At 43.4% G+C, this 121,896-nt stretch overlaps 4 protein-coding genes and 1 long non-coding RNA gene across 12 annotated transcripts; 2 read left to right on the top strand and 3 right to left on the bottom strand.

Moving 5' to 3' along the window:
* Positions 1-211: 211 nt before the first annotated feature.
* Positions 212-12,279, bottom strand: LOC116230332 (galanin receptor 2b-like). 2 transcript variants are annotated; one of them, XM_090151171.1, is made up of 3 exons: positions 7,912-12,279; positions 3,596-3,995; positions 212-1,169 (listed from the first exon to the last, which is right to left on the bottom strand). In XM_090151171.1, exons 2-3 carry the CDS (start codon positions 3,967-3,969, stop codon positions 431-433), a joined length of 1,113 nt encoding a protein of 370 aa, XP_090007297.1. In that variant the 5' UTR covers positions 3,970-3,995; positions 7,912-12,279; the 3' UTR covers positions 212-430. The 2 variants fall into 2 exon arrangements, with proteins under 2 accessions (XP_090007297.1, XP_031451301.2); XM_031595441.2 differs by lacking the exon at positions 7,912-12,279 and having other exon boundaries at positions 3,596-7,903.
* Positions 12,280-12,316: 37 nt separating this feature from the next.
* On the top strand, positions 12,317-36,114 carry LOC116230335 (uncharacterized). Of its 7 annotated transcripts, XR_016471495.1 has the most exons (4): positions 12,317-13,192; positions 15,688-16,062; positions 17,696-17,866; positions 20,728-21,260. It is a non-coding gene; the product is annotated as an uncharacterized LOC116230335 (long non-coding RNA). The 7 variants fall into 7 exon arrangements; XR_016471499.1 differs by lacking the exons at positions 17,696-17,866; positions 20,728-21,260 and adding an exon at positions 36,026-36,114 and having other exon boundaries at positions 12,328-13,192; XR_016471500.1 differs by lacking the exons at positions 17,696-17,866; positions 20,728-21,260 and adding an exon at positions 27,389-27,753 and having other exon boundaries at positions 12,328-13,192.
* Positions 19,471-33,417, bottom strand: LOC116230337 (acyl-coenzyme A synthetase ACSM4, mitochondrial-like). Its single transcript, XM_031595450.2, has 14 exons — positions 32,876-33,417; positions 29,416-29,641; positions 28,355-28,565; positions 27,757-27,964; positions 27,266-27,409; positions 26,319-26,475; positions 25,087-25,166; positions 24,232-24,355; positions 23,615-23,695; positions 23,417-23,518; positions 22,314-22,441; positions 21,829-21,928; positions 21,283-21,402; positions 19,471-20,761 (listed from the first exon to the last, which is right to left on the bottom strand). Exons 2-14 carry the CDS (start codon positions 29,611-29,613, stop codon positions 20,675-20,677), a joined length of 1,740 nt encoding a protein of 579 aa, XP_031451310.2. The 5' UTR covers positions 29,614-29,641; positions 32,876-33,417; the 3' UTR covers positions 19,471-20,674.
* LOC116230333 (acyl-coenzyme A synthetase ACSM3, mitochondrial-like) lies at positions 33,592-50,091 on the bottom strand. Its single transcript, XM_031595442.2, has 14 exons — positions 49,792-50,091; positions 43,779-44,044; positions 43,322-43,532; positions 42,104-42,311; positions 41,096-41,239; positions 39,896-40,052; positions 38,785-38,864; positions 37,767-37,890; positions 37,038-37,118; positions 36,614-36,715; positions 35,600-35,727; positions 35,372-35,471; positions 34,547-34,666; positions 33,592-33,948 (listed from the first exon to the last, which is right to left on the bottom strand). The coding sequence occupies exons 2-14, from the start codon at positions 43,977-43,979 to the stop codon at positions 33,862-33,864; spliced, it is 1,743 nt and encodes a 580-aa protein (XP_031451302.2). The 5' UTR covers positions 43,980-44,044; positions 49,792-50,091; the 3' UTR covers positions 33,592-33,861.
* On the top strand, positions 46,824-71,240 carry LOC116230334 (protein disulfide-isomerase-like protein of the testis). The gene is made up of 9 exons (XM_090151787.1): positions 46,824-46,839; positions 54,712-54,900; positions 60,494-60,645; positions 61,939-62,064; positions 63,029-63,226; positions 64,572-64,692; positions 65,895-66,076; positions 69,659-69,748; positions 71,156-71,240. Exons 1-9 carry the CDS (start codon positions 46,824-46,826, stop codon positions 71,225-71,227), a joined length of 1,146 nt encoding a protein of 381 aa, XP_090007913.1. The 3' UTR covers positions 71,228-71,240.
* Positions 71,241-121,896: the final 50,656 nt, after the last annotated feature.

Below are 121,896 nucleotides of genomic sequence, written 5' to 3'. Positions count from 1 at the left end.
CTTTGTTCACCTGGCCCTGCTTACGCTGCCTGTCTCCCTTGCCACTCCATAAGAAACACTTTGTCCAGATCAGACAACAGGAGGCAAGAAGGGACCATCTGAAAGCAAACAAATGTGTCCAATGTAGTGGGGCTGCTAAGTAGAGGACTTAGAAGGATGAGAGTCAACAGAAGAGCTGGAGCATTAGTCCTTGAACTCCAGGTGGGCTGTGAATCAGGAGCAAGTGTGGGTCCATTCCTTTCCTTGTACATAAGATGTGGGGAGGCAGCTTAGGAGGACAGTTGATACCCAGAAAGAAAAGGAACAGCAAGGCCAGAAGCAGGATATAGCAAGGTTTCTGTCTTGCCTTTCCTAGCATCCTGTCTCATTCAATGGGAGAGAGTGGCATGAGGCAGATGGCACAGCTGGGCTGGCAGATGGTGTGGAGCTACTAAGAAAGGTGAAGGTGCTTGGAAGAACCAGAGGGGACTGCCAGGGAGTCTGGGTTCAGCTCACACCTGTTATTTTCCTCATGCACCTGGGACACTTCAGTGGAGCCTGCCTCAAAGCCAGGCACAATGTGAGCAGCATGTAACACATGCACCTTGTTGCGGTGCTTCTTCCTCAGGAGACAGCTGAAGACTTTTTTGAAGCCCTTACGGAAATGTTTGGATACCAGGGCATAGACGATGGGGTTGAGGCAGGAGTTGGCATAGGCCATGCAGTGGGAAAGCAGACGGAAGGCGTAGGTGGCCTGGTTGAAAGGGAAATCTCCATAGAGGTATCGGAGGATGACTACGTGGTAGGGCAGCCAGCACAGGCAAAAAAGGATAGTTACGATGATGATCATTTTAGTTACCTTCCGCTTGGCCTTCTTGGACTCTGACATGTCCTCCAAGGGTTCCACTGCTGTCCACAGGTACTTGATGGTCCTGGTGTAGGAGAGGCTGATGACCAGAACTGGGATGACATAGCCAAAGGCAAATGTACTGGTGTCCATGACCTTGCGTCTCCACTCCTCCCAGCCAGGCATGCAGATATAGCTGGACTCCCACTCAATCAGGTTGTAGTAGCTCAGGTAGGGCCCAGCAAAGACCACAGAGAGACCCCAGATCACAGCCATGGCAGCCATTGCATTGTAGGGGGTTCGCAGCTCCCGGGAGCGCAGCGGATAGCGGATGGCCAGGTACCTGGAGGAGAGAGCAAAGCAACCGGAGCTGAGATTTCAGTCAAGCTGTGGCCACATAAACACGAGGAACAAGAGGGCTTCCTTCATTCTCCTGAAGATCTCTGAGTAGTGTCCCTGCATGATATCTCATGGCCTCTTAGAGATATGGTCCTAGGTAAAACAGCTGTTCTCTTTGTAGTAAGGATGCATCTTCTCCCATAGGTGTGGGCTGGCTGGCTCATCTGCATATGATGTGGTGGGTTATATGCTGATCTAGAAAGAAACAGGGCTGTGGAGACCACACAGATATTCACTGCTTGGTGGAATTTATCTAGCAGTTTCAGTATCAGAGGAAGCTTCACTTGGTGATGGATGCAGTGCTGGCTCCTGCCCAGTCAGGGTTCATTTTCAGCCCTCTCTGGCTTTCACAGATCAGACTGGCAAGGGAGAGATTTTCTCCCTGTTGCCAAGGTTGTGTCTGCCTCCACCTGGGTGCCAGCAGGGCCAGGCAGACTTTTGCCTTTGGGAACCTGTCTCTTCCATCAGCAGTGGCCAATGTGATGGCCAGCTTTGCTTACCCACCTCCAAGCAACACTATAGGACAAAGCTGGCAGAACTGCCTCTGTGGTGCTCTATGCTGTTGCACACATTAGGCTGGAAAGGGAACAAGCAGCAAATGGGAATCCCTTTTCCCATGTTTGCTTTGCACTCCTGCAGGAGCTGCAAGTAGATGTTAGAAAGGAGAAGGTGGCTTGGTGCTGATGGGTAAGGGACAGAGAAGTGCTATCAGCACAACCACCGCAGTCTCCACCTGCCAGCACCCAGGGAAGGACATCCATGTGATGCACTGTCAGGCCAGCAGAGCAGGGAGATAAAACAGGCAGCTGGTCTAAAGGGTCATAAGTGTGGCAAAACTCTTGTTGCTTGCTGGTCCTTTCATCCTGAAAGCTCCAAGCAGCTGTGTATGAGTCATGCAACGTTATGCTGAAATGCAGATGCTGCACAACATCACAAAAGTGCCACCAGAAAGGGAAAGAATACAGGCACAAATGCCCTGCCAACATGTCTTTTGGGAGGGTGTTTTTGAGATTGTACTCCCAGTTCTGAGCAGGCTGGAGCAGCAAACTGCAGACAGGGGATGTAGGTACAGAAAAGCAGGAGGCTGAGATGTTGCCATAAGAGTTATCCATCTGTCATGGTTGTCAACACTGGCCTGGGCTGCTGGCTGGTGTTGGTCAGGAGGCTGACAGGCCTTGGCTGAGGGATGCCCAGCACAGAGAACATGCACACAAGGTGGAGCGTGAGAAATCTCAGATCTTTGTTGTGACAACAGCTAGAGCACATAAGCACTAGAAACCCAGAGGAGTGTGATGTTTTTGTTGGGAATCCTACACCATCACCCCATCTGGGATGCTAGCCTGTTGGAATGGAACAACTGCCTGATATCAGAGCCCTACAAGCATCACCTGGGAGCAGGATGAAGTGGAAGGAGACTGGAAGAATAGACCAACCACACCGCTTACTGGGACTTAATCTATCCCAGAGGTTCCCTGTTACTGGGACCTGGGAGCACAGGTACTGAAGTGTCCTTCTGCCTGCAGCCTTGTGATCCTCCTTACTGCAGAGGGCTGTTTGACCTTGTCTTGTCTTAGTACCCTTGGAAGCAAGCACAAAGAGCAAGATGGGCCAGGGCACGTTCTGTGTATGGCAGGTGTGGCTGAGTCTTACTCCAGCATGGAACTCCTTCTCATCCTGCACCACCAGCACAGAAGTGGGGCAGCTGACTCAGTCACCATGAGGGAAAACTAGGTAGAGTCCTTGGAAACAATTTAGATGCCATCAATAAGGCCAGAGCAGCCTAGGCAGTTTCCCAGGAAGAAACATGCCTTGTGGCATGGCTGCCCTCCTGCATAGGGTGCTGTGGGGCCCAGAAGAGCTGGGGAGAAGTGAGGCAGCAGGAACTGTTAGGTGACAGGTTTTGTGCTGGGCTGGCAGCTGCAGGAGAATGAGTGATCCCTCTTGTGCATTTATGTGGCATCCCCCACAGTGCCCTCAGTTCACCTTGCTGACCCCACATGAAACTTTTCTGCAGTGGTGGGTTGGGGATAGCCATTACCTCACAGTGCTGCCTCTGATCTAGGGCTAGGTGATGAGCAGTGGGTGTTTTTGGCACAGTGTGGAGATAAGTTTCTCAAGCACCCTAACCTGTCTGGGAAGCACGGACAGGAACAGCACTGGCTCTGCACTCAGGAGAGCTGGAAGTGCTGCTTGGGGTTGTTAGAGGAAGGGAAAACCAGTCCCCAAACTGCCTTTGACGCAGACCATTGCCACTGTGGTTTGATTGATTTGTCTAAAGATGATAGGCCATGACCTTCCCATGCTCTCACTCTACCCAGATTCTCCTGACTGTCCTCCTTCCCCAGCCCCAGGGCATCGTTAGGCCGTTACCTGTCCACAGAGACAGCAGCCAGTGTGAAGCTGCTGGCGTACATGGTGAGGTAGATGAAAAAGTGGACAGCCTTGCAGATGAAGGAACCGAAGACCCAGCCCTCAAGGGAGTAGATGGTGGCCTGGAAAGGCACGCAGAAGACAATGAAGAAGAAGTCAGCCAGGCTGAGGTTGAGGATGAAGAGGTTGGTAGTGTTGTGGCCCATTTGCCTATTGCGCAGCAGCACTGCCAGCACCAGGCTGTTCCCAACTGTGCCCAGGAGGAAGATGAGGGAGAAGACCACAGGAACAATGACACTAGCAGGGCTGAACTGGTAACTGTCAGAGGAATTCCAGTACCCAGCCAAGCTGGTGACGTCCTCATGCTCCATCATTCTGTGCCGTGGTGAGTTGCTGGAGCCTGTGGCAACACAGGGAGAGAGGTGAGAGACTGGAGAAATGCTGCTTGGCCTGTTAGGTTGATGATCTGTTGGATCTGTTGGCTGGCAGGACACAGACAGCTCTGCTCTCAGCTCTGTGACACACATGCATTTCAGCAGGTTCTTCTGGTCACTGCTGGCCTGCAGGATAGGTGAGGGTAAGGTGGGAGTAAAGGGTTCCATGCTCCCCCATTCTGGCCCTGGAAGGAATCCATACCCCAGCCTCAGATTTCACCTTGGACCGATGATGCTGGAAATGAGACCTGGGGGAGTGGAGAGGATAGCATCTGTCCCCATAGGTGGCGCAGCCTCCAACTGTGTGGGAGAAGGGAAACAGAATTTTCACCTCCCAGCTGGTCCAGCTGATGGAAGGAGGGCTGTGAGGTTTGTTCCCAACAGTGGGGCTCCAACCTCGAACCAACCAGCTGGATGATCTGAGGTGTTTGCTCCGCCAATACTGACATACAGTTTTATAGCTTCTGTTTCAGTCCTTTCAGTACCTGCTCCTAGAACAAGCATCACACACTAGATACAGGCTGGAAATGTTTTTTGCAGTGACAGCTACTACCCAGTTCCATGTTGTGCCCAAGTAATGAGTTTCTGGGGAGGGCAACTCTGATGGGACACCCTATGCTTTGCTTCCAGTGATCCAGAAACAAATTTCTTCTCTCTGCCCCACAGGGCAGCTCTCCCCTAGAACTGGGCTTTCTGCATCAGTCCCCTGCCATCAAAACAAGCATTTGGATTGCAAGCTGAAGATGAGGTTGCATGGAGAAACTCTAGTTCTCCATCACAGGCACAGAAATCTGCGTGTTTTTTTAGTTCTGGAGCTGGAAGAATATATTTTATATCTATCTATCTTTGTTCACAGGCATAGTTTCCCTTGAATAAACATGACTGGAGTCCTTTTCCCTCTGCAGTGTTTGTATGGGTGTGCTGTGGTTACTACTGTGTGGTCCAAGACTGGCTTACCACAAGCATGGAGATCGTGGAATCTCTGCAATTAATAAAGCTCTAGCTTGTGCATTCTGATTCAGGTTTGGGAATTGGCCTGGGAGCACAGGCAGTGTGTGAAGTGCAGTGCCTGAAGCAGAAGCACTGCAAGAGGCATGTGAGCGTGGGTCTGCAGGTGCTCCAGGTATCGGTGCAGATTTGGGGATGTCAGCTGCTTGGAGTCACTGCAAGCTCTATTCAACACAACCACTGCTGCAATGAAGACAGTGTTAAAAGGCACGTAAAGGCTACAAAGCAGGATGCAGTCCTTGGCCTCCCGTGGACTTCCCAGCAGCTGCTAGGAGTCAAATGCTCCTCCTGGAGTTACAGCCTCTCCTTCATCAGGGAAGGAAGCACATGCTACCCCTACTCTCTGGAACCCAGGTCACTGCCCTTCATTTGTAGACATGCAGATTTCTCCCTTGGATACTTACCAGTCCTGAAGCAGAAGGGTCCTCAAGGCTGTCTGAAAGTAAATTTACCTTGTGGCGAGTGCAGCACAGAAACTTGATCTTTGGCTGAGCCTCTTCTCCTTCATAGAAACCTTGAGGTTCGTAGATGTGGAATGGCCTATTTATGCTGCCTGTATGGCAGAGGAATGAACTGACTCCTCCGGAAAAGGGGGCTGACCGGCACTGAGGTGCAGGCTATTTATCTTTGGTAGATGATAGATGTGATCTCAGCTCTGCATTGGTGTGTGAACAGCACCAATTAAAATGGCAGTGTCAGTTCTCAGTATAGCCAAAAGTCCGCCCTACAGCCACACCGGAACTAAACACCCCACACTGTATGAATGTATGAGAAGCAGGGGAGCTCACCCACACCCGCCAGGGAGTCTGGTCCCAGTATCTGGCTGAAGGACCAGTGATGTTGTTACCTAACACCCTCAGGACCAGAGAGCTTCCCTGCGTGCAGCAGTGTGCTCAGGCTGTTATGGGTGTTGTACTCCTATTGCTACTTGATTGCACTGGCTTAGGCTCAGTGCTATACCCTGTGCATACCCTGAGGTCCTTCCGTAGGTCTGAGAAAATCGTTAGCAAAGCCTTTCTAACATCTGACAGCTCAGCCAGAAACCAGCTTCGTATTAACATCCACACAGACTGTGCCTGTGCTGCCTGGTAGGATGACTGCTGTCCCCTCCCCACCATCCTGCTCATCAACAGATGCTCTTCCTTTGCTCTCTCTCTCTTGCAAGGCAGATAAGTCACAGTCAGCCCTCTTCAAAGGCTGATCTAAAGAGAACAAAAAGACAGGGAATACCTCCATGCCTCTCAGCAAATCAAAGAAGGCAACTTTGCAAACATCCCCTCACTGGTGTGATTTGCTGTGGGATCACTTCAGAGTGCTGGCATGTCACAGAGTCTGGTTACAGTCTGCATCTGACTTCCCTTGATGTGCATGCGAGCAGTTCATGCTTCACTTGGCAAAAATTGGTTCTGACAGTCAGGGAGCTACTTCTGTTACAATTTATCACTCAGCTACAAGCATAATTCTTGATCCTGTTGGAAAAGGAATTCAGGGAGCTTGGAATGCTCTTATCAGGGACAGTGGGTGACCAGGAGCATGGTGACTTAGCAGGAGGTGGTAGCAGGCTGCTAAGTGCCTGGCTGCATGTCTTTCCCACAACTTCAGGGCTCTACCTGGCTGCCCACAACTCATGACCTGTCTGTATAAAGCCCAGCAGTGCTTTGTTTCCCTTTTCATAGGGGAGCTGGGAACATAAAGTGGTGGCTTAGTAGCTATCAGAGCACTCATTGATGGAGCAGAGAAATGAATATATATGTCTACTCCACTAGTTCTGAAGCCCTCCTCTGTGTGCAGCCCTGCCTGCAGAGGCAGGACAGTGGTAGCAACAGCACAGAGTGACAGCAGCACTACCCCTTCCAAGGTATGTATGTGTAAGCAATACACACACAGTATCAAGGAGTGACTCAGAGCACCTTTGGTGCAGTGAGATACTCCCAGTCCCAGCATCTTCCCAGGCAGCTGCAGGAACCCGAGGGACTGCTCTCACGTCCCTTGGAAGCATTTTGCAACCGTTTGACACCCTACCATTTTGTGAATGGGTTTATGGCAATGCTCTTGAGTTTCATTTGGTTCCAAACAGTCTTTGCTATCAGAGAATGAGAGAGGGACAGCTACCGTGAACAGAAAGAATAAGGAGACTATGGGCAATGGGGTTCCTCTTCCACATCTGCTGCTCAGGGCTGGCACGGGCAAAGGTGCTGGGACAGGGAGAGGTAAAGTTGCCAGGGATGGATGAGACCTGAATCGGTGGCAAAGCTGGAACGGCAAACCAGGAGACGCAGGGCGGGCAGGGCTCAGGGCTGCGGGCAGCAGCAGGACCGGCACTGACCGTCGGTGGGGCGGCAGCGCGTTCCGGCGGGGACTCTGGGAACGGCACGGCCAGATCCTGCATCGAGGGAACCACAAGGAGGGCGGGAGAGACGGGGGAGGAATGGCAGCAGTGATGGGATGGGGGCTGCGGACCCTTCGTGTTCTGGACAGACAGGAGCAAAGGGAGAAGGAGCAGGCGGTTCGAGCTCTCTTTTTTCAATGGGCTGCTCATTCTGCTGCTGTCACTGCTGTTCCCAGCAAAGAGTGCCTCCGTTTCCCCATTTGTGCAGGTACCTCGTTTGCTCTGCTGGGGGACAAACTCGGTGCTCAGCTTTGGAACAGCAGCCACCCCAAAGCATCCGGCAGGCAACGAGCCGGGGCGGGCAGCCGGGGTCTCCCCGGTGCTCCCGCAGAGGGCACGGTCGGGTCTGGGGCTGCGCGTCCGCACCGGGAGCCGCTCCCTCCCCTCGCCGCCCACCCCGCTCCCGGTCGTTTGGCCCGGACGGGCTGCTCGCACCGGCGGGACCCGGGAATTCGGGAGCCCCGTTCCCAGCGGCAGGATCCTACCTGCCACGCTCCGCTGCCGCCTCCGCTCCGCTCCGCTGCCCCGCTGCTCGCTCCGCCCCGGCCCCGCCGCACACCTTTATGGATGCACGCACTCCGTGCAGCGCTGACAGTTGTGGGCACCTCGCACCGAGCACGCAGCGCCCGCCCCGCAGCGCACACAACGTGAAGATGTGGCACTTGGGGACACGGCTTAACGGCACCGTGGGGATGGTTAGATTTGGTGATCTTTGGGGGTCTTTTCCAACTGTAACGATTCTATAACTCGATGTGATTCTACTAAATCCAACAGCGAGCTAACGCCTCTTGGCACTGACAGTGGGCACAGCTGCATGCACCTCAAACACACACAGCACGAAGCCCTGTAGGTGTGCAACAGCCAACACTACACCACCTATGAATTGTTTCCGGTGTCCTCCAGCCACAGACACGCCATAAACACAGAGCCCACCCCAGGACTCCCCAGCCCAGGCAGGCACCCGGGGGCACCCAGTGACCCTGAGCCGCAGCTGGAGCCCCCAGCAGCTCCCCTCAGCCCTAAGCCTGGCCCAGCAGGCAGTGGCTGCCTGGCTTTCAGGGAGGCACAAGCTCCTCATGGCCCTTGGAGAAAAGCAGCAGCAGGGTGACATCAGGGCTGCCCAGCTGCCCCCCAGCCCCTCTCTTTGGGCAGAGGCACTTCGAGTATCTTGGATGTGTTTCCATTCCCCACTGTGTGGCTGCCCTGTGCCTCTCCCCAGCTCCTTCTGTGGGTCCTGGGTCAGGGCAACCCTCACTATCAGTACAAACTGGAAGGATGAAAGGATTGAGCACAGCCCTGCTGAAAGGAACCTGGGGTACTGATGGGTGGCCAGCTGGACATGGCAAGCAGCAATGTGTCCACAGAAACAAGAAAGCCAACCATATCCTGAGCTGCAACCAAAGCAGCATGGCCAGCAGGGTGAAGGGATGATACTGCCCCTCTGCTTTGCATTGTGAGGCCTCACCTGGAGGACTGCATCCAGATGTGAAGTCCTCAGTACAGGAAAGACATGGACCTGTTGGAGTGTGTCCAGAGGAGGGCTACAGAAATGATCCAAGGGATGGAACACCTCCCTGTGAGGACAGGCTGAGAGAGTTGGGGCTGTTCAACCTGGAGAAGAGAAGACTCTGGGGAGACATGAGAATGTCCTTTCTGTATCTAAAAGCGGGCTTTAAGAAAGAAGGAGACAGACTCTTTAGCAGGGTGTGCTGTGATGAAACAAGGGAAATGGTTTCAAACTAAAAGGGGAGATTTAGACTGGATAGAAGGAAGAATTTTTTTACATGTTGCCCAGAGATGGGGTGGGTGCCGCATCCCTGGAAACACTCAAGATCAGACTGGATGGGGATCTGAGAAATCTGATTGAACTGTAGGTGCCCCTGTTCAGTGCAAGGATGACCTGTAAGTGCCCCTTCCAACTCAAATGATTCTATTACTCTCACTCAGAGCTGCCCCTGCCCTGGATGTACCTCAGGACACAGTGAGCAGAGCTGTGCAATGCTTCCACCAACCCAGACTCACACCATGGAGTGCTGTGTGCAGCTGCAGGGCAGGGAAGGATGGGGCCCTCAGGCCCCTGCTGCACAGGGTGGGAGGGAAGGACCCAGGCCCACATGCCCACTGCAGCCCTTCTCCAGGCCCACTGTGCTGTACACACTCACCCCACTGCTCCTCACCCCTTCCTCCTCCCACAGCCGTTGCACCATGGAGTAGCACAATGCAGAGATGAATTAGAAGACGTGAAGATGGAAAATGCCTGCTGAGAGGGGCCTGGGGCTCAATCCTCACACAGACACCCATGGGCTGCTGCAGTGAAATGGTGCCATCACTATCAGGGAAGGCTGAGCAGGCACCTGTGCAGCACACAGTGAGAGCAGCCCCCCATCCCTGGCTCTGGGATGTGGTACAGGTCGGTGCCCATCCTGCTGAGCTTTGTCAGCTGCAGATGGAGTCAGAAGCAAGGTGCTGGGGCCTCAGGAGCATGGCTGCTGGTGCCGGAGAGCTCATGCTGGAGAGCTCAGGCCCTGCCGTGGCTGCAGGCTCTCGTGGCAGCAGGTCCATGAGGTATCTGGTTGAGGTGAGGCTATGTGTGCAAGGAGTCCTGTGTAGGAGCCCTATTTTGGAGTCATCTCCTGTGCTCCACTGCAGGACCTCCTCTGCTCTGCATGCCATGCTCTCAGCCCTGCTGTAAAGGGGCTGCACATTTGTTGTTAGGGCTCTGGAGTGTGCTGGGAGGCTCTGAGGAGTACTGTGGGGCTCTGTAATGGTCACAGAGACACACTGGGGGGACACTGCACCTCTGAGGCAGGTACTGGGGGCTCATGGGCGTTCTGGGGGACCTGTAAGGCTCCACACTCCTCTGTTCTGCCTCAATGACTTCTTTTCACTATCCCTAATACTTCTCTCTCCATCACTGTGCTGCTCCCTGTCCCTGTTCTCTTGGTGTCCTGTTCCTTGTCCTCCTCTGCTCATCTCCATCCTCCTTGCCTTTCTTTGTGTATTTCTTTCTCTCTCTGCTCCTAATCCTTCTTTCTCTGTCTTGGCTGTTTAACTTCGCTCTTTTTTTTCTGTCTGTCTCCACATCTTGCTTCTGTTTTCTATTTTTTCAGTCTTCTCTGTCCTACTGCCCTTTCCCTCACTTCTGGCTACATCCAGCTGGCTGTCTCTTTTTCTCCCCAGTGCCTCTATCCTGTTTCTTTTTGTTCTTCCTCAGTCTGTGACTTGCAGCCCATCTCCATTTTATCCCTTTCCCTCTTTGTTTTCTCCTGATCTGCATCCCTCCCCTGTATCTCACACCTCCCCAATGCCAGTGCCCTGCTCTGTCCCTTCCTTCCACCACCCACACATTCTCTACCCCTGCTCCCTCTCTTCTCTCCCTTACTTTCTGCTTCTTTCTCTATCCCTCTGCTCTGTCCCCATTCCCTTTTTAACTTCCTCTCTTTTTTTTTCCCCCTCAGTCAGACTGTCCTGCTCCTTTGCTCCTGGGTTTCTGTGTCACTCTGCCCTTCTTCCCATGTTTCTCTCAGTTTATCTATCCTGCTACCTATCTCTCCTTTTACTCTTTCTGCACCCCATTGCCCTTCTTCCTGTTCACCTCATCTGCTCTCTGTCCAGCTGCCCATCTGTGTGTTTTCCTACAGCAAGGCCCTGCTCCCTGTTCCTCTCACCCTCCATCCCTGCTCTCCACCCCAGGATATTTTATATTCTCCCTCATCCTGCTCCCTGTCCTTCTTTCTGCTTCCTGCTGTCCCTCAGCCCTTTCCTCACTCCTGCTCCATCCCCCATGACAGACAGATGGCTCACCCTGTCTGTCCCTCAGTGCCTCTCGTCTCTTTTTGCTGTTTCTCACTTCCAGTCCTGCCCCTCTCTCTGCCTTCTCTCTGCTCTGTGCCCTCCTTTTCTGTCCCTGTGTTACTCTGTTATTCTCCTGCTGTCCTGCTCCTCTCAGCACCTTTTGCTTCTCTATCCCTCAGTTCTGCTGCCTGTCACTAATTTCTTTCCCAAGCTTTCTTCCCCCCATACCTCACTTTCTCTTCCTAGCATTCTTTCTTACTTCTTCTCCCTGTGTTTTTCTGTACTCCTGCATCCCACGCCGTTTTTCTCTTCATTGTATTTTCTTGCTCTTCACCTTTCCTTTCAGTCTCTCTGTTGTATTCAGTGCCCCCTACCAGGGAATCTTTCTGTGTCCCTGCCATTCATTTTCTTTTTGCCTTGCTGTCCATTATATTTCGTCCTTCTCCCCCACTCTGCGCTGCTTCCTGTCTCCACGTCTTTCTTGCCTCTAAGTCCAACACTTTTCTTTCAGATCTGTCCTGCTTCCTGCCTTGTCTCTTCCCATGTTATCCCTCTGCTTTCCTCTCTGCCCCTTTGAGTCCCCCCACCCCTCCATCCCACGTCCTCTCCCTCCTCTCTCCATCTTCGCAGCCTTCCTCTCTCTGGTTCTGTCTCACTCAGTCCTGCTTTGTGTTTCTATGGGTGCAGCTGCCCCTTACCCTTATCTCTCCTCCAGATGTTTCCCATCTCGATCTCTGCCTTGCTGCCACCACATTTTTTTTCCTACACTGCTGCCCTCCTCATCCCTTCCCTTCTCTCTCTGTCCTGTTCCCTTCCTCGCCTGCCCTCTGCCCCCATCCACGTCCACTCTCTGCGTCACTCCTTTTTTCTTTCTTCCCCCGTCTCCGCCCGCAGCCCGCAGCCCGCAGCGCGCTCCCCCTCGCAGTCAATGGAGCCGCCGCTTCCCTTGGGACGGAGGCGGCCTGCAGCCTCACAGAGCGTGGCGCCGCCCGGCCCTCTGCTGCCACCCACTGGCCAATGTCAGTACTGCGGCAGATGGCAGCGCGCAAGCGCAGTGGTGCTGACCCGCCGACTTCGACAGTGATACCTTTGTGAGCATGCGCATTAGCGCCACGGCTGTGGACAGCATCGCTCCCCCGGCGAACATGCGCAATAGCGGCCCTGGGGAGCATGCGCAGTAGCTCACTGGCGGTGTGCGCAGCGGCGCGCTTTTCGACAGCGAGCTCGGACGCGGCTACGCCGACGGACATGCGCAGTGTGGGCAGATTTGAATGGTTTAGACAGCGTGGGAACATTTAAAATGTCCCAGGATAGAATTAGGGATAGGGGAGCTGGCTAGAGTTATCATTAAGGTTTGGATTTGTAGGTTTAACTTAACGGGAGATAGGTTTAGTGGTTAGGGTGAATGCTGTTAGGGCTAATGTTAGTGTTAGGGTCATTGAGTTGTCACAGAAACCTCAGAGACCTACAGCTGGCATAAGGTTGTTAGAGAGCCTGACAGTCATCACAGAGTCATCCTAGAGTCCTCATATTGTGGACATAATGTCCTCACGGAGGCATCCTGGAGTTGTCACAGTCATCACAGATATATCATAAAGTCATCATGTAGACCTCAGAGAGTAATACAGTCATCACAGAGTCCGTGTGTCATCATAGAGGTGTCACTGATTTGTCATTAGGGTTGTCATGGATTCATGCAGTTGTCATGGAGTCACAGTCATCATAGAGTCATAGTTGTCACAGAGTCACAGAGTGGTCATAGAGTCATCATAGAGGATATAAAGATGCCATCCATAGCTGCAGAGATGAGATCAGGAAAGCACACATGGAACTGGACTAGGTAAAGAATGTGAAAAACAACAAGAAGAGATTCTGCAGGTAAACTGGTCAGAAGTGACAAACCAGGGAGTGTACTCCCCTCTGACAGATGAAAATGAAGACCTGACTCCAATAGATATAGAGAAGACTAAGGTACTCAGTGAGTTCTTTGCCTCAATCTTCATTGGCAGTCATGCCTCTCACATCCCTGAACCTTTAGGTGGGGCTCAGGAGAGCAAAATCCTTCCAACAATAAGAGCAGAGCAGGTCCAAGACAACCTCATGAAGCTGAATGTGTACAAGTTTATGGGGCTGGGTGGTATGCATCCCAGGATCCCAAAGGAATTGGCTTTGTGGTTGCCAAGCCTGTCATTTTTGGAAAGTCATGGCTGTTAGGCAAAGTCCCCAGTGACTGGAAAAAGGGAACTATCACTCCTGCTTTTAAGAAAGGGAGAAAGAAAGACCTAAGGAACTGCAGGCTGGTGAGCATCTTGTCTGTGCCTGGGAAGGCCATGGAGCAGATCTTCCCAGAAGAGATGTTAAGGCACATGTAAGATGAGGAAGTGATCTGAAATAGGCTTCACCAAGGGCAGATGGTACCTGACCCATCTGATGCCTTCTACAATGGAGTGACAGCATTGGTGGGCAAAATGGCAACTGGTGTAATCTACCCAGCCTTGTGCAAGGCCTTTGACATGGTCCTGCACCACATCCTTATCTCTGAATTGTAGAGATGTGGATCTGAAGGCTGGACTGCTAGAGTCATTATAGAGTTGTAAAAAAATCAAGGTGTTATCACCGAGTAATCAAAGAGACATCACAGAGTTAAAGATTTGTCATAGAGTCATTGTAGAATCACAGGGACATCAGTGACTTGTCAAATTCCTCATAGTGTCATCATAGTGTCACTGAGTAGTCATAGAGTAGTCTTAGTGTCATCATAAAGACATCACAGAAATGTCACAGAGTCATAGAATCATCATAGTGTCATAATAGAATTGTCATAGATTTGAAGAGTCATAGTAGAGACATTATAGAATCTATTAATATCACAGACTCAAAGAATCATCAGAATCAGAGAGTTGTCATACAGCCTTAGGGAAATTTTACACAATGTACTGATGTTGACAACTTGTCCAGAAACTAAAAGAAGCCAAATGACAGTGAAGTCCAATGAACTGGACTTTGTTACTCAGCCAGATGGGGTTTATTCTGCTGCTCTGGACAAACTGGTCGTGTTTAACTCTGAGCAGGAATGCTTTGAAATTCTTTTCAACCATTCTAAATACACTGCTTTGGATTTTGAATCCTCATAAAGCCTTCCTGTTATTATAACATCTAAGCATTATTGTTTTTCAGTTAGTTAATGAAAATGTCTAGAAATAAATTTAATATTTCGTAGATCTATTTAATTTGTAAAATCTGTTTCTTTTGTTTAAACTAATTAGGTTAAATTTATGCTCATAGAAACAATATGATTAGATGAAAGAGCATTTCATTTCCCTGTACATAATCACAGTGAATCTGATATAGGGTCATTTGTAGTCTCACTGTAAGAAAATACTGTCAGATTGTATTGCCATGGGTCTGTGATGGTCAAATAATTGGTAGTTACTTACATAGCTAGAATGGGGTCAGTTTTTTCAAAGTTACATTCAAAAAATGGATTAAAAGACAAAGAGGTACCAGGAGAAAAAAACAACAAAAAACCAATTAAGTTATTCCAAAATGTAAATTGATTCTATTTCTAATCTGACTATCCTACTTCTTAGAGGAGTCTTAACTTCAGGGTGCACTGTCAAGAACTACTTTTCTAATCAGAACTCAGTGGATACTGATATTTGGATACTGGTATTTGTTAGACAAAGTAAAGTTTCCACATGCTCTTGAAGATGAGGAATTATTTTTCCAAGATCATGAAATGTAAATTAATGAGTCAGAACTGTAGAAGTTTTTACACCTAAAAGAGAGAGATGGTGTTAGGCAACACTCAGTAATCACGAACTGGATGAATCATGTTGAAAAGAAAGACTACAATAACATACTTTTCTACAATCTAATTGCTTTCAAAGCACTGGAAATCCACATTTCTAGGCCAGGTGCTGGATAATTTTCTGCACCTAGATAGAAAATAAGAATTTGGCATTGAGAAACGGAGAAACGTTGAGAAACGGAGCTGACCAAATACTCCTCAAGTCTTTGGTTCAGTGGTAAACCAAGCCAGATCAAAGCAGCTATTCATGAATGTCAACAGCTTTCTTTTATTTCTTTCCAGTAAAATGAAAAGGTAAATGACTTCAGCTGATTTCAAACTGAAATATTCAACTCAGAATAGAAAACAGCAGAATTCTTTGGGTCAAATAATATATTTAGAGTTGATAAGATTACTTTTTTACACCTATACAAACGCTCAAAAAACTACTTTTATTTTTAAAATGAAAAAAATCAAATGTTTTGATTTCAACAATATCATAATTAGTTCTTCATTAAAAGAATGCTGAAAATGCAAAATTGCAATCATTTGGAGTGATTTCTTTTTTTCCCTTCAGATCCAATTAAGATCCAAATTAAGAGTTCAATCTCAATTTTAGTGAAATTCCTTTAGAAGATAATTACAGGTGACTGTATCTCCCGTTCCTATTTTACAGACAACTCAAAATTCTAACAGAATAAAATGAACTTGCTGGAAAAAAAAAAAAAAAGTCAAAAACTAAAAGCTTACCCAGATGATGATATCACTGTCTATCTCATCAAACCAGAAATATCCATCTTCATCTCCATAAGTCTTGTTTCCAGATGTATAAAGAACACCATGCAGTTCTGGCAACTTTTCCTATGGAGTCCCAACAGCAGCAAGAAATATCCCAGAAATCACAGTGAGGAATCCTTCATATTTCATGGATGTCAGTGGAAGGATGTGACAAAATCTGCTGAGGCAAAGACCTGGCCTTGAATGGAATTAAACCAACCAGCTGCTGGACGCTGTTGCTCTGCCACATCCAGTGGAAACTCAGACACCAGTGGTGAGTTTTAGTCTGTGTCTTAAATCTAATATTTGAATGGGAAGGCTGAATTCCATCTCTAACTGATCTTTTCAACAATGAATTCTTCTTACACAAATTTGCTTACAGCCATTTCATTTATAAATTGTGCTAGATTTATATGTACAGGGTGATTATGAAGACTCATATAACATATTAATATAATAACTGGTTTTACTCCAACAATCTGGAGAGCCTTACAAATAACTAAAACCAAACTCAATTACTGCTCTGTTTTTCATTATGGCTCTATTCCAGTGTTTGTACTGGAAAGGAGATGAAGTTGTAGATCACTTATTAAATGCTTCTGCTCAGTGGAATAGCTAACATAGCAGACTAAAAGTTACAAAATCACCATCCAGCAAATCTGCAATACAAAGTTCAGAACATATTCTGGAAATGCGTTAGGGACTTCTTAGATAGCAAACTACACATTAACTTACTTCATAATGCAAGCAGAGCTATACAGACACACTATATGTGTGTGTGTGGGGGGGGGTTCAGATTGGATATTTAGAAAAATTTATGTAAAAAAATAGGTAGAAAATAGGAAAAAATGGGAGTGCTTATCTTCTGAAAGAGTGCTCAGATGCTGGAATGGGCTGCCCAGGGAGGTGGTGGAGTCACCATCCCTGGGGGTGTTCAAGAAATGCATTGATGTGGTACAAAGGGACATGGTTTGGTGGGCAATATTGGTGGTAGGTGGATGGTTGGATGAGATGATCTTGGAGGTCTTCTCTAACCTTGGTGATTCTGTGAGTCTATGATTCTATTCTATTCTCTCTATATATACACATAGATGCACACAGTACATTTATATGTCTGTAATATTAAGCATAGTTTCTACAACTATCAGTTTATCATTGCTTATGACAGCATCATCCATGAAAGGATTATTTCTCTGTACTACAATTAATCTCAGTTCTCACTGTATTTGCCTCAGGGAGGTTCTTGAAACAAAAGATGAGGTCTTATGCTCATACCTAACTCACAAGTTTATTTCAAAATTATCTGTAGTATAAAGACATACTACTTGCACTATTTTGCATTCTTATACTATGTATTAGAACATGATTCCCTGTTTAAAAGCGTCCCCAAAATTCCCTTTTGAACTCTCCATTGGAAATTCCATCCCTGGGTTGTGCTGTGCAGACAGAGACACACCACCAAAAGAAGGGCAGCCTACACATGGTTCTCACCCTACTACCATAGAGGTGGATTTTGAATCCTGCAGAAATACAACTGGTAGTCTCCCACATGTAGCAGTGCATTTTCAGTGCTTGTGCTGCCACTGTCCCAAACCACAAGAAAATGGATACAACCAGTGAAGAGGAAAAATAAAGAGAAAACATTTTTGCTGTTCCAGGTTGAAATTGAAGCTTTCTCTTTTTTTTAACTAAAAGTTCAAAGGAGAGAAACAAATAGTTTAAAATAACTGGCTGCTTGTTTGACTTGTCTGCAGTCCTTAGAACAACTGCATTGCCTATTCTAAACACAATTAAAACAGAACAAAGGGCTACTTACCTGCTGAAGCAGAAGCTTCGGACGACCCAGTCTCAAGAACACAACAGCTTCTCCCTTATGGTCCATTTCTGTTTCCTTGACGTCTTTGCAGAAGTTCAGCAATATGCACAGATGCACTGACAGCATTAACACCAGGGGGAGTGTGATTTACAGCCTCAGCAAAGCAATGCACATCTGTAATCCTAACAGAGACCATACAGCCCGAAGTCACCGTGTCTCTGCCATAGGCTTTGGATGAGAGGCTAAGTTCTCATGAAAGAAGGTAACAGGAAAAATGTATTTGATGCAGAATACCTTTTCAGATAAAGCTATTACTTTTTTCCAGTGTCTCTGAAAATAATGGCAAATTGAAGCTGGGCTACAGTGGGGCTAGAGAAGAGACCTGAGAGGGAAGGCTAGTCTATAAAAAGTTGTGTTTTTCAGTTAGAATGATATAAACCATTCAAGATTCAAACTCTGTGGCTCCAAAAGAGAGCCACAAGCTGGAGGTACGTATTTTGCTTTCACCTGCTTGTAGTTGCAAACCCACATCTCTAAAATCATTCTGCATAGAAATTTCTTGGTAATTCTCTGATCCTGGGCAGAGAAGGAGAATTAAGCAAACCATCTACCCTGAACATGAGACAGAAAACTATAACGAATATCAACAGTAAGAGGTGCATAGAATCATAGAATGGCCTGGGTTGAAAAGGACCACAATGCTCATCTACTTCAACCCCCTGCTATGTGCAGAGTCACCAACCACCAGGCCAGGCTGCCCAGAGCCACATCCAGCCTGGTTGCTGCAGTGTGAACCAGGGCAGCTCATTGGCTGCAGCAGAATGAATGACCTGGCAATATGTTTGACTACGATCCTGTCCTATTCGTGCAAAAAACTGAGTACTGGTTCACAGCAAAGCACCAGCTCCTAGAATCAGCTGAGTAAGGAATCACAGTAGATGATAGTTCTAGCACTAAAGCCTGTGGCAAACTATTCTAATCAGCCAACAGCTAATTGCAGAGCCAGGGATTGTTTCTAGGGTCTCTGAATTCCAGTTTATACACTTGCTTATTTTTACATACATGTGCTTGTAATTATGCTTTTTGCCTCTGGCTGAGTGTGCAATAGTAAAACGTTTGAAACAAAGCAGAAAGATTTAGAAGAGGCAGAGAACCTGGAAAGTCCAGAAATGTATGATTTTTAAGGGAAACAGAACTGTATACAGATAAGAACTGGTGGCAGTGATATGTGACATGCTGAAGTGCATCTAAGAAGGCAAGGACTAGTAGTACAATTATGTAACCTATGCTTCTAAAATACAGAAATACTGAAAAGTGCTCTGAAATCTCTGTGAAATACTAAGGAGCATTAAACAATGAAGTGGCTGTCAACAAAGAAAAGTATTTATTGACAATTGCTTTCATTTCAGCTGTTGCTGGTACAGAAATTGTTTCATTGACATAACCAAAATGTTTAATCTCAAGAAATAAAAATGCTTTATCTTCTCAAAATTAGCATTCTCCAGATCTCACTCTAGAATGGAACTCCAAGCAGGGAGGCAGCTGGAAAAGACCTTATCTCATGCCCAAAGATACTGTTGTTTTCCAGCAGTTTGCTCTTAATTAATGAATGGAAGTGGCCTGCTGAAGGCTGGAGATGTTTTGTCAATTAATGAAAATTTGTGGAAGGGAAGGGAAGGAAAAGGGAAGAGGGAAGGGAAGAGGGAAGGGAAGAGGGAGAGGGAATGGAAGGGAAGGGAAGGGAAGGGAAGGGAAGGGAAGGGAAGGGAAGGGAAGGGAAGGGAAGGGAAGGGAAGGGAAGGGAAGGGAAGGGAAGGGAAGGGAAGGGAAGGGAAGGGAAGGGAAGGGAAGGGAAGGGAAGGGAAGGGAAGGGAAGGGAAGGGAAGGGAAGGGAAGGGAAGAGGAGTACATAAAATTTAAAAAAGCCTGAGGCTGGACAGCTAACAACTAATACAGCCTTAAAGCTTGGCACACTGTTGTCTGTGCAGTGTAAGGAGGAAGGGTGTGCACATTATAGTACGTACTTCTTTAGAAAGCAGAGAGCTTAAAGTTAAGCAGATGTGATGATCTAAACCAGACTGTGGGAGTTTTCTCACTGGTTTCACCTCTACCTAAGTTGTTGCTGATGTAGCCTCTTCATGCAGCACTTGGCTACTGTGGCAAAGAACTGTGGTTTAGTCTACAAATTGGGTCACTTGCCAAACAGCAAACTTTATTTTAAAGAGCATCAGAAGTGGCATAGGAGTTTTGCCTCTTGTATGTGTAGATCAGAATAGAGGATGAGCAACAAAGCCACTCTCTGTATTAAACAACATTTGTGGAAAAAGCATGGTAGAGCCTGGCAGTACTGGTCATCAACACATAACACATGAACATAGGTTTAGGAAGGTCTTTTGGTATCAGCAGAGGAGTCTTTCCATCTTCAGTAAATGTTAGAAGGATTGCATTCAGTTTAAAGCATGCTGCATTTAAGGACAGTGCATGTAAGCAACTCAAATCCACACCTGTCTCTTTCTACAGCTTGGAGCTAAACCATCTGTATAATAGAATCATAGAATCCTAGAATGGCCTGGGTTGAAAAGGACCACAATGATTATCTAGTTTCAATCCCTGCTATGTTCAGGGCTGCCAATCATCAGACCAGGCTGCCCAGAGCCACATCCAGCCTGGCCTTGAATGACTCCAGGGATGGGGCATCCACAGCTTCCTTGGGCAACCTGTTCCAGTGCCTCACCACCCTCTAGGTGAAAAACTTCCTCTTATCAGCACCATCCTGGATGTTATATATAAGAGATGGGTCACCAGCTAAGTTCTGGTGAACTTTTGGATAGTAAGGACTAGAATGGAATTGTATATTTGGTTTGTTCTCCCAGCAGGGAATCAGGACTGAACCTGTGTTCAGTGAACACTGCCGACATTAGAAGTTTTTGCAAACAGATGCAAACATCACACTTGGCGTTATGTACAAGTTTTGATGCTCAGGCATTTAACAAAAGCAGATCAGGCCGATTTTAACAGAGAAACATAGCATTAATGGGACAACAGGAGTTCTGTTAAATTCCACACAGTGCTACTTCTGTCCCCACTCTTTGGCTCTTAATTCATTCCTCTTTATCTTCCCAGTGATTGTCTTTGGTAGCTCCTGGACAAATTCCACCTACATAAAAAAGACAGAAAACGATGTAGCATGATCTCTGCAGAGCAGCTTTTACAAGTCTCTCAACATTCATGGAAAACAAGGAGATCTCCCATCAGTAAACACATCTTGCCTATAGGATCAAGTCCAAGCCAAATAAAGGCAGCAAAGTGTGTATCTTCTGAAGATTTCTTTGGCTTCCTAGATGGTCAAACACCAGGGGAGGCTGCCTTCCAGCTAACCAAGCTGGGCATTGTAACTAAAGGATGAAGACTAATGCTACCTGAGAACAAGATGAATAATGACAAAATGAAGAGAAGAGGGATGATGTAGGCATAAAGTAATGGTCCTTAGTTTCTACAAGTTCTACATACGTAAACTAAAGCATTGCTGGTAGCATTTTTCCTATAATGTTGATATTTCTGAGAAACATCAAGCATATCATCACTGTTTCTTTCAGATGAACAGTGAAGATCCAAATAATAATTTTCCTGGGATTTATGAAAGGATGTTCTGGTTTAGTTTCTCCAGAAACCATTTACCTTCCTGGGATATTTATATGGAGCAGTAGTTTTCTTGACATGCTCCTGCAAGTCGCGGGTTAAGCTCTCACGATTACTGGATAAAAAGGCGTCAGACAGGACCACAAATGCTTTCACAACCTAGAAGACAAGGTCAGTGAGAGTGATCTGACACTGTTAGTTTTTAAGAACTGATACATTGGCTACCAGTGAGCAGTTATGACATGATATGAGCTTGGAGTCATGACGTGCAGGAAGGAATAAGAGAGAAACCAGAGCAGTGTATGAAATGGTTGTGCCCAGCTTCTGCACACTGCTAAGCTGAAGGGAAAGTTGAAAGCATAGTTTTCCTGCCCATTATAGGAAAAGAGCATTTGCTCTATACCCTCATAGGGGGTCAAGAAGAAGGGGTAACAAGAATTGTCTTTGCAGAGCCTGCTGAACATTTTATCTCTCTCTGAAGTTTGCTTTACAGCAATACATTACTCAGTAAAAAAGGAACTTATTTATATACTTATACATTTAAACAAACGTATGGCTTCTGCCACCACTGTGCAGCATCGTTACCTCTCCTCTGAGGGGATCTGGACTGCTGACAACAGCTGTTTCTGCTACTGCTGGGTGTTCTATCAGGGCACTCTCTACCTCAAATGGCCCAATGCGATACCTGGATAAGGGGAGAACAACAAAGGATTTGATTTTGTGAGCTGCAAAACTGGTACCAAACCAGTACTGAAATAAAATGTTTCCTTGGCTATGATAGAGGTATCCTTCAATTTCAGTTTAAACTGAAACTAGATTAAAATCCCTCCTGTGCCAGTGGAAAATAGGTAGGTTGTGTTGTGCTCGTGCTGAAAGAGATGAGTTGCAGGGGAAACTGATACAGATACATGAGTAAGATGATAATACTTGCAGGTCTAAGAAAAACTACTAATAAAAGTGAGTATTCATAAGGTGAGAGGTAATGCATTTCACCTTAAGGACCACTGTGTCAGAAGCACAGCAGTAACATTGCATAACAGCAGGTTTAGAAGAGAAGCACACAAACTGACCCCGAAGAAATGATGATGTCGTCGTCTCTTCCAATAAACCAAAAATATCCATCTTCATCCATAGTCCCTCTGTCCCCTGTGATGTAAAAATCTCCACGCTCGCTTTCTGTAGTTTTCTTAGGGTTATCCTTGAAGTGGATTACAAATAGTAACTTAAATTTTAAGAATGCATCAGCTATACATTATATTATAACACACATGATGTTAAATTAATTGGAATTTATTTTTTTTGGTTAATAATCTTCAAGAAGTATACTGATATTGATATAAAATACAATAAAATAGGCTTAAAAAAACCATTCTGATTCTTGAAAAGAAACTAACTTAATCTTTCTTCTCTTCACCTGTCTAACATTCACCAATCCAAGCAAGTGAATTGTTCATGTTTTCTCTACATTTCTTTATCTTCTAGTCAATCCTTAACATAAATATTTGATGAGCTTTTCAGATAGCATATGGTGCACATATGGTACTTCCCAGTGAGGTCGCTGTCTGTGATAAGGATGGTAGGGAAATGTTTTAGGCTGCTTTTTCAGATCCACGTTTTAACGTTCTTGAACAAAAATCTGAATCAAATAATGTGGGATGAAATGAAGTCTGGATCACATTTTTCCACTTGGAGATTCATGATCCTTGAGGACTCTTCCAACCCTGGCCACTCTATTATTAAGTGCATCTGAGAATCATAGAATCATTTATGTTGGAAAACACCTCCAAGATAACCAGCCTCAACCCATCCCACCATGCCCTCTAGCCATGTCCCCAAGTGCCACATCTCTGCATTTATTGTACATCTCCAGGGACAGTGACTCCACCTCCCTGTGCCAATGCATCACCACTCCTTCTGAAAAGGAATTTCAGATATCCAGAATATCCAACCTTAAGGGGAAGAATAGCTTCCCATTAGGTCCCAGTCTGCACAGGGCATCTGAGGAGTTCATTCTCAGATTATCTCTACCAAATATATTGCTTCTACAGTTCAGGACTCAAAAAAAATGGGCCAGCAAGACTGAAAACTGGTGACAAACACAGGGCCTTTTTAATCCCTAAGGAATTTGAGATATTCTGGGGAGATTGCTGTTGGTGAGGAATAAAATACTTACTACATATTCCGTGAATAAACCAAGTGGTCTTACGGGTTTGCTTCTGACAGCAATTTCCCCCTGTTGTCCAGGAGGCAGAATATTAGCATTTTTGTCTACAACCTAGAATGAAAAACAACATGTACTTCAGTAAAAGCAAAATAAAATAAGAACACCCACCCCCTACCTATGGAAAAGTCTGAAAAGCAGTCAATAAACCTGAACATCAAATGGGGGAGCAGCCTTTCCCATTGATCCAGGTTTGATCTTCATTCCTTTAGAAACAGAGCAGATTATTCCCTGTAAAAATAAAAATCAAAATAAAGTTTTGCCATACAAAACCACTACATTCACATTCAATTCATTGCATGTATTTTCTAGAATAAAGCCAAAGGAATTAAGATTTGGAAGATCCTGGTTGTTGGTTCTGTAAAGTAGAAATGAGCAAGATGAAGAAATACCTGGAAAGAATACTATTCCATTAACTACAAAGAATTCATGTCCTCTCTAGCCCATCTTTCTTTAGCCTAAAGAAAGATGGCCTAGAGAGGACATGAATTCTTGCCTTTATTAGCTCTCTCCTGCCACAGTCACTTGGCATTTGCTTAAGGACATTTAAGAAAATATTAGAGCACATCCCCTCCCAACAATCCCCATTTCCAAGAGGTTCTGTGAGGAGAGCCATGCACAGGTGCTCTTTCAGAGGTGATCAGTGGAGGTCACTGAAACATTCACTGACACGTGGAAGAAGAAATAGGCTGTGTTAGTGAAAATAAGCACTAATGTTTCACTAAGCAAAAGGGAATTACAAAGATTTAACAGAATATTGACACTACCGCTTCAGTCTGGCCATATATTTCATAGATGTCCAGCCCTGTCTTGCTTTTCCATTGCTCAATGACTTCTGGGTTTAGCGGCTCCCCTCCGCTCATGCAGTGCTTCAGGTTCATGAATTTGTAACTTCACAGGGGGTCAAAAAGCAAAGAGAAACACTTAAATCTATTGCATAAAACAAGGATTAGCAAAATGCTGAAAATAATCCTGGAGTTCTGTTTACTCAGGAAGTTATTCCCATGAAACAGGAAAACCAGAGGATTCCTGATTCTTTGGTTCCCAATAGAGCAAGGATATCAGTCTTTGCTCAGTGTTACACAGAAGTAGACTTAAACATGCATGAAAAACAAAGTAAAAGTTTTGCTGAAATCAGCTGGGATTTAAGCAGCAGCTTGTAACTAACCAGGGACCAATTTGCTGAGCCAGGGGAATGGCTGCTGACCTCTGCAGCAGCCCAAGGGAGAAAGTACAGGAGAGGAGCAACCAGGAGCAACAGTTTGTTCATCAGTGAGAAACTGGAGCAAAAGGTCTGTCAGTTCCAGCAGTTATGCTAATGCTATCCAAGGGTGACAGTGCTTCCCAGAGCATGGACAGTTGACATGCTGATTGGAATTAGAATTTCCCAGGTGTTCAGTTTTATACCCTCTGGGATTTGCGTAGAAGTTCAGTAATGAAAAGTCTCAAATGACTGGTGGAAAATATCAAACTTCTCTACAATCAGCAAAACTCACAAATCTTGTATGACTGTCTCTTCAAAAAGGATATCTTATACTGAATTATGACCCTACGTTGGGTCAAAAGCTGGACCTGGGAAATCACTGATGTGTAGTTAGGGCAAATAATATCTTTTGACGTACCTGGAGAGATCAGTTTGCACCAGCATGCGGTACAGCGTGGGAGCACTAATAATGGAGTCAATGGGGAATCTGCAGAGAGTCTAGTGAGTGAAGCAACAAGACAACAGGTGAAACTCAGACCACAAAAGCTGTCTTCTGGATGTACAGTGCACAAAGGTGTAGGGGCCAAAGGTAGCTCTCCCGTTATGTAAAAGCAGAACGTATGTATATACATTCTGCTGGGCAAGAAACCCTCCTACCCTTGGCATAACAGGTGGAGAATCACAGTGTTTGGAAAAAATCCCATTCGTTCTTGTCTACATGAAACCCAGACTGCCTAGACAGCTCAGAGCATGGACAGTGCTCTGCAATGCTCTGCATTGTCTGCATTGAATAAGCCTGTCTGCATTATGGGGAATGGTTTGGGTTGGAAGGGACCTTTAAGACCATCTCATTCCAACTCCCTGCTGTAGGCAGGGACACCTCCCATAGCCCAGGTTGCTCACAGCCCCATCCAGCCTGGCCTCGAGTGCTTCCAGGGAGGGGGCATCCACAACCATGCTGGGCAACCTGTGCCAGTCTCTCACTGTCCTCACAGTAAAGAATTTCTTCCTGATATCTATTCTAAATCTACCCTCTTTCAGTTTAAAGGCATTTCCCCTCATCCCATTGCTACCTGCCCTTATAAAAATTCCTTCTCCAGCTTTCCTGTAGGCCCCTTCAGGTCCTGGAAGGGCTATAACATCCCCCTGGCGCTTTCTCTTTAGGCTGAAAAACCCCAGCTCTCTCAGCCTGTCCTCATAGAGGAGGTGCTCCATCCTCTGATCATCTTTGTGCCCTCCTCTGGACCTGCTCCAACAGCTCCATGTCCTTCTTGTACTGGGGGCCCCAGAACTGGACACAGTACTCCAGGTGGGGTTCACTTCCATCTTGGCTGCCACAGGTAGAAAATAATTTTCAGTTTGCATTAATATCAGCTAATATTATCCCCCATGGCTTCTGGAACAAAGGCATGTGATTAGTCCTGCTTCTGGGATGATTTTCCCACGTGCTTACAAGCTAAGAGCAATATGCATCAAAGTATCTTGGGACGGACCCCTTCTGTGTACATTAAAAAAGTGAATAGGACTTTATGGAAGGATACATCTTGAATGCAAAAGTGGACATAACAGTCATTAAATCTTTCTATGCAGTTAGAAATTATATTCTGCTCCTTTTCTGCAGGTTTACACACATCCATAAGTTTTTCTTACATTTAGGATAACTGATGATTCAATCTGTGGGAGCTGGTGGACAAAGACACATGATCCCAAAGCCCAGGCATCAAATACAGATGCTATTGAAGTTACTATCCAGCCTGTGTCTGTAATGCCCCACACTGTGTCTGACGGGGATGCATCCAACCAGTACCTAGCAGCAGGAAAAAGAGTTAAAAAAATAAAAAGGAAACGATAACTTTTGTTTAATTAAAAGAAAAAAAAAAGCAAAAGGAAAGCAAATGAAACCAAAGGGTCACTGTTCCCCACTCCTTCCATAAAAAAAAACCAAATAGCCAGCAACCAGCAACGCCAGTAGAAAACAAAAATCAAATCCAAGACTGCTAATGAGATATGTAGGCTCCGGGCACTCTCAGTAAGTTCATTTGTTGAACTAGCTCAGGGATAAAAGGACCTCTAAGGTTTAAGTATATGTGCAGATAAACACATACATGGTAAAGATACGAGGTCATTCATAACATAGGATACAATAAAGGAAAGAATTGCAATGAAGTGACTTTTCTTGGGGAGGAAGGTAGGGCTGAAGCAGAAGCATGCATTGATTCTGTGTTGGATACCAGGTATTTCACTTCCATGTCTGCTGAGGGATCAGGCTGATCTGTGCAACCAGCATCAGCTCTGACTCTGTTCATCTACGCACATGACATAATTTTTGCAGCACAAGCAGCGTGATATCCTTGGTTCTGCACTCTAAAATATTCCCAGCTTGGGTCTGTCCTTTGAACCACTCTAAAGAAGGACTGGAAGAAGTCATTGGAAAATAGAAATACTGGAGCTGATCCTACTCATATGGAAATCTGTCATAGTTTCTAACCTGATTTCTGGGGGAGGAGGACTGTAGCCTTACATCTGAGTAACTCAGGAACTTTTCATCAGTTGTACTGTGCAGCTCCAGTTATCAACCAGGCTCGAACCTTTCATACCTTTCACATAACAGGGGTCTAAAACCAAGGCTGCCCTGGGAATGTTCGGTCATCTTTGGAGAACCCGTGGTCCCACTGGTAAAGAAGATAATCATTGAATCTTGAATCCTTGTTTTGACACAGGAATGGTCAGCAGGCTGGTTTCTGTAAAACACAGAATGCAATTGGTGACTTCAGTGGTTACGTGGGCTTCAGGATGTAAGCTTCACAGAAGCCTTTCACCAAATTAGACTGAAACTATGCTTTCCTCCATGACGAGATTCCACTTAAGAAGGACAGGATAGAAACTTCCTGGAATAAAACTGAAGACTGTTGGTAAACAACTGCTATCAGCAAACAACTCTGATGTGGAAACAGCAATCGGGCAGTCATGAATTCACCTCACTAAAGCTTAGTGTTGGTGTTTGATGAATATTCACAGTTGATGAGCATTTGTGGAGAACAGGTCTGCTTTCTGCATTGTGACTGCAGTGCTGCTCATGCATACTCACTTGTACAGTTCATTGAAGTTCAGCCATCCCTCCCTACTGCCTTTGGACACCACCAGCTTGTTTTCAAGAAACTGGCACTCAGATGCCACTGAGTCTACTGCAGGAGCCAGGGTGTCATTGGTGATGATGCACTTGGCCTTCGAAGCCTGGAGTCGATATAATATGTCTTTGGCTGATAATTGAGATGTTCCTGGAATTAAGACAATTCCTAGAAGAGCAATATGGTTAATTTAGGATAACATTTTTTACATCTGATCCTTTTCTAAGAGTCTAAACTAGCGACTGTTCCCAAACTGACCTCTGGGATGGCTTTGCCCTGACATTCCCAAGTCAGTTAATGTTGGAGTAATGCAGCTGCTGTGCCCTCCTGTAAGGAATCAGAGGTGACCTCTCTGGTGCCTCCTCAGCTCTCCATGCCCCCAGGCCACCTGCTCTATGGCACCTACTGCAAATCCTTCAGGGCTGCCTGCATAATTGGTAGCCAGGCAACTCACTTGGTTATTAATTTACATTACTTCTCCTTTATAAACGATCCTGTATCCTCTCAAAAGATTTGCATTATATACCAGTTTTACTGATCTCAGATATGCTCACTGACCTGCTCGAATGCAAGCCACGTTCACCAGCCACCACTCCGGGATTCGTGGCAGAACCACAATGACTCTGTCCCCTTTTTGCAGTCCACATACTTTGGTCAACACGTTGGCCACTTTCCGAGAAAGGAATCCCAGCTCCTCAAAGCTCCACTTTACTTCCTCTCCATTACCACTTATCCACCAAAAAGCAGAGTTTGTTGGTCTTTTTCCAGCCTAAAAACCACAAGGATTCCAAAGAAACCCAATTTCTTTTGAAAGACTTCATAATTATAAAAGCACAAGTATCTGCGAGTTGTGGAGGATTCAGGTGTTTCCAAACTTGCATATGAGCCATTATTTTCCTTTGTCCCTAGGGTGTGCAAGACTCACTATGAATCATAGTCAGATATTCCTAACAAACTGCCCTTTTCTAACATGAGGTGTTCACCATTCTGTGCATCTCCAGACTCAAGTTGTCTGAATTCTATTCCTGTTTAAGCTTTGAGCATTATTTCTCTTAAGAAGGTAAAGGTCAACATGAAATACTTCACCTAATACTTGTGATATTCTGAATTGAGTTGTGGAATACTAAAAAACAGAAGCTACCCAGGCAGAGGAGAAAATAAATCAGGAGAATGCAGTATCCCAGGACAAGCCTCAGAGCTCAGGGAGAGGGGAGTGAATGAAGCAAGAGGTCGTTAGCGACACAACATCTGGACAAATACAGCCTTTACTTTGGAGCAAGGCAACTGCACACTTGTGGAAGAAAATTCCTTGGCATGCAGTATTATTGCTATGCTACTCTTGTTTTTATGATGTGGCAGCTAATATTATGGCATGCAGAAGAAATAAGCACAACCATTCCAAGGATAAATCAGGGTCATGAGGGTCTTATCATTGCTTTTCCCACCTACACAGGGAGCACCAAGGATCAGAGACACTTGTAACAAATGAAGCAAAAAGAAATGAGATCCCACATCATTTCCTGATGCAAATTGTTTTTAGCAACTGATTATTTTTTTAATAAACAGAAGTTATTATTTTATATTAATTAAAGGCTCTCATCTGCCCAACAAAAGCTTACCTTTTCAATCTCAGACCATTTGTCCAGTACATCACTTGCAAAGTTGAAGTACTTTGGTATTTCCTGTTCACCACGCCTGACAGACTCGTAGTGAGAGTGCACATCAGAGACAAGCAGCCTGGGATGGCTATGGAAAGTCCTACAAGGAGGTTTCAGAGTCCACAATGATTTTAGAGTCCGTAATTTACAAATCTTCATGGCAGGATATAAATGGAGATGCTGTAGACTGCATAAGAAAGTTAATGGAATCATTGCTACTGTTTTTTTGTAACAAAAATAATGAAAAAGAGAAACACTGTCTTGAAATTAACCGAAGAAAGATAATTCTATTATGAATTGATTAATTATTAGTTGAATTCACTTAGGCTATTCGCAGCAAAATTGGTGTTTAAATGTGAAGTTCCCCAGCATGCTTTCATGTATTTTGCACCAACGGCTTCTTAAGGACTTAAACTACTGACATGATCATACTGTCTGTAGCTTGGCTGATCCATACAGATTATAGATTAGTTCTTCAAGGCTGCTTACATCACCTGCATGATGGAAGGATATCTGTTCTTACATCAGAGCACCTGGTATTTGATTTTCTGAGATTCTTTTTGTTTCATGTGGAACTGAAGGATGTTACCAGTTTCCATTTGGTCACTGTAAATGTCCTCCCTCTTCTATCTGTTCTCAGCACTAGAATCATAAATGATCTGCAGTCTAATGAATTGCTTCCATTTTATTGCTATTCTTTTTTCTTTTCTTTTCTTTTTTTCTTTTTTATTTTTTATCATTACTCTCAGTAACCTGGAAGATTGCTTCAGAATCTTGCCAAAAAGATGGAATGCTGTTTAGAGTTGCCTGTTGAGCGAACACTATCCAACATGGAACAAAACATGATTTGCCTCTGGAAGAGTCTGCAGAAATAGCAGGGGACAACACAGTCTATGATGACTCTGAATTCTATTCCTTTCTATTGATTTTCCTTTTTCAGCTGCTAAATACAAATTACTAGTCGTGTTACAAACTTAGGTGACTGACTGCTGATATTCAGATCATTTTCTTTCCTATTCCTACAAAGAATGAAGCCATCAACCAGCTTGGAAAAAATAACAAGAAAGCATTTGATTAATTTCTTGTCCACATGAAATGTGTGCAACCTGAGCAAAGCTGCAAAAGCAGTGAGTTTGTCCCATGTTTTTAAGTTAGCTTTGTATTCAGCTTATATTGTCCCATATTCACAACCATAACCTCTGAAGTACTGAGCATGATTTTATAAAAAAACTTTATTCCTCATGACAAAATAAATATTTTAACACCGGAATTCTTTCTTTTTTTTTTATTAGCAGGAGCTGGTAACAATCACATTTGATTTTCCTATAAGGAGAATGAACTCAGATACCTACAGCTTGCATAACTTAATCTTTTCAGTGATGTACGACAGCTCAAAAAACTGTGTGGTCTGGATGCAGAATGCTTCAACATCTTGTTATGATTGTGATCTTTGGTGAAGCAAAGAATCTCACGAAGGTATTCAAAATAAACACAAATGTGTTACTGGGTATAAGCAGTACAGGAAACTGTCATGCATTTACACAATGGCTGATGGCGTGTTATGCACTGTTGCCACAGAAAAACATTCAGTGACCAGTAATATCATTCATTATCATTGCTGGGAAATAGTAATACCAGAGGTCTTCAAAAGAATTACCAGTTGTTCACTTCTAACTTGCTGAGTGAAGAAAAAATGCATGAAAATTTTTAACCTGGTGCATTTAACCCATTGCCTTTAACCCAGAGGAGTAAGCAAAGAGGCAAGAGTGGTCAAAGAGAAACGTGGTCTTGGCATCAGCGACTGGGAGGAAGGGCTGAGATGGGGCTGCAGGCACTTCCCCTGACTGGGCCATGTTCAGCTGCAGGTCTGCGTCACCCCACTGCAATCAGCTCATGGCTATCAGTAAAGGCATAAACAGAGCTATCTGTACCACCAGAACCACCAAAAACATAGAATCATAAGGTGGGAAAAGACGTGCAAGATCATCTAGTCCAACTGCTCACCTGCCACCAATACTGCCCACTAAACCATGTCCAACGTGGAGCACCAGACCGGATTAAAACAGATCCACTTGAATCAAACTGAACATTTCAGTGATCAGAAATAAAGTATTTTGCTCATGTTATGTTATTTGAATACATTTGAAAGACTGTTTTAGTAGAATAAATAGTACTGGCTAAAAAAATGTCATCATTCTGGCATGAATGGGTAATTTGACAAAACCAAAGTAATTCACAAAAATAAACTGTGTTAGAGAAATACTCAGCAGCTTTAAATAATCCAACAGGGAATGGATGTCCAATCTTTGGGCTTGCCAGGGCTGCACTGAGTGAGGAAGAATTGTCTTGGACCGCATATGTGTCCAAAAGTAATGCCTCCAATTTATTTTCATGGAAACTACAGCAGATACAATGGGCACAGTAATTCTGCTTGATAGAGCTGTATATTCTTCTCTGTAAACAGGACTGTGTTTTGGCAGTGTATCAGAATGCATACATTTATTTGCCATAACTTGAGAATCACAAGTCTGTGTCCTTGCATGCTCTTTTCCAGCATCAGTTGGTAAAACAGTGCTCAACTCAACAAATAAATCCATTAAAAATGAATAAAATTAGGTTCACAGCAGTAAGAGGATGTTTCCCCTTGACAGAGAGAATCAGGTTCCCAAGTGGGTGCTTGAACAGGGAATGGAAAGCAAATCTGATTAAAATCCAGTGCATGCATTCCGATAACTACATTTGTACCCCAGAGGGATCATGACAAGCAACAGAAGAACCATGCTATCCTCTTCAGAATTAGGATTATAGAGGAGAAACTTAGAATCTAGGTGGTAATTGCATTTAAAGTCAAAATCCTATTCAGAGGGATGTGATTTATTCTAAAAATCTAAAAAGGTTTTACTTGTGAAATATGGCCTTTTAAATATTTCCTAAATTCTACAGAAAAAAGGATATTAAAGATTTTTTAACATAATATTCTAAGAAATATGTTTTTGTTTTTCTTACTTAAGAAAACCACTTTCAGTGAAAACTAGCAAGCTCTGCATTAAATGTAACTTTTCTTTAAGATGTGACTACTATCATTAATGCTGAAAACCCATGGATCTACTTTCAGCCCTGTAGCACAAAGGCCTAATCCTTTTGATTATTCTTTTTAATATCATCATAAGCTCTATTATCATAATGTGCTCTAATTCTATGATTTAGCTAAAATCTGTAGATTTAAGAGCATTGTAAGAGCAAAATATACACAACAGTGGGTAGAGAGGAGACTACAGACATTCAGGAGCACTGTTCAAGTTTGGACAGAGTATTTAAAGCTGACAAAGTGAAAGAGATTTTAATTGGAGGATTCCCTGGTGGTCTGCCAAAATTTACATTAAGTTTTGAAAACGAAAAAAGAAAACTGACAAAAGGATACAGTAATGAGAAAGTCTTCTGAATTGCTGCTAGAATCAGAAATCATGTTTCCTGGTTAGTAGCCATTGCTTCTTCTTGATGATCGCGCCATTGAGAACTCAAACAACACATTTTACCAACCTGTTTGCTCTGGGCAGTGTGGATGGATTGAGCTGCCTGCAGTAGATCCTCTTCAGTGGCTCATTCAGCCTTCAAGACATGCTTCCCAAAAGGCACTTTGGGAAGACTGTCTGGAGATGTGCAGCTCAGATGTGCTAATTAAGAAGTACTTGGAGTGATGCCCCTTTACCAGTTGCTTTTTTCAAAGTAATGAGAGCAGAACGTAGTACAAAACTGACCAGGCAGTGTAATAATTTCTAGAGTAACCTTTCTCCTTGTAATCATTTACACCGTTGTCAATCATGTATAATTTGCACCTTAGCCTGAAGAACTTTGTATATCCTTTCCTTCCATTTTAACCATTTGAGAAGATCACAGGTTGATCAGAATGAGAGGTAGTCATACAATATGTCCTTCTCCTTCCAAATAGAAGGAGTTTGGGAATGTTATAGGGAGAATATTTAAAGAGAGAATATCATTCCATCACTGCTTGTACTCATTACAGGACAGAGATTATTTTTATTAATTTCTTATTTATTTGTAATTGTCAAAATTGCTGTGGACCTTTATTTTTTTTTTAAAGGAATCTGATGTTTATATTAATTGCAGTAAAAAAATTAAACTTCCATGCAGTCTTGGATCACTCTCTTCTCTCTCATACTACATTTTTAATTATTTGTGCCTTTTCCCATCCGAATAATTGTGGATTGCTGGTAGAAGTGGTTCTCATATCACACATCCTCAATTTATATGAGTGGTACCTCCATTTTTGCCCCCCGCAGCTTGTTCTTCCAAACGTTCTCTGGTGTGTGACAACATGCTGAGTCCAAACTGCGCTTTGGCTGGTGTGGATGATGGAAATTTTCTCTCCTCCATTTTCAGATAATGTTATGCTTTTCCCCACTCCTTGTTTCTTAGAACCTTTCTCTGGATTTTCCCTGTAGCTGTCTTTGGCAGAGACTGAACGAACTCCACCTGAGTGACAAAAAATGCTCGCTTTTAGCCAAACACATTCTGCTTAATCTCAGAGATGCAAGAAAATATACTCTAACACTGTGGCGAGGGTAACAGGATGCAAAGCTGCACAGCTTGGAGCTGGGATGGTGAAATTCCTTGTTGCACATCTTAGTTGCTCTGCACTGGCCATACTTGCTTGCAAGGGCAAGTACAATGATCCTGGAGAGGAGTCAGCTTCAACTATTAGGAAAGAGAATCGTGGGTGCTCTCCAGACATGATGCCAGCAGAGATTTCTGCTTTGTTATGACTGCATCTGAACACAGCTGAGGGAAGGAACTGATAAGAACAGAATGCCTTGCCCATTTGAGTTTCTGTGAAAACCCTGGTATTTCAGGAACTGGACTCTGATATTACCATTTCCTCTTTCTTTCCTCCCCCCCTCCCCCTTTCCCACAGAAGAACAGCAAATCCAAGGCTACAGCTGCAACACATTCTCTAATTTATTTTTATATTGGAAGATTTTGTCAAAAAGCAGTGGAACAGAAACAGGGGCAGGACAAAACCAGTTCAGTTTCTGATGTAATTAGAAGACCTGGCTCTTTATGGGGTACTTACCTTTCTGGGGTACTTGTAAGGAGCAGTCACCTTTTTGACATGTTGCTGAAGATCACGAGTCAGTTTTTCTGGGTCGTGTGATGCAAAAGCAGGAGCCAAAACAACGAAGGCTTTGACTACCTGTGCCACAAAAGTGAAAGGACTCTGTTAACTTCTAGATGTGGTAATTAAGGGATTGCTAAAACTGAACTCCAAAATACAAAAATTGAATTTTTTCCTTAATCTCCCCTGTTCTTGGCTGTTTATTACAAAAATAGTTGCAATGAATGACATATACTGAAGCATGGGAATGTTTGCTTTTTTTTCCTTCGATGTTTTTCTTAACATTAAACACTACTATACTTTCCAAAAGTTTTAGAGCAGAAAGCAGCTGGATATTTCATCTCAGATCTCAAAGACACACTGCTGAGCTGAAACAACAGAACCAAAAAAACCCCCCTCTGTTTATCAGTGCCACCATGTGCTTGGTGACAGAACACAAGGAATTAAATCTCAAATACTATTTCTTAGACAAAGAGATGCCACAATAAATCTGTTTACCAAATGAAACCTTGCTACCAGGGAAATGCTGAAATTCTGTGATCTGTTAAGGCACAGGTTTTAATTTTTTAACCCATTTTAATTTCAATATCTTCCCAAAGGAAGTCACAGAATCACAGAATTGCCAGGGTTGGAAGGGACCTCAAGGATCATGAATCTCAACCCCCCTGCCACACGCAGGGCCACCAACCTTCCCACCTAATGCTAGACCAGACTGCCCAGCAGTCCAGTGTATGCAGAGAACTCGATGCTTAGAATCAAATACATTTCTTTCCATATCTTTACCTCCCCTCGAATTGGATCAGGACTGCTGACAACAGCTGACTCTGAGACTGCTGGGTGTTGTATTAATGCACTTTCGACTTCAAATGGACCAATACGATACCTAGGAGAAAAATCCAGATATGACAACCACAGCAAAATTGCCATTTCACTACTTTTTTCAGATTGATTTTTTTAATAAAAACAGATCATTAACAGGTAAACAATGGAATCTAAAAGCAGCCGACTTACCCAGCAGAATTAATTATATCATCAGATCTTCCAACAAACCAGACATATCCTTCTTCATCCATAATCCCTCTGTCCCCAGTGACATAGAAGTTTCCAGTCATACAGGCAACAGTTTTCTCTGGATTATCCTGACAACAATCAATAGTAAAAGAAAGAATGTGATTGGGACTATTTCTTAAGCAATTCTCATAGCAGTATGTTTAATACTATTTTGTGAGTTAGGTTTAAAAAAAAAAGAGTCACATTAATTAGCAGTCTTTCATTGGAAGTATGTGAGAAGTGGAAAAGAATATTTGTGTGTCCATGGATTCATGTTCTAGGGTACAAGGGTGTGCTCCATCAAAATGCTTATTTATCACAGTATTTTGCTCAAATGTATAATTCACTCTCTTCAGATAAATGTTGTCTTGTTTTTTTTTCTTGCAGAGGGTCTCCACAATGACCTGTCAATAGAAACTTTTTACCTCTATCTTTCAAGACAAAAGCAAAATGAGGTGACCTACAGGAAAAATATCATTACCTACACTGATCTATTGAATGAACATTATACAAGAAGAAAAAAAAAAACACCAAACAGTTTGACAACTGAAAACTTGAGTGAAATTGAAGCAATAATACCAAACTACAATAAGATTTTTAATCCCATAATTAATTTCTGGGAGTTGTTATTAGGGTATGCTACAAATACCCAAATATTGTATAAGTTCAGAAGAGGATGAAACATATAGCTAGGTTCCCCAAGGCTTATTCAATGTGATGGTCCAAATGCAGCAGAGAAAATCTACCATGGTCAGGTACAGGTGTGGAACAAGCTACTTCTGCTTCATGCTGCAGCTTGCAGTTATACTCTGCCAGGCTGTTCTTGATCAGATGTACTGATCAGGCTCAAAGCTCTTAAGCCACATAGAGAAGCCCTGTGAAGATTCTGATGAAATTCTGTTCCTCGGTAACTTTGCCCTGGGTCTCTCTTGAGCTTCTCAGCAGGCACAGGCAGGCAGAACAACTCGAACTTACCAAGTACTCAGAGAACATGCAGAAAGGTCGTGAAGGTTGAACTTGGATAGCAATGTTGCCTTCTTCTCCTTTAGGCAGAACAGCCCCATGGTCATCTATGATCTACAGGAAGAATAATAGAATCACAAAATACCCTGAGTTGTAGGAGACCTCCAAGGATCATCAAGTCCAACTCTTGGCTCACAAAGCTTGAGAGTGTTGTCCAAATGCTTCTTGAACTCAGGCATCCTGGGGCCATGACCACTGCCCTGGGGGATCCATTCCACTGCCCAACTACCAGTGCCCAAAGGGATGTGTCATTACAGCTCTGATTAACTTATTGAAATATCTGTGATGCAACAAGTGAACGACACACAGGGGCAGTCAGCATTCTAATGGTGTGCCCACAACCACAGCTGAGCTCAGACGCAGTGTATCAACATACCTGCACGTCGTAAGGTGGAACAGCTTTTCCCAAAGAGCCGGGTTTAATTTTCATTCCTTTCATATTGGCACATATTGTTACCTGCATAACAGATAAATAAACATACATATACATGTATATGTATTTATATTTCTGCAGCATTTTGTAGATTTTATTATGGCCTTGCGTTAGGCGTGACACCTCTTCATGACTTTGTCATGACCAGGACTGAATCAGGTCCAAAGCACCATGGTTCTCCATCACATCAGGGAAGGGTCAGCTGTGTGGAATGAGATTATTTTTGCTCAGACCGAGCCAGCAGATTCTTTTGTAAACACTTGAATTTGCAATCCAGCAGAGACAAAACAGCAGAGACATCGCATATCTTATTTCAATAATGGGACAATTAATTTGGGACCATCTCAAGGGTAAGTAGAGAGAATGCCTGAAATCTGATTCTTAATAGCTCTGTTATGTTCGCTTACAGAGTCATCAGGGATGTGAACTGATTTAATACTTTCCATCAGAAGCTCAGATGGGCCAAACTCATATTCAGAGCAAATTAATTGTTATTTTCCCTTTTGAAGCAAAGATGATGAACGGATTTACTACGAGTTATTTTGCAGGGAGTTTCTTTTTAAGAAGTTCATTTAAGCGATTCTCATCTTTCCACTGATTAATCAAAGCACACTGTGCCTTGAGTGTTGTTACCTTTGGGATGGCATACTGCAGAAATTAATACAAACATACTGTTTCAGTCTGGCCATAGCCTTCATAGATATCCAGTCCCGTTTGGATTTTCCACTTCTCCATCACTTCGGGATTGAGCGGTTCTCCTCCAGATAGACAATGTTTCAGAGTCAGGAATTTGTAGCTTAAGAATAGCAAATAAAAGAGTTCTTAATTTTTGAAAATAGCTGTTGAATGATCTTACCTGGGGAATGGGCCTCAACTTTCAAAGGAAGTATGCCTAAAACTTCACAAGCTAGTTTGGAAAAGACTACAATACTTCTGTCACACTATCCTTGATTGGACTCCTAGATTGCTCATGTTACCACCGAGGGGATTCATCTCTGTGTCAGTAGGAGCTGGGTAAGGACAAAAAAAAGTGTTTGCAAATTTTCTTGGAAGAAGAGTAAATAAAGGCATTTCCTTGGGAGAAGAACAAAAAAGGAATTATCTGAACAAGCACGTCAGGTGTTCTTGGAAAGCTGAATGAGGTGACTGTGTCCTGGCAAAATAAGACAAGGAGTACATGAGTAATGGTATGAAATCTCCTTACAAACCACATTGACTACTCATAAGCTTAAATATTTTACAGTGTAACAGGCCAGTGGGAACAGCTGCCAAATAACTATCAGCATGTCAAAGTCTTCTAAATGTTTACGTCCTTCTCAAGGATACAGCAATGACTTCATTGTACTCCCGTAGCTCCTTGATCCAGTGCTGTCTGAAATCCTCCTTAACTTAAATTTAACTGTGAGCCATAAGTTTGGAGGAAGTGACACCTTAAAAAAATATACCTAATTTATATCTAATAATTTTAATCTAATTTCCTATGTGCTCTTTTTTCAGAGATTCCATTCCTGAAGCCCAAATGGATCAAGGTGTGAATACTTATTCTCCTTTTTTGGCTGAGAGCAAGGCCTTCCTTTAGTTAGCTTTCCTTTAACTGATAGAAAAAACACCCTAGCATAAGTAACTAAACAGCCAATGCTGTCACAGCATTATATCCCTGCTACCCCTGCAACACACAGATGTGCAGTACCTGCTCACATCATGTTGGACAAGCATGCAGTAGGCAGTGGGGGCAGTGCAGAAAACAGTGATAGGGTATCTTGAGAGAGTCTAGAAAAAAAAAAAAGGAGGTGATTTTATTGAACAGAAAAGGTAATGGTGGCTCTGACCTAGTAGATATCATGAGATTAACGTGACTAGAGAGAATGGCCTCAAGTTGGATATTAAGAAAAATTTCATCTCCAAAAGAGTGGTCAGGTGCTGGAATGGGCTGCCCAAGGAGGTGTTGGAGTCACTGTCCCTGGAGATGGAGATGTGGTACTCAGGGACATGCTTTAGTGGGAAATATCGGTGGTAGGTGGATGGTTGGAGATGATCTTGAAGGTTTTTTCCAACCTTGATGATTCCATGATTCTATGACTTCTGTGCTAAAATGTTTGCAAAATGAAACCCATAAACATGTGATATGTTTAACATGGAACAAATTATGAATGAATGAAATATTCTGAGCATAGAGTGGTCGTATCAGTCAGTGCCAGTGTTGGAGAAAAAATACAATGCTTTCTGTCCAACAAAAATCATTCGTAAATGAATGACCCCCGAGAGCATCTAGTAGTTCCATGTAAGAACATTTTCTGTTTCCCAGGGTGACTGTCCTAGCCCCAGAGTTAAGTGACAGTAGCGAACTGAGATACAGCTCTTCCAAGTTTATTCTTGGGGCAGTCTGGATCTCCTCTCCTACAAGAGGCTGATGTTGGGGAGAAAGTTCTGAATAGCACAAACCCAGTTCAGACCCATACTCTACTCTGATTACTGACCAATGCCCACCCTCCTCCCAAAGTGCCCAAAAGTCCACATTCAAACTTCACTTTAGGCCAAACATGGGACAGAACAGCAGTGATCTTGAGTTAATTCTGTCCTGCATCTTTCACCACATTTCTTCCACCCTAAAGCCTAATCAGGAGGGAAAACACTTGCTCCTCTTTTTTACTGTGCACCATAAGGAGGGATAACTTCTGGGATGGGGGAAGTACCATGCCTGCTGCCGAAGAACACTGTGTAGGTATGCTCTGGAATCCAGTTTGTTTGTTTCATTTATGCCAGCTGGAAATAAAGCTCACAGCATGAAATGTTATGCTTACTTCTGCAATGATTGTTGGTTTAAACTGTGGCATATTGTGAACAAAAACACAAGATCCACTGATCCATGGTGCAAAAATGCTGCTCCAAGCTGCCTTTACCCAGCCAGTATCAGAGGTATTCCACATTATATCTGAGGGAGTCAAGTTCATCCAGTACCTGATAAAGCAGAGGGGAAAAATAAATGGTTCACACAGCATGAAAGATTTGACTTAGGCCCAAGTCACAGCACAATTAAAGGAAAGGACAGGAGGCTTCCATTAGAAAATACAGTTTCAGCAATTAGGGCTCTTTAGAAAGTTTGTAGGAATTTAAGATTTGATACATTCTCTTGTTTCCATTCATTTCCTCCTGCTTAACATTTCCAGTGTCTGTTTTACTCCTGAACAGCCCAAAACAGCCTTGGAAAGAGTTGTGCAATTGGATTCAAACCAAAAACTGGTCATTTGGAGTAGCCTTTTCTCACCCTGTGGATTAGAGACATCAGCCAAAACACAGGTTACTTCTCTAGGAAAATAACCACGTTAGTTCTGTTGACTCCACACTACCACCTTTCAACAGAGAATGCCTAAGGATATTTATCTTTTATTTTTCACAGAACTTCTCCCTTCATGGTAAGTACAAATGAGAATGATGTTCAGTGGAGGTAAATAAGCATCAAACTAGATTCCGAATGAACCGCGACTTTTCAGATGCTATGATAAAAGGGTTTTGGTTCTCAAGGGAGGCTTACATAATACTGAAGAACTCAACTTTATTTGGTTTATTACAAGGATATCCTGACTGCTACTCTGCAATCCTGTGAGTGATTAAATACCGTGGCTGATATTTTCAACTGAGTCTACAAAAAACTTTTAATAACCACTGTTTCACCCTGTGAGAAGAAAGAGGAGGAAGAAGCAAGATCCTACACGGATGTAACACCTACATTTATTGCAGTTTTTAGTGTTACATTTTAAAAAATAATAATTCTTTATTATGAGGGTGACAGAGCCCTGGAACCAGCTGCCTGAAGAGGTGATGGAGTCTCCTTCTCTGGAGATATTCAAAACCCAACTGGGTGCTTTCCTGTGCAACCTGCTGTAGGGAACTGCTTTAGCAGAAAGTGTTGAAGTGGGTGATCTCCAGAAGTCCCTTCCAACCCCTGTCATTCTGTGACTATGTCACTTAATCAAGACACTGGGAGCATCCAGGAACAATACCTGCTACTGGTTGCAAATCCGATGCCATAACTGCTGTGGGACTGCACTACCATTTTTGGAGAGCCTGTACTCCCACTGGTAAAATAGATGAGCATTGGGTCTTCATTTCTTGTCTTAACGCATTTGTGGTCAGCAGACGTCACCCTTCAGAAGAAACAGTGTATGATGGTTACTACACCTACATTTTCCACAAAGGAAACTTTATTTTTTAAGATTTAGCAGTTAAATAGGAAAGCAGTTGGCACTAAAACATATGATCTCACAATATAAACAGTTGCATCAGACTGTACACATAAGAGTTAGAGAGCAGATTTTGATAATCACATTTGTGTTCCATACATGATAATTTTCACAATGTGAAAACCTAGAGCCTATTCCAGTGACTGCCTGCAGCTTTATTTCAGTGTCTCTGAAAGTGCTTTTAGTGGAACATCAGGTTTTGTGGAACATGAGCTTCTGCCTCAACACATACCATCTCCCACTTCGAAGTCAGTGGAAGTCATATTCATTCTATGATGCCAGATAAGGTGCTCTTAGACACACATTATAGTACTGAAGTTCAAGGTGCTGATGAACTATCCAGGCTGTCTGAGCTATCAAGATATTCAAGGGAAGAAATAACTGATGCCATGTCAGCTGGGCAACAAGAATTGGCAACAGTTGTATTATCGCAGAATTCGAGAGCCATTAGGCTGGGATCTAGGAGACAAGCACAGCATGGCATCAAGATTAGTACTCTGTGCTCTTATGTTGTGATCACAGTTGTCAGCTTCTAAAAAGGTCTCTGCTTCCAAGGTGCTAAGTAAGGAGCAGCTCCAAGATCTGATTCCAGCTCCCAAGAGGTATCTGGAGGGATATGTACTTAATGTAGTGATAACAGTGAGTTGGCAGAGGGTTGGAAAAACATAACTCATCTGTATTTTGGAATCTCAAAACTCAGCAATATCACCTGACTGACACAGTTTCCTTTATTTCACAGAGATGATGCTGAGACAACTGGATACTCACGCAAAGAGTTCTTTGAGGTTGAGCCACCCATCTCTGTTCCCTTTGGCTACAATTAGTTTGGCTTTCAGAAACTGGCATTCAGGCAAGATAGATTCCACTGCAGGTGCCAGGGTATCACTGGTAATGATGCACTTGGCCTTTGAAGCCTGGAGTCGGTATAAAATATCTTTGGCTGTTAACTGGGATGTTCCTGGAATAAAGACAATTCCTGGAAAAAAACAACAAAGAATTTGGAAAATGGTCCAGTTGTCTTTATGATGTTTGTACAACATGATAGTGTGGAATATAGACATTGTTCATTTTAATAAGGAATTAATACCTCCAATGTGATACAGAACTCAATAGATTGAATACAGGTGGCTCACGCACATCGCTCAGTCAACATCTCTGTCTAGCTTGGATTAATTTTGTAGCATAAACAAATGTGATTTTGGATAATGGGCAGAATGTGATTGGTATCACAGTTTCAGAGGGAAAAAAAAAAGAATTTCCTGGATTTCTATACATCCTTTTCCCAAGAATTTCAAGAGTCTGAACATACATGATTGATTTCAGTTTTGTTGCACCTTCAAAGGTGTCTACCAAATTTTTCAGTTGGGAAACTGAAGAACTGAGCTACATAATACATAATACAGAAAAAAAAACTTGGATACAAAAGAACTGGGTTCCCTGAGCCTCAGTATCATGTGCAGTCTGCAACAGAGCAAACAATACAAAAATGCTTGTATGTGTCCCTGTTGATGCTGAATTATTCTATCACAGATGTTTTGCAGACTGAAAAGGTGATGGGTCAAATTCTTCTGAAGAATCTGTGGAAATAACAGCAGAGCAGAAAAGTACTGTACTGAATTATTAACTATTATTGTCCTGTTACTGCATTAGAACTGTCCATACTGATAATATGTCTGGTCAAATCTGGCCTCAGATTGCAACTATTCGGCCTCCACTGGCTTCAACTAAGGATGGCATTTAATTGAACAAAGTCTGTCAGCATCTAGGTTCTTGTGTGGGTACTGCCATCTCTCCTTCTATATAAAAGGAGAATTGTACCGAAAAGAACAGCTAATTCCTGCTTACTTTTCTCCTTTCCCCTCGCCTCCCCTTTTTCTTTCTTTCTTTCTTTCTTTCTTTTTTTTTTTTTTTCAGATTGACAGAGGAATGTTTCACATCTATTTATTTTCTGTATTCTTTCTATGTCTAAAAGATAAGACAACTCACCTGCCCGGATGCAGGCTATACTCAGTAGCCACCATTCAGGGACGCGAGGCAGAACTGCCAGAACTCTGTCTCCTCTCTGCAAACCACATGCCTCAGAAAGTATGTTAGCTGTTTTCCTGGACAGAAATCCCAGCTCTTCAAAGCTCCACTTCACCTCCTCCCCTTCATCATTTACCCACCAAAAAGCTGGATTTGCTGGTCGCCTTCCATCCTAGAACATAGCAATAGAGCATATTAAATAAGATGACAAACCTTAAAAGGTTAGTTTCAATCAAAACTAACTCCAGACTACACAAATGGGTAATTGGTCCCTTGGAGTGATGCCCACATTTCTGACAAAGAGAAGAAAATACTGTGTTGTAATTTCCAGCTGCTATTATCCAGCATCCATCATGAAAATTGTTTTTTATTGTCTGATATTTGTTTCATTGTCTATAAAGTAGAAGAAAATCACCACCTTTTCCAGTTGCAACCATTCATCCAAGACATCACTTGCAAAGTTGAAGTATTTGGGCAGTTCCTTTTCACACCGGTTTACGGAGTCATAATATGAAATAATCTGGGATGTACGAAGCCTGTTACATCCATGGAAAAGTCTGGAAGGCGACCTCAGAATCTGCAGGCACTGAGGAATCCAGGAGATCATAAATGTCCTCATGATAAACAAAGATTTATCAGGCAGTGCGAAAAAAATCCAGATGAACACTTACAGGGATCAGACATCTGCAATGAGAGAAACTGTCTTTAGAAGCAGCCAGGTATTTGATTTTTTTTCCATCTTTGTTCTCTAATTTTTCAGCTCATGAATGAATCCCATATCTCTTGACTCTTCTGAGTTTTATACTTTGGCCACAGAATGAAATGGTCTACTGCTAGAAGTTAGGAAATGTGTTGAGCTCAGGACACTTTGTATACTAGATTGATATCATCTATGATACCTATGATACGATTCTATGGTTCAGGACTCTATGTAATTATGTTATGTCTTACATGCACACTAGGTGGCGATTCTCCACACCAAATAATTCACCTATAAAACTGAATCTCCTTCCTCGCGAGTTCTGATTTTGCTGGGGGCATGGAATAAACTCAAAATAAACAGTGTGCAGGCAAATATGGAATTCCAAAATCTTCCATTTGTTTTTCCCTTTATCTGAAGGTGCGTCACGTTTTACACGCTGTAAAACATATGAAGAAAATTCCATCACTTCTGTCCTACACAACATACAGGCACATGCAGTCATTTACAGCCCAGCTTGGGAAGTAAAAAAAATTGGATCTTTACTCATAGATGCAGAACCATCGGATTACAGTTATGAGTTTAATCAAGTCTCTAGGGATCTAGTGACCTCGTTAAATCTAAGGGAACCTTTCCCTGTGTCCTGGAAGGACTGAGTTTCATATCATTCTCCTCTTAATCCAGTTTTCCTCCTGGAGATTAGAAGCCCTTTTCAAATTTGTGCTTATTCCCTTGTAGAAGATTTTCAGAAGGGGTTTGATCTGATTGCTGTTTGTTTCAGTGGCACAGAGGGAAAAAACAGTTCTATGATCAGATGTCTTTGTCATCCCACCTGTGCTCTGGGAGACTCAGGCTCGGGTAGCTTACAACAGGATATGTTCAGATCAAATAGGTCTTGTTCCTTTTCCCCTGTTATTCTGAAAGATGGTTTTTACCCTCCTAGGATATTACTTGGAAGACAGCTTTGGAAAAGAGATGAATAACAGATGTTTTCTCTGTTACTGAAGAGAAAACAACCACAAAGTCAAACAGGAGACTCTTATCTTCCTGCTTTTTTTCTTCCTTCCCTTTAGAACCTGATTGCTGTGTCTGTATTTACGTGTGATCTTATCTTGAAAGCAGCCTGAGCATACAGCTCTCTGATTTCATTAGTCACCCTGAACAAGTGCTAATCAGACACGTCTCAAGGTGCATTACCACCCAAAACCTTTGAGATTTACAAGGAAGAGTTCACTTGAAACCAAGCCTTCCTCACACCAGGTATGAAAACAACCCAAACTGAAGCAATCTGTCAACCCCAAAAAGTGGAGACTAGCACATCAACCACAATGAAGATCACCAACCACTTTTGAGAAGTACCCTCCTAATAGTACATTTTTCATCCTTTAGCTTAAGAGCATGAAAGAGTGAAGCTACACAATTATCTCTTCAAGAGAAACATTTCTTGAACTGTTAGTTTCTTCAGAACTGGACAGATCCATCCTCAGGTCATCTCTGTCCTTGCTTTCTGATCAGACCTCTAGAGACACTGCACCTTTGGGTGTACACTTTAGGCTACAACTTTCAACGTGGTTTAAGGATCATAAGTGTTCCTACTACCATGAGAGACTGGCAAATATTTTGGTTTCAGAGTTCACATTTGAAAGCTATCCGAAGGTTAAAAGGAAACATTTGGAGCCTTCAGTTGCTGTACAGACACTGGCTAGCAAATTTGGGTCACAAGCTGTTCACATCACATGAAATCATTCTGTAGCTGAGAATCAACAGCAAAATGCTCTGGTTAGGTTAAGTACAAAGTAGGTATCTTTCTTGAGCTACAACATGGTACTTCATCAGAGAGCTTACCCTGAATCAATCTCCAGGATGTAGCTTTGCAAGCACAACAGACAAACAGGTATTAACCAGAGGAACAGCTATCATCTACTTTTCCTAGGTGCTTGCCCAGAGGGGCTGTGGATGCTCCATTCCTGGAGTTGTTCAAGGTCAGGTTGGATGGGGCTCTGAGCAATCTGATTTAGCACTTGATCAATAGCTTGGCAACCCTGCCCACGGCAGGGAATTGATGATCTCTGAGGTCCCTTCCAAGCAAAGCCATTCTAAAGTTCTATGATTCTATGATCCTATGATTCTAGTTACCTCACTTACTGTGCTCTCTGTAGCCCTGTGCTGGGTTAGGGACACAGAGCATGCTGTCAAACTGACCTATGCTTCTGTGGGCATGTTTCCCCTCCTGTGCTCTCCCACCTTCTCTCCAGTGTTCTTACTACTTACAGCAACTGTATACCTATTATCTCCACAGAAATTGTTTTTCCAAACACTGCTCGAGATGGGGAGGTAATTAGGTTAACCTTCCAGTGGAAAGGTGCATTTGGCTCCACTGGTGGTAAATTTAACAGCCTTATCAGCCTCTAAGTTTGGCTGATAAAACAGCAGCCATCTGAGCAGCAAATAGCACTGCTTAGTGCTGCTTTTCTCCTTTCTTTTTGGTCACCCAATAAAGGCAGGGCAAGATGAAGACACATCAGTTCTTCTTTCTGCCACTGTTATTTCTCTCAGGTTTCCTGGCTGTACAGAGCATAAGCCCAAATGAAAGAAAGCTAAAGAAAGCCAAACTCCCTAAAATAAGAAAGGAGAACAGCGTACTCTTGCTGAAAAAGAGCAACTTTGACAGAGCACTGATGGAAACGAAGTACCTGCTGGTGGAGTTCTGTGAGTATCTGCTTTGTCTGTGTCTTACCCTGGCAGCTCTGCAGAGCACGGCTGATGCTGGAGCACGAAGGTATGCCTGTTCTACTGTTGCTTTGTCCTCTGACAGCCCTTCTTTCATGCCCACCATGTCTCTATTTCTGACAACAACTACAATCACTGATTCCTTTTTGGAGTTTTTGAGCACTGGCCTGCTCCATAAAACTGATACTAAGATAGGTTTACATGTGTGCAGCTCTGACTTTGCATTCTCTGCTTCCACAGCCTAATCTTGCAAGTGTGTTTCATAGCAATGATGGGTGAAGCTATGTTCAGAAATCAGAGAGGGCTTTCCTCTCTCTTACATTTTCATGTACGAGATTTATGCCAGATGTAAGCGTTTGGGCTACAGGGAATGGCTCAGTACATTATTTAATGTCTGTAACTGCATGATACAGGTTGCAAGACTACCTGAAATCAGCACTTGATTAGGTGGAGGCAGGCTTGTGCTTTTTCTATTACGTTCCTGCTCATTCCTCACGGGGAGCAACTAATTTTGTGAGTTAGGAGATCTGGCATTACAAGAAGTAAATCACAAAAGCAAAAGCCAAAGAACAGTCCTGTGATTGCGCCCACCTAAAAGCTCAGACACTGCATAACTTCCCCCTCCACATGGGGAGGTTTTTTGAACAGCTTGCTGGTAGCACAAATTCTTACCTCCAGAGCAAAACTCCTTCAAGGTGCTGTGTGTTACAACTCATGCCTGCAAACCTGAGGATGCCATTTCATGTTCAAAAGGTCCTTCTCAGTTTCATTGCCAGTGGCCACAATGAGGTGCAGGACTTAAAAAGGGCTATGCAGCAAAAATCATTCATAGTGGGGCTGCAGAAGCCCGATGGATAGCACTGGTCTTTCCAACATGTTTTGCTAGCTTGCTTCATACAGCCTCTCAGCGAGGCCTGTCCCAGGGAGCAGTGCTCATCCCACTTCTCCAGTTCATCACTGACATTCATGTTGAATTTTAACAGATGTGCTTACGATTCCATGCCTGCATACCTTGTGCTTAGTGCTTTGCTGGACCAGAAATGATCATTCAGTCTGCAGCAGGATGGAAATAACGCGTGGAGACACAGCGTATTTCATATTAAAAACCATGCACTATGATTGGTGCAGAGAGAGGAGTTACAGCAGAGATAAAGGAGTCCTATGAGAGACTGCAGTATAAATAAAAATGCTGTAAATCACCAAGTAGAGGCAGTTCAACCAAACAAGCGGGGGAAGATACTATTTAAGATAGGAACTTTCTTCTGATAAGCTTACTATGGGAGTGTCTAATGATTATGGACAATGGACTTTTCAATCTGTGTAAAACAACAAAAGCTTTGTCTCTGTTCCCTGAGCCTGACATTTCTTTACCCTGCTATCAGTTGTGCTGCACTCACTGAGCTCAGCCTTAAATTACACACTTTGCAGCCCAGCTCTGCTCTGAAGGCAGGTAGGCATTAAGCACAAGATGCAAATCCCAAATCTATCCTGAATCTGCAATAGCTATTTTAAGTTAAAGCAATATCCTAACTTTGCAGAAGCAGATGTGATGAATTAATGAAAGTAAAAGTAAATTTGGGTCATACTAAGCATTTCATTAATCCTCAAACTGTTACAGAACCTAACATACTCCTTAAACTTTGAGAGAAATTACTTTAGAAATTTATTTTAAAAATTAAACATTTAAATAACATGTTTGAAATGTTGAATTTTAGCAGGAATATATATGTGTTTTTGTTATTTGTTGGGGATCTCAAGCTACTTCTCAAATTCACCCTGCAATTGTGAATTGCTTTGGTTCCCTCTGAAGATGTGATACTTGGGTGAAAAAAATACTGCATCAGAAAAACCCTATTCAAGCACTACTCTCAACCTTTTTTGAGAGCTGATTCAAAGCACTGAACCTAAACATCCAGACTGGGAGGAGTTTGTAGCCAAGCCTTCTTGTGCTGGCAGAGCTGATCATCACCTACTTTCTGCAACACAATTCAGGATTTCAACAGAATACCAAATGGGAAGAAGACGTGAAAAATTCCATGAAAAATGAGAGATGAATAAAGAATTGTTCAGAATATAGCAGCTCAGAGACCTGGGCACTCACAGCATGTAGGAGACCTAAAATAAGGATCTCCTGATCCTACTTCAGAGAAGTCTTGTCCCTCCATCTGATACTCCACCACTCTCACAGATGGATTTCTTCAGAAGCAGAGGACGAACACACCATGTCCTTGCAGTCTGCATCTTTAGATAACATCAGAGAGGAAGCACTGCTCCCCACCACATCTTGACCAGTGAGCCTCACTGCGTTCTGGTTTGGATTCAAGGTCACTGCACCAATGTGAAGGGCTGACTGAAAACTCATGGACTTCCTTTCTTCCTACAAATCAGAATGACATCTACAGAGACTTATAAAATCATTCAGACTGAGTTCCTCAGCCAAGACACATTACCTGGAAGTCTTCAGCCTCAGTCTCAGTAGGTCCCTTTGGAGATGATGGTACTAACTAGCCTTTCAGACAGTGAAAATGCATCCTGCCCTGCAGCACTGGCCCAGGATGTGGGAAACATGAGCCTACTCTGGTTCACATCTGGTTCATTCGCTAGAATTTGCTTTGCCTTGGAATGAAAAGGATAAAGATCAGACATGCACAGAGAGCCCATAAATAATTTTTTGTGCCCTACTCCTTAAAATAGGCTAAGTAAACTATGTGAACGTGGAACTACTCTGGGAATTGAGATAATGAGAGACAGAGCAATATTCCCACATAGGGAATAGAAACCCAGAACGAATGCAAGACCTGAGATTCTTCTTCTCAACCCTTTATCAATCATGGCAATGCAGTGAGAGAATGCAAAGGAATCCCATACACCCAGAAAGTGGACATGACCAAGAGGGGGAAAAGCGTAAGCTGCACATTGGGATTTAATGCTCTAGGATTGCCTTACATCTGTTTTGAGAAAACCTCAACCCTTTGCCTGCTGTATAACAGTATCTACTTACCAGTGGCAGAATATTCAGTGAAGAAAGACCTGCTTTGACATCTTCTGCCCAGTGACTCCCAGGTCCTCCTGGTGCCGCCTGCAGTTCCACCCTCACTGTGTCACAGCTCTGTCTTCCTTCAGGCAAGATTTAATATAAAAACATCTGCTGATTTTCTGCCGTGCAGTGTCAGTACCCTAATGAGCCGAGCGAAGTACACTGGGCAAATTCCCATTATGGAAACAAAGTAATGATCCAGAAATCCAACATTCTTCTGCCTTCATCCCGAGTGCTTTCTGCAATGAGAAAGTAACTGAAGGGGCAGCACAAAGGAGGTGGGGGAGGGCAGAAGAACAGAGAGTCCAGTTTCAGTTTGTTTTTTTTTTGGTGAAAAAACAGTGAACAATGTCTGAAAACAGCACAAGCAGCACGTGGCATTGTGCCCGTTCTCTTATCTGAATTGTGTGTCCTGATTGTGCTTGGAACACTCAGTTTCAAAGTTCACATGAATGGGTCCTCATTCTGCTGCAGTCTGCAGCATTGCCATTAGTGTTAAACTGACCTGAGTGTCACTCAGATGCATGCTAGCATAGAGAACATAGTGCACCTGCCACCAAGAGATGCTAGATCTTACATGAGTGTTGCCTGCATGGGAGAGTTTTGTTATTTACCCTTTGTGTTAACTGAATATAAACCCCTGTGGCGAAGTGCATCGCAGGATATTGTTGCTTTCAAGTTTTATCCTCAAAAACAAGATAATTAACAAAAAATCCCAAGCACTTCAACGACAATTAAGCACCACAGGGAGGATGAAATGTGTCCACTTATAAACACAAACACTCCAAGTACTACTGCAAACAGCCACCAACCGTGACCATTTTCAGTCATCTATTAACTTAGTCCCCACAGACTTCTCCAGGCTAAAATCTCCCAGTGTTTCTCCATGTGAGAGGCATTCCAGCCCTCCAATGATTTTCATGGCTGTCCTTCTCTAACATCTCCATGTCTTTCTGACGCTGGAGACCGCAGTGCTGAATGCAGGACTCCAGGTGGGATCTCACAGAAGTGGAGCAGAACAGGAAGTATCACCATCTGCTGTCACACTTTTGGTACAACCCTGGCTACAATTGGCTTTCTGGGCTGCAAAAGCACATTGCTGGTTTGAATCCCATTTTTCATCTCCAAGTTCTCTGCAGAGTTGCTCTCAGGCAATTCTTCTTCCAGACGCTGACAACAGTAAGGATTGCTTTGACCCTGCGCAGGACCCTGCACTTAGCCTTAGCTTCATGAAGTCCACATGGGCTTATTTCTAAAGCCTGTCAGGGTCCCTCTGTGCAGCAGTTGTCACTAGTTTTCCTGTCTTATTTGTCTTGTTTGTGGTAACATTTTCATTGTCTTTTTATAACCCATGGACAAACACACAAGTGGTGCATTTGTGCATCGCACTGCTACTTGGCTCTCCAAGCATATTTCCACCTATTAAAAAAAAAATAAATAGAAGAAACATTTACCTTTTCTAGCAGATCTGTGCATGCAGTGAGCCATGAGATCAGCCGTAGGATTCCTGCAGCCTGTGACTGACAATCGGTGCTGGGCTAATGACATTTAATAGGCAAGATAGGGTGACAAAGACATTCACCACCTTCCGAGGGCATTAAAGCAGAAGGTGACGTTCCTGAAACAAATGGGAAACTGCTTACTGTGCATATATGAGGAGATTTCCTTGCAGTGAAGGGAGCACGACTGATTTTAAATCAGTGTGTCAACTCACTCGTAAAGCCAACATCCAAAGCACACTCACTAGTGTGCTAGGAGCTGCTTCCAGCAATGCAGAAATCTGCCCGCTACATAGAAAATGGGAACAGTTCAAAAACACCCCCAAACATGTATATCTGATAACTAAGCTCCATACAGGAACCTAATGCAGCATGAGGAGAGTGGGATGTGGGTGCCTCGCTCATGTAGGCTTTGTTGGAAATCTGTATCAGTCCTTAAGAGTACACTATCTGAAATAGATTTATTGATTTATTTGTAAAATATGCTCTTAAAAGGGAGCTCGATGCTGAAAGTGCATGTCCAGGCAGGTACAAGCATCACTGGAATCACTAGATGATATTCTAGTTGCTCGATGCAGTCCTATTGATTAGCATCAATCCCTTATCTAGATGTCCTTATACATGCTTTTTTTTAACTGAACATTCTGTAGAAGGATCCAAACTCTTGAATAATCTTCAGTGTTTGCATAGCAGGAGACCTCAACTGAACTGCAAACTGCAAACATTAAATTAGCTCAGATTCAAAGTACAGAAGTCAACACAGGAGATAATGGGCTGTATTTTGCACAGTAGAATAGAATGGGAACACTTTCAAGGTCACATAAGAAAACGTGCATTTGCAGCAAGATCAATACCTTGCTTTTCTCACTTCCAGTCTAATATGTTAAACAGGAAACCATTCTTCTACACAGAAAATTATATATCTTTAGTGAAAACTGTAAAAGCAGACTACACAGGAAAGAGGAAAAGTAGGAGTCCTGAAGTGACTTTCTGACCGTGTCAGGAACTAACAGCTAAGAAATCAGTATTTAGCATGACAACAGCTACATTCACAGTGTCTGCAGCAATTCCCAGACATCAGTATAGACTGCCAATGAAACTGGAGGCCATCAGCAATTAGCTAAAGGAAAGAGGAACTCATCATACTTCCATGTATTGTCACTTAAAGGAAGCTTTAGGGTCATGAAAGAGGTGTATATATCAGCAAAAAGTATCTCTGCCCACACTGCAATATATCAAGTAGCTGGCTACATGACACCATGAAGCGAAGTAGTTGCTTTCTCAGGTCATCCATGTGTTCAAAATACAAAATTTCTGGTGTTCTTCCCACTTATAACATATCCATTTGGTGAGGCTTTGGGTAAAACATACTCTGGCATTCTCTCTAGGACAGAGATGCTCTGTGATGAGGTCCTGTTCTTAATCCTTAAGCAGCAATGCTGCAGGTCTGGTTCCTCATTTCTTGCACAGAACAAGAGTGCTGGTGGCTTGAGTTATAAAAGTGGAAAATATGACAAACCTCCCCCACTCAGCACCTTTCCTTTGGGGAATGAGGGTATATATAACATCTGTTCCTTCTGACCTTTTTAGAGGAAGGCTTTCTTATAGCAGTTCTTAAAATAAAGGAAACTGTAGTCATCAGAAAAAAATGAGATGCTGTTCTTCAGCACTTGCTGTCTGGGTAAACTTGCTGCAGAAATGGTGCTATGGACCCTCCCCTGCAAATAAGTGTCCTGCAGGCACATTTCACAGAATAGCCATGGCTGTGTGAGAGTGGGTTCAGGTCATTTGGTGATAAGAGATCATTCTTTAAACAAAATACATCTTTGAAGTTGAAATATTTCACAGAAAAATGGATCTTAAAATCCCCCAGACAATCTACATATTTATGTAATGCCCATATTGCTTATTGATACCTGCATACCTGGGAAGCCTCCAGGCATCTTCAGCTTCTCTGTCTGGAATATACCAACAATTTATTTTGCCCCTTCTTGACAGAGTTCCACTTCACATGCATCAAGCTTCTGATCTTCCAGATTCCCAATTGGTAAAAGATCTGTGCAACCTTACATTATTAGGGAAAACCAAAATTGCTATATTGAAATTGAATCACTGAATCCTAGAATGGCCTGGGTTGCAAAGGCCCACAATGCTCATCCAGTTCCAACCCCCTGCTGTGTGCAGGTCACCAACCAGCAGACCAGGCTGCCCAGAGCCACATCCAGCCTGGCCTTGAATGCCTGCAGGGATGGGGCATCCACAGCCTCCTTGGGCAACCTGTTCCAGTGCCTCACCACCATCTGGGTAAAATTGCTTCTGGTGTAAACCACTGCCTTGGAATTAGCCAGAAGGTACTGGATCCCTAACCACCATGTGACTTCTACTCATTATTCCAAGTCCAGAGCAACACATCTTCTTAGAAAGACCAACATCTCTACCTAATAGATCTGGGCTAACCCTGTCCATATGCAGTCATTACATATCAGCACTCAGTAGCACACCACCCTGTGTTTTAATAAAGACTCCATGCATCTCTAATCATTTTAAGCAATGATATTTCATAAAGGCTCAACAAACATGCTCTCGAGAAACAGCAGTGTTTTTATATGGTAGATATGCCACGTCTCCCAGACAGAGCAGAACTTCCATTAGTTCTTCTGCAGTTTCATCTAGAGTGGATTGAACTCAGCCAAGACAGTACTGTGGTGTTTTTGTGCTGGGAGACAGCATGTTGCAAATTTATGGGGGAAAACGTTAGCAAGAGCATTTTTATAATTACGAGAAAGAAAACTCAAGTTACAGTTAAATCTCAGAAAATCTCTGTAAAGTAGCAATAAAATTAGAACCACAACTGCCACTGGAGCTAGCTGACGGTTGGCACATGGCACACACAGACACCTGTTATTTTAGAACCACTATCAGTCTGTAAGAATATATTCTCTTATTCTCTCCTTCTATATCTTATTTGGAGAAAGTAGTTTCTGAATTACACAAGTTTACCCCAATGAAGTGCAACTAGCATCTTATAAAGAGTCTCGATGTGAGTACAAACTCTACCCTTGAACTCCCTTTAGAATCTACTCAGGATATTCTGTCAAACTTACTTTTTTACTCTAAGTCATTTCTTGCCAACAGAAGACTATTGCAGTCCTGTTGATTATTCACTCTGACTAGTCCAAGTACTCAGGTAGCCTTGAACAATCAGAAGCAACACAAAGAAATAAGAAGTAAAGATAATTTCTCGCATACTTGAGTCATAAATGGCCTTTATCCAACCCGTCCAGCTACTATTTGACATAATAATTTCTGCTGCAAAACTTCACACTGAGCCTTTGTAACCCATTCTCTTTTGACTGACCCTTTCCAGATGTTTCTTTATCTCAAGCATCTCAGAATGTGTCGAAAGAATTTGCTGAGGCTGCACGACTGCTTAAGAAAGAAGCTCCAAGAATCCAGTTTGGCAAAATAGATGTCACAGATCAATTTGATTTGAGAAAAGAATTTAATATTCAAGAGTTTCCTACCATGAAACTTTTTGTGGATGGCATCAGGGAGGCTCCTATAGACTGCAAAGGTAAATTATCTTCTGCACTGTTAATGACAGGATGTGCTGACCTATTTTGCTGCCAAGGATAAAAGTATGGATGCTCAGATACAGGCTATGCAAACTCTTTGTGCCCATGTGTTAAACGTGCAATTAACTCTGTATCTATACAAGAATTTTGATTTTAATTGATCTTCTATGTTTTTAACTGAATATGCTTCTCTCTACTGAGTTCACACAGGCGAGCTCACAGCTGGCATAATTCTGAGGACACAGAAACACACCCAAAATGACACACTCCCACATACTACAAACAAACAAACAAAAAAGCCATAAATAAAAATTACACCAAACAAGAATTGGATCCCAAACCCACTCGTTTGCACTTCTGCTGGCTCACTCCAACTTCCACAGGTATTGTACCTGCAGCAGGATGCATTTAACAACAAATTCTGAACAAAGCCAAAGAAAATAATTTGACAGTGCAGCCATGAGAGGGAGCTCATACATGGCTCAGAAAAGACATGATGGAATAATTTCAAATCTTTTGGGGGAAGTTATTCAGCAAAAACAACAATATTGGAATAGTACAGATGAGCAATCCCTGGAAATTCAGGCTTTGTTAGAACTTTTCTTCCAAGTAAAGTGCAGACAAGTAATTCCTTTTCCTTTACCTCTTCCTCTTCCTTCCCTTCCATTCCCTTCCCTTCCCCCCTTCCCCTTCCCCTCTCCTTTTAGTTCTTCTTCCTAAAAATGGCCAATTTTACAGAGTCAGCAACAATGTCATGACTTGCCTAAGCCTCCATTTGTGCTGAGCAAATACACTTGAGTCACAAGTTTAAAAAAGGACTGTGAAGTTTGTTTCTGACCCTGTACACAACAGTGCTCACGTTCCTTCAACTGCTGAGCCCCTGCGGCTGCTCTGCTGAAAGCTGATCTGAAGTATTTTTAGTAACTTGCTTCTCCTTGTACATCAACTATTGAATTTCATACCCACGTTCCCATAATCTACACTTGTGCAAACAGCACAAATGCCACTGAAATCCCAGTTTGCCATAGAAAACTCATATTAGAGGTGCTGATATATGAGAGTGAAAGCTTCGACTTAAGTTTCTAGGGCTGACTTGAAAACATCTTTTAAACTGGTAAACTAACTTGTCAAGCATGCTTGAGAGAGCCAGAGAACACAGAGCACTGCAACACAAGATGCACACAGCCATCCTTCAGCCAAGAGCTGCTATTTCAGAGACGCCTCCCAGCAGGACACAAGCAGTTAGCAAACCGGCTTCTCCCCTGCAATCTGCATAGTGCAGTGCTGACTGTTCAGAGACATATACTGCTCATAACGACTTAAAGCACGCTTTGTTGATTTGCTAGCAAGCATAAGTCTAAACAGTGGGAATCCACAAGCAAATCCTAGGCACTGCAGAAATCGTTACTTACAACTCCAAGGCCAGAATTTGCCTAGAAGAAACAAGTTACAGGCCATGAAGAACAGCAGCAGGAATACTCTGCATATGAAAAGCCTGCTGAGAGGTTATATAGCTGACAGAAAGCTGCAAGAGCTCAGCTCTGCATGTGGATAGAAGCCAAGCCCTGTGCGGCCACTAGGCAGTGCTCTGTGCTTTGCTCTGCAGCCTGCACACCTTAACAGCCCAGGTCTGCCAGCTTGGCCTTAAAAAAATCCAATGACAACAAAAAGAAAAACACCACCACCAACAACAAAAACCCCATATTTTAAACTAGTTGCAGTGCAGCCTGCTGCAAAATGACTTGATGGCAGTAAAATGGTATGACTCAATTTTGACCTTGCCGTATTGTTAAAATACCCAGCTCTAGGACTTGCATCTTTGATTATCCACTTGTACAGCACATCTCGACTCTGGCACTTTGCAGCATAACACATGCAGACGTTTTTATGTGCAGTTTTCATTAACCCTTTGCTGGACTTTTGTTCTAATCCCAAAAGGATGCCAGGCTCACAGAGAGGAAGGGGTTATTTTATGGCTGAGTGCCTCAGTTTATGGCTCCATTTCCTTAGAAAACAGAATAACTAGAAACTATTTTAAAAGAGATTTAAGATTTCTAAAACTCCTGAAAACCTGAGAAGAAATAAATGGACTGAGTACGACCTTATGAACACAGTAATGTTAATTTAGAACCCCAAAGATGGAATGCTGCCAAATTTAAGGACAACTTTGACATTTTTTGGCTTTGTTCCTCATTTCTGAGCCAAAGTGAAGCTGCAGTACCACTGGGGAGTTTTATCATGTCTCTGTACCTATTAGATCCTTTCTGCAGCAGCAAAGGAACAATTTTGACACCTAACTCAATTGAATAGCCAGTCCAATAAAATCTGCAATTGGTTTGAAGACATTTTGGATTAAACCTCAGGTCGATAGCTCTTTATAGCTTATTATGATTTTGATTCACTTGTGGGCACATGAAACCCTGCAGGACAGGTTTTCTAGCTGTCTGAGTTTTCTCATCTCTACGCTCAAACAATTAACTGCACACAGTTGTGTGCAGAGGTCCCACAAAACACTGCACATCACTGCTGATCTTCTAGAGCTGGCAGTAATTACAGTGGTGACAGGACCCAGAAGTTGGGTTTGAAGCAGCATTGACCTCAGTCCTGAGGAGTCCAAGTTCAGCATCCTTCCCAACTTCCACTGCTTTTATCTTGATTGCTCAGAAATGTCTCATACATTTTGAAGGTCATTTTAATTCTTTTTTTTCCTGCTACAGGAGTCAGACAGGCTTCAGCTTTTATCACATGGCTGAAAAGACAAACAGGACCCAGCACAGTTTTAATCAACTCCACCGATCAGGTCGAAGCCATCATAAATGCTGACGATTTGGCAGTGATTGGCTTTTTTAAGGTAATTCAATGGAGAGCTCAGAAGGCTGGTTTCCCTTCAGATCTGTTAGGGTTATGTTGTTTTCCACTGCCACCAAATCACACACATCCAAAAGGCCCAGAACTTCCTGAAAGACTTTTTGTACCCTCCAGCCTCCTCCCTGGCCGGGCAGGGCAGCACAAGAAGCATAAAGTGCTCAACACTGCACAAGCAGGACTTTGCAAAAGCGGAAAAAACTGGGGTACTATCACCACTGTCATCAAAAACCCAAAACACAACAGCGTGAGCCTCTACAAAGAAAATTAAACTCTGTGCCAGCCCAAACCACAACAACTAATCACAGTATTTCTATTCAAAGATGGTGTAAAATCACAGATGTGAATATTTGGCCAGGGGAAGGAAAGCTCCCTTCATGCTCAAATCCATAGAAAAGGTGATAAATACCTTCAAATGTGCCGGAATGCCTTTTATTTATCTTTGCATTTGAGAAGTAGAAAAGAGCTCCATCAGTAACTCATTAGCAGTTTTTTTAGCTCCTGCCAGCTAAGAAATCTGCAGGGAATAGGAAGTCAAAATACTGCACTGTGTAAATGATCCAACTCATGCAGTCCTTTCTCAGGTAAAATCCTACTACTTTCCAGAGTAGAATAAGGTTCTCAGGGTTTGGGACTGAACGATGCAGAGCAATAGCCAAATAGTGTAACGTAAATATGAGCTGTCAAAGCACTCAGTTAGAGGTCAGTAAAATAGGGGTAGGTTTTTTAATTCTGCTTTTTCATTGCGTCCTTGAAACCTTCACTATCTGAAACATTCAGTCAGTGCTCTAAAGAGACTTTTATTCTGGTAACTTTCTGCCTAGTTCAAGGCACGACGTCTGAACTCGAACTGATAAGGTCCCAAATGTGCTGGCTACAGCAGACAGACCATATTTTATGGCTGAGGAAAGTAGGATTCGTTACCAAATTGCCCAGAGTAACAGAGGTGGTGAACACAAATGGCATAATAGGACAAACTGTGAAAATGCTCACAGAGCCCAGAATTTTGCTCTGCAGCAATCTGCTCACAGCCATGTATGGAGAAGGGCAGTTTTCCAGTGCTGGACCAGACTGAGACGCTTTTGGTATGGCAGTGATGCTGGAGAGTCTCCTGCAAAGGGCTGATAGCAGATAGTGCCTGCAGATGTGTCTGACTGGACTCCACAATTTCCCTGAAAAAACAGTAGATGAGCACTATCATGGCTGAGGCCATGTCAGAAATGCAGGGGGTGGAAGCTAATGCAGTGGTGTCCAAGTAAATAAAGAGCTGCATTTGGCCTTCTGTTAGTCACAGATTGCTCACAAATGTGAGTGCCAAAATGTGTTGGGAGATCTCAGCATATAAATTGCTATTAATCCAGCGTGAAATAATTGTCTGATTAAATCATACCCGAAAGAGCTGCTGCCTTTCATCGTGCTTATTGACTACTAGTTCAAGGGTGGACAGAATGGTGACTGTTTGACAGATGTAGGAGTCAAGATGCCTGCTTTGAGGAGCACTCAGTCGAAGCCCCAGACACATCCATCAGGTTCTCCTGCAGGCAAGCAGCCCTCCCCTCTTGTCCATGCAGCTCTGTGTGCAGCTGTGCAGCAGAGCTGGAGCAGGGGAGCAGCTGCTAGCTCCATCCTTCCCCATCTGGAGAAGTCTTGGCAGAGCACAGCAATGCCAGGGGAGTGCAGGGCAGATGAGATGAGTGCAGGAAGGAGGTGGGGGCTGTTCAGTAACCATATAGCCCAACACTGGCCAGAACAGAGAATGCACCGGTGTTGTCACGGCACTCCTATGATTTCCTCTATTCTGAAGATCTTCCCGTGAAGGTAATTGTGCCAAACTCACTTACACCTCACAAGCCTTTTGGGGCCCGCATCGCTTGCAGCTCTCACTCCTACACATCCTGTCAGGATCCTGGATGCAGCTCTTAATGAATACTCTTTCTGGGACTAGGAACTTCACAAAGACAGCGTGGAAGTTTTCCGTGAGACTGCAAAAGATGTGCCAGAGATGCCTTTTGGGATGACAAGCAGCGAGGACATCTGTGCCCATTATCGCATCCAAAGTAACACTCTGGTTGTCTTTAAGAAGGTAGGAGTGCAAGCCTAGTGAGGTAAGGTGCAACAAGCTGCTGTGGCAGCTTCAGGACATGGAAAGGCAGTGTGGTACTTTTTTAGGTTAAATAATTCCCTACCTGAAATTCAAACAGCTTAACACAAAAAATATTGCATTTGCTGACAAGAAAGATAAGGAAGAGGCAGACAACAACCTCTGGGTATTTTCCATCTGTCTGCTCACACTTCAGGATCCTGGTTTATACTTAAAGCCATTTTATTCAGAATCCCTATGTTCTAATTCACCAATCACCTATGCACACCATGAACTGAACGTGGTAAATGTTCAGAGAGTTCTGCTGACGTTCACTCTTCCCTTTTCCTTTAAGCAGGTATCTTTTCTTCCAGCCCACATCAGAGGTGGCCAACAAGATCAAATATACAGTAACAGCATCAAACTTTAGGCCTAAAGTAGCCAGATCAAAAATGGGTATAGAAGAAATCTGTTAGTTTATTAACGAGCAAATTAAAGCTGTCAACTCTATCCTGGATTCTAGCTACAATCTTCTGGAATCCATGACATTCATTTTACAAGCTATGGAATTTCACTTACTGAGGATCATAAAACAGCAAAAGCAAGAACAATGTTTTAGCATAAAGACAGTGGTTTTATTCCTATAGTTGATAAAGTCAACCACCTCAAACCTCACTATTTATCTAAGGGAAAACCTGTGCATAATGAAGTGCTTGAAGATGGCAAACAGAACAAACTGGACCTCACAAGGATAATCAAAACCTTTACCTTGGATTTGGTCACTGAATATAATCTTGAGGTATGTGTATTTTTTCACTGTGTTAACAAAAGCCACAGGAGAAGGACAGCCAGTAACATCTCACATCAACCTCTGAGAAATCTCCCTACATTTCTTAGGTTTTAGGCTATCAGATTGATACAGGCAACATGTTATGAAACTGCTTGCATGCCTTGACAAGTTATTACCTGGAACAGAAGGGAATATTTGGCTAACATATTTCATATGCTATTTCCCACTTACTGGTATGTACGTGGTATGTCTTATAATACTGTAAAAAAATGGGAAGGAAGTGGGGAGGGAGGAAATCCTACCCACCAGATATAAAGTCTACGTGTTAAGAATTCAGGGAAGAGGGAAGACAGTTGCTTTTCTTCCTAACAACTGCTGTTACTGTGAACTCTGCTGGCAGTTACCATCTGCAGAGGAATGCATACAGAAAATAAGGAGCTGATCAGCTTCTTAGTGTTTGAGAATGTTATCTGACTAGGCTAGCCCTAATCATGTCTGGGAACCCCAGTAAAATCCAACAGGCAGCTCTTGGTCAAATCCAGACCAGAGGGTGCAAGATGATGTCTCCCAAGGGGACAGGGAAGGGCTGGCCAAGCACTGAGCCCACCTGAACACACAAACACCACCGACCTGAGGCAGCACAAACCTCAGGCTTCTGAGGCAGCTCAGAGGGTTGGAGGCTGGAAGGTCAGTTCAGTTTCCACCCTGTCTCCAGCCCTCCCATTCCCATGCACCAACCCAGGCCTCTGGGCCAAGAGAAATTAGAAACACTGGAATAGCCATTGCTAGTGTAGGAAGGGGAGTCAAGGCATGGAAGTGCTTGTATGGGAGGGAACCCCATTAACTCTGTTCACGGTGTGGGATGAGAAAGGGCAGTTCTCTGCAAAGGAGGAGATGTAGGCTGCTGATGCCATGCAGAAGTGGGGGAAGTTTCCCAGTTGGCTCTAGCTGCTGCACCTCAGCCTCCCTAGGTAACACTGCCTTTTACTTTTAGCACATCTTTAGCACTAACTCTTCAGCATGTGTTACACAGGAGGACAGACTCTCCCTTCTGACTGTAAAATCTGTGAATACCAATGAGGTTTTTACTGGAATATAGAAAATACTCAGGAGCTACTGATTCTTCTCACTTTATCTTCTCTAAAACAAGGAAAGCAATCTCAGGGTTATGGAAATTATTGGGAATAGAGCCTTGAGAAGTAAAATTTGCAATATCAGAACTGAATGACACTGATGCTCTGAGCCTCTGATTCCCTGCTCTCCTTAAGAGGAATGGAACAGATGTTGAGTGTTGTTTTCCAGACATCTGTGAAGATTTTTGATGTCCCTGTTGAAAACCACATCTTGCTGTTCATCCCAACGAACTCAAAGACGTTCAACACAACTTATGAAAACTACAAGTCTGCTGCTGCAGAATTTAGGGGGAAGGTTTGTAATACTGAATCCTACTACACAAATACAAATGCTAAAAGATCAGTGGAAAAACACCACTGGCGTTTGTAAAAGTACACTGCTGCCACTGTGTCTTTAGGTCTACTAAGCCCTTTAAAAACCATTTCGGCAACTATTTTTCAGCTTGTGCCCTTAATAGAATTATCTGAGAAATTCAAAGAATAAATGTCACTTCAAAACGATTCTTCAAAACAGAAAGATCACAGAAACCAATACTAATTCCAGCTGCTCCCACTCAACTGGCTTCTGATTTTACACATACAACTTTCTAGGAGCAATTTCCAACCAAAGCTGGTTTTAGCAAGCTTCTGGCAATTTCTGCCTGCACCCGGAAATGGCTGAAAGATCTCAGGGCATTGCCTGGAGCAAGAGCTGGTTCCAGCTGCAAAGCCTGAGAAACGTTGCAAGGCATCTGTGTAGCTTTGTGTGCAACGCACAAGTGTTTGCATGTATATATTTACAGGTAAGAGCAGTCTTACACAGAGGTATTTCAGTTTCTACTGCCAGCCAGTGTGGTGCTACTTCTGCTTTAACTATGCTACAGATTGAAGTATAATTTGCCTTGTAATAGAGGAGCACACACAAGTATTTAAAAAGACATATGCATGACATGTGTTCCAGCAATTCTGTCCTGTGAAGATCTATTAAGAACTTTAAGTGGTAATTTAGAAATGTTTCTAAAATAAGTGGTAGCAAACCAGTGTGAAAAGGCAGAAGGGAAATTTCCATTTGTTTTGGCTGCTTTGCCATTTCTTAACTTGGATCAAGGTACGAAAATGTCCACAGAGCTGCTGGCTGTTGGGCTGAGACCAAAAAAGGGTTCTACAAAATTGCTTTCATTTAAGGTTAGGTACAAACCCGCTGCCAAGCTGCACTTCTCTGAAATAGCTAAACCAAAGCTGTAAGACTCAACCAGATGCTTGGCTCTCTTTATTATCAGATAATGTTTGTGGTGGTGAATACTAATGAAACAAAGAATGGACGCATTTTTGAGTATTTTCGCATCAGGGAAGTTGATGTTCCTGCTGTAAGAATCCTAAATCTGACAAGCCAAGCAAAGTACAAAATGCCTGCAGATGAGGTGACTACAGAGAACGTAAGACATTTTTGCCAGAGCTACCTGGATGGAAAAGCAAAGGTATGTCCATTACTAATGAGACACTCCTCTGCTACACCAACTAAAACAGATTTGCAAAGTTAAAACATCCATTTTAGTATTAGAACAGTGTGCTTTTCTGATTATCAACTGATTAACTTACTCTTGCCCTAGTGCATTCACTGACAATTACTGAAAGAGCGTTCCTCTGTATTTAAAACAGAGGGGAATTACAAAGCTCTCCTGCTCTCCTACCTGAAAAATGGGCAAATTATTTAGGATGCAATTTTTCAGTTGATGCAAGCTGATGTTTTAGTGCTTTAAAGCCTCCCTGTGCTTCCATCTTTCCAATAATCGTGGAGAAAATCTACTCTCTTAGTTGGGAGAAATGAAATTTCACTAATGATTGCAAAGGAATTTGAAATCATAGAAGTTCAGTAAATAGAAAATTGTCAATTTCACAGTAGAACAGAATTTAGCATTTGCTGCAAATGAGTCTAGCGGAGTGAATTTTCACAGGAGGAATCACTCCCAGTGGTAAATACAGTATTTTTTGTCATAATGAAGCATCATCCTCCATACTCACATGAAAAATACATGAAAACATTTTCCTTCCTCAGTGCTCTTCAGAGTTATTTACTTTCATTTTCATCACAAGGAGTGATGAGGTGATCAGTCAGAGTAAATTGACTTGAAAAATGTGAGCAGTAGATCCTATTTTCAATATCAAGGCAGGTGGAGGGACAGAAGAGCTGCAGATATCTCCTCCACAAAGAGCTGCTTTGGTGGCAAACACATGCCATGGAACAGCTCCTAAGAGGAGAGCTGACATTCTTCTACTTGGTCTAAAAGAAAAGAAATTGCCAGCCCATATACTGGAAATTGTAGGCTATGATCAGCAGTAGAAGAAAAGTATAGACAATACTCAGCTTTTTATGTGTTTTACTTAATTCTGATAGCCCTCAATAGAATCATAGAATGGACTGGGTTGAAAAGGAACATAATGATCATTTTGTTTCAACCCCAGTAAGGGGGTAAGCTTTTCAGCATTCTAGCTTTTTGAACGGTGGGCAGCAAGCACCCAGAATAACAAATACAAATATGTTCCCAAAAGTGATTTGCAGACTGTCTATCATGTCTGTATTCAAGAGAGGGACACATAATTCCGCCTACCAACTATATGGGAGTGCGAGATACCAGTTCCCTGCTGAGGGCAGAGCAGAGAGCAGCATGAGAACGCAGGAGAGGATTTAGAGATAGCAAAAAAAAATAGCATTTGGCAGAGGAGGACAGCAGGCAGAGGGTGACTTGTCTCACAACAACTTGATCTGGAGTACAGTTCCTCGATGCTTCCTGCACTTTCACAGCAATGTTTGTTTCTGCTTAGTTACATCTCTCTAGTGAAGAAATTGCCAAAGACTGGGACAAGATGCCTGTCAAAGTGCTCGTTGGGAAGAATTTCAACAGGATTGTCTTCAATAGGACCATGACTGTGTTTGTCATGTTCTGTAAGTGTCATTGTATTCAGATTGCTTTAACGTGGTCCGTTGGAAATGAAAAAAGAAAGCTCATTCTTACATACCAAACTGGTCTTTGCACTTTACAGAAGTCATACTGAGCAAATTTGTGATGTCTGATGAAAGCACTTTAAAAAATTTTGTCCTATCTATGAAAATGCTGCACTACCTTTGCTGACTTAGAGTGGCAATGAGAAACATTCAGTCCCTTCAATAAGTTTTTGTCAAAGAAATTTCAAATCTCTGCCTGGAAGGAAAGGGACACCCAGATCTCATGCTGTACAATGGAACATTATAATATTCTGTACAGTTTGAGTCTGGCTGTCTTCCAAAGAGAGAAGGGAGTTAAGTAAGGTTGTCTGGATACAATGCTGTAGTATTACATCCCAAAGAGCTGCAGTTTAGCAAATCAAACTCCTTTCCCTTTTCTGTCTGCAAGAGAAGTGGCATTCCCTGCTCAACCTTTCTCTGCAGGAAACTGCTGCCCTATCCTGTTCCAGCCAGCAGAGATTACACTGTGCTTCAATTTGTTCAGTAGAGCAAACATACAGCATTAATATAAATACAGCATTCAGCGTAATACTAACAAATTCTTACCGGTAGCACAATCGTGCAATGCTTTTAATTCCATCTAACCTGATCATGACTACTTTTCTCTTGATGGAAAATCTGTGGCTGTGGATGCTATTTAAGGGCATTCTCAGCAGTATGCCTTTTTGTTAACCTGCTAATGTGCACTGCTTGGAGACAAAGCACCATCATACCTCAACCTCCTCCTTTTCAGTACAACTATAGCATAGTTTATGGACATATTTGATTTTAATATGTCTAGAGACATTCTAATATGTGTAAAGCATTTTGTGCTTCTGGCAAGTACCTCATCATGGGAACAATGCGTTACTCGGGTTGCATGGTTATCTGCCATGCTTCTCCAGCAAAGTCATATGGCAAGTGCTGTGTGTTATAGTAATAAGGATCTAAGAAGCAGTGCTGCTGTCAGAAGGGCCTGAGAGACAGTGATAACCTTAGGCTGGTTATCACTACATGAAGACTTATGGAAAATGGATGGTTTCAAGTAGAAACTGACCACAAGAGAAATCATAAAACCCCATTAACTTTCACAGACTTAGCAGATCCCACTCGGCACACCAGGACATGCTCTTACAACAGACCACATACTTTTAAATTTGCAGATGCCCCTTGGTCCTATGATTGCAGAAAACTTCTGCCAATCTGGGATGAGCTAGGAGAGAAATATCAAAACCACGAGGACGTAATCATTGCAAAGATAGACGTCACAGCAAACGATGTCCTGTCAGTTGTGATGGATCGCTATCCCTTCTTCAGACTCTTTCCTGCTGGACCCGATATCCAGGTGAGAAACTCGAGGGGATGGCACAGCTGCCTGCTGATGGGGGGCTGTGCGTGCACATGTCGGATAGAAGCGCATCCTTTAAGCAAGGCTTTGCTCTTCATCTACTCAACACTGAGCTCATTATCAACAAGAATCTGAATTAAAGGGGAAACTCTTCCACTGTTTCTGAAATGTAAAGTTGTAGCAAGAGCCTTTGCTCTATTCACCATCTGGGACCTCACTACTGCCTTACTCTCTGCTGTTTAGCAGCCTCTCATCTGGGTTCTAGCAACGGCCTCACCTCAGAGCAAACTCCTCTTTGTGAGAGCCAGACTCCTCATCACTACAGGCCTTTCTTCAAACCACGGCAAGAGGCAGACAGTCACAGAACAACTCTGCCAGTTGTTTCTGCAGCAGCTATGACTAGGCTGTAAAATACTGCTATCACTTGTCACATCCTCTATATTTTCACAACATGCAGCTCTCAAGACTTATTCCTGTGCAGTTCTGCCAGTAATTTTATTTCATTCAGTCTCAGTAGGGAAGAAATATTTGTTGTCAAGACTAATGATCTTCAGAATATGCTACCTAATGCCACGTTACAGAATAATCAGAAAATGCTACAGCTGAAAGAAAGAAAAATATTAGACAAGTAGTTATATTCCTCTATCTACATATACAATCTCATTAAAAAGAAAATACATCTGAAGCCAAAGTAAATTAAATTCTAAGATACCGCTATAATTAAGACATTACTAAGCTTTTCATTTTTCTTTTTAGTCCCAAACTTAAATTAAATTTGAAGACATTTGCTCATGTTCTCATTTAATCTTTTAGGGAGATATTTTGCTCTCAGATGTGCATGCACATCTTCTAATGAATTGAACTATAGTCCTGCACACTCACATTGTGCCTTGTCTTTAAACAGGAGAGCAGAAATCCATGAAATTCTCATAATAAATGCCAGTTTGTAAAAAAATATCAGTAATGTCTTTCAGTAGCCATTAAGGCATTGTTCCAGACTTAAAATACTAAGTTTGTTTGTCTGACGTTCTTGCTTGTACACTATGTTTTTATGCCAGGTCCCTTGGCATTGGAGATGTTAGCCTGTGGGCTAACTGATGGGCAGTGCAGGTGTCCTGCAGCTTCCTGCAGTGGCTGACCCATGTCCCAGCCTTCCTCCTTACTGCAGTGTATGGACAGCTGACCATCACAAATAACCAGAGACACGCTCAAGCCATTAATACACAGTCACTGCAACAGCTCTCAGCCATTTCCTACCCAACCAGCAGTTATACCAGGAATTCTTTCAAGTACATTTACACTTTTTTAGAAGTTAACCAAAGTAAGGATGCAGTAATACCCCAACTTGCCAATACACAGAGCATGATACACTGTATAGGCACTACCCCACATTCCCAGTCCCTGGAGACAAAGAGGAACTGGTATGTGCAGAAGGAAGAGGAACAGGACATATCTACAGGCCAGCATCACCACCTGGTACAGCCCTGATTTCACACAAGCACAGTTCTGGAAACAAACACAAGCCTTCTAACTGCCCCTGTTGATCCTTCATGTTGTTTAAAGACTAAGGATGAATTGAAAGCTAGTGTGGAAGCAGGTAGAATTCTAAAGATGGACTAACTATCTTAAGACTCTAGAAAGCACACAAATATAAATAAAGGAGCTTGAGCCCGCTCCTGATAAGCCAATGGAAATGTGGCTAATACAACATGACTCATAGCTGTTTTCTAGATTGGGTTATCATGTTCTTTGGTTACCACAGTCCCCCTTACATCCACTTAAAGAACACGTTGTTACACAGACCCTTCCATGCACTCTCACCTGATGAGATCACACTCCCCTCCTACTGACAGGAGCATCTGCTTGGTCTGCAGGGCATAAACTGTCTGCTTTCCAGTCACACTTCATCTAAGCTATCTAAGAAGCCAGCTTTTTCTGAAGCTAAAGACAAGTCACCCTCTTACTTACGATGGATGCAAACTTGGTGGTTTATTTATTTATTTTTTTTAATAATTAATTTATTTTTAAACCTGAAGTCACTTAGTGTGGAGTTAACTGGGGCTACATGAGCCCAGACACCTTGATCTATAGCCAGACACTTAAGCGTGGGTCCAGTTTTTCCAAGGCACCAGCTCTGTGTTCCTATGTTATTTTTTCATTCTCTGTTTAATAACCATTGATTTCAGTGTAAGGATGCACTGCTAGATGGCTACTGATAAGATAAAAAAAAACCTTCTGATGTCAAATGCAAAAATCAACTCTCAGTGAGACAGAAAAGTTTCCTCCTCCCCCAAAGAACAATTAAATCTGGCACATAGCTGTATTCCAGGAACAGCTATAGTCAGAGCTGGAGGAACAAGAGAGTGGAATGATTGCATGGAGGAAAGAGTGACCAGGCATCATCTGAGCTCCATCTGTGAGATGAACAACTCATCCGCTGTGTCATCAAGTCCAAATGTGAGAGAAAAACATGCATTTTTTCAGGCAGATTTTAAGGTTATTTGATTTATTTCAGTGGATTGAGAAAAATAGCATTGACATACACTTATGCACTGACTGCTGTAATGAGAAATGTTGGCACATATCCTCAGTAACCAGAGCAAGGATCAACTGCTTCTCTGGTTTTACAGGCTGAGAAATTTCTATTTCAGCCATTAGAGTGGAGCAGGACTCATCTGAGAATATTAACTGCCTCCGGAGGAATCAAATAATATTACCCAAGAAAGTTAATTTTGCAAAGAAAAGATACCTTCAAGGCTGCAACACCTTTTATTACAAGAGAATACCTTAATGCATGGGGAATATTAAACCCATGTATACATCTAGTGAATTCACCAGGGAATGGAGGTGTTGTGTTTATAGTCTCTTGAACTCAAATCAGGCGTAACAGCAGGTATAAAGTAATACAGCATTGTTGGTCTTCGTGAGAAGTTAGCTTACCTCAAGTGAGAAAAGACATTTGCCTAAGTCTAAATAGACTCTGGTAACAGCAGACAATTCCTGAAGTGACACACAGGGGCTTCTACAAATTTTCACTGAAACATCTGTGCAAAATCCTTTCAGACTTCCAGAGGGCACTTGGAAGTGATAGTATTTGGGAAAAAAAAAAAACAAAAAAACAACATCTTTAAAAAAGAGTACGGTGCTCAGACTCATTCAGAGAATTGTAAAGACCTAAATTAAAAGTGCATCTCACTAAACTTATTAAGAAAATCTCTCGTGAGCTCCCAACTGAAGGTGAAGTGTAAGAAAATTAATGTAACTGCTCCCCTTCCTCCTGCTCTTATTGAATACTCAAGCTGGGGAATGAGGATTTTAAAAGCATTTCTGGATTTTGAATTTCCATAAGAATGTTCAGACAGCTTAGAATATCAGAGCTGGACCTGCAAAATACTCTGCTCCCCAAATATCTTGCAAACGTTTAACTGCTGCAATTCTACCTTCACTTTTTGAACTAAGAGCAAAAGTCTAGAGTGTGGGCAATCTAAAAACATGGACATTCTTCAGCTAATTATGCTGCCATTTCCAGCACTTTGCGTAGAGAGTTAAAGACCTTCCTAATCTTCAAACTCTTTCTAGGAGGTGCCATATGCTGGGGAGCACAACTTGGAGGCATTTTCAGAATTCTTAGAAGAACAAATCAAGATGAAAGCAGAAACAAGAGAAAAGGTAGGCATCTGACCCAGACAATTACTGATCTGTTGTGCAATCCAAGGCATGTTTGCACCCTATATAGGCACACCTGAATCGGCAATAGCATAGACCGCAAGTATGGGCTTCAGCCATTGCTTGGATGGTTCTTACCAGCTCACCACCTTGGCATGACCACATTAACTGCAATCATAGCACCCCGAGGCTGGCACACACCCACTCACATCCTTGTTTTCATCGCACAGAAAGCTCTTCTCCCACTCCTCATATTACCACTGAGCCCCTATGCTAATGTGGTACTGCAAAAAGAAACCTGCGCCTTGACAAGTGTAAGCAGAACCTTGTCAGGATTTTAGCTGGAAAAAAGCCTTTGCTAAATTCATTTCAGCCACAGCTAGACTGGTTCAAATATTCATACTTACCTCATCCTTTTGCATGCAGTGTAGCCTCCCTTCTTCATAAAGCAATGGCACAATTGAGAGCTGACATTGTCCCTCATATTGACAATCTAGTTATGACAATTTTCTGATTCCTCAACTCTCTCTGACTCGCTGTAAGTCAAACCAGATAAGCATTAGCTGTCTCATTCAATGTAAAAATTGATTCACTCCTGACTTCACTGCTGAAATAGGTAGCTGCAAATGGAGAGAGATGACTAAATAGTGTTACCAAACTGAGGTCTGCACTGAAGGATCAGACACGCGACTGACCAGTCACTGTACACCTCTGTTTTCCAATACCTGGAGCCTACATTTTGTGTCTGCCCCTGCTGCATGTACCTCAGTGCAGAGTCTGCAGCAGATCCTTTGAACCCCATACATGCCATCTATGTACCATGTTGAGGAGCAATTCTGTCATCCCTTCTTCATGCTTTGTTTTGCATTAACCCATAAGTGCCAACTTGGGAAACACTATCCATAAAAGCATGCTTTGTGCAGTAAAAGAGGTAAATATCTGACATTCGCTCATCTGTTCAAAATTCTCCATCCTGATGTTCCCCAAGTTTTCCCAGAAGAATGCAGTTGTAGACTTTTCGCAGTACAGTGCTTGAAGTCCCCTGTTAGCGTAACTTCTTGTCCTGACTTCAGGGTATTCATAAACAGGATAAATAAATAGGTAATTTCTTCTGTAACTGCCTAGGAAATATTCTTCTATACTCGTTATCTTACCAACCATGATGTCCAAGTTCTCATCAAAGCTTCATTCAAACCCTCATCTATGCTTCACCATAACCCAATGCAAGGCCGTGCAAACAAAACATTCTATCAACAGCAGCTCTGCTTCTTACCCATTAACATGCTCTCGCTGAATTTATTATATACATATTATTTTTTTTTGTTTTTGAAAGTAAAGAGTTACTAGAGCAACTCTCTTAGTGAACATGTGTAGTAAGCAGCTTTGCTCTCACATTTGGTTTTTTAAAAGGGTCCTTCAAGAGGAATGAAAGAGGTTCTCAGCCAGAAAGAGACTGTAATAACTGAGAAAGAAGAACTTTAATAGTACAGAGAGAAAAGTCCTGAGGATTGTGGAGAATACTTCCTGGAAAGAATTCATTGTGAGAATGAATCAACTCAAGCGAGAACAGAACTGAAAAATAAATAAATAAAAATAAAGAATTCAGCATCTATTGCTCACTGTATGACCTCCATTCTGACTTCAGTTTTATTCGTAGTTTTACCAGGATCGGTTGTCAGGGTTCTTAAAATATTGTCTCTTTGGCCTGAATAATTCTTTCATTATCAAACAACTGCTCTTATTTAGAAAAGTATAAGTGCCACAGTAAACTGATCAAGATGCAGTATTATTTGTTTTGATCAAAAAGTGCAGTGAGTTTGCAATCAGTTCCTCTCCAATGGAGAGAAACTCCCATTGACAACCCTATTGTTTCCAAGGGAGATCAACTGATCCCTGGAGTAACTGCAGCTAGGGGCTGTGCCCAAAGTGGCACCAAGGGGTGGTCTGTGATCCTTTTGCTACTTGTCAAGCAGCAGAAAAAGCAGAAGTTATGATATAATATAATTCCAGTAAGAAAAATACTGTTCCTAGTACATGAAGTCAGTGTTATGACTCATATTTTAGTTCTGATAGGTTTCCTAAGCACCTCATACATGCGACACTGCTGGACAATGGGGTTTCTTCCTGCACAGTTTAAACAAAGTAGAAATAAGTTTGAAAACTTGAAAGCTTTTTTTTTAACAGAATTAGAAATCACATACTAAGCATTCATTTCAATAATGGACTTCCCAAGTCTTTGTTCCCAACTGGTTAATGTCAATAAGCTGCTCTTTGTAAGCAGAAAAAGAAAGGTGAAAACATAAAATGACTGCAGTGTAAAGAACACAGCACTGAAAGAGCAGTGGAGATCTCCTACCTCTCCCCTCTTGTGAAAATCAACAAGAGATGGACAATTCTGAGCTGTTGGACCTCTCACATCTTGCAGCTGTTTGCTAGAAAGAACAGTTCAGAACCAATGGCTTGTTTGCCAGCCAGGCTGCAAAGTGTAAATTAAACAGACACACTTAGGGATGGAAGATAAAATATCAACTCCTCTTTACTTCAGAGATCTTGCAAATAGACAGCACTCCACATGCAATGCTGTCATCTCATGCGGCTGCTTGTTGGCCTTTGTTGATGAAGCGTTAATAACAAGGAGACAGAGTAAAGCAGTTTGTTTGAACGCACACTTAATCTCTACTGGGGATAATCTTCACTTGGACTGCAATTAAATTCTCATAATCTGCCACTTTTAGATGTATGTTTTCATGCAAGATCACACAGAAGATCTGCCTGGGCTTTGTAGGTCTTGGACCTGCTTTCTCGAGCAGTGTGATGGGTGTCGTTCCCCATAGCTGAGAAGATGCATTCAAGTCACTCAAGGTATTCAACATGTATTCACCTCACCCTACCTATACAGTGGGAGATAGAAAATGGTCACCATGACTGACAGTGTTCTTTACCACCTCAGCGCTGCTCTTTAGGAGCTGAAGTTGACCCTTCTATACTTCACTGGAAGCACAGGAGGGGTTCAAGCTTCTTGCACTGTTCTAGTCCTGTTCCCAAATTCAGTCCTATAACCCAGCCAGCCAGCTGGATGGTAAACTGCAAACATGGTAAGAGCCACATCATTTGTATTCCCTACTTTCCTAAGCTTCTTATGTATGTATATATACACACGTGCACGTATATATGTATATACATATTTTAGAAGATTCAAATACTCAAATTTGAGCAATACTTTTTACCCCCAATTCTTTGGCAAAATATTTTGTTCCTTGCATTTCAAAAGCCACTGAATTAAGCAATACTAAAAATGGAAACTGTAGCTTAAGTCATGATAGCAGAACTGAGAATCAGTCCACTCCTTCACTTCTAATTGCAAATCACAGCTGAGCTATTATTTAAAGCAAAATTCTTCACTAAAGATGCCAAGTGCTATTTAAACCTCTTGATTTTAGGGCAGAACAAGATTTTGATACAACTGCGACACAGCACACATCAAACCAAAGTCTCACTCAGCAGCAACAGCAGAAGATGGGATCTCAAATAGAAGGGTGCTGGGTTTGTAGAGATCAGCCTTAGTTGCCAGCAGTGGAAACTCCCATCCCAGCTGGACAGCGAGGGATGCAGTTAACAGTAATTGCTTCTCTGCACCATTATTAAGGGCTTTTATTTACAAGTATCACAGAAGAGTTTCTAGCTCCAAAGAATGCCAAAGGGTTTTTTTTTTAATTATTATTACACACAATTGAAGAAGTCAGTTCTCTGTTGGACATCAAACCAGTTGTCTGCCAGTGGGTCCTTGCACAAAGTAAACCTGTTCACTGCTGGGTGCTGGGTTTCATTTAAATTTGGGCATTCATTAACAAACAGAGGCACTCATGTGATACCCTGGGAGATCAGATTAGAGAGTGAATGAGAGGAAACAAATCCAGAAGAGGGAAGTGCCAGCATGCTTTCCCTTTGCTGCACTCAACATGATGAAATTCGAATGGCAAGCAGTGTCACCAATGCGTTTTGAATGACTATTAAACACAGAAGCTATAATCTTTTAATTAGTTGCTCCATAGAAAAACACAGCAAGCGATGTTCGGCACATTATCAGACAGATGGGTTACCATTCAAGATAATGAAAAAAAATTAATTTTCACTGCTCCTACCCCCTGTATATGAGGCTCAATCCTGAAGCTGCTATCTATCCTATTATAAGGTGCAAGATTAGAGATTAATGGAAACATGTGCCACCTCAGCAAATGATCTCATTTCTATCCCAACCACTCTCAGATGTTGTGTAAAGACAAGAGGCCAAGTGCATGCCTGCCTTGCCCTGATACATGGAGAGAATTACAAATCTACTTTATAAAGCATCTGATAAAAGTCTGCCTTTAAGACAAGTTCTGTGGTGTGAATTCCTTCCTTACCAGCTGTACTGGGTTTTTCCTGTGCCCAACCAGGCAGGATGTGCCCTCAGTGGCCACAAAAGTGGCATTGCCTGGTCATTTTCCATTTGCTTCAGGTCAGTTCCAAAACTGAAACCAAAATTTAAAGCCAGATTCAGCTGATCCAGTAACTCACTTTCCCTCCCATGCCAACTTCTGTCAGTTTGATCAGCAAAACCTATAAGTGCCTCTGAGGTTCAACAATCACAATCAGAAGCAAGCCCTAAAAGCTGGAAGCTGAATCACTTTCTCAAGCTTTACGAAGTCAAATGCTATTTTGCTTTAGTCCAAACATTAGAGAACTTCATTATAACCAAGGTCAGATATTCTAAAAATTATTTAAATCCAGGCAAAAAAAAAAAGATGTTTATTAATTGAATGACAGTAAATGAGTATCAGTGAGCACACCAATATCCCCGGTTTTTTATCATATGAAATATGCACCCATGCACATAAATAAGCCCAATCAATTAAGTCTGATATGACTAAGTAAAAAGATATCAGTGTGCACCAACTATGGAGCTCATTTAGTCTGCAGAGCCAAGATGGTTTGGTTACTAATATGGAGCAGAAAAAACACTCTCTGCCAAGAATCTTACTTTAAAAAGCACTCAAAAGCAATGTGAAGCATAGCAAAGCTTTATGAAAAAAATAAGGTGGAGGTTTTGTGAACTACCTCCCAGGAATTCTGACTTTTAAAAACACTAAATATCTGCCTATTTTGCCTTAAAATACAAGTTTTGAACACCTTCAGGATAGCGATTCATCTCATTAAGCTCTCTTCTTAAATCCTGGGGAAGAAAAAACATGGTTCAGAATTGATAATCATTCATAAATGCTCATATGCACATGAAAATTGCAATAATTCTTCTTGTCTTTGCAACAGCTTCATTCTAGCTTAATTCCCTTGGAGTTATTTCCAGCCAGCATAGCATAACGACAGAAACAGTACCACAGTACATTAGAAAAGGTTAATATAAAGGCACAACAAATGCACTGATTGCTCAAAAAGTCCCGACTGTGGTAGTTGCACAATTGGTATAAACCAGAAGGTCTGAGTTGGGGGCCAAGAGTTTGGCTTTGGTAGAAATATATAGGTTATATCCTTGAAATGTGATGTGATGATCCAAAAGAGGTGCTAAGGTCAGCGCTTCAGGAATTTGGTTCAATGGCTGGAATTGCCAAACTTTGTGTGTCTGGAAGCCTTTACCTTTGTCTTGCCCTTCTCTCACCTTTACTCCTGATAACAAAGAGGGGAGATAGCTCCAAGCATACAATGCCTATATGCAGAGATATTAATGAAAATGAACAACTACCACTTTACTAAAAACGTGCTATTGTGTTAACTCAAGCACAGTTTGGCTGATGGAAATTACTAGTTCAAAAGTTCGTGACTGAAAACCATGCTTGGATATGATAAACTCTGATAATGGGATAGGAGATAGTGTTACAGATGGATTTGGGGGATGCTTCAAGTCCACCTGTCCCCTAGGCTTGTGGGACACCATTGAATCTGTGTACCCACAGTGCCACACAGCCTTCAGGTCACTCGCACAAGTTTGTGTTCCACTCTGAGAGTTTCATGTAGACTTTACTGCTCAGCAGTTTACATACCAGCAGCATGTATACAACCAAAGAACCATTTGCTACCCTTCGCCAGCAAGTAAAACCCTGCTGTGCTTCATTTAACCTCCCCTAGGCAAATGTGTGTTACCAGTAATTGCCACCAGTGAATAATAAATATTAACAAAACATTTAATTGGAATCTTATTGAAAAGCACTTTCACCAGCACAGCTGGCAACAGTCCCCTTGAACAAATGTTGTCTCCTTGCCAAGTACAACACAGGTAGAATCATAATTAGTCACAGGCTACAGAACGTACACGTGTAAACATCACTGCTCAAGCATGATCTTTGCAAAGCCTGAATTTGATAGATTACAGTAATCTGGGTTCTAACCAACTTCCCTGGCCTTGTTTTTGAACAGGTGCTGATTATTTCTCTATATATACCTCTAGTTTAAACTGTTTTTTTCTTATAGTCTTTGATAATTTCCCATGTAATCCTTTATTAAGACTCATTGAAGGAAGAAATTTGGACACTAGTCTGCACCCAGTTAGCAGTCCTTGCTGTAAATCTTTCTTTGGCCATGTGAAACCCTTGCACTAAGATGCTGGCTGGTGTAAGAATTCATTAGAACATTTCTTCTGAGAGCACATCACTGTGGAGGTGTGAAGGATGTGCTCCCTCAGCAACCAAAGGACATCATAGAGGGTGAGGAAGATGACTTTTTGTTGGATAGTCGTAGGTGAAAGCAAACTACAAGCTGCGATTCTTGAAAAGAAAATCAATTTGGATAAACTAATGTCTTTATTTTGAAATTCATTTCCTTTTGTGACCTGAAATCTTCTCTTCAGCCATTGTGGTGATCAAATCTTGGCTTACAAATTCTCATTCTTACTGAAAGCATCCAAAGCACTTTTCCAAATCCATTTATTGTTTTACAATCTGGTTCTTAGTAACGTATCTGAGCCTAGCACAACAACATTTCAATCATCCAGTCAGAGGTGAGAAATAAGGTGTATGACTTCAGGGAAAAAACACTGAATGGTAAATAAGAGAAGCTCAAAGCAATCACTGAGCACGAGGTTTGAAAGGGTGATAAAAGCTAACAAGGCAGAGCTCAGGTGTATGAGCTGGCAAGTAAAATGGTAACAAGAATAATCATAACTTCCCAGGAAGCCAATGCAGCGTGTTTCTTCACTAGCAATGCCCAAAGCACAACCGACCACTACATTAATGACACCTGCTGGTGAATTGCAAGGTTGTGTTGACTCCCTGGGGAACTCCCTGACATGGGGACAGAGCATGGAGCACCACAGGGTCAAATATCACCATCCCTGGAATGGAAAAGACCTTGTGGGTTGCACCTGTCAGGATCCCAAGGACCCCATCCATGTTTTCTCATTAAATAAACGTTCAGCAGAAATCTACTTGATCATTCATAGTCATATGTAACACTTACCAAGCTTTAGTGCTTCTGGAAAGATCAGGTGAGCACCAAGTAAATTTTCTAATATCTAGTGTTAACCAGAGACTTCTCCAGCTGACAGAGCTATTCAGAAGAGGGGTAACTTTGGTCTGTTGGAAGTGGCCTAACAAATCACATCTCTTTTTTTCCTCTCCAGACCAAAATATGAAGGCAAAAAACCTTAAAAGTACCAATAAATTAAGATTTTTGAAATCATAAAAAACTCTGCACCAGGGAAGATAAAATGAATATATTGCAGCCTCATTCCAGAGCCTTAATGTGCCAAACTCATGTTGCGACAATGCATAAAAACCATATTAATGCCTTCCTGAACAGAATCAAAACTTAAATCTGCAGAATTGAACAAAAATGGCTGAAACTGAACATGTGAAGATGTGATACATGCCAACCAATAGAAATGTTGAACAGAACTCAGCTTGCAAAAGCACATCTGTTTACTGCAACAGTTGGAGTTGCCATGTTAATATGCAGTGAGATGCTCCCAATATAGCACTGCTATGCCTGTTGTGAAGCCAGACATCAATTTAAAGAGCACATTTTCCTGGAAATACCCCGCATGTTAGTGATGATTACACACAAGGTAAAATTGAACCAATGTTCCGGCAAAACAAATTTACATACTTGATATCCTAGGATAGCTTCCTGATCATACAAAACCAGCTATTATGGATAGTCTTGATTTTCAGCCTTCTTAATATCCCAATGGCTTATTTCTTAAAGATGTTGCTTTCTGGATGATTTCCAAGATCTTCATAGGTTCTTCTTCACCCTATCTTCAATACCAAAATTCTTTCTAGCACCTCTCTAGCACCCAGGCTTAGTTCCTTTGATTCTCTGTTCATACAGATCACTCAAGACGTTATCCTCTCATTTATTTCTCAGGTTAAAACCTGTAGGCACTAGTGCCTACAGAAAAGCGATCTTCAGAGGCACTTTAAAGAGCAAAGATCACGACTTTTCAAGATGAATTTATTGTAAGTGGTGATAAACAAGCCTAAAGCAGCAAAAAAAAACCCAAAAACACAAACCAACAAAACACTAAAAAACCCAATGGATTTTGCTAGAAGTGCACTTCTTGAAAACTAGTTGAAAACGTAAGAATTTGTTGCCCATCGATAACCTGACTGACTTGCAGCATTGAAACACCAGGTGCATTCACTGTGAAGCTGGAAACTTCCCTACACCACAACTGTCAATTTAATGTCATGCAAGTGCAGCTTCATGCCAACCTCTCCTTGCCTTAATGAAGTCAGGCTACCCATCTGGCATCATTGCACATCTAGAGCTGCGCTTGCCAAGAAAAATAAGCTGACTCAGACAAAAGCTGAGATCCACTTTGCAAGAAATGCAGTTTTTATTTGCTTTTTACACTTTTATCTGTATGTAGGAAGCATCTCTGGACTTGCTGGAGCCTTCAGGATCAGCAGTGGTTCCAGCTGCCAGTTCTTTTCCATCTTATTGATTTACTGATTTTAATGTTCTTCTTGTAGAAGAACTCTGATGACAACAGCAAGTGGGTCAGGCACATGTTCTTCAACTGATGAAGCTAAGCTGATTGATGTAAGTTGAGAACCAGATAATTATCTGCACCTAATTCGATTTGATATTGTCCCAATTCAAATTCTAATTTTCATTTTGTTCATGAACATGACTTGCAACTAAACAGACTCAATTAAAAGTTGCTTAAGTGCAGCTTTGGATCAACTTTTCCACGTTCTGAGTATATTTTTGACTAAAGAAGTAAATTTTCTTCCTTTTCCCTCTCTGAGAAAAAAAAAAAGTTATGTTAGTTTTACAGTTGCTCTGTCATTAAAGTGAAGGACAGAGTTTATGTTTTTCCTGCACAGAACTGCTTTTTTTTTTTTTGTACACAAACACCACTAATTACCTTCCCTTCATGTCTGAATGTCAGAAAATTATCTATATTTAGCAAAATGAATGTAAGGAGAAGGATAAAACTTCTGAGCAAGACATGACAAACATCTTGGTCAGAAGAATCCAGCATTTCTCAAAGCCTATTATATCAATTCATATGCTTATAGGAGAGAATGAATTTGATTCAAATTTATGCCATCCTTTCAATCTTACAGGTTTTCATCATGTCTCTTTTAGAGGAGAACATGGAATACTTGTGCTCTGTGTTACTCCGTCTGCTGATATATACAATACTTTTCTACCTTGTCCTCAAGCGTGACAGATAACAAATGATACAATCTCTTAGCATCATCATGTTGTATTCCTCACACAACAAAAAACCAACCAACCACAACAACAACAAAAATACAGAGGGAAGGGCAGAGCATATCCAGAAAATACAGAAGATATTTATGAAATGAAGAGATACCACAGGACTGGTGGGAAGGCAAGGCACTAACTAAATGTGAGACTCCAAAAATGAAGAGTACCTGAAAAAATCTGTAGGACTGTAGGAGAGGCTAAGAAAATATCATGAGAGGTGATACATGCATGAAGTTTTACAAGAGAAGAAAAGCTTTGCTGCTAACTGCTTCTGTATCCAGGCCTAAACACACAGTGATACCATCTCACTCACAGAGAACCAATCGTAAGTGCCAGTCACCCCATCCTACTATATTCTGAGTAGAGCCTTTAGACTCTGTATGGAATTGGGTTTGATTTCAAGGCTGTGCTTTGGGGAAACAGTTTTAGTGCAGTTTCATCAAACCCTAGAAGACTGACAGACAATGGAGACTTTTTTTTCCCCGTCATGAAGTTTCTGTTAAATTTATGCAGTGCACACTCTGGATATTTTCTACCAGATTGTGCTGGGTTATTTTTTCCAAATACATCAGCATTCATGTTGTCAGGAAGCAGATTTGAGTGCAGCTGTGAGATAGTACATCTCATGCCTCCACTCGTCTCATCTTGAGCAACAGGAGAAGAACAGCTCTCACTCCCATTCTAAAAGCTGCCAAGTAAGTTTTAGTTACAAGTACTGTAACTATCCACTTTGAAATAGGATAATTACCAGCACTTCTAATTTAAGATAATTATCAAGTCCTGTAGTTACCTATCTGAAATAACCTTTGCATCAAAATAAGATGTGGCCTGCGCTTCCTCCTTTGTGTTGCACAGTCATGTAGGTTCAGAGCAAAGCAAAAATATTTCACTCCTAGCTAGCTACACCAAAGGCAGTGGCACAGACCCACACCAACAAGATCATACCCCTTCTGAAGCTTATTTTACTTGGGAAACTAGTCCACATACGTTAATCTGGGTAATGTAAGCTGTATCTACAAGGAAAGTTTGCCAAACTGTTGACAATTGTGCATATTCTAGTAAAAGTATTCAAGACTTTGTCTAGCAGGGTGTGTAACCCTCCATTAAGATCATTCGTGTTTTGTTTCTAACTTTTTCACATATTTAATCACTTATTTACTCCACAAGTCAGTCTGATGATAAAGTTGTTGATCCCATAGCTCCTTTGCCAATGCCATTTCAGTGAATACCTTCTTTCAGCATGGCCCACACCAACTTCTGAGACAACAGATCTCGCAGCACTGCTAGCTTACGGGATCTTGGTACCCAAGTCCCAACCCAAGGGAGATGTCCTTGAATGAACAACTGTGGGTGAGCAAGAGATGCACCAGGATGGTCATTCCAGCCAGTATGTGAATAATGCATCAGTAATGTATTACACACAAGAAGTACCCAATTCTCATTCTGCCTGCTGGCATGCACTTCAGGATTACCACAACATCAGCTTAGTAAGAGCAAAGTCAGAAGTGATACTACAAAAATCACCAGCTACATAAACAAAGCTTTGAATGCAGGATCCAAGCCTATTTCCACAGATTTATGGCCACTGCTTTGAGGAATAGAGCATCTGAGAACTGAGAGTATCTCATCCTTATTCCCCCTTACAGTAGTTTCTACTGTCTTGAGGCAGCCTGATTGCTGACTGCAGAACCTGCCCATGTGTGCCCACAGTCCTTCAGTTTCCACATAATTTCTCCCCTTCCTTCAGTGTAGCAACAGGAAGAGACAGTGACTGCTCCTACCCTCCAGTAAAGCAAGGTGCCAGGGAGCAGTGATCAAGGAACATCCAAGAGGTGCTATCAGGGCAGCAGGGACCCAGCATCTCTTGGCTGGGAAAGCAAGGGGCTCTTCACCACACACTGCTCCAGCACCCAGCTTCGGTGCCTTAAATCACAGAATCCCAGAATGGCGTAATGCGCGCCCAGTTCCAACCCTTCCAGCCCCCTGCCATGGGCTGGCTGCCCCCAGAGCTCAGGCTGCCCAGGGCTTCATACTTGACCTTGGATACCTCCAGGGATGGGGCAGCAGCATCAGAGCCTCATTGCCCTCCGGATGCAGAACTTCTCCCTTACATTTAACCTAAATCTACCCTTTCAGTTTAAAACTGCTCCCCTTGTCCTCTCACTATCAGACTGTGTAAGAGGTAAGTCCCTCTCCTGTTCATCAGCTCCCTTTAAGTCCTGGAAGGCCGCAATGAGGTCTCCCTGCAGCCTTCTCCTGTCCATGCTGCACAGCCCTGGCTCCTCAGCCCGTCTCCATAGCAGAGGTGCTCCAACCTCCGAGCATCTTCATTGCCTCCCCTGCCCCGCTCCAACAGCTCCCACCCTTCCCGTGCTGGGCCCCAGGCCTGGACGCAGCACTGCAGCTGGGGGCTCCGAGGGCAGAGCAGAGGGGGACAATCCCCTCCCTGCCCGCTGCCCCCCTCTGCTGACGCAGCCCGGGATGCAGTCGGCCTTCGGGGCTGCGAGCGCACACTGCTGCCTCACGTCCAGCTCTTGGTCCACCAGAACGCCCACGTCCCTCTCCGCAGGGCTGCTCTCTGTGAGCTCTTCTCCCAGCCTGCACACAGCTGGCATTGCCCCGACCCAAGTACAACACCCCGCACTGGGCCTTGCTCAACCTTGTCAAGTTCACGTGGGGCCACTTCTCAAGATTATCCAAAAAGCAGCACTCGGCCCCAAGTAGCCACTGTGTTACAGCAAGGGGTGAAGCGTCTGTCAGAGCAGTTAAGCAAATTATGAGGAAATTCAAACCAGTGTTCAAGACAACATCTTTAGCATAAATTCCTGCTACTGAATTTTGCAGCTGACCCCTAAAATCTGTCATCTTTTAAAAGAACTTATAGAGATCTTATTCATGAAGTATCTGTCCCTTTCTGGAGCAAAAGGTTTAGAGTCACAAACCCAAGTGCTGGCTGTGTTACCACCTCATGTCAGGTGTGCTCACTGCAGCCAGGATTTCCTTGCCAGAACTGATTCAGAGAAGTAAGAGCAATATGAGAAGATAGCCATGAGCAAATTATTTTAAAAGCAAGGAGCACAGCAGGTCTGTGACTAATTAAGAGCATTTACTGATGGTCTTTCAACAGCCCTTTTGGTTGGTGTAGATTTTCAGATGAACACTGTAGGGCATAGGATGCACAGACAAGCTACACAAGTGTGATTTTGGAACAATGCAGGTCAAGGACAGTGTATTCTCTATATTTAACAGAGATAATGACGATTTTATCAGTTACTTACACCAGCTATCATGAATGTTAACTGCTGATCCTAAAGAGCCCAGCACAAACACAGCAAAGACCAAAACCAGAACCCCTTTTCTCCACCAGAGTTACCACAGAAGCAGACACAGTGGCTTACCAGCCAGAAAGGCTATCATATAAAAGGCAGAACCAGCTTTCATTTTAATGGGTAACAGAACAGCCAGAAAGTTGCAGTGCTTTTCCAAGTTAAGATGAAAAACTCCCTGGAAGGGTGCACGTATGTGTGTGCTTAAATATGAAGAGGCTGTTAGCCTAAAGGATGAACCGTGTGAATTCCACGAGTTGGCAGAAGATTTACAGAGGCAAAGCTGCCAATTTACAGAGATCACCTCCTGAGGCATTCAGTCTACAGCAGTTATAATTTCTGAAGTCGTGTGTGGGAGTGCTATCAGAAGGAACTGTCACCGGGAGTAAAGAAACAAAACATAAGAAATTATATCTGAATATCCAGGTCTGCTGGTGGTAGATGTCTCTGGTGGTCATTCCGGAAGAAATGATGGTACTCAAAATGTTACAGTAAAGGCTGATAATAACAGCAACAAGATACAAATCTTTCACCTTCTGAGGGTCATGGTACAACTGACAGTGTTATATGATGATATAATCCCTCCTTCTTCTTCAAAGGGGAGCTGAGCACAACAGCATCTCATGCTGGCTTTTGGAGGAGAGCCAGAGTGAGCCTGGTGGGCTGTGAAGACCCTTGCTGAGGTCAGAGCAGTTTTTGCAGAATGTCACTCCGCAGCTGCAATCATTTACACTTCTCAATTTCTTTCCAATAACCTTCATGAGCAGCACACAATAGAGCACAGATTGGTTTCAAAAGATAAAACATCAGCAGAGCCCAGAGAGACACACCGCTGCTGCTCAGAAACAGAAGCAGATTCTGCTGTTCCAGTTCAAGCAGTTCCTGCCTTTGGCCCACAGCTGATCCAGGACAGGAAACAGATCCCTGCAAACCTGTGGCCACATACTACCTTGCACTTGTGGATGGAGAACACTGAAGGACCGAACTGAACCTTTTCCTGGCTCGCAATGAATACAGGTTTTCCAGGAGCAAATGCTTCTCCCTCCAACTGTCCCTTAGGCAAGTAGAGCAAACCCCTCTCTAAGTTTTGTTAGCCCCCTCAGCTGCTCTCAGCTGAGCAGAAAAGCCCGTGATTAAGGTATCTGCAGATCTTTGGAGAAGCATATGAAGAGGCAAGTACCCTATTAACATCAAGTACTCATAGAAGCTCAGTTATCAGAGGCACACAGTATGTTCCCAGGCATCTTATACATCAGACTTCTGCAGGGTCTAGGAGAGGAAATTTATGTTTAAGCTCTCATTTCCCCCATCTGCCCTTCAATATAGTCTGCTGGTTGGTAAATGGGTAATACAGCCAGGGGAATGGCCACTGTCAGCTTCAGTCAAATTACGCAGGAAAAACAGTCTGTGTTTTCCTGAGAGGAAAGCTATGCCCTCTGTTCTGAGGTGGGAGAAAATCTGGAATGACAGATTTGTCTCAGTCAGATGCTCCAGGGGCACTTCTCTTACATCAACCTAGATGTGCCCCTGGGAGAATGAGGGGGCACAGATGGAGTAGCTGCAGGCAAACAGATATGATCACTAGCAGCTTTTAGAGATAGGTTTTCTGGCTCAGTATGAACTCCCAGGGAGGCTGAATTACATGGCATGAACGGTTACAAGCAACATTATCAGAAGCAACTCCCATCAAACTGTAATGGTGGCATTCTTAGACAAGCAGAGGGCTCCTCTCCCTCCCCTTCCTGTATCACCTCAGGTTGTAATTCTACAATTTAACAGATGGTGCTTGGAGAAGTAGCAGTTTTCACTTAAAACAGTCCCTAACAATTCCTGACGTGCTCTCATTAAGAGCATGCTTATATTCACAGTGGGATGGGAAGCCCTTCATCTGGCTGGTTAATGCACTATGGAGACCTGTAATGATCAGAAAAATCAGTGCAGTGGAATGATGATACAGAAGGTGTAAAGACAAAGGGACTAGAGCAAAGGAGAGGTATTACAAAGGAAAAGTGCTCACCCATCTCTGAACATCTCAGCTCCCAGGGGAAAACTCCATCAAGGAGGGATCTCTCAAAAGAAATCCTGCCCCAGTGGGGTCTAAGGGAAGTGCAGCCAGGCTCCAGCCCTTCCAGTCACACAGCTGAATTGCCTTCACCTGTGCTGCCAGTGCTGACCAGGTCCTTTCCCCAGGTCTCAATCAGTGGTTCAGGCTGGGACTCAACAGTTACCATACAAGACTTTTCTCAATCAAGGCTACACGTTTTCTTGTTCAAATCTCATTCCCATAGGAGATTTTCTGTTACCAGCCTGTTAGCAGTGGTATGCATCAAAATAATAAGATGTTTTTGCCCAGATGGGCTCACGTGAGATTTCTGTCAATATACGCTTTTTGTGGACTTAAGCATTGCAGTCACAGGAAGAGATGTTACTCTGCTGCCATATATATGCATCTTCAGGTAGGATACAAACTAGGAAGCACCGACTCAGATCAACAACAAGAAACAACAATTTCCAAGTTCAGCTTGGACAGTAGGAGTGTTCATTTAGAGCTCTTGTACACTTTGTGTACATCTACAAACCAAACTAAGTACACTGCAGAGATGTCTGAACTAGCAGATACCTCTCAAGGGCCAAAGCCAGAAGGTAAATAACTACACTAGAATGGTGCTTTGTCCAAAATTATAAAGCCCTGCTTATTGCTAGCAGCTTTACTTTACCATAGGGATCATTTCCAGCTTGAGCCAATAGAGGTGAGCAAATATTTTCCTTCTGCAATGCTTTGGAAAATCCTGCAGATCTGCTAAAAAAAGAAAGTTTCCCAACTCAGGGGTCCGTCAAATAGAGGCATGCAAATCACCCTCAGCAGAAGAGGATCACACTAAGCTGTTTGCCCCAAGTGCTGCAGCAAAACCTTCAGGGTTACAGAAGAGAGAGGTTTGGGCTGAGCAGCTGAAAAGTTCAGATGCAGGCTTGTTCAGTGAATGCCTCTAAGTCCGGCCAGCACAGGGATGTGCTTTCAGTCAGTTTTCAATTTGCTCTCATACTCTGGAAATTCGAGGCCTCATGGAATGAACAAACAAACAAAAAACTCACAACAAAAAACAGCAGTTGGGGCAATAGCAAGCACAGATACAGGTTGGGTGGAGAATGGCTTGAGAGCAGCCCTGAGGCGGAGAATTTGGGGGTGTCAGAGGATGCAAGACTCAACATGAATCAGCAATGTGTGCTTGCAGCCCAGAAGCTCAAATATATCCTGAGCTGCCTCAAGAGAAGTGTCACCAGCAGGGAGAGGGAGGTGATTCTGTCCCTCTGCTCTGCTCTCATGACACCCTGTCTGGAGTACTGCGTCCAGTTCTGGACAGTAAGGACAAAGACCTGTTGGAGCAGGTCCAGAAGAGAGCACTAAGATGATCAGAAGGATGAAGCACCTTCCATAGGAGGAAAGGCTGAGGGAGCTGGGGCTCTTTATTCTGGAGAAGAGAAGGCTCTGAGGGGACTTTATCACCCTTCCAGGACCTGAAGAGGCCTACAGGAAAGCTGGGGAAGAACTTCTATAAGGGTATGACAACAAGATAAGGTGAAACTGTTTTAAACTGGAAGAGGGTAGCTTTAGACTAGATATCAGGAAGAAATTCTTTACTGTGAGGGTGGTGAGACACTGGCACAGGTTGCCCTGGGAGGCTGTGGATGCCCCCTGCCTGGAAGCACTCGAGGCCAGGCTGGATGGGGCTGTGAGCAACCTGGGCTATGGGAGGTGTCCCTGCTACAGCAGGGGGTTGGGACCAGATGGTCTTAAAGGTCCCTTCCAACCCAAACTGTTCTGTGACTATGATTCAATGACTTAACCTAAAGTATGATGGCCAATCTTTGCTGGCCCATGGGCAGTAGTACTGAGCCAGTAAGTAAGACAAATCACAGCTGCACATGACGTGCTTTCTCTGCCTTCTAACCTAGGCAGAGGCACCAGCAGCAGCTTCCTAAGGCCACAGACAGCAGCTGACATCAGGAGACTGGGAAAACAATTAGTTGGGAGCTTGAAGGAAGACTGCAGCTGTGTTTGGTGCAAACCTGTTGACATACGTTCTCCAGCCAGCTGTGATCCAACTCTAGAAATATACATGTTCTTTGTTTTATATGTGAGAGTCAAGGGCAGGAAGGTTAAGCTTAATTTTTGCTCTGGACCGCATCTGCACCCTGTTACTGATGCAGAATACATTTACAGGGAAATCTTGATGATACTGCAAGAAGCTCTTTTATACCACTGTAATTTACAGAGGAGGAGGAGGATCGTCTGTAAAGGAGTCAGCCAGGGACAACGTATTTTTCAATAAGTAGTTATGGAAAATGCACTGTAGCTTGGGATGGGAAAAAAAAAAAAACAACAAAACAACCCTTCAGAAGTGTGAATCTGTGCTCCGGTTCCTGCTGCCTTTCCTGCCTCATTCCCAAGGCACACAGCAGCCAGGCTGGCAGTCCTGCCTCTTCCAACCAGAAAATAAGCCTCCAGGTAAGAAGTCACAGCGGTACAACTGAGTACACTGTCAGAATCGATTCCTCCCACCCTCTATGTTGACTTCTTGACTTGATTCATTTAGTGCCTATGACTGTTGCAGCAGAATTACTGTGTGTATTCTCTTTTGATCTAAACACCTCGACACAATGGTGAGTTTAGACTACTTGGTGGGAGAAGAAAAAAGGAATGGCAAATAATTTCATTCTTACGAAAGAATCTATTTGCTGGAGAAGAGAGCTGGAAAATTACTGCTGTCTTACTGTTCTGTTTGAATAATTTTCTGCAGGAGAATTTTAAATGCCTTTGTGTCTGTAAGGGGCAGCTTCTCCTTTTCCCAGATGGGTATTATGGTACGAGGCACTGATACAATTTGGAAGATGTACTATTGACTGTCGTGAAATGATACTGAAAATGATGAAATCAATTTAATTCTCTAATGTCCCAAAGAAAGGAGGGAAAACTTTATGTGTGTTGTTTGACCTGCCTTATGAGATGCTGAAAATCCTGTTCTGAGTAATCAGAAGATGGATCTCATATTTTACAAGTTTGTTGTTTTGGGGTTTTTGTTTTGGTTTGTTTTTGATTCAGAAACCGAAGAGGGAAGAACTGAACCACAATTTCTAGATTTTTCCACTATCCCTCAGAGTGAGCAGAGAACACAGCTTTTGTTCCAAACCCTGAAGTGCTTCAAGCCTTCAGATAGCCTAGTGGTCATCGAAACCTTCCTGGCTGGATTAGAAGGATGGCTTGCTGGGTATGGGACTATGATTCAGGAGATTTGCATTCAGTTCACATTGTCACTACGGGTTTCTTCAGCAGATCATTTAACTTCATTAGGGCTTTCTCTGCTCTGGGCATCTTCTAGTCATTTATACTGTCAATTTCCCATGAACAGGCCCACATAATACTGTGTGCTCCTAACAGCTAACAGAGTGCAGAACTGGGCAAGGCTGGGCTCCCCTGCAGTATTGCATGGAAGATATCAAGCACACTCCTCTCAGCCAGTGCACCCTGACTGAGCATTGTTCCCACTGTTTCATGGGCTGAACAAGCAGTGAGATGATCTGAAAGAAACATCAGCTTTAGGAATCTCCTTTTTGCATGAAGCCATGAAAAGGAAAAGCCCAGGACCTGATGCAACCTCACTGGTTCAGGTCTGCCTCCCCTCTATCCATCAAATGCTCCCTTTATTACAAGCCTCCAGGATAAACAATGCCTCAACATTTTTGATTAAATGCTTTTCAAGCTCAAAGGCCCTAGCAAGCAAGCGGGTTTGGTCTGTGATATTGCACTAATATGACAAGAATGATTGATTGAAGCAAACCTTTTCCCCTTTCACTCCACAGCTACTTCCACAAGTATTTTGATTCTGGCAAGAAGTATGACATTATTGATTTGCTTCTGCACTGCTTGGTCTGGAGCCTCATCTGCAAAAGCATTATTCTTTATTGCTTCAATAATTTCACTGAGTGCAAAGAACTCCACTGTATTTTTTTTTTACTTAGCGTTTAGTGATTCTTTAAATTTTTTATGTGCTCTGAAGCTGAAAATCAGCCATTTGCAGAAATGCACTGGAAAGCAACCAGAAATCCAGATGTCTCCATAGACATGGGACCACTTACACTTGCTGATCCATAGTTCCGACTGGGACACTGCCTTCACGTAAAATTGTAAGGAGAAATGGGCAGGGAAGGGTTCTGAACATGGGACAGCACCACATCCTGTGCCCAAATGGCTCCTGGTCAGCAGGAGAATAGAGGCAGACACACAGCAGGGTCTGTAAAAGCATGCTCACTTTTACCTTTTGTCCTTCCAAAGCCCTCTATTTGAGGTGCTGTTGAACACAAAAGAAATTCCAGACCATTGGAGGATCAAAGGGTACATTGTGCATGTGTGTTTTGAGATTTACAACTGTGGATCTGCTGGTGTAGCCTGTGGGAGACACACTCAGAATGCAGGATTTGCACTCTGACACAATATTGTGTTTAGTTGCCTCCTTTGATCTCTTACATTGAGCTGAAATGTCTCACAAGAAGAAAAGACTGGAACTGATTCACTGATAGCAGAAGGTGCCAAAAAGGGCATCACTTGTTTAGTTAGATAGAGTAGCTCAGGACAACAGTGCCATAGAAACCCTCCTAAACACATCTGCTCTTTCAGTTGATTTTGTGTGTCAGCTGCATGTTGTAACCCAGCTAACAGCTTCCAGCCTGGGCGCCAAAACGATTACAGTAAGACAGAGAACCTCCCACTCTCATTAGAGATGTGAATGAGCCGTGATCTTTGCATCATGTAACATTTTTCAGTTTCCAGGACACTGCAGTGTACGGAGTTATTTAGCAGCCTGAAAAGGTCACATCTACTTTTTTCCCACTGCTGTTTACAGAGCACAGTAGGCATCAAATACAAGAGGTCATGTATTTTCATTCTGGAGACTTCAGGGCAAATGAGGATTTAGAAAAAACACGCTTGCAAAGTAACACAACTGTGAATGGGGCAAACAGACAGCCAACACATCCTCTTCCATTGGTCTTCAGGGGAACACTGACAATTTTCTGCATCTGAAGAATTAGACTCAAGCCTTGAATATGGAGCTGAGAACAAATCCCTAAACTAAGATTTCATCCTACACAACACCTGCCCGGAAGCCACTTTGTACCTCAATCTTTGCTTTGTGACCTCAGAAATTAACAACTTCATATGAAATGTCAGGCAATGGGTTTGTAAATCCTAAACCCCAAAGCTTCTCTTTATTAAGATGCTAACTTGTCTGTTTTGGTCAGCAAAGGGTATTCTTAAGAAAAAGTTTCTTATCACCCTGAGATATTGCACTACGACACTTTAAAGATGTACAGGCTTAGAACAGATTGCCTGGTAATTTTCCCATGCAGAAGATATATGTCAGTGTTTAGAGGAAGGAGAACACTATAAAAAGTGCAATGCTGGAAGCATATATCGAACCCCTTTTCATGTTTTATCTCTCTCTTTCTCTCCAAGCAGTTGAATGATCTGATACAACACAGCTGATCTGTTCCAGTCATTGCTACCCTGCAATGCATCTCCATGAGGGTGGAGGCAGAATGTAGTTCTGATAACCAATCCTACCCACATCTGGGAATATTTCATTAACTGCCTCCTTCCCTATTTCAAAAATAAGAGAAATTTTCCAAGCCATGGAAATTCCATCCCAAATCCTCAAGCAAGCAACTGTCCCATGAAGGTAAAGAGCTGATCCTGCTTGAGTGCGCAGAGCCAGGGCTGCCAATATAGCTATGCTCCCCCAGAGCAGCTCTGCTGAACCTCTGATTACAAACACATCCATAGAGGTGCTACTGAAATGTTCAGGGCACTGCCATAGGCAAAGTTCATTTGTCTGAGTGAGAACTGAATCACATTTCTGATCGCCGAAGTCGCCTGACTCGGAGCCGTCCCGGACCGATCAGCAGCGACTGACCGCGTGGTCAAGGGGGATCTCGGGCGGTTCCTTCAAGCAGGGAGCCCCCGGGTAAAGGAGAAGCCCGGCAGCTCTCACGGGAGCAGCTGACGCAGCCGCTGACGCAGCGTGTGGGCGTTCCCCGCCTACGGCGGGAGATTTAAACGGGCACAAGGAGGGCAGCGACTAGTCGCTGCCCACCAGAGACGGTCAGGAGGAAGCAGGGCTCGCGCACCTCTTGACTTCCTGTTTCAGCTCTGGTAAGTATTCTGCTTCGACATGGGTGCTCCCCGGCAAAAGACTGCTGCCAGAAATACTGAGGAGGCCCAGGCAAGGGTCCCGATCTCTCAGAAACGGGAGGCAGCAACCAAGAAGACTGCAGAGACCCAGACTGAGGTCCTGCACATGCCTTATAGGAAGGCTGCTGCCAAAATGTCTGAGGAAACTCAGACTGAGCCCCCAACCCGAGATGCTGGTGTGCAGGTCTCTGGTTGTACTGAGTGCCAGAGCCTGGCCCTTGCAGTGCTGGGTGAGGGAGGCAGTGATTGTGTTCGCTGCGACCAGGTGAACTACTTGCTCAGCCTCGTAGTTGACCTGAAGGAGGAAGTGGAGAGGCTGAGGACTATAAAAGAGTGTGAGAGGGAGATTGACTGGTGGTGTCAGTCCCTCTCAGCCTCAAGTTCTCAGCACACAGCCGAGGCTCCTAATGGAGCATGTCAGCCCCTGTCACCTCACAAACAGGTGGTAAAGGGGAACCAGACAGCTGGCAGCACTGCAGCGAGCCCCCTGTCCTCTCTTCCCCCCAGCAGCATTTTGAGAAGGGAGGAGGAGTGGAAACGGGTGCCTGCTCGGCGGAAGGGGCATCCCCCATCCCGACCATCCCCGGCTCCACAGGTGCCTCTGCGAAACCGGTTTGAGGCCCTGGAACTTGAGGGGGAGACTAGCGAGAGTGTGGAGACAGATTCACCCACGAGGTTGCCTCAGATGAAGCGGTCACCCCAAAGCCTCAAGACTGCTTCTACACGTAAGGACAGAAGGGTGATTGTTGTAGGTGACTCCCTTCTGCAAGGAACAGAAGGCCCTATATGCCGGCCCGACCCCACCCGCAGAGAAGTGTGCTGCCTTCCTGGGGCACGGGTCAGGGACATTTCAAAGAAAATTTCTAGGTTGATTCAGCCTTCAGACTACTACCCACTTTTAATAATTCAGGCTGGCAGCGAGGAAGTTGGCAAGGAAAGCCTGAGGTCCATCAAGAAAGACTTCAGGGGAATGGGGCGAATACTAGAAGGAGCTGGGGTGCAGGTGATCTTTTCTTCTACGCCCGTGGTGTCGGGAAAAGGTACAGGGTGGATCCGAAAAACCCAACTCTTAAATAGATGGCTTAAGAGCTGGTGCAGACACAAGAATTTCGGCTTTTTTGACCATGGGGCAATCTACACTGCACCTGGCATGATGGCTGCTGATGCAAGCAGCCTGTCCCTGAGGGGTAAGAGGGTATTAGCTGAAGAATTAGCGGGACTCATTGACAGGTCTTTAAACTAGGAATGAAGGGGGAAGGGGGCAAAATAAAGGCTACTGGGGTTGAACGGTTCATTCGAGGGATTGTACCAAACTCTGTGGGCAATGATGGCAGAGTGCAAAAGGAGGGAGTAGGGCAGGGGGATGCTGGGGATGCTGCTGTTCTAGCGGATCCTGGATCGCTTATGAAGGTGGTGAGACGGACAGCCCGGCTGAAGTGCCTTTATACTAATGCACGAAGCCTGAGTAACAAGAAGGAGGAACTGGAAACTGTGATGCATTCTGAAAGTTATGACATTGTTGCTATCACAGAAACATGGTGGGATGACTCCCACAATTGGGATACTGCCGTCGACGGCTATAGACTCTTTAGGAGAGATAGGAGAGGTAGGAAGGGTGGGGGAGTTGCTCTCTATGTCAGAGATTGGATAAACTGTGAGGAGCTCCCCATGAGAAACAGTCAAGAACAGGTTGAGAGCCTGTGGGTTAGGATTAGAGATGGGACTAATAAAGGTCAGCTGGTATTAGGGGTATACTACAGGCCACCTGACCAAGGGGAGGCTGCTGATGAGGCTTTCTTGCTCCAGATGCGTGAGGCGTCTGCCTCACGGGCTCTTGTCCTGGTGGGGGACTTCAACCATCCGGACATTTGTTGGAAAAACCACACGGCGAGCTGCAAGAGCTCCAGAAGGCTCTTGGAATCCATTGATGATAGCTTTCTGGTTCAGGTATTGGACAGACCGACCAGAGGTCAAGCGTTGCTGGACCTGCTGCTCACCAACGCTGAGGAGATCATCAAAGGCGTCAAGGTTGGAGGATGCCTAGGCTCCAGCGATCATGCCCTGGTTGAGTTTGTGATCTCAAGCGATGTGGGCCTGGTAAAGAGCAGGACCAGGACGCTGAACTTTAGAAGAGCAGACTTCAAGCTACTCAATGGAATGCTGGCCAAGATCCCCTGGCGCGCTGCCCTCAAAGATAAGGACGTTGAGGAGAGCTGGCTGCTCTTCAAGGATGCCCTCCTGGCAGCACAAGAGGTCTCCATTCCCCTGATTAAGAAAGTGGGCAGGAGAGGTAGAAAACCGGCATGGCTCAGCAAGGACCTGCTAAGAGAACTGAGGGTGAAGAAAGGGGTGTACAAGCTCTGGAAACAAGGCTGTGTCACCTGGGAAGAATACAGGGATGCCGTCCGGACTTGCAGACGTGGGATCAGGAAAGCCAAGGCGCAGGCAGAACTGAACTTGGCCAGGGACGTGAAAAACAATAAGAAAACCTTCTACAGGTACATTGGCCAGAAGAGACAGGCCAAAACGGGCGTACCTACTTTGGTAAATTTAAAAGGAGAAATGGCTTCAACAGATGAAGAGAAAGCTGAGGTGCTGAATGAGTTCTTCACCTCGGTCTTCACTGGTGGCCAGGATTCTAGTCTTTTTCACGTCCCTAAGTCTTGCACCCCCATACCTCTATGTGGGGACCAAGGAGGTAAATCCCTCCCCACTGTAAGGGTTGAGCAAGTCCGAGAGTGCCTCCTTAGACTGAATGAGTATAAGTCTATGGGGCCAGATGGCGTGCATCCCAGGGTCCTGAAGGAGCTGGCTGAGGTGGTTGCTGAGCCGCTCTCCATCATATTTGAGAAGTCGTGGCTGTCAGGTGAGGTCCCGGACGATTGGAGGAAGGGTCACGTCACTCCCATTTACAAGAAGGGGAGCAGGGAGGACCCGGGTAACTACAGGCCGGTGAGTCTCACCTCCGTGCCTGGGAAGATTATGGAACAGATCCTCCTGGACAATATGCTTGATCACATAAAGAACGAGCACGTGATCCTAGATAGCCAGCATGGCTTCACCAGGGGAAGGTCATGCTTAACTAATCTTGTGGCCTTCTATGATGGAGTGACGGCATTGGTGGACGAAGGGAAGGCAACTGATGTCATTTACCTGGACCTGAGCAAGGCCTTTGACATGGTCCCCCATCACATCCTCATCTCCAAACTGGAGGGAGGTGGATTTGACGGGTGGACAACTAGATGGATAAGCAATTGGTTGAAAGGCCGCAGACAGAGGGTGGTGGTCAATGGCTCTATGTCCAGGTGGAGGCCGGTAACGAGCGGTGTCCCTCAAGGGTCTGTCTTGGGACCGGTGCTCTTTAACATCTTTATTAATGACATCGATGAGGGAATGGAGTGCACCCTCAGCAAGTTTGCTGATGACACCAAGCTGAGTGGTGCAGTCGATACGGTGGAGGGAATGGAGGCCATTCAGAGGGACCTTGACAGGCTGGAAAGCTGGGCTCGGGTGAACCCAATGAGGTTCAATAAGGCAAAGTGCAAGGTTTTGCACTTGGGCCGGAAGAACCCCAGGCACCTGTACAGGCTGGGGGGAGTTGTCCTTGAGAGCAGCTCGGCAGAGAAAGACCTAGGGGTCCTGATAGATGAAAAACTTAACATGAGCCAGCAGTGCGCTCTGGCAGCCTGGAAAGCAAATGGGATCCTGGGCTCCATCAGGAGAGGGGTGGTCAGCAGGGATAGGGAGGTGATTGTCCCTCTCTACTCTGCTCTTGTGAGGCCCCATCTGGAGTACTGTGTTCAAGTGTGGAGCCCTCAGTACAAAAAAGACATGGAGATTTTGGAAAGGGTCCAGAGGAGGGCCACGAAGATGATCAGGGGGCTGGAGCACCTCCCCTATGAGGACAGGCTGAGGGAGTTGGGTTTGTTCAGCCTGGAGAAGAGAAGGTTGCGGGGCGACCTCATTGCAGCCTTTCAATATCTGAAGGGAACTTACTCCCAGGAGGGGAGTAAACTCTTCATAAGGGCTGATAATAGCAGGACACGGGGAAATGGTTTTAAGTTAAAAGAGGGAAGATTTAGGTTGGATGTTAGGGGGAAGTTTTTTACTAGGAGGGTGGTTAGGTCCTGGAACAGGCTGCCCAGGGATGTTGTGGATGCCCCGTCCTTGGAGGTGTTCAAGACCAGGTTGGACGAGGCTCTGGGCAACCTGATCTAGTAAAGGTGTATGTTTGGTGGCCCTGCTAGGCAGGGGGGTTGGAACTACATGATCCTTGAGGTCCCCTCCAACCCAGGTCATTCTGTGATTCTGTGATTCTGTGAATCACAGAATGGCCAGGGTTGGAAGGGACCTCAAGGATCACCCCAACCCCTCTGCCACAGGCAGGGCCACCAAACTCCACATTTAATACTAGACCAGGCTGCCCAGGGCCCCATCCAATCTGACTGTAAAAACCTCCAGGGATGGGGCATCCACAGCCTCTCTGGGCAGCTGTTCCAGCACCTCACTGTGTCAAACCCACTGAAGTCCACAGAACTCTCTCTACATCAGTCAAAAATTCCGCTGAAAATTAATCTTGTCATGCCTTCAAAGACTGTCCCAGGGATTTTAAGTATATTTCTTTGGTTGTGCATTTGTTGACCTTATTTAAGAGACTTTTCAGTAGTTCTAATGTGCACATCTGTTCCATGCAACAACAGGGCAATTACAAAAGCAATTAAAATGATACTCCAGCATTTAGAACTGACAGATTCTTGCAGGTGACATCTGTTCTACTACTCTGCCAATTCCACAGCAAGCTTCACAGCACACCACAGGAAAGGTTACAAGTCACTGTAGTCACTTCTACGATGAATAAAGTGTCACAGAGCCATGCCCGGGCAGAGGGCAGGCCCATCTTAACTGAAGCAGTGCAAACTCCACGCAGTGCCCTCACACAGCACTTCCCTGCTGCTGGAAGCAGAATGCATGCCCCTTTCTTCCAGACAAGTTTGCAACACACAGCATCCTTCCAGACACCACTGGGAGAAATTGAATGTGAGGAGGGAGGTCAAGATGTTATTTTTGTCTTGTTTGTACTTTTATGATTTTAGCCTAAGCCTTTAGCTTAAGGAGTACAGTTCTTATTTCAGAGAAATTGGGACCAGTTTGAAACTCAACAGAACAAACAAACAACAACAACACCAAATAAACACCATTCTTGCATTTCTTTTCTCAGCATATAATGCAAACCCTGCTGATACCAGCAGGGTACAAGCTGCCATCCTGCAGGACATCAGCCAAACCTGGACTATTGCCTGCAGTTTCACAATATCTTGTAGAAGACCACACAGAAACAAGCTAGGATATGCTCTGGATCGCAGCTGCTCTTCACTTCAATAGCCTGTTGACACCTGCACTGTTTTACACTCTCTCTTCTGATCTTAAACAATAGCAGACAATGTCATTGTGGTATGTGGCTTCCTCATCCCCAGTTCTGCTTTATTGTATTGAAGTATGACCTTTAAGACCATCTCTCAGTTGAATGTTCAAATATTTTTCTGTTGGGTGATCTCAGGCTTTTAATTTTATATAAAAAACAGGTCAGGACCTTAGCCCATAGTGAATTAAGTCATTGTAAGGGGTGTTTCTCTAGGAAGTTAGGGCAAATTAGTAAGTAACCAGGTAGACTTTCTATGCAGTACTAAACATTTCCTTCTCTCATCATTGCAGTAATAACACCATTATGTAAGTAAGCTTTCTGGGCTGCATTAAAAAAGGGGTGGCCAGCAGGGAGAGGGAGGTGATTGTCCCCCTCTACTCAACTCTTGTGAGGCCCCATCTGCAGTACTGCATCTGGGCTGGGGTTCCCAGCACAAGAAAGATGCAGAGCTCTTGGAATGAGTCCAGAGGAGGGTCACTAAGATGATCAGAGGGCTGGAGCACCTCTCCTAGGAAGAAAGGTGGAGGGAACTGGGATTGTTTAGCTTGGAGAAGCTGGAAGGCTCTGGGGAGACCTCATTGTGGCCTTCCAATATTTGAAGGGAGCATATAAACAGAAGGGGGAAAGTCTGTTTACATGGGTGAATGGTGATAGGACAAGGGGGAATGGTTTAAACTGAGACAGGGGAGGTTTAGGTTGGATATTAGGAGGAAGTTTTTCACTCAGAGGATGCTGAGGCACTGGAACAGGTTGCCCAAGGAGGCTGTGGATGCCCCATCCCTGCAGGCATCCAAGGCCAGGCTGGATGTGGCTCTGGGCAGCCTGGGCTGCTGGTTGGCGACCTGCACACAGCAGGGGGTTGGAGCATTGCGGTCCTTTTCAACCCAGGCCATTCTATGATTCTGTGATTCTATGATCTGGGAAGAGTAGCAGTTAAGATAGATATGCTGGAAAATAGTCTTTGGCACCAAAAATATAGTGAAATATTGCAGAATATTTCTCTGAGCACTGATGGAGCTGTAGGTGTCCCTGTTCATTGCAGGGGAGTTGGACAAGATGGCCTTTAAAGGTCTCTTCCAACTCAAACAGTTCTATGATAAATAGATTAGGTTAGCGTCACACCTGATCTACTGAAGTCTAACTTGGTCTGTGTTTGTGAAGGTTTATAAATACCCTGAGTGATCAGACTCATCTGTATGCAAAATTTGGATTTTACTTTCAGAGATCAGTGCTGATCCACAGCACAATTTTGATGTTTCTATCTTAGAAATGTTTTTAAATTCAAGAGCACTGGAGAAGCAGTCAGAGAAGAAATACATGAAAAGGACTATGAATTAACAAGGATTACATTCCTGACAGAAACTGAGCATCTGCTAATCACACAGATCCAGCTTCTGTTGGAAAGAAAAAATAAAAAATACAAAAATCTAATCCTAAATCAGTAGATATTACAGGCACCAGATCCATTCATGATTGAATCTTTGAGATCTAACAAGACAATAAAGATGTTCAGATGTACTGCTCTAAGCAGCTTTTTCACACAAGTCTTAACATCAGTATAGTATTGCCACTGTGGAGTTTGGCACTTCAGAGAAAGCAAGAGCCGCCTGCAAGCAGCAGACTGAATCATACCCGGTTTTAATGAATGACTCAGGACATTCTATAGTATCCCATCAGTATGATAATGACTGTTAAACACAGCTGTTTTCATAACAATTTATTTCCTTGACAAGACGAGTTAAGGTAAGTTTTCAGTGCTGTTCTCAGTGATTTAGCTCTGTGCCTCATTAGAAGTCACTTTCATTGACACCGTTCATGCTACTGTGAAATCCCCTGTTGCTTGAGCCTTCTCTCGTTGTCCCACCTCTCTGCAGTTTATATCAATAAATCCTTTGCAAAGTCGTCTTTGTGCTTGAATGCTGTGATAAGGATACCCTTCAAAACTGGGCACTCAAGTCATTATATGGACTCTGACACTGCACGTATCTCTCTTCCCTCCTCCTATCTCTGTAGAAGTAGCATGACACCCCTTACAGAACATGATACCACAAACCTACACATGAATGGGTAGTTTAAGGAGACACACTTTGTTTTAGTATAGATGATTCACTGAAAAATTGACCTTTGTTGCAATATATATATTCCTACACATACGGGAACTACAATATTCCATGCAAGAACTTTCTTTGGGCCATGGCAAAGACCAGGTTCCCAAAGACAATTTAGGCTTATTCAAAAGGCATAAGTATGAAAGCTTGCTTTTCAAAGGGTGAGTGGTTCTTAAAGGTTACACCTGTTGCTTCTGGTGCTTAATGAGTCAGATTCTTCAATGTAGAGATGGATATGCATGCTGACTGGTGCTCCAGATCAAAGCACTGTGCTAATTGTGCTGTTAGTGCGGTGCTAATGCTGAAGTGTATTGGTAGTTTTAAGAGCCATTTTTGTTCATGTAAAATTTCCAGCAGGTATGTAAGACAAATTCAGTATCACTGAGTCTACTTGATGTGTTGGCAGGACAGACCTTGACTTGTGCACAGAGTATGGGAGCAGTTATTTCTCCATATACTTTTGCCTTGAAAAATTCTGCCCTGGGCAGGCAGCCTTTGCTTGCAACATGCAACTCATATCAGGAGACAGAAACACGACGCAGCTCTAGGATGATCTTGTTGGCCACTGTTGCCCAGTCATCCTTTCACTCTCCCTGTTCTGTATAAAGACCATCTCATATTAAACAATTTCTTGATAACCTCTTGGTATATTCCAGGGTGAGATCAAAACCAAAACCAAGACAGATATACATGCCATTACTAATTGGTGATTAAAAAGAATGACCAATTAAAGCTAGCACTAGATCTACCGTGACTGAAACAGTACAGGAGGGTAATTAATAGCAGACTACGTGATTATTACAGCACTAATGCAGCGCAGTCATGTGGAATACTGAAATCCCTTGAAAGTTAGAAGAATTTAAAAGCCAACTGATATGACTAAAGCATCATTCATTGAATGGGGATGCAGATATGAATTAAGCTGAAATTTTCTTCTTCATTACTTTAATATATGGAACTAATTAATTATTTTGCAGCAAAGTATTCTGCAATCACAACAAAAGACACAAAAGCATGCCATCTGGTCAAAAGAGATGGTAACAATAAAGATGGTCAGTTGACATGGCCAGGTTGACAATTTAAAGAAGCTTTTACTATACTTCCTTTGTTAATCAACTTTGTCTACAAATTAATCTGTAATTAGTGCCATGAGCACGACAAATGAAAGTTCAAATCATGCAAGAAGTTGAATCAAATCACTGCTCTGTGAGGCTTAGAAAAATCTCACCTGAGTCACAAAATGAAGATAAAGTACTAAAATGTCAGCAGGACTGGGAGATTTTGTTCTTTGCAAAATTAAATAACTGTAGGCTTCAATTAATTTTAAGTGACTAAGTTGGGCCTGTTTCAGTACAATTCTGCCTTTCTGTCTGTACCCCTGTACTTAGCTATTTCCAGAAGGCCATAAAACATGTCCAAAGCAGGAGGAGGAGCAGCAGCTAGCTGGGAAGTCAGCGCTTGCAGTAAGTAATCAGAATTCTGGAAGGAAAAAAAGAAAATATGTAAAAAATTTCCAGTGCAACAAATCTATTCTTACTGTAGACTGAGTTATTTCCACCTCCTCTTTTCTACACACACACATCTATCCTGCTCAAACTGAAGCTGTCATTTCAGAGCACTGTTATCTGTCAGGGACAGAAGGGATGCTAAGGCTTGCACAAGAGCTGCTAGACAGTGAGCTGGGGATGATGTGTTAGCCCTGGTATCCATGAACTCTTGTCTACAAGGAAGCTGCAGCTGGAAGCCAATACTATGGTAATGGCTGGAGGCACTGCAGCCAGCTTTTATTGCTATTGCTACCTGCTACATCTTCCCACTTGTCAAGACTGGCTTTTTATAGGCAAAAATTCTTCATTCCACTGACAAGATCAGCATCAGTCTCTTGCTTTCAGGGTCTATTCCTTGCCCACAGCAGCTAGAAAAGGGTATTTTCTCTTAGCTTTCAGGAGCACAAATAACACGATAAAGGAATCAAATGATCATCTATGCAGCAAAAATGAGAGAAAGCATTTTCTCAACTTGAAGCCATAGTTATGTTATTTATCACAACATGACCAACACCCTGATATGTCTTAAGTTACTAACTATAAGTTGAAGAAAAGCAGCAGAAGCCAGGATTCACGTCAAAATTGCCATCTGTAGTTTTGCACAGTCTTGCTATCTTGCTAACAACATGAAGCACATGTACAAGTATTTATGGAATCAGAACCTAAAGAGCTTCAGAAACAGAATGCAGCATCCACTGAGTTAATGACATATGCACAATGCGGAAATGACCTTATTTTAAAATGACCTTATTTTCTATCAGCATCATATGAAAAGATACATGTATTTATAAAGTGAGAGCAAAGCAGAATCATTGGTTTATTTGTAAGTTTAGTAGCATTGCAGTATATTACCAAGTCCATGTTCCCATCAGATTCAACATACCACATTTTAGGTTGGCATTTAATACAGATATTTGTAGCCTGCAGGAATAATAAATGAAACTAATTAAGTTTAATAATTCAAGAGAACCTGGCATGCCTGATTGCTACATAAATGCTAATTATCTTTCTCCTCTTCCAATACGTGTCCCCCTCCCCCCACAATAAATACTTATTCTGGAAATGTCAAACAAGTACATTAAGGAAAAAAATCACTATGGAAAAAAAAATCACTAGGGACAGGGAATCACTATGGCAACCCCCTTTTGACACACAAAACACCCTAGGTTAGGTTTGCAGCTGATGCAAACTTGGATAAAATCCTACAGACTTTGAAAGAGTAACATCTGCTTTCATGAAGAAACAGGCCAGTTATGGAGGAGGTTTATTTTTCTTATATGTCTGTCCTCCCATTGGAAATAAAACCTTGGACATGTTGCTGGATCCAAGTGAAGAGCTACAGCACAACAGTGACTTCAACTGTTGAGGTATCTTTACTATTTGGTTCACAATCATAGAGTCATAGAATCAGTGGGGCTGGAAAAGACCTCTAAGATCGTCCAGTCCAACCATACACCCATCACCAATATGGCCCAGTAAGCCAACTCCATCAGTACAACATCTAAACGTTCCTCGAACACCTCCAGGGATGGTGACTCTGCGCCCCTTCCTGTGCAGCCCATTGCAGCACCTGACCACTCTCAGAGAAGCAGTATTTCCTAAAGTCAAACCTGAGTCTCCCATGACACAACTTGAGGCCATTCCCTCTAGTCCTATTGCTAGTCTTCACAGACATCTTTAATGAAGATCTACTTCCTCTACTTCTTACTCAGAACATTAAAAGCATGAGTATTTGTATAAAATTACCCTTTTCTTCCCCCACATTTTCCAGCCAGAGCTATTACCAAAACACGAGTACAAATAACTATTAAAAACATTTGATGGATGCACAACGTATAATTACAATTAGAACTGAGAGGAGGTCTCATCATCAGAAGCACTATACGCACAAGGGAAAACAAAGGTGAAGATTTTGTCCTGGTTGAAAGTCATTGGCTGTGAAGCACTTCAGACCAGCAGCTGTCTGTGCAAGAAGCAGTATGCAGAGTGCTTGTTACTTGAAATTAAGAAAAGAGCCAATCGCAGCTGCACCCATTCATTTTGTTTCGAAATCCACTCCAAGCCAATGCTCTTTTGCCAAGGTGAAGAGTGAAGGAAAATACTCTAACTGATGAATAATTTCCTTTGCAGTACAGGAAAAATCTTTTGAGCCAGAGTGTGACTGAGATTACCTTGCTAACTAAAGAAGAGCACTTTGTATGGGTTTTTAATTAGCTTGCCTAAAGCTCGTTCTTCCTTCGTTATTTATGATTCTTCTTCTCCACAGCATAATTACCACCACTATAACACACATAGGAACACACGTGCACACACACGTGTACAAGGAGAACAACACGCCAGTGAGGAGCAGAGACATCTCCCCTTGCACACAGGCACTTGTACCTAATGGTTAAAAAAGCCTCAGCACGAACAGACATCAGCTTTGCTCTTTTTTCAGACCTCTCTTTTCCAGAGTCATCTATAGGATGGTGAGGCTGCCCATTGTAACCATTAATCACTGCATTTTTTCTCATTACCTATGTCCTATTTACTTACATATTTTTGTGGAAGTTCTTCCAGAGGAGGCACCAAGTGCACTGGGCCAGGAACAACAGGGATGCACTCTCAGCAGCATCACTAAAAACACCATTTTTCTTGTGCACATTTACCTTGTAGAAGAACACCGAACGAGTCTGGCTCCCATATTCATGTTTAAAACTACTGCAGAAGGTAGAGCTCACAAACACACAGTGCTGCACACAGAAAGGGCTGCATAAAGGTTAATTATTTACATATCTGGTTGAGCTGCCTTTGCCCAATATGTCCTACATCTGCTCATTTAGTCTGGTTTTTGAGGAGACTGAGGTACACTGGCAAACACCAGGACTTGTGCCAGTCCTCACAGAGGTCTGGATGGGGGCAGCACTGGGGAGCAGGCTGGGGACCAGGTGCTGTGCCATACAAGAGAGCCATAGAGGCAGAGCAGCTCAGCTCCAATGTCGTTACTTCCAGGCAAAGATGACTACTGATACAGGCAAGCAGAATGCAAGTCTGCATGCCAGTAACATTTATTCCCCATGCTAAAGGCTTGCTTGTTTTGTGTTCAATTGTTGAAAGCACTGCTTATCCCAGAACTTGTAAATACTCAGTTCTGGGTGGGTCTGTGGGACAGGCATTGCCATTTTACACATTTCACTTCTCTGTAGTTCTGTTGTGCAGATCTCTTCCTTTTCCTCAGCTTTGCACGGAGAGAGCATTTAAGGCCAGTAATTACACATGCACAGCACATCTTCCTTCTATTGTGTGCTATGCTTTGTCAAACTTTAATAAGCCTCTGAAAAAAAAACAAAACAAAAAAACAAAAACAAAACAAAACAAAAAACCAAAAACCAAGCATTCCTGTTCAGTTGCATTTGGGTGTAATGAAGATTTCTTTTTTTTTTCCTACTAGAAGTTGAATTAATTCACTGTCGCACTCTGCCTATGCAGATATAGTGCTACCTCCATTCTAGCACAGGGAAAAAAAAACAATTTGTGGCATCATTGATTTGCATGGTAGCTGCCCTCAAAGCCCTGCTGACTTAACAACACCTCTGTACCCAGACTGCTCAAGAAGAATATCTCCAACCAGTGAGCCCATCATCCAATCTCACAGGGAATTGTACTTTTAAAAAATGCTTGTTAGCTTCAGAAATTACTTTCCTCCTTATTTAACATAGCACTAATCATAAAAAAAACCCAACACCAGTAACAACAAAAAAACCATGATGCTAGTCCATAGAAAAAGGAAGCCCAGAGGGAAAAAAAGGACAATCACATTTGTTTCTTGCTTTTTAAAGCACAGAAATGGAAGGAGAGAGGAAGCAGGAAGGCTGGCTATGTGAGTAACTTATGGCATATGGTACAGCAGCTTGCTGGTAGGAATGAACAGTCTGATTTTCTGCTCTTCTGAAGGAGGAAGAAAGGACATTGCTAAGGACCATCTCTGCAGCATGGATGCAAGCAAATAATTTATGCTAAGGAGCCCCACGAAACAAGTGGCTTCATAGAATGTGATGTGCTGCCCAAGAAGGTGTTGAATCACCCTCCTTGGAGATGTTCAAAAAACACGTACATGTAGTAGGGAAACATTGGTGGCAGGTGGACAGTTGGACTGGATGATCTTGGAGGTCTTTTCCAACCTCGGTGATTCTATGATTCTATGATAGGCACAATGAAAATATATTCTTAGTGGATTTTCTGTCACATGTTGCCTCTGAAATTGGATAGCATGTCTGTCAGTGCAGATGGTCAGTGACAGGACAACTTACTGTTTCCAAGAAATGCCACGAGCTGCTCAAAATCTCCACAGCTCATTCAAGAGAGCTTTCTCCCAGATTTCTGTGATACAGCTCCCAGGTGATTCTTGTTCACATTCTGGTTACTTACCTTCTGTGAAACTGAGGCTTTCGGTGCTACAACTAGGTGAGATCTCACTGCAGACCATTCCTACTGGGAATTACTCAGCAGAAGTTTAGATTCTCAATAGAATTACACTACTCAGATTTTCCTTTGCTAATTGCACAGTACCAGGAGCCCTCAGCCTTTTTGTGGCAGTTTGCTTCACCTGCCTCAACATTCCAGTTGATCTTCAAACATTCCAGTTTTGCATTTCTATAAAACTGGTATTTAAGTCTTCAAAATATTCCATCTCCCCAGAACATGAAATCTGTTGGCAAGACAGCAACAAGAGGCTTCTCTTACTTAAGCCTAAAAGGCAAGAACATAAATTCTTGTTACAGATACTTAAAACCATATTGCAGGCACGCTTCCAAGGAGCAGAAAGGAATACAATTAACACAGAATTGCATGAGACACCTCCTATTTTGTTTTGCTCACGAAAGGCCCCAGTCTAGCGTTTGGGATGAGCAGTGAATATTTCCTTCCTCACGGAGCCAGCTAATACAGAAACTTGCTTGTGTCTGTACACACCCAGCTGTAAAACAGGAAAGGTGCACTGTCACTGGACAAGTGACACACAGTGTGTTCTTGCCTGCAAGCATTCAGTCAGTGTTTGCAGGGCTCCTGGCAATTCTTATAATTGCAGTTAGCTGATTTGCATGCTGCGTTTTAAGCTCTGCAGATGAAAGCAGAAGTCACCTGCAGCTTTGAATCCTCTTGGAAACACTGTATATTGTGGCAGTGGAGGTAGATGAAACAGTTCTATGACAACAGAAGGAAGAAAGGTCCCTCCATTAGTACTGAAGCTTCAGTTGCATATATCAATAGCTAATTTGAACTACTGTTATTTCACTCAGGCCAATATATTTGTATAGGGATGAAAAATTACACCATGTCCATATAAATGTCTATTGCCTTCTCGTTGCATAAACAAGTGCCTTTAAAATACACATTGGTGAATTCAAATTAGGCATAAGGAATATTGATATTCTCTGCCAGCCAACAATAATGGGGCAGACTCCATTAGTGTTACTGATACGTTTTGATAATCTTCAGTGGGGCACTGTATGAAGCATATGCTACTCAGTACAAAGCTGCCCAGAATTTCACCCACTATTAGTTTTTTACCCATTACATTACAGAATCATTGAATCATAGAATGGCCTGGTTACAATGCTCATCCAGTCCCAACCCCCTGCTATGTGCAGTCACCAACCAGCAGCCCAGGCTGCCCAGAGCCACATCCAGCCTGGCCTTGAATGCCTGCAGGGATGGGGCATCCACAGCCTCCTTGGGCAACCTGTTCCAGTGCCTCACCACCCTCTGTGTGAAAAACTTCCTCCTAATATCCAACCTAAACCTCCCCTGTCTCAGTTTAAACCATTCCCCCTTGTCCTATCACCATTCACCCATGTAAACAGTCATTCCCCCTCCTGTTTATATGCTCCCTTCAAATATTGGAAGGCCACAGTGAGGTCTCCCCTTGAGACCTCACATGTGAGGGACTATCCTTTCAACTGCCAGAGGCGTATTTGAAAACAAAAACATATGTGTAGCATGGGCATGATCCAGCCAAATACTGGCATACAGCTTTCACTCCCTATTCAGCACATATCCTCTGTAATATCTGCTAAAATGTAAGTTAAGGAGTTCTTGTTCTCAAAGGTAGTCAGAATTAAAGGCCATTCTTTGAATAGATGCTCCTGTTCAGTACATCAGTTAAATGAGAGTTGTAATATTTAACAAAAAAATGCATGCTATTACGTATTTACTCACAAAAAATAAAAAATAAAATAAAAAAATCCTTGAATATCTCTTCTAGCAAATTTCAATCACTTACTCAATGTCAAGACTTTAATTAGGCTGCTCCTAGGAAGCAGAGTGAACAAGTCATTAGTAATGCAGTCATAGACCAAAACTCTATTAGGAAAATGATACTTCCATTTCAGTAGACAGACATCAGTATAGTTAATCTGATTCTTATATTCTAAGTGAGAAAAAGATACTGCACTGGGTTTACTAACTCCCTTGATGATTGTTCAGAGCTGTAACTTGTACATGTACACTACAGTAAAATTGAACAGCAATGCTGAGAAGAAAGCCTGCTATGTTTACAGTAAAGAAAATGTGATATTATTTCATTTTTGCTACTACTATGAAATCTCTGTCAGAAAAAGTTCTTCCTTAACTTGCACCCAGTGCAGGGCAGCAGGCATTGTTTAGTTTTATTTGAGAGAGCACTGAGGCAACTTCTAGAGCAGTGAGCCTGCAGTACTGAAACACTGAACAAGCACATGAATCATAATAACAACTGCTTTCAGTAATTGCACAGAAAGCTGACAGGCAGAGAACTGGACTAATTGAATGCATACACTAGCCTGTAGTATCTAACAGTAAGGCTGCCAAGAGTATAAATAATGCTGTTCCCTTGGGTATTGAAAACTGCTATCCTCTTACACCTTTTCATTCTCACTTCTGCAGACTCCAGGGTCCAAGTTGAGCTGCAGAGAATTCAAGTAACATACATGATCATAATCAAGAAAGGTGGCAAGCAAGGAGACCACTGAGGAGAAATAGAAAAATGCCATTACATTCAAGTTGTTACGTGAGTGACCAGAAAACAGATTTTAAACACTAAGTGTTACAAGCAGAATTAGAACTAGAGATCAAAAGACAACAGTGGATAGATTTTTAGGACTTGAAAAGAGTTTACTTGTGCTTGAATTGAAACAAAAGTTTTTCTATTTATACTAGTAATGGAACAGTGGTCTAGCCTCTGGGCAATGTAAGAGAGCAAGGCACATCAGAGCTGAAGTGCAAGATGTGAAAGTTTAATGCTCAGCCTTAGAAGTGAAATGTTTTTATCCGAGAAGACTATTGTCAACAGTTTTATATTAGGAGTTGTCTTTTAAGAAGCTACTATACAAAAATGCATGCAGAAGATTTTCTCTACTTAAACTTTGCCTTGACAGGAAGCAATGCTGTGTGCTGTTAATAAAAAGGCACGAAAGTCATAAAGCCAACAGCTCCTACAGCACACTTATGCATTTCAATGCCTTTTATATTTTCAACAATGCCAAAATAACCAAGTGAAAACTCCTGTGAAACTTAAGAAGAGCTACTGAGTCTTCTACTGTAAAACTGGAAGTGCAACCTGTGAGAACACATCTCTGCTTCATGCATTCAGAAATATGGAATAGTTCAGTTGCAAGTTTAATACGTGTGGTTGAAGAGGTCTGTGCATCTCTCAAACAGAAGACATAGCCTCTGTGAGTATTCCAGTTCTTCCGTCTCAGGAAAATGTACCTTCATTGTTTTGGAGACTAATAGTATTCACTATTTTAAAGAGAGCTGTGTGGAAAATGTGGTGGTAGAAGTGCAGACAGTAGACAACATGGTGCAGTGAACTTCATGGTTGATGGGGATGATAATTTTTAGGAATACTAAATTTCACAAGCATCAGTGCTCTGCTCTGTGACATTGACGCTAGCTGGAACAGTGAACTAACTCTTGCAAAAGATGACAACACAGAAGGTTAAATCAAGTTTGCAATATCAATTTAACGTGACTCTGGCACAGAAGCTGCTCATAGTCAGCTCTGCTATTCAGGAATGATTCTGAACATAAAACACTGAAGAAAATGATAAAGTCTCCTTATTCAAGGGCCATCTTAACTCTCACAACAGACTTATCAAGTCCCACACCCTGTTTCTGCTTCCTGTCTCTGATAAGAACACACCAAACGTGGTATCAGCATCTGCAGCCTGAGCTAGGATACACCCAGGGTCACACTTTTCTCTCTAGTGTCACCCATCATATTCCTCCTTTTTGGAATAGTATTTGACCAAGCTGAATTGCATGATAACAGAGATTTTGGATTTTTTTTCCAAAGTATTTAATTATCAATCCCCTTATCTACCATAAGAAAACACTCAGAAACACTCTACTGCAACCCCCCTTCTCCACAAGTTACTCCAATTTTAGTTTCTTGTTTTAGCCCAGCTAAGCCCAGGAAATAAAACAGGAGATAAATAATACTACCTTCAAATGTTAAGATAATGAAGACACACACTGGAAAGAGGGAAAGCCCTGGGGGTAACCACCAGCAGCCCTCACCACAGCAGGTGAGCAGGCATCACCCCTGGACGTCACGAGAAGGATCCAGGCACAGACAGAAACCCTCTGGGAGCATGTCTCAGTGGGAGCTTGCTAATTTGCTGCAACACTTTCCCTTTGCTTTTCTCTTGCATCAGATAAGCAACCAGGGGAGAAAATAACTGGCACAGGAAGCTGACTTCAGGGCTGATGCCCTCTCAGGGCTGGAGGAGCTCGTGTACAGCACTCACCTGTTGCAAGGCAGTGCATGAGTGACACTGCGGATGCCCACAAACACAGGAACAAGGCCACCAGGAACAGACAGCAGCCAGACAGCACCACCTGAGCCCAGCAGGGCCCAGCTCTCCTCAGACACCACAACCACCCAGCTCTGCTCTCCACCCAGCCACTCTTGTCTCAGCCCTGGCCATTCCCTCATGGCTGCATGTGGCCCAGCTTGTAGCCCTGCTCAGCTCTGGCCTGCAGCTGTGGTCCTGGTGAGGAGGTGTTTTGGGTCAGTACAAGCACCTGCTGTTCTGCCCTCTGCCTCCCTTCAAGCCCCTTAATGGGTTCACTCATCCTTCTTGGCAGATTTCCTTTACCCTCTTGGCACCTTTCTGATTTTAAGAAGTCCAGAAAAAGCAACAAGCTGAAGGGAATTGAGAATAAGACCAACAAAGCAAAGAACCTAGTCAGTCTGTCCTAAAGATAAAAACAAAGCAAACAACAAAGTCAAAAACCACCACCAATATACATATAAATAGTATATTCTATTTAATTACCCAAGTTCCAGCTTCAGTCAGAGGGATCTCCGCCTCCTATCGTGGAATCATAGAATCAGAATCTTTTGAGTTGGAAGAATCTTAAAGGCCATCTTGTCCAACTCCTGTGCAGTGAACAGGTACAGCTACAGCTCCATCAGGTGCTCAGAGCCTGGTCCAATCTGACGTGGAATGTCTGCAAGGACAGGGCACCCACCACCTGTCCTCACCGCCCTTATTGTAAAAAACTTCTTCCTTATATCCAATCTAAATATCCCCTCATTTAGTTTGAAACTATTTCCCCTTGTCCTATCACAACAGGTTCTGCTAAAGAGTCTGTTTTCTTCTCTTTATAGCCTTTTAGATACTGGAAGGCTCTCCTTGGATCCTTCTCCATGCGGCATAGCCCCATCTCTCCCAGCCTGTCCCATAGGAGATGTGTTTCATCCCTTGCATCATTTTTAGCCCGGACTCCAACAGGTCTGCATCTCTCCTGCACTGAGGACTCCACATCTGGATGCAGTGCTCCAGGGGAGGTCTCACCACTGCAGAGCAGAGGGGCAGATTCCTTCTCTCACCCTGCTGGCCACACTACTTTGCATGCAGCCACCAGTACGGTTGGCCTTTTGGGCTGCAAAGGCTTCTCACCTGCTCCTTATGGACTCGCATTCTGCAAAAGGTACGCTGATTGCTAAAACTAATGGCAACAGCATGCAGCTAACCCTTCCACTGTACCTGGAGGAATGATGGTGTTCTGCCCTTGAAAACTCTATCACAGAAACTTGCTGTCCCATTTGTTCTATAGGGGACAACAATAAATCAGTGACATACTCAGCACAGATAGATCTTAGACCAAGTGTAATTTTACTGACATGCATGAAGTTACATCAGAATTGATTCACTCCACTATGTTGGACTTCTGCTCATTGCTTTCACCCTTCAAAAGGGAGTGCACAGTCATCACACAAGGACAGATTCATTACTTGTTCACAGTCAAGTCCCAGAATGTGCTCCCACCGTTGGGCAGAGCTGGCATAGGTGTCCAGGCTCACCTGGTGTTCGGGAGGCTGATGAGGGTCACAGTCCACCACCTCCTGGTCTGTGCTGTACACGTCTTCAGTGTGCCAGAGAAAGGCAGACAGCCATTCCAGTGTCTGCATGTGAAAGAGATGCAAGGAAATACCTTCCAGATCATACAGTGGAATTCCTCTATTCCATGCAGTAGGAACTGGAGACCCAAAGAACCCAAATAACTTTGGTGGGAAACAGACACTTAAACAAAAAGGGGAAGGTTGGGGAGGAGACTGACTTTCCAAAATCTCTTTTCTTTGTGGTAGTCAGGCAGCATACTCATGGCATCTTCTGATCAATGGGACATTCAGCAGTAAGCACTTTCGGTTTCATCAATATTTGCAAGAGATAGAAGAAAACTTCACTCCTTTTTGAGTACCACTCAAAGATGAAAAGCTGGTGAGGCTGCCAATTGCATAACCTGAGCCATCTTTTCAGTGAAGAGGATGCATTCGTGCTTCACAGGATGGAAATTCAGCTTTATTCAAGTGGTTTGATTTGATGACTTAACTGTTTAATGCCTATAGTGGCTGTGATCAATCAGAAGCAATAAATGAAAGGGACGTTGCTCAAATTAATTCTCCTAACCAAATTTTTCAATCTCTTGGTTAACATGGCAATGAGACCATGTCAAGGATAGGGTTAACATATGCTTACACTGCATGACAGAGGCCAAAGCTGAAATATTGGACAGCCCACAGTAGGTTCCCGCAGAGCAATGGGTGCCGCAGATCTGACCTAGAAGTTGCATGGCCATATTTGTGCTGAATTACATCCAGATTAGTACAACCTGCCTCCCGATTTACTAGATGTACTTGTCCCTGTACCAAGTCATAGGCAGCCATACTCTTTCCCAGCCTAAAAGAGCTGGGAACTATCTGGGTCACCCAGAGACAGCACTTTCCTCTCCCTGATCAACATGAGTTTGTGAGCTATTTCTGAGTGCCTTAGATTACAAAGCCTGTGGGACAGGGACAGTCCTCTGTTCACAAGTCTGGGAGGTACTTTCCATTTTGTGGCCTCAAGAATGGAATAAGAATGCATGAGTTCCTTCAGTTTGAATAATGACAGCTTTTCCTTTTGCAAAAGGAAATCAGAGCAGAGAAGCTGCTGCTCTTACAGAAACTGAAAGAGAGAAAAACTATCAAAAATATCAATATTTTGTATACAAAGGAAAAACAATGCTGAGTTTATTAGCCAAGATGCACACAAGCTTAAAAATGTATCAGAGTAGACCTGGAAATGTGTTCAGAGTCAAAAACTCTGAGTTAATTTATTATGCAGTAGATTTCCATTTCCACTGAGCTTAATGGGATTTGTTATTCTGTTTAATGGGCTTTTCCCTCAGAGCACCTTGTTTCATTAGACTATGTAACAGAGGTGTGCATGAATGAGGTGTGTAAACACAATACAGCCACACACCAGCTGCCCCTTTATTTTGTGCGCGGCGCTAATTGCTCTTACAGATCGCAGATACGCACGTACTGCACTTCATGCACAGGAGGGCATGCATGCACCATGGTCATGGAGGCAAGAGAATGCAGGGGGATTTCTTTTTGTCAAGGAGAAACTGCAGAAAATGTCACAGGTCCCTTGAGAGGGGTTCTGACATGCTAATAGCCTACAGTGTGTTTAGTGTTCAAACTGGGAACTAGTTTGCTTGTGCAGGCAGCGTGGACAACGCATTCACCATAAGAAAGTGTTTAGAGATGAGACCGCATGCATCAGCACAGGCTAGGGGCTGACCTGCTGGAAAGGAGCTCTGCAGAGCAAGAGCTGTGTATCCTGGTGAACAACAGGTCAGCCGTGAGCCAGCAGTGTGCCCTTGTGGCCAAGAAGAACACTGAACAGAGCGTGGCCAGCAGGGTGAGGGAGGTCATTCTGCTCTTCTGTTCCAACCTGCTGAGGCCACATCCGGGGTACTGTGTCCAGTTATGGGCTCCTTAGTTCAGAAAAGACAAGAGAGTCCAGCAGAGGCTGCAGAGATGGTGGGAGCCTGGAGAACCTCCCAGATAAGGAGGTCTGGGGTTGTTCAGCCTGGAGGAGACTGAGAGGGGACTGAGATACCTCCCTTTGGAGGGAATCAAGTGGATGGGGCCAAGCTCTTTTTGGTGGCTTCCCGTGACAGGACAAGGGGTAATGGGCATGGACTGGAACATAGAAGATCCATATGAACACAAGAAATAACTTCTTCACTTTGAGGGCGGCACAGCCCTGGGACAAACTGTCTGGAGAGGTGATGGAGTCTCCTCTGGAGATATTCAGAACCCACCTGGATATGTTCTGGTGCAACCTAAGGAACCTGCTCTGGGGGAGTTGGACTGTGGGATCTCCAGAAGTCCTTTCCAACCCCTAGGGTTCTGTGATTCTGTGTTATGCCAGATGTATACAGAACAGCCCATAATTAAAAACCCTGTGGTTCATAGCAGTGTTAAGTGGGCCCAACAAAATCATGTCCCCAGAACTCTCTCTGTCTCTTGCAAAGTGTCTAAAATTTAAATGTCAATACTTACGAAGAAAAAAAACAAAATCCACAAGTAAGAAGAAAAACCACGCTTCATTTCCCAGAGATGAAATCACGGCAATCAAGGCACATGACCCTGACAATAAATCCAAGAGTAAACTCAAGGTCTGCTTGTTCCTTCAGCACCTGAATGAAGCTCCTTTTATGACAGTCCCCGAAGGATCCTCCTACTCCAGTTGTCCAATCAACACACGCTGTTCTTCTCGTGCCCATGATGAGAAAAGAGATCCTCCCTCTCCAGCACTAATTGGAAAATGAATTTTATGTTAACTTTCATTTTAACTGAGAGTTCTTTGCCATTCTGAGCAGCAAGTTGAGCGTAAATGCTATAACCCTCATTCAGGCAATACATCTATTAAGTAGACATCTTGCACTTTTTCATGATGGAATCTTATACTACACAACTGACTGACCTTGATATTCCCACTGCTTACAATAATTTCATGTTCATATAATATTATGATGTTTTCCAAGGGAAATTTATAAGCAATTTCAGCAGGTATTAGACATTGTCAGTGGAAGTCCATTTATGGTGGAAAACAAAATAAGACCCACAGAACTATCAAGGAAAACAAGAAAGTCAATGTCTAAATTCCTGAAAGCATTAGTAACAACAAATCTAGTGTGAAATGGTAAGAGTTTTCTCCAGATACTCATTTTGTAACTTGTATAGAATAGAAATCTTGCTGGAAATAAATTTAATGTACAGAACAAGGACCAAACAAATTAATAAAAGCTATGGGACTTGAGAAGAAATGGTTTATTTCTCTGTTGCTTTCATTTGTGTGTAAATCTAAACACATTCCTAAGCCCGAGGGCAATGTTGATTGAGAAATGACCTGTTGAAATAAATGGCAGAATTCCCTTGATGTCAGCAGAGAGAGGTTTTTTCACCAGATATTTAAGCCAAACTTAACAACAGCCAAAAGGCAGTAGATCTGCCCTTTGAAATCCAATGAACAGGAAGAGAAAAACAGTCTTTGGATTGTCCATCTGTTCCGTAAAATTTTCCTGAAAATATATCAAACAGTGCTCAAAACTTGCTTCCCCACTCCCACCTCATCATAATCCAGTGACACCTGTTTCTCTTTGCCTTACAGGTAGTGTAAGCTCTGTGAGTTGATGTGCCAGTCCACAGGTAGGTGAGGAAAACACATAGGCAACTCCAAAAGTAATGCCTTGTATTCGTTCCCATGGAAAACACAACAGGTACAAACAGCACAGTAACACCATTTGGTAGAGCAAATTCTCAGATGCAAACACTACTTTTCAGCACAGTCACCACCACTAGCTGTGCATCTTCACCAGCAGTGAACAAAAGCTGAATACTGTGCTTGTACAGATCTGCACCAGCAGAGGTGAACCGCTGTTGCTGTCAGCACTGCTGAAATGCAGCACCCACCCCTCACTGTGCCAGCATCCACTGTTTGGTCTCCATACACATCCAGCAGGTGTTGATGAATGTCAGTAGGTGCCATTTTTCCACATGGAGGAATTCAATGACACCTCTTTTCTTCATATGCACTCCTATGTCAGACACCACTGTGTCAAAGTGTCCCTCTGCTGCCATCTGTCACACGGCAACAAAATGTAATGGGGTATTGGTGGGAAGCTTCAACCTTCAACCTCTGCTGCCATCCCACCAATCTGCCACTGACATCATGGGCCAACATCATAAAATAGAGGCAGCCTTTGTATACGCCTAGTGGGAGACAGGCCAGCTCAGAGTTTACGTTAAAGACTTAGGAGTGTGCAATGACAAAATCAGTCATGGTATCACATACTACTTACTTTCATGAGCAGATAAGCTTATGTTTGTTACTGCAACACGTCTGTGGACTTTCTTCTTCTCATTCTTATTCTTACAGTCCTGAGACATAAAGTGTCTCACACTTCCAGATAGAAGCATTGAGAAAAAGGGAGGCTATAGTTTATCTTCTTTAATGTACTTACACTCATTTTGTGCCCTTAGTTACAGAGAACATAGATGACATGAAATGTGCAATGAAGCCTGCCAAGATATCTGTTATCTCCCAGGTGGCCCACTGATGCCTGCATGACCATGGTATCCTTGCAAGTTATTTGGCTGAACTTAGGGGTCCCAGTCACTGCCTTGATTGCAAGCAATTACCCACTTGCAGTGACATAAGCACAGCTGTCCAGGCATTTGGGTTCCAGAAGCATCCTAAGAGGATGGTGATGGCATGGCATTGGCTTCCTGCACAGACCATATACAGTGCCCTTATATTTCTAGAAGTGTAGTGCCCACCAATGATCATTCCATATTCAGTGAATGATCCAGTCATCCCTGGCAGATTTGTCCAGTGGACATCCTGGCTCACTAGGGCAAAGTGGCTGTAGCAGTATGGCATAGCAAAATACTGCTCTGTTTCACTGCTCATCTGGGAAAAGCATGGTGCAGCAGGACAGGCAGCAGCTCATTCCAGGAGGCTGCCTGATCCCACAGGTTAACCTTCTTTCTCTTGGCGTGAGCCCAGCTCTTCTCTCTCCATGTTCCTGTGTTACAAAGCAGCAGTAACACTGAGCAGGCACAGATAGGTAGGAACTGACACCATTATAACAACAGCAGTGTTCTTCAGGCAGAATCAAAGCCACTGCAGAAAGACCAAACTTAAGGCGGAATGACACAGGACAACTTCTACTGCTCTAATTTTTCTGGTATTTATGTTTCATTAGCTAGAAGTTCAGAACGGCCCTGGAAGCAAATCTCCCCTGGATGAGTCCCAAGGTCACTTACATAGCTGCAGGACTAAAGAAATGCACTGAAGTCTGGCCAGCTGATAATCTTTTCCCTTGCTCATACCAATTGAATCCTTTCTTCTTTTGGACGAACTTATCCCGGAGCTAGCTAGACTGTATGCTCCTATTAAATAATGATGATTATGTTCTTTTGCTCACTGCAGACAAAGAATTATAGCCCCTCATTTAGAACTCATTTCAAAACCATGAGATTCTGTAATTGAAAGTGACTGAAGCTAATTTGATAACCCAGTTCTGAACACAGCTGACTAACTACTTTCCCTTTGTCCTTTCAACAGTAATGGCCTTGTCAGGAAAGTCTTCTGTGCTACTTTTAAGAGGACAGTTATGATGGAGGTTGAAAACTATTGTTCTGTGACAGGCTGCAATTTCAACATTGCATTCAGGTTTTCAGCAAGGCCAGAGGCAAGGCAGGAGGTTCAAATACTCAAATAATCAGCCCACAAACACCTGCCCAGAGCTCATCCTCTTGGGTGAGCATGCCCCAAAATGCAGAGCTCCATCCAGACGTATGCCTGACTTTTCCCCAGCCTACATTGGTACTTGCTGTGTTCTCCCAGGGTGGATTTGAGGCAGAAGTGTCTCAATGCCTTTATCCTTGCTGGCAGCTCCCTAGGAGATCCAGGACTGTTGAACCTTGCCATCTAAAATCCCACTATAGGATAACCTGAAGGCTCCTCCTTGCAGCCTCCTTCAGCTCACTGCATGGGGAGGATGCACTGATGGTTAGATATGGAGAGTGCGCTCGCAGAATATAAGGTGGGTAACATCTACACTGCACAGGTGGGAAGGAGAGGAGCTCTGTTTACCCTAACAAAATGCCATACACAGGTGGGAAGGAGAGGAGCTCTGTTTACCCTAACAAAATGCCATACCTGCAGAGAGTATGGGAGAGGCACACTCATACTTCCACATACACTGCTGACTGCACTGGCAAAATACTTTCAGTTAGGAACACACTCACAAGAGCAGAATACCCTGGCAATTTCTTCTGCCCTCAAAAAGGTCAAAACATCCAAAACATGCAGTGCAGCTACAGCTGGAAAACAAAGCCTGAAGGCGATGCCCACTCACCTAGTGCTCTATCTGCCAGACTAACTGCTACCTCTCTGTGTTGCTCTTGTAATCAACATTCCTGATCCCTGAACACATTTACCGTGGGATATGCATCCCATTTCCTCAGATTCCTGGCTGACTCATTTACCAGTGCTTCTGGTGCAGAGGTAGGAGCAGCTTTCCCCTCTGCCAAGAGCACCAGGGGGAACTTGCCAATTGGAAGAGATATACTTTTGGTATCTACATTTTTCTTGGTGTTTGGGGGATTCCAGGCCTTCCCCGTGGTAAATGGAGGGAATGTCAATAACACAGCAAACACGGCCTAGGGCTGTGCTCAGAGCTTCTCTGTCTGTTGTAATAATTAGCATAAGCAAATTGCTAAACAGTGTGCTATGATAAAATGATGGATGGCAGCATGGAGAAATCATTAACACATTGATTAGCAGAACATGCTTTCAGAACCACTATCTAAGCAACTTCTGAGGGTTGTGTGAGCTTTGTAAATGCTGCGAGTGCTGCCTTCTGTAACCAAAAATTAGGGAATATTAATACCTAAGTCACTGAAGTATGGAAATTGAATTTTAACTATTAAAGTCAGTTCTCAAATGGTTTCTGTTGCTGTTCACGTGGGAATTCTGATCTGTGCCCCCTGTACTCACAGACTGGGGCTGGGACTGCAGCTGCTTGAGGGGCTGGTGCTCAGAGATCTGCCCTCAGCTGTGCGCATCCCTCTCCTCTTGTGTCCAGACCTCTGATGTGTTTTAAACATCACCTCCTAGCATGGAAAAACGTAATTTACATAGTTACAGTATGAATAGTAACTTGTTTGGTGTTTTTTTTTTTTTTGGTGCATCATTACTTCTGCTTTGGATGTAGTAGGAAGTTCATTCTGTCCTTTTTATCAATTGAAATGTTTCCCTGCTCTTATATATCAAACGGATCTTCTGACCAAAGTCTGTGTGGTTCACTGGCAGCATCTGTTGCTAGGTATTCCCTCACAGTGGCTTTAATAATCAAAGCAGCTTTGCCTTTGCCAAAGCTAACAGCAAGAGGCTTCACTCCTCATTCAGCATGAGTGCTCAGCAGTTTATAAAATTACTCATTTGAATGGGTTTCCTTTTACTAGGATTAGCAGGCCAATTCCACCCACTCCCCAACCCCCCTCCTCACCTTGTTTGAAATAAGACGAGACACACACAATGAATTTTAATACGTGATCGTAGCAAAAATGTGTATATGTCAATAGTGGCTAGCTGTATGACAAAGAAAAATATGAGCTTACCCCATAGCTCTATGTCAGCACATTTACCTAATCCCTGAGGATTCCCAAATTCATTATCAGCCATACATAAAATCGATATGAGACTGTGATTTCATTTACTGACTTTGGGTACTGCCATGGTAGAGATCACACATCGAAGCCTTGCTGTAGTGTGTACTGCCATAAGAGAACACACAAACACACACCTTGCAGCCACTGCCAGCCAGGAGGGTGAAGGCACATCCAGACCATGGAGGTGCAGAGACACGGGGGGATCCATCTGTGCTGCAGAAGTGCTTGGTTCATTCCCTCCCTCCCACTAACACCTGAACGGTGGTGGGGGGGGAAGGAGTGGAACCACAGGTTTGGTTATTCTGATCATTTTACAGGCACTACCATGCACAGCCAGGTCTTTAAACCTGCTCTTAGGTGCTGCAGAGGGTTGGAATGGGAAGAAGAAAAGGAGAGCTTAAAAATACTTGTATTTCATTTGCTAGAGATGAGTATCTCACGGATTTCCCCAGTTTCACTGTCAGATTTAATCACGGATGTAGTAACCAGTGACCACTGACCCCAGGATCTGCATCTGTCAAAGAAAACACTTCAGTAAGGAGGTCATTTATTTTGCTACATTAAATTCACTCCTTTGTGGTTTGAATCTGTTTGGTAAAATGCCCTTTTTATATGTAAAAGAATACCTTTCAAAAACTGGGAGATTTGCACATGTGTTTCCTGCAGTCCCTAATACAGCTCTGCTCCTGCATGAGGCAGCTCTCAGAAAGCAGTGGCACAGTGTTTTTCTCCAAGGAGAGCCCACTCAGTGGGTGCCTGGCAGTGTGTTTAGCTGCTCACCGCTTATCTCCCAAATCTACTATCTCACTGGACTTTTTTTTTTTAAGATTAATTGGGTAATTTTATACATATTCCAAGAGTGCCTCTCAGAACAGCATGAATTTTAACAGCATCTTGAAATGATGGATTCAAGATATGTATCTAACAGTCAATATATGTAATTCATAGATTTTCTTCTTGCGGCACTTGCTTGGCACCATATTTGTCATAGCAGTGGTCCTGCTTTGGCAGCATTCTCATACATGCCTCATTCACTGATTTTTACATCATAAAATATCTTTCACCAGCAGGGCAATTTCTGTATTACCATACAGACAATTTCACATACCTAAAAAACTCTTCGGAAACATTTACCTCAACATCTGCCTGTGTTAGACATCCAATGTGCTTTTCTGGAGGAGTGTGGTTTCACATATGTCACCTCCCAGAAACAGTCTTAGGAGTAGGTCCCATTAATTTAAGAGTCATAACTTCCCTGAACAGCCTTTACCTGATCTGACACAGGGAGCTATCCTGAATTTTGGCAGCTGTAACGAACGTTCAGGCTGTAAGCAAAGCCAATGAATAACTCAGCAGTCAGCCCCTGTTAGACAGCCCTCAAGACCAGCAGAAAAAGTTCATTGTTTCTGATTTTTAGCAGGATACTCCTATTTTTCCCATTTTCAGGAAGTCTGGAGGATTTGACATTGATTGTTAAGAATACCTGATATTTCATGGTGACACAAAGCAGCACAGTACTCCTTAAATTTGTCCTCCATCTCCCGTGAATTAGAAAAGCAGGTCTGTTAGGACAAGGCTTTTGGTTCTGCAAGAGCAGAAACAAAGTTTGTTGCCCTTAGTCACCGAGTAATGAAGTCAGAGAGAATCTTAGCAAAAGCAGCTGCATTTCTCAGAGTTGTGTGACCTCATGTCAGTGCTTGCACACTGGTTTGAGTGCTGCCATCCATACTGGCAGTAGCTTAGACTGGCATGAATCTGCAGAGCAGCTCTTGAGTTATGCCTGCTGATCCGTGCTGCTTGTATTCCTTCTAAAGCCAGCTAGAATTCAATCAAACAAAGCAGAGGAAACAAAACCACTGATATTTGCTTTACGCTACAAAGCAATTGCTTTAGTGTTTCACTCAGGTTTGTTTCTCACCAGAGACCAGCAACAACTGCAACCTTGGGCTGTCCAGATGGGATATGAAGGAGGCAGATGCTACCAAAGGGCCACCTTGTATGATACGACTTCTTGCTGCTAGAAAAGCAAGGAGACAGTGACATATGGAGGAAAGAAAACCTATTGGGAAGATCTGAGAACTGACCCTCAGAAGGGCGGGATGGAAGAAGCTGTCCTCAGAAGTTGTTCTTGGAGAAACTGGAGCAGAGGGCCTCATTTACAGAAAGAAAGCCTTTCTGTGGCTTTCATGAGGTATGGAAGGAAACAGCCTGCCTGGATGCAGAAAAGGGGAGGGACACAAGGCAGTGAGGCCCTCATGGCTCTGCAGTTTTCCCTTTCCCAGGCTGCTGGCAGAACTTCCCAGCCAGCACCTGGCAGCAGAAGCGACAGGCAGCCGGCTAAAAGCCACAGCATCTCCTTAGGGAGAAGGCTGCAAAACTGTCATGTGTTAAACACTGCAGTTGATGAAGTCCTCATTCTGTTGAAAGCAATGCCAAAAACAGCCGTGATTGCAATGGAGCAAGAATTTTTCCTGTCTTTCAGCCCTCTCCAATCAGATCTCTGTTTCTGTTGTCACCTGTTCCTTTTTCTCTGAGGCTCTCCCAAAGGTTTTCAGAGGAGATGAACTGAATTTCTCTCTTCTAGTTTTAAAGCTCCTGCAATACAACAGTATTCTTTTTCCTACCAGGAAACCTTGTCTGTATGTGTTTCAGGTTTTCCATCTTGCACAGTTCACTTTTTGTAAGGCTCAATAAAGGTCGCGCTATTTAAAAACGTCTGTCCTGATCAGAGTGCAGAAAAGACCACAGACCTCAGGGCTTTCACAGCGATGCATGGCTGTTGTTTTTTTTTTGTAGTGAGCAGATGGTACAGCTGACATCTGCAAAAGCAAAGGGCACGGCTGGGTTACAGCTCAGGTTATGGAAAGCAACAACATCTACTGTGTGTCACCTGTTGGGACTACACAATTCATCTTTCTCTGAGAACAAAGTGCTTCCCCTATGCATAGAAAATGAGTGCGTGTTTCCTATTTATAACAAAAGTGATGCCTCATTCCCCAGAGGAGACAGCCTGTGGCCTATAATATTAGCAAACAAGGATGATACTCAACAAAAAGCAAAGCTACCAACAGTACCTGAAGGAGCCTACAAAGAAAATTGGGGAGGGCCTTTTGATAAGGTCATGCAGTGACAGGACAAGGGAAAATGGTTTTGATTTTGACTGGAAGAAATTCTTTACTGTGAGAGTGGTGAGACACTGGAAAGGTTGCTGATGTCCTCTCCCTGGAAGCAAACAGGAGAGGAGTCAACTTTTTGAAAGGGTAGACAATGGCAGGACAAGGAGAAATGGTTTTAAGTTGAAAGAGGGAAGATTGAGGTTGGATGTCGGGGGAAGTTCTTCAGTATGAGAGTGGTGAGGTGCTGGAACAGCTGCCCAGAGAGGCTGTGGATGCCCCGTCCATCCCTGGAGGTGTTCAAGGCCAGGTTGGACAGGGCCCTGGGCAGCCTGGGCTGGTATGAAATGTGGTGGTTGGTGGCCCTGCATTTGGTAGGCGTGTTGGAGCTTCACAGTCCCTTTCAACCCAAGCCATCTGTGATTCTGTGAAGCACTCAAGACCTGGATGGGGCTGTGAGCAACCTGGGCCAGAGGGAAGTGTTCCTGCCTATAGCAGGGGGGTTGGAACAAGATGGTCTTAAAGGTCTCTTCCAATCCCAACCATTCTATGACTCTACAAACATTAAAGGTGCTTTGTGCTTTCTGAAATTAAAACTCTTTTCACGGAAGATGTTGTTAGTCTAAAAGCAATCATCAG

The sequence above is a fragment of the Phasianus colchicus genome, chromosome 16 (genome assembly GCF_987193195.1).
Source record: "Phasianus colchicus chromosome 16, bPhaCol1.hap1.1, whole genome shotgun sequence".
NCBI classification, from domain to species: Eukaryota; Metazoa; Chordata; class Aves; order Galliformes; family Phasianidae; genus Phasianus; species Phasianus colchicus.
Note: the sequence above shows the minus strand (reverse complement) of the source record. Positions and strands in the feature narration are given on the sequence as shown.

Coding starts and splice junctions, on each gene's coding strand:
- LOC116230332 (XM_031595441.2), bottom strand. CDS start 4,197: ATGGAACCCTTTACTCCCACCTTACCCTCACCTATCCTGCAGGCCAGC. Junction 1,170..3,595: donor GCTGCTGTCTCTGTGGACAG/GTAACGGCCTAA, acceptor TCTCTCCTCCAG/GTACCTGGCCATCCGCTATC.
- LOC116230337 (XM_031595450.2), bottom strand. CDS start 29,613: ATGAAGATTTGTAAATTACGGACTCTAAAATCATTGTGGACTCTGAAA. Junction 25,167..26,318: donor AATCATCAGTTATCCTAAAT/GTAAGAAAAACT, acceptor TTCACTCACTAG/ACTCTCTGCAGATTCCCCAT. Junction 21,929..22,313: donor GACATCATCATTTCTTCGGG/GTCAGTTTGTGT, acceptor CCCCTTATCCAG/GTATCGCATTGGGCCATTTG.
- LOC116230333 (XM_031595442.2), bottom strand. CDS start 43,979: ATGAGGACATTTATGATCTCCTGGATTCCTCAGTGCCTGCAGATTCTG. Junction 43,533..43,778: donor AATGGTTGCAACTGGAAAAG/GTGGTGATTTTC, acceptor GCTATGTTCTAG/GATGGAAGGCGACCAGCAAA. Junction 37,891..38,784: donor GTCCAACATGATGTGAGCAG/GTACTGCACATC, acceptor GCTATTCTTAAG/CTACAAATTCCTGACTCTGA.
- LOC116230334 (XM_090151787.1), top strand. Junction 54,901..60,493: donor GGCTCCTATAGACTGCAAAG/GTAAATTATCTT, acceptor TTATTCCTATAG/TTGATAAAGTCAACCACCTC. Junction 66,077..69,658: donor CTGCTGGACCCGATATCCAG/GTGAGAAACTCG, acceptor AACTCTTTCTAG/GAGGTGCCATATGCTGGGGA.